The 136,513-nt window shown below is 38.9% G+C and overlaps 2 protein-coding genes and 1 non-coding gene across 3 annotated transcripts; all 3 read right to left on the bottom strand.

Moving 5' to 3' along the window:
* Nucleotides 1-25,556: 25,556 nt before the first annotated feature.
* LOC101440668 (ovalbumin-like) lies at nt 25,557-48,421 on the bottom strand. Its single transcript, XM_058277100.1, has 7 exons — nt 48,110-48,421; nt 40,043-40,225; nt 35,749-35,874; nt 34,971-35,088; nt 31,844-31,986; nt 28,717-28,872; nt 25,557-25,952 (listed from the first exon to the last, which is right to left on the bottom strand). The coding sequence occupies exons 1-7, from the start codon at nt 48,419-48,421 to the stop codon at nt 25,557-25,559; spliced, it is 1,434 nt and encodes a 477-aa protein (XP_058133083.1).
* A 2,120-nt stretch (nt 48,422-50,541) lies between these two features.
* SERPINB7 (serpin family B member 7) lies at nt 50,542-111,436 on the bottom strand. The gene is made up of 8 exons (XM_004452920.4): nt 111,359-111,436; nt 91,657-91,842; nt 79,590-79,640; nt 78,025-78,141; nt 60,007-60,124; nt 58,114-58,256; nt 55,116-55,262; nt 50,542-51,693 (listed from the first exon to the last, which is right to left on the bottom strand). The coding sequence occupies exons 2-8, from the start codon at nt 91,822-91,824 to the stop codon at nt 51,295-51,297; spliced, it is 1,143 nt and encodes a 380-aa protein (XP_004452977.2). The 5' UTR covers nt 91,825-91,842; nt 111,359-111,436; the 3' UTR covers nt 50,542-51,294.
* A 12,009-nt stretch (nt 111,437-123,445) lies between these two features.
* Nucleotides 123,446-123,606, bottom strand: LOC111762849 (U1 spliceosomal RNA). Its single transcript, XR_002795860.1, has one exon. It is a non-coding gene; the product is annotated as a U1 spliceosomal RNA (small nuclear RNA).
* Between the last annotated feature and the right edge of the window lie 12,907 nt (nt 123,607-136,513).

Below are 136,513 nucleotides of genomic sequence, written 5' to 3'. Positions count from 1 at the left end.
TCCAAGTATCCCCCTGGTGAGCCTAGAGCCAAAGGGAATACAGAAGCCCAACTCCTTTGTTTGGGGATGATACAAACTCTGAAGCGTACCACCCTCCAGGGTTCCCTGTGCCATCATTCTGAGTCTGGGACTTCACTGGAAACCAGGGGGGCTCGCTTGGCTTCTTTCCCTTCTGCTTCTCCTGGGTCCTACATCTCCGTTTGCCCTGGGGACACTTCCTTTGTGAGACTCTTCTACAGGAATCCTGAGCTCAAGGTCTGCTTTTGAAGACCCCCAGGCTGAAGCAGGTGGCCCCCTGCAAAGTGGTTCCTAGGTTCTAGTGGCATCTAAGAAGAGACGGAGGAAAGCAGTGATTTTGAGAAAACATCCCCATGCAGCTGCTGTACACTGCTGGTTCCCAGTACCTGGCCGTGTGCCAAGCATGTAGTAGGTGCTTAGGCAGTTTGGGTTGAATGACTGGCTAGATGAAAATCAGGTAAGGTTTTAAACCAATTCTATCAAATTCTATCAAGTGATAGAATTGATTCAAAATCTTACCTGATTTTCTGACCCTGTGGTTATGCAGCCCTGGAACCCTTATCATACCTGAACACCTGCCCAGCCAGGGCAGGCCATTCCCTCCCTCACCTCGAAACCACTGGAACATCCACTTGGGGGTCTCAGGTGGTATAGCAGGCTCAGCAGCCATGTTCCCCAGCCTGCTCCTTTCACCGCAGGGGCTGTGCTGAAAGCACTGGCTGCTCGTGCCCCATCCCCTTTGACCCACTTTCCACCAGGAAAGACCTCCTGAGCGTCTAGCAATTGCCACATCAACAGTGCTGCTGACCCAGCACTGCTCCCTCATAATATCTCTAACTGTGAGGAAACACAGGAAGATCGCTCTTGCCCACGTAGACGCCCATTTCCTGCCTATTTGTAATGGCAGCACATCACGAAGCTGCCGTGTCCTGCGGCTACCCAGCAGGGCACATGTTCTTGCAACATTTTAGGAATGCAGGCCCAGCAGATGTGCATGTGATATGCAGCTTTGTCATTCTAAAGAAAATGTACTGACGAAGAGCATTTTGAAGAAAACGTTCCTAAAATCGTATGTTTGTGGTTTCCTTCCAAGTATTGCATGTAATAACGAGAAACAGAAGAGAAAGTAAATGTGTATCATGACACATATGAGCGCAACATAAAAGTAATAGAACTATTGAGGAAATTGGCAAAAGAAATATACAAATATCAAAAGGTAAAACAAATGTTCTGCTCAAGTAATAATTTCCATCCCTGAGGGGAGGTTTGGAGCATCTAACATTGACTTTCATAAGAGGAAAGTCAGTGACAAAGGATGTTTGCTGAAAATAATTTCCCATAAACTGGGGTGGCAAATGAGTCTATTTTACCTTTCGAGTTGCTGTTCTACAAACAGTTTAATCTTATTTGGCAGTTTATTGTAAGATTGGCCCATTCTGCTTTATTCCTGCTGATGGCTTCATGTTTTTATAGCAGACAATGAGAACTTGAGGGTATAGAATTGAAAACAAACACTTTTCCTTGCTTCCAATATGATTAAGCACTTCACATACAGGGAGAGAAAAGTTGCATCCTGAGATGGTTCCATGATAACATTGTCATCAGGTTTGGCTCTGGTCCCTCAAATATTAAAGCCTTGAATAAACCTGACTGCCTAGCAACAGAAATCCTTGTCTTTCTGATTTTTGCTTTAAGGACATCTGAAGATGCAGCATGGCCCTGCTTACTGTGCTAACCGTGGGAGAAAGTTGCTGTTTTCCACCACAATTGGACTCATGGAACTTTGGGAACCTTGGTATTTTTCACTCAGGAGGCCTGGAAGAAAGCTTTCCTCTCCTTTTCTGAATGTTTCTGCCCCTGGGTCTGTCTTTGACACCTATTGCTTGAGGTTCCACAGACGGGAAGCCACCCAACAAAAGCGAATAGCCTTCAGCCCACCTTGCCGGGACTGCCGGGCAGCCAAGAGCCACCTCAATTAGGACGGGCCTTAATCCTATTACTGAAGTCCTTTAAGAGAGAAGGAAATTCAGACAGAGAGGGAGAAGCCACAGGAAGAAAGAAACTGAAATCAAGGAAACCTGGAAGAAGAGGGTGAGACCAGCAGACTCTGCCATGTGCCTTGTAATGTGTCAAAGGAGCCAAGGATCACTAGCAGCCAGTCTTGGGAAGAAAGCATTGTCTTGATGATGCCTTGATTTGGACATTTTCCCAGGCTCAAACCAGAAACAAATAAATTACCATTGTTTAATCTGAAAAAATAAAAAAATAGAAAACCATTGCAGCCGTTCCTTCCACCGCTCGGCAGGCTTTCCATTTGATGTCCCACAGCTACCAGGTATCCTTCTGCCATGCTTTTGCCATTTCTCAGCACCAGCCCTTCCCAGGATCCCTCCCTCACCAAAGGCTCCTTGGTGCTGGCCTTCTAGCTCTCCACGCACCAGCTCCGTCCCGCAGGCACCACCTGCCCTCTATACTGGGGATCTTAACCAGGGGTCCAAGAGCTTGAATTAAAAGTCAAAAAACATTATTCTTGTGGGGAGATGTTGGTGTGGGTGTGATATATTTATTAAATAATACACAGTATAGCATGGACTTAGAAAGGGGTCTGTGGTTTTTACCTGACTGGCAAAGGGGTCCATGAAACAGAATAGGTGAAGAACCCCTGCTCTACACAAATCTGCCAGCCTCTCTCCTCCCTTCTTTTTACCAGCCCTTTATCGTGTAGCCCAACTTACCCTCTGACTACCGGTAGTTTCCTCTCTATTACATGCATTACCCAACTTCTCCTGCCCGGAAGCTAACATAAGGCAAGAAGACTCCCCACATTGTAGCAAAGAGAAGGAGATAAGCAAGGGTGGGAGAGATTGTGAACACCCATTCATTAATAGCTCTGCTTCAATTGAAAATTAAAATTCACATTCTCTTAATTTTTAGATGCTATGTTACTGCCATAAAACCCATTCATGAGGGAGCAGATGTTGCTCAGTGACTGAGCATCTGCCTCCCACATATGAGGTCCCGGGTTCAATCCAATGTGCCTCCTTAAAAAAACAAAACCAAAAAACCATCCTTGAGCACAAACAGCCATGCAAAGCCTTCACCTCTCTCTCTTCCCTGGTCTCCACCTCACCCATTTATTCCCAGCTTGTTTAAACATGTTTGTCTCTTCCTGATTCCCAGTTTCTGATTCCTTATTCCAGTTTTACTCACTGGTTTTTGCCTCCTTTGTCTTTGGCAATCGACAAAATTCCCTTTCTTCTTTTTAAAAAATTTTATTTTTTATTATAAAAAACCAAACAGAGAGAGAAAAATAGAACAGTTTGATGAACTCCAATATATTCATCACCAACACTTAATAAATAATTCTTAACATTTGCCATATTGGCTTTGTCTATTTTTGTATTGTTAACACATTTTTAAGACAATTAACCATGGTGATGTTTCACCCCTATGTGGCTCTAACACAGATAAGTTTTTTGGTTAAAGACTTTCACATCTAATTTTTTAGTTCCTCTAGCTTTTTGAATCTGACATTACTATTTCCTTGGATAAAAACTTCCCAAATCCATTCACCACATACACAATGCTGGGTTCCATCGCCCCAAATTCAAACAGGTCCTTATTTCAGGTCTCTCTTGTTCTCTAGGTTGTGATACTTATCTTCGCTTTGAGCAAAGTAAGCATTCAGTGATTCTTGGGTATTGAATTGAATTATTGTTCACAGTTCTGCCCAACGCAGTCCTCATCATGCTTCTCACCTACACTCCAGCATCTTCTCTGGGAACCCTCCCTAGGACCACTTCCTCTCTTCCTTCCTCCCCTCCCCTCCGCACCCCCATCAATGCTGGACTGAAGCAGCCTTCTCCTTTTTTGCTCCCCTATTTTTGCAGTCAATTTTAGAAAGTTTTTTTTTTTTTTTTTAGTAAAGCAAAGAGCACAGGCTTTGGGTCAGTTATTAATAACAACTATGATGGTTCATAGTGGTTGAGGGTCTATCGTGTGCATTCACTATAATAAGGAATTTATATGTATTTTGTAATTTAATTGACAAGACAACCATATGCATTCATACTATTATTACCCTGATTTCATAGACCAGAAAACTGAAGCTTACAGATGTTTTTTAAGGCCCTTGCCCAGGACTACAAAGCTAGTAAGCATCAGATCTGGGATTCAAACCCAGGATGTCAAAGCCCAGTTCTTAGCCACTGCATCATAACATGATGCCCAGCAAGGTGAAATAACCATCCCACCTTGGCTGGGTACTTTGGACTCATTTAACCTCTCTGATTATTTACCCATAAAATGGACTTTAATAAGAGTTATCATATAGCTCTTTTGTGTGTAAAACTTAAATGACATCATGTATGGAGAACATTTATTGAGCATTGTGCATCTGGAAATGGCTTAATAAATACAGTCATGAGCACTATCTTCCTCCTCATCATAATTTACTACAATGATTGGCTTAGGTGACTGTCTCCTTTGCTAATTTTAGTCTCCTCAAAGGCTTATTAATTGTACATTTATCTTTGTATTTCCAACATGTCATGAAACATAGTACTCCAAAGAAGTGGCTATTGCTGAAATAAATAAATGACACAAGTACAATATTAAGGACTAGTAAACTTTGTGGTTTACCAGTGATAGGATGATCTATCCTATTGGAAGCGTACAGTAGTTAGAAAGTATTTTCCTTCCTACATCATATCTGAATAGAGGGTAGTTTGTCGCTTATATAATGTAAATTTCCAAAGTGGACATCTGTGTGTGTGTGTATGTGTGCACAACTGCCATACATATTTGCATTTGTTTGTCAATAACTACAATAAGCAAGAATTGAGGCAGATGTGGGTTCTTGTAAAATCCTACACTGTTTTAGAAATGTAAAAACCAAACAAGCAACCATGTCATATATAACCTCCTCACAAATACACATTATGAATAGCCTTTAATACACCCTCTTACCTTTCTGGTTATTTTCTAGGTAACATTATCTCAAATCACCTCAGTCACAGTTTCAAGAGAATTTAACAAAAACCAGGTGTTGGTGCCCATTAAAATGTCATAATGCCCTAAATCTTTAATATTGTTCCTGTGGTTGTGCTTTGGGATTGCTTCTCCAAACAGTGCTTGGATAAATGTTTGTAGCACTCACATGATTGTACCTTTAAAGGAAGATTCCTAAAAACGAAATTACTGAGTGAAAGGGTATGGCATTTTAAAAATTTTACCATATATTCAAATTTCCTGTCAGGGATATTGTGTGAGAGCCAATATTGAGTGTTATCGTTTTAAAAAGTTACTTAATAGATAAAATACATGATCTCATTGTTTATTGCATTTCTTTGTTATTACAAGAAATGATGAGTATTTTTCACATTTATTAACTATGTTTGTCTTTTGTGAATTAATCAATTGTGTCCATCAACTTTTTTTAAGGAATATTGATTTGCAGGAGCTCTTTGTAGGTAAAGGCTTTTGTCTGTTGCTTTTTTGTGGTAAATATTATTCTCTCAGTTTTTATTTTTCTTCAATTTTTCTTTTTCTTTTTAAAAATATATTGAGCTTTCCCCCCTTGCTTTTAGGTAATTGGATATATTGATTTTCTTTCTTTAGAGAATCCATTCATAGCAATTTCTCTCTCATTCAGATGTTCAATACATACTGACTCAAATTTTTTTTAATTTTTTCCTCATAAAGCTCTTTAGCTGACTGGAAACTTAGTTAGTGTTGGAGGGTTTTGCATTATCTTTGAAGAATTGTGGCATACAGGAAGACTCTAGAAAGTCAAAGAGGAACCAGGACAGAGAATGCCATCAACGGGAGGCGACGGTGAATAGAAGAAGGAGAATGTCAGCCCACGCCTAGAGCAGGGCCTTCCATTCTAGTTACCACACGAAGAGGGGCACCTCAGGGTGAGCACACAGGTGATTAACCATGAGAAAACTCCAACCACATCTCATGATATGATATTTAGTGAGGAGAAGAGAAGACTCAGAGAACCTGTCATGAAATATTTGGGAGATTGGCAGGTATAGGCCAAGCAGTAGAATGCAGAAAAGGAAGTGACAGGAAGGTTGACTTCAGCTAAGCATGAAGAATTTTCTAATTTAGAGTGGGCTACCTGGTTAAGCAATGAGCTCCTCTTCACTGGAGGAATTCACAAAATACTGCTCTATCTGATCTGGCTTCATTCTTCACCTTTAAACGATGATCTTTTACTGAACCCAATTAATATCAGCCTCCATGGGAAACAGACACACACATATGTGCACACACACAGATATAAACTGGAATGAAATGCACCAAAATATTACCAATTGGTTGTCTAAGCATTGTGAAAGTATGCTAATTTTTATTTTCTTCTTTACAAAATTCTGAATTTTCCAAATTTTCTACAATGAGCATTGTGATGGTTAATTTTATGTGTCAACTGGGCTAGACTATGATGCCCAGGTGTTTGGTTAAATACTAGACTAGATGTTGCTGTGAAGGTGTTCTGTAGATTTGGTTACCCTATAATCAGTTGACTTTAAGTAAAGAAGATGACCCTCCAGAATGTGAGTAGGGCACACTCTGAAGTTTCCCAGAAAAGAAGAAATTCTTCCTTGAGAACTCAATATCAGATCTTGTCTGAATGTCCAGTCTGCTGCCTTGCCTAAGAGATTTCTAACTGGTTGGCCCCACAATCTTGTGAATAAATATGTATATCTTCTTGGTTCTGTTTCTCTGGAGAATTCTGACTGCTATAAGGATGTATTATTATAACCAAGAGAAAGAAAAATGTTAGGAAATCTGTAATGACTCCCAACCCTAATCATCTTGTATCATTCACAACCCATGTCTTGTATTATTTCCTCTAATTCTTCTCTACCCTTGGTTTTCTAGCTCCATCCTGAGCTGCCCAGCCTTAGAGTTTCTTCCGTTGATCCCTCCTTGGAAGTGCCATTGGCTCCTCCAGCTACAGTTGTCTCTGACAATTTGCTTTACACCTGTTTAGTGCTGACCAGTGCTCCTACTGGCAGTACCAGGCATGAATTCCACCTAAGGGTAGGTTTACTAGAATGCATCTGATATGTCTGGCTGGATGATATCTAAAATCCTACCGTCTAACATGGCCACGATCGACTTTCCTCTGCAGCTCCATGCCCATATGGAGGGTTATCTGACCTTCTGATAGGATTACCAGGCCACACTTCTGTGAAGAGGAAGCAATTTCCAGTGAAGACCTCAGCCAAGGACTTACTAAGGCAGGAAATAAAATTCAGAAGTGGGGCATGGGTAGGCAGGGGAGAAAACTCCTTTTCTCTCTGAGTCCAGAGTTAGTGAGGTTTGGATGCCCGCGTGTGATTTGGTGGTAAGTATTAAATGAAACCACCTCTGGGGAAGTAGACTCAGGGTCAGGACTGGGGGTGCCTGCAAGCTCCAGAAAGCAAGCACGCCTTGTGAGACATCATCCAGTTCCACGTTGCTGTGTTTGCTGACTTCCTCACTTTCAGAGAAATCTTGTAAAACAGTTTCAACCTTGTCCTTGCTGGGCCTCAAAGTATTAAAAGGAAGATGAAGTTTGGCAAACAAGAATTACCTTTTACCAACAACCTCGGAATGCCAAGTTTTATTTTTATTAAGGAAGAAGGGTATTTCCATACCTGAGCTGCAGAAGGATTTATTTGTTTTCTCAACTGGATTTTCTGGTTATATTCCCCACATTGGAAGCCTTCACATAGTCCATTTTCTCTTGTGCAATTTATTATGTTCTTCTTAGTTAATACATTACTGTCTTTATTTTCCTCGTTGGACTGGAAATGATTTAATAACAGGGGCCACTTCTTCCTCCTCTTTAATTTCCAGCAACCTCTCACTATTCTCAGTTAACGTGAATAAATCATGGGCCTCTGCAGTTGCATGGAGCAGGGTTTGTCCGCATTCCATAGGGTGACTAGCAGCAGACCTGGCCTCCACCCACTAGGTGCCTGTAGAGGCCCTCGCCCAAGTCAGGACAATCAAAACTGTCTCCAGAGATTGCCAAATGACCCTGAGGGCAGAATCACACCTAGATGAGAGCCTTTGATAGAAAGTAGTGCAGTATTTTAAATGCTTTACAGAAAAGATGATGGCTAATGGTTGAAAGAAAGGAGTGATAAAAGCTGACAAATTGAATGTGTGAATTTTCAAATGCACATTTTATGGGGGGGTGGGGTTGAATGGGACCTCACATATATATTTTTTTAATGTAATATTATTACAAAGTCAATTAAAAAAATGCACATTTTAGCAATTTTTAAAACTTTCAAAGTAGAGAAAAGGAAACTAGTGTTTATATTGTACACCTACTAGGTGTCAGCACGTAACTTTTAGTGACTCCTTTAGTGATCATTACAAAAATGTAATGATCTAAGTTACTATCAGGACTCAGAGAAGGTCCTGTTTCCTTAGCAGCTCCCCAATGAAGATTCAGTGTAAAAATAAAAGATTAGCATCATGCTTAAGTCCATGGGCTATACAGGTAGTGAGTTGCAAGCCTGGTTTCGTCACTTACTAGCTGTGTGACTTGGGCAAGTTACTTAAACACTCTGAGCTTCAATTTCCTCAACCATGAAAATGGCTATAGTTAAAGCACCTCCTTTGGGCTTCATGAGGACTGAAGGAAATAATGCATGCAAAGTGCTTAGAACATTGCCACGCCTTAGAACTCACTAAATATTATCTTCTAAAAATAAAAATATTAGTTTTACATAAAAAAGCAGCATAGTAATTGCAAGCATATCAATTGTAAGGCATAACCACATCTCAGAAGCAGTAAGATACACAATTAGCTTTTCCCTGATGACTAGTAAAGTTGAGCATTTATTCTTGTGCTTATTGTCCATTTGTATAGTTTCTTTTGTAAAGTGTCTGCTAAAATATTTTGCCTGTTTTTAAAAATTTGGGGATTTGCCTTAGGGTTCATTGTATATTTTGAATACAATTCATCTGATATATGTATACAAATATTTTCTGACAATCTGTGACTTGCCTTTTTATTTTTTTAACAACTTGTTTCAAAGAGCAAGAGTTTTTAATTTTGATAAAGTCCAATTATCCTATTTTTTTCGTTTATCTTTGGTGGACTTGGTGTTCTAAGAAATCTTTGCTTACCCCAAGGTTACAAAAGTTTTCTCCTGTGTTTCCTTGTAGGAGTTTTAGCTTTGACATTTAAATCTGTTATCCATTTCAAACTAAACAAAACTTGATATATTCCTACAATGGAATATTACTCAGCAACAGAAATTTAAAAAAGAGCAAATTACTGGCACACACAACAACCTAGATGAATCTCAGATGCATTAGGCTGAGTAAAAGAAGCCAGACACAAAAGAGCAGATGGAGTGGGATTCCATTTATATAAAATATGTTCTACAAAATGCAGTTTCAATCCGTAGTGATGGAAAGTTGGTAGTCTGAGGATAGGGCTGAAGGAAAGGATGGATTTAAAAAGGGACTGAGGAAACAAGGGTGTATTGAAAATGTGTGGTGTCTTGATTGATTTGGTGAGTATACAACTGTCAAACTCAAGAAATTGTTCGTTTTAAATATATGCAGCTTATTATACGTTGCTTACACCTCAATAAAGTTGTAAAAATAGACATTTGGGATCAAGGAGATAATATTTTGCTCAGGCTAACTGTTGCAGAATTAAGATCCTACACTCACTGCATTTCAGTCCTAGCATGACTCTGTGCTCCATGAAGAGCTCGGTATAGCTGGGAAACTTCTGATTGCTGACATGGGCTCCTGGTCGGTTACATGTTAAGTGCTGTCCTCTAGGGGTCAGGCTTGTTCAAGAAAAATAACTCAAGAAGCTGGTAAATCCCTTAGCTCACCCTGACTGTGGAAAGTAGCTGGAAAATGTATTGGAAGGAAGCAGTTTTTTAGTTTGCCTTAATTTGAATAAAATATCGTCTGTGGTTTAGTATGAAACCGGCAACCCCGTACACACCCCAGAAAGTATTCCCTTAGAACAAAGGTTCTTAAAAAGGGGTTCATGAGCTTACATTGACATTCAAAAAGATGTTATTCTTGTGGGGACGTTTGGTGCGGTGTGATACATTTATTAAATAATACACAGTAGAGTGTGGACTTAGTAAGGGGTCCGTGGTTTCACCTGACTGGCAAAGGGATTCATAGAACAAAAAAGGTTCAAAACCCCTGCCGTAGAATGAAGATGGTGACAGTTAACATTTGATGGGTGGCAGGTAGGAGAACCTGTTAGATGAATCTAAAGGAGATCTCAAATTGGAACCCCTGGTTCTATGCAGATTTGAAGCCGAGGCACATTAGAAAAATCGGGTATACCTAACTTTGCAGGTTATTTTCTACCAGAAGTGAGTAATAGAAAACTTTATTAAAGAGTGGTCACTCATTGAGTGTCTCTGTGTGCCTGGACTGTACTAGGGACTTTATGTAAGTCATCATGTTAATTTTCATGGCAACTCTCTGAGGCAGGTGTTAGTCTTCCTATTTTCATGGGGGAGAAAACAGGGATCCAAAGAGGCTAGTAACTTCTCCAAATTCCCATTTGTAATGACATTTCTCTCTACTCCATGCCCATGTAGCGCAGTGGTTTCCAACCAGGGGTGACTTTGCCCCGCTGGAGATTGGCAATTTCTGGAGATATTCTTGACGGTCACAACTTATGGGGGAGCGAAGCGGTGCTACTGACATCTAGTGGGTGAAAGCTAGGAATGTTGCCAAAATCCTTCCACGCACAGCTTGCTCCCCAGAACAAAGAATTACCTTTACAAACGTCTGTAATGTCGAGGTTGAGAAGACCTGATGTTGAGCGTGCAACCTCTTAATCAAAAACTATTTGAAAACACAAAAGCAACAAAGAAAACACTAGGGGTCAGTAAGGAGCCTTGAAATGCCACTATGTAAGTAATATTCAACCTGTTACAAAGAATTCCGTGTTGATCTGAAACTTTTTGGGTGTGTATAGATGTCGTTGGGCACCAGAGCTTTTCACTAAAAGAGAAGAGGGATAAGAAGAGGAAATGGGGCAAAGTGAAGAAATATCCTGTAGCTTCGAATTTGTGAGAACTCTTTCCATCCACTGAAAAGTCTTATAAATGAAGACACTCAGGAAGAAAGGGGCATTTCTGGCAGCAAAATCTTGTTTTCTAAAGACTTTACTCTAGGCAAGCAGATTTGGCCCAACGGATAGGGCATCCGCCTACCACATGGGAGGTCCAAGGTTCAAACCCAGGGCCTTCTGACCCGTGTGATGAGCTGGCCCATGCACAAGGGGTGCCATGCCACACAGTGGTGTCCCCCACGTAGGGGACCCTCATGCGCAAGGAGTGCGCCCCTAAGGAGAGCCGCCCAGAGCGAAAAAAGTACAGCCTGTCCAGGAGTGGCACCGCCCCACACACAGAGAACTGACACAGCAAGATGATGCATCAAAACGCGACACAGATTCTGGGTGCCTGACAAGAATACAAGCGGACACAGAACACACAGCTAATGGATACAGAGAGCAGACAACTGGGGAGGTGGGCAAGGAAGGGGAGAGAAATTTTTAAAAATAAATAAAATTTTTAAAAAAATAAATAAGTAAAGACCATACTCTACTAAAAGGAACTAGAGCTTCTCAAAGAACTGGCTTATCCCAGGAAATGGGGCAGGGAAATTACAGGCTGAGTTTGGTATTTCTTGTTGGGTAAGAGCTAAGGAAGTGCGCAAAGCATGATGGGGCATGTCAAAAGGACACAGGATCTGACTTGAGGGGACTCTCAATGGCCAATTTTGGGGTGATTTGTACATTATAAAGAAAATAATAAATGTAAAACCTTGAATTAATTTTAAAAAGTAGGTGCATATTAATGAGAAAGGAAAGCTATTAGAAATATGTTAACTAAGTAAACATACAAGGAAGGATGGAATTTCAAAGCATGTTTTTTTTTTAAATGTGGTTAAGGATTTTTTTTTTCTTTATTTTTAAAGAAGCTTTAGATTACATAAATGTTAAATCGAAAATATAGGGGATTCCCATATACCCCACTCCTTCCCCCTCCTACCCTTTCCCCCATTAACAACATCTTACATTAGTGTGGTACATTTGTTACAATTGATTAATATTGAATATTGAAGCATTGTTACTAAAAATGGTCTATATTTTACATTATGGTTTACACTTTGCACTGCACAATTTTATAGATTTTGGCAAAATATATAATGGCCTGTGTTCTTTATTGTAATGTCATGCAGGACAATTCCAATGTCCCCCAAATGCCCCATGTTACACAAATCCTTCCCTCTCCCTCCCTTCAGAACTGCTGGTGACCACTGTCTTCATATAAATGATACAATTTCTTCCATTGCTAGAATAATAATAAGTCCACTTTAGTCCATAGTTGCTTTCCCTCCTTATGTTTGTTTATTCTTCAATCTTGAGGATTTGGGGAGGGGATTCCCACTCTGCTTCCAGTTGAGAGGGGGCTTAGATCCCGTGGGACAGGTGGATGGAACTGTCTTGCTTGCAGTTGTGGATATTCTCTATTTTGGGATGGGCATTGTCCATCATCATCCTTTTGTTAGTTGTCCTGAATGAGTCTGATGAACTGGAGAGTAGGTGCTAACTGCAACTCTGCTGAGATTCAGGGCTCAGCTGGCATATGAACAGACTGAAGATTTGAATCTCTGAGACATATATTTAATGAGTATAGTGGTAATTATAGGCTCTAATAAAAGGGACAGAAGAGTCATGTGTAAAGAAATTATAAATGAACCCAACTCTGACACATTGGGAAGATAGGTTGTCATATATTCCAAGGTAAGTTCCACTGATGAAATGCCAATTTCCTGGGGTTGTCTGCCTTTCCTATAGTGTCTAGATGGCTCTGGAGCCCTCAGGAGACACCCTGCTTGAAGCACTGTTTACTGTGGTTGTCATGAGAACCTCCTGAGAGGTGCATGAGCATAATCTCTGGAATGGCTTCTCAACTCACTTTGAAATATCGTAGCCCTAAAAACTCATTTGTATTTAATATTTTCCCCTTTTGGTCAAGGTCTTTTTCCAAATGCATCACTCATTGGTCCTTAGTAATAATCCCTCTGCACCAGTGCGGCTCATCCTAAGGAGTCATGTCCTGAATTTGGCTTAGAGAGAGGCCACATATGAGTAGCAAGGAGGTTTTCAGAAGGTAACTGTTACGGAATATTTATTATTAGCCTTAGTTTCAATTTCACAAGAACAAGATTCATAATAAGTACAAGCACCAATATCAAGGCCTCACATATTGGTCTGTCCTCCTTCAGAAGGCACTGCCCATGTACTCTAAAGATTCTTGCCATTCTATTAGAGAATGTAGCAGGATTCCCTAGGATGGAAATTCAATATTCTGTCAGTTATTGTGTGGGTCTCCACCCACCAAGACAACACCCCATGACCACATGAACTCATTCATATTCCATAGAGGCATGCCCCAGGTGCATCCCTCCCCACACAACCACCCACCACCAACACCCTACATCAGTGATCCTCCCCTGCCACAGTTTCAACCCTTCTGCAATCCAAAATTTCTCCCAAAACAAAGCCAAAAATAAGTAAATAAATAAATAAAATAAACAATGTTTGCATTGTGACTTTCATCACCATAAGATCTAGTATCCTTTATGCATATTGATAGTTTCTTCTGTATGTTCACCCAGTGTCTTTTTTTTTTTTCACTTTATTTTCAAAGAAATTTTAGGTTACAGAAAAGTCACATAGAAAATGTATTACCCTCTCACATTTTCCCCTATTATAACACTTAGATGACTATAGCACATTTTTTATAATATTTGATGAACAATATTGAAGCACTGCTACTAACCATGGTCAATTGTTTCCATTATGGTTTACATTTTGTACCATACACTTTTATAAATTCAACAAAATGTATAATGGCCTGTATCCATCATTGCAAGATCATGCACAAAAATTCCAATGCCTGAAAACTTCCCTCTTTCTCCCCTCAGAACCTATGGTAACCACTAAGTTTCAAGTATTGAAGAATAAGGTCCAAGATGGTTGACTGGGAAAGACACACTGCAGTCCTCCTCTAGGAACTATGGGAAGGTAGTGGGGATCTGATCAGGCAGGCTGTCACACACAGCCATCCTGGGAAAGACAGGAACTGAGTCAGTGAGAGGATGCGCTGACATGAACTTAACAGCCAGGGAGAGAGGAAGACAACTGGCAATCTGTCAGAAGCCCAACTGGCTTCAAGAAAAAAAGGGTGGGGAGAGACAGACAACTAGACTTCAGAAGCCTATGGAGCAGGTGTAACTCAGTGGTTGGACAACTGCCTCATATATATGAAGTCCAGGGTTCAATCTCCAGTACCTCCTAATAAAAACAAAAAACACCCTAACCAACCTGGAAAATTGGGGGAGGGGGGGCGGGGGCCGGAATGGGAAGGGAGAAGCACTCCAGGAGCTGCAGGGAGCCAGAGGACAAGCAGCCTCAGAACAAGGAAACTAGAGATTTTTTAAAAAGGTTTTTAAAAATGTGTTGTTACTATGTGTTGTTACTATTTTTAAGTTTTTTATTCTTTTTTTTCCTAGACCTGGGTACCTTACCTGTGGAGGGCAGGCTGCAGGGTGATTAGTGAGCATTGGCAACCTGAGAAAGTTGCTAGCACCCTGAGAGAGAAGCCTGTTTTCCCTGGGGTTCTTCCTGGGGTTTTTTGTTGTTGTTATTGTTGCTCTTTTCTTTTGTCTTTGTTTCCTTTTTTTTCTTCTTCCCTTCTATTTTCTCTTTTATCTCCTTAGTTAATTCATTTCTTTTCTTTCTTTCATTTTTCTCTCTTCCATTGCTTTTCTTGTTTCTGTTTTTGTTTTCATTCCACATTCTCTTGTTTGATCTTCATTTTCTCTCTTCTTATCTCATCTTTCTGGTCTTTTATTTTATTCTATTTTTTTTCCATTTCATTTTTTTATTCTTACTCCTTTTATTTTCTTATGATCTTCCACTTTTATTACTTATTTTTTCCTGGTTCTTTTATGGTTCCTTTTCCATCTTTATTATTATTATTATTCATTTTCTCATCTTCTTTTTTCCTTTTCTATGGTTAATATTTGAGGGGGGAGAGAATAGACAACTACAAGAATATAGAATAAGTGGAACCAAGTTCCAAGAGGGCCCTTAACACAAAACAAAACAAAATAAAGCCTTAGAGTAGAAAGAGAAGCTAACCAACTGAATAAGGACATCATGATTAACAGATGCCTAGACACCAGCAAAAATTATAGGCCATACTAAGAAGCAGAAGGACATGGTCCAGTCTAATGAACAACCTAAAAAGCAGGAAAAGACACAGAATGTGGAACACTAATCATAGATGTCCAAAAAAAAAAATCATGAATCAATTTAACAAAGTGAAGGAAGAGATAAAGGATATTAAAAAGATACTGGGGAAAATTTCTTGCATTGCACCTTTCATCATCATCAAATCTGTTTTATTTTTATGTATATTTATAACTTCTTCTGTCTGTTCCCCCACTGTCATCTTAATATGCCAGCCAAGAATTCTGTATCCAGCAAAGTGGTATTCAAAAATGAGGAAGAGTACAAAATACTCACAGATAAACAGAAATCAAGAGAGTTTGTAAATAAGAGACTTGCCCTTCAAGAAATGCTAAAGGAAATGCTAAATGTTGAAAGGGAAAAACAGGAGAAAGCAGGTTGGAGGAGAGTATAGAAAGGAAAGTTATTGGTAAGAATTACTGAAAGGATAAAAAGATAAATAAAAACAAAATATGACATATATATATTTAAAGAAAAATGGCTAATATAAGTACTGCCTTGACAGTAATAACATTGAATGTTAATGGATTAAACTATCCAATCAAAAGACAATGATTGGCAGAATGGATAAGGAAATATGATTTATCTATATGCTGTCTACAAGAAACTCACCTTAGAACCAGGGGCACAGGAAGGTTGCAAGTAAAAGTTTAGAAAATGATTTTACATGCAAACGATAGCCAAAAAAGGGCAGGAGTAGTTATACTAGTATCGGACAAAATAGACTTTAAATGCAAAGCAATTGTAAGAAACAAAGAAAGATACTATATACTAATAAAAAGGGTAATATATCAATAAGAAAAAACAATCATAAATATTTATCCACCTAATCAGGGTGCCCCAAATTACATGAGGCAAACAATAGAAAAACTAAAGGAAGGAACAGATGCCTCTATAATTTTAGTGGGGGACTTTAACACACCATCATCACCATTAGAACATCTTGAGAGAGGGTTAATCAAGAAATAGAGACCTCGAATAATACGTTAGAGGATCTAGACCTAATAGATATATACAGAACATTACACGCAAATACAGTAGGATACACATTCTTCTCGAGCACACATAGATCATTCTCCAGGATAGACCTCGTGCTAAATCATTTAAGAAGTCTCAACGAATTCAGAAAGATTGAAATTATACAAAGTAATTTCTCTGACCACAATAGAATGAAGATGGGAGTTAATAAGGGGCAGAGAAACAGAATAGGCAGGAAAATATGGAAGTTTAACAACACACCTTTAGACAATCACTGGGTCAAGGAGGAAACTGCAAAAGAAATCGGTAACTAGATTGAAACGAATGAAAACGAGAACACAACATATCGAAATCTATGGAATGCACCTAAAGCAGTGGTAAATCATGGCTTTATAGTTTCTAACCCTCAGCAGGAGGTTGGAATTGTTGCTTCCAGCAGGAACATCAGTGGACATTAAAACCACCAGATGAAAGACTGCTAGGGGAGAATATATTCTCTGACTTAGAGTATCACACTGTGCTTACTGATAAAAAGAGGAAATTTTCCTTTACAATGAAGAGAACTGGCAGTCACCTCCTGCACTCCCTGAGTGATCAAATCTAGTGGACAACTGGACATTATTTGCCCCTATGTGATACCCCAAGGAAGACACATTACCTGTGTAATAATCTGGCCAAAATGTTTACCCTGAATGTGTCCTTAGGGAAACAGTGAGATAAATCCAAGATATGGTACCTTATATAGTCTCTTCAGTCCTGAACTCCTCAAAAGAAGTCAAGGTCATGAAAAATAAGACAAATGTCAGGAACAGATCCAGACTGAAAGAGACTTAGGAGACACCCAGCAAATTGCAATGTGAAATCTTTGCTGGATCCTGGATCCCATCCCCACTCCCTAAATAACTATAAAAGCCATTTTTAGGGAATTGAGAAAATTTAAATATGTACTATATATTATATGATAGATTGAATTAAAATTGACTTTCTCAAGTGATAGTATGGTTTTGTGATATGAAGGAAAATGTTCTTATTCTTTGCAGAGGCATATAAAAGTAGTGAAGAAAAAGTGTCGTGTCTGGCACTTACAATCAAATTATTGAGGAAACATAACTAAATAAATGATAGATGATATAGATAGATAGATAGATAGATAGATAGATAGATAGATAGATAGATAGATAGTCAGATATAGATAGCATAGGGACAGAAATAAAGCAAATGTAACAAAATGGTAACAACTGGTGAATCTAGATGAAGAATGTGCAGATGCTTGTTGTACAATTCTTTCAACTTTTCTACAATTTGGAAACTTTTCAAAATAAAATATTGGGAATTTCTGTACCAATCAATGGCAATTGAAAAAAAAATGAAGAAAGTCTCCCTCTTTCATTATTAGTAACGGTAATTTTTTCTTAAGTTACGTATGCCTTTAGAGGACTCTAGTGAATTTATAAAAACATTTTAAAACATAGAAACAGTACCTTGGTGCCCTTTCTGGTGAAAATAAGCTGCCTTGCTAAAGTTCACAATATAATATGAGATTTTCAAACTCCTGAACTTTAAGCAACTTTCAAATGCTCCATCAGAGATGCAGCTTTCCCAGGCCAGGTTGTCTGGCAATTCTGAGTTTGACCTGTGGTGATCAACCAAAGGAGGGAGGAGAACACAGTCTTCAGCAAGCCCCAAAAGATACTCAGGCACCCCAACAACGGCTGAGCTCATGGAAAGGTAGATTTGACTCAAGGAACATTGGATTAGAGTGATCGTAACGTGACCAATTATTGACTATGGACAGCTCTTTCAACACTCAGCAGAAGCTATTTTATGGTAATATCCCCCTGCACAAGGCAAAATCCTGATGTTCACCCAAATTCAGGCACATTTCCCACTCATTTGTTTTCCTCTTAAAGGCATTTACTAAGAATTCACTACAAGTCGATTCCCTCTCCCTTCATAACATGGTACACTTTTCCTTCCTTGTGCCCATCCAAGTGTATAATAGTGTACACAATTTTGCACATGCCTTTAAAAATGTTTGTAAGTTGACTATGATATATCTTGTTATAATTTACAAAATTGTGTGGGGCAGAGTTTAAATTTCAATGTAAACTATAATCCACACTTAGTGGCAAGGCTTCAATATGTGTTCATTCATTGTTACAAATGTGCCACACTAATGAAGGATGTTGTTAATGTAGGAAAGTGGGGGAGGGGGAGGGAATGGGGCATATGGGAATCCCTGCATTTTTTATGTAACATTTTTGTAATCTAAGTATCTTTAAAAAAATTAAAAAATGTTTGGAAGTCCCTGGAAAGCCAGGGCGGTGACTGGTTTGTTTATGCTGTATACCCAGCACCCCGCCCTGTGCCAGGTGCTCAGAAGTGAAGTTACATGTTGTATCTGTCAACAGAATGATTGATGAGGTCAGGTTGCTCCTGGATGAATGCAAAGAAAAAGACACTGTGTTGGAGGCACTGAGTGGTAGATGGAGTGTGCCTTACATGCCAAGGGGACTCTCGACCCCCAGATGTGGTAGCTATATCCAGGCATCTATAGCCACCAAAAGGAGATCAGGTTACTGGAATTCAGGGATAAACTCCAAAAGAAGGCAGCATGATAATGAATTTCCATATGATTTCATTCAGTAGTCAAAGGTGCTTCCCCACTACCCTCCATACCTGGCTAGGGCATCATGACAAACTATATTTGGTCACTGTTCCTAGTTAGGCTTTCCTAGAATCTCAAACTGCAAACTAAGGGTGTCAGGCAGCTAAAATTGGAAACTAACAGTCTTTGAAAAATTCTCAGAAAGCAAACAAGCAAACAAACATAAGTTAAGTGCATGAATAAAAGTATTAATGCTGAGCTTTTTGCCCAGAAATAAATCTTTTCTAAATTTTGGTACTTACCACTGCAAAAACAAGGAGCAAAGAATTATTAATAGGAGAACTTGTGACAGTCAATTTCTGTTTTCTCAAGGGCATATCCTCTTATTTTGCATATACCTAGTCTTACACGCATACATATATGTGGATATATAATGTACATAATCTACGTGTAATTCCCTATTCATCTGGGGCTGAGGGGGAGTGATGGTGCCTGACAAAGCACCTGACACAGAAGCAGTTTCTTGTTATTCTCACCTAGACTTTATAACCACAATTCACTCAAGTAAAGGCCAGTCTTCATTTAGTGTTCAGTCTTTCTAGTTCAGCCATACCTGCTTTATACTACTATGTGAGAAATATTAGAAACTTATGATTAAAAACAGGGCTACAACAATTAGGGCCTGAATAAATCATGTATTTGAAAGTTCTGCCTCTCCATCTCTCTCATCCTAATCCCTACATTGTTCAAAATTAGCATGTACCCTGCAACTGAACTGATTTGTCCACTGAAAAGAGGATATGGCCCTCAGCTGAAGTAGAAGTGGTTATCAGGACCAGAAAGGTAAAAACTACCTTAGATTGAGCTTGGTTAAACAAAGGCTTTGAGAAAAAAATAATTTTACTCCATTTTCCCCACCACTTTCCTCTCGATTGTATACCTAAGTATTTCCACCCCAGTTCCCTAACTAGCTTGGGAATATGTATGACAATAACAATATAGTATAATATATAAAATATGTTATATAGCAATAGATATAACAATATACAATATAACAAGATTGAGTACATAATTTACAGATTCTACCAGAGCCTGTTGCCAAAAAAAAGCTACACAAAAAATAAACTATAATCAAAGAATTATCTCTAAAATCTTCTATATGCTCAAGGAAATTTTACTACAGTTTCAAATATTTTGTCTCACTTTGATAACTAGTACCTTATTCAATCGCATAGGGCCATACCATAAGGAAAACATTATAATTTAAATAAAGATCCCCGGTTAGTTTGGAAATAACTTCATATGCCCTGGGTTGTATCTTAAAATGGTCAGAGATGCACTGCCACATACTGTGTCAACAGTACTTTCCACTCTTCAGGAAAAACATGCAAATTCAACATTTGCCTCATTTCACCCTCCTTATTTTATTTCTTCTGTGTTTCTTCATAGATTAAAAGCCTTACTCAATTTTAGAAATACAAGTACCAGCCACTGACCTAAGCAAATTGTGACTCAGATAAAACTGTTAATTAAAATTAGAAGCAAAGGCATACCATTCCTCTTATTTTTATCATTATCATTACTGCTTACTCATTCAGTTTTATTGCCTATATTAAATTTGCTCATCAGTATGATGATAGGGTGTGTTGCAAGGGTTGTTAAAATTCTCTCAAACAGACACAAGAGAGAAGAATGGTTTCTTTTCTAGAAAATTCTGTTTCATAGGGAAAATGTGAGAATGCACAAGTTACAGGGCCATATGGTTCTCTGATTTAGAAACAATTCGTTCCTAAATATGTTGTATTTTGCTTCCATACAACTAAGAAAAACATTTAAATTTTATTCCTCAGATAATATCTGGCTTTATAATTTGAAGCGTATTATTCTCCATATAGAAATATTTATTTTTCTGTCTGGAATTTTAATCACTTCTATAAAATTAATGTCTTTACTCGTAACCCTTTAGCTATCTAGATCTCCTGGTCTAAGATAATGGGAGGCGTAGCTTGTTTTAAATCATCTTTTTAAGGATTTGTTCATTATTTTGGCAGATTTCTCTCCCTCATTCCTTTTTCTCAATTTTTAAACTCCAAGATCAAATAGATTACTGCATAAGCTGTTTCATTTCAAGTTTTTTCTCTCATCTTATGCCAAATTTTTCCTAAAACCGAAGCGCAATGATTCAACACATGCCTGCTAGTCAGAGTTGCGCCTTGAGAACAGCGCCTTGGCAGCCTATGCATCCGCCCTGGAATGACGGCTGAGCGAGGAAGCTCAGGCTCTCTTACGCAACGCCGTCTTGTTGCAACGTTGGAAGCCGAGGATCTTTGGGTAGCGCCATGTTCTTTTTGATGCTCAATCGGCACGTGTTGGCTTACTGATGGATTTTAAGCTTCATTAATGTTCCTATTGATTCATGCCTAGATCAAAGTGCACAGGTATAGATTAAGAGAGGTAGGAAGCTGTACACAATGTGAAGCATATCAAGATGTATATGTTGATAAATTAAAATGAATTTTTTTTTCAAATATGAAATAAGGAATTTCTCTGGACCAAAGACATGAACTAAAAATATCATATTATTAAACTCCATTGTCACTTTTACCTGTCTGTGCATGTTCAACCCAAATGTCACTCTTTTAAAACTATGTCTTCTTTTTAGCAGTGAAAGCGTTTATCTTTCTTCTGCTATCTACCAGAATCCATTGTTAATTTTGTTTTTTAGAAAACATTTATCTTCAAAGAATATCACGAGCTTAATTCTAAATAATATTTAGCTCCCAAATTCTCTTTATTGCTTTTTTTAAAAAAGATGCTTTTTTAATGTTTTGTTTACATAGACTATTTCCCTCTCTCCCATTTTCTTTTGCGGCTGAATATTTTTCTTCTGCTTTCCTTTAACTTTTCCCTGTTAGGTGGAATGCAAAGCACACTATTTACTATTTCAGTTTTGCTTGTTAAGAAAATTAGTGTATTTGTGGGTAGTGGCTAGTTAATGTGACTCTTAGTGTGTCCTGTATACTCATTCTTATCTATACCTGTTTTCAGGAAAAAAGTATAATTTTGACAGCATTGTGTTTGTTTCTATCAAATGGATGCTGTGCTGTATAAACAATGTATATTAATCAAAGATCAAACTATTTATATATTCAACAGTAAGTTTATGATTGAAGTTAACTCTAGCACATTACAGGGGAAGGAAGAATTTCCTAGTCCTACATAAAGTTGGTGTCACTGAGTAAGATTATGGTTTGGGGTATAGGTCTATAAGGGAATCAGTGATATTCTAGTAAGACTTAGAGCAATTTCCTTTTCCCCAAAGAAGAAGGAGAAACAAATATAGCTAAGAGAATGAAAATGGTAGGACAGAGGATGACAGACTAATGGAATAAAATGAAGAGGATGGAAATATGTGTGTCTGCAGGAGCTAAGGTAATGCAGAGTTTGGAGGGAAAAAGGTAGGGGAACTTGAGGAATAAAATAATAAAGTGTAAAGATGAAATTAAAACCCACACTGTCCAATCAACATAGAAATGCAAGTCCAGGGGGAAAAAAAAATGGTTTGAATTTTGTATCTTTTTTCATGAGTGGAACAAAAGGCACCACATGCCCAATTAAGCTTGATGAGCACAGTGAGAACACATGTTGGAAAGAGCAAGGGCTGGTTTTCCATGACCGTACAGGACCTTGGCCATGTTCCTTTCAGCAAAGCTGGTTGCCATGCCCTCCAGAAGCATCACAGGCAATGAAATCCTTGGTAAGGGTAATTTTTTCTCGAGTGTGTCATTTTCAGTACCATTTCAATTTTTGGGAACCTGTTTCTTCTTTTTTCCTTCTTTGTTTTGTTTACATAGGCAGAAATAATTTCAATATTTAGCCACTGTGTTCTATCAGAACTAACCACTAGACACCCAGAATTTCGTTTTTGTGGGAAATAGTTGCCGTAATCATGAGTCCCAGTTTCCCCAATAACATTTTTCTTTTTTCTTTTTCCCACAGAGATGATCAGTGCAAGTATGCAAAATTTTTTTAAAAACCCCAACATTAAAATAAGAACATAAAAAAATGTTGAAATGTTTCAACACAGGGTGTACTTTCCTCTTGCCCTCCGTCATTTTTTTTAACTTCCTTGGCTTGGCCAGTATTAATTGTCTTATAATACCTCTTTGGCTACTTCTCACAGCACTTCATTTAGAACTATGTTGACTCAGATGTCAGTTTAGGCCTTGAAGGGTATTTACAACAAATTCTGGGAATGTGTCATTAGGATGTATCAAGTCATTTGTATAGCATGGCGTTGAAAAGTTAATCAATGCAAAATACTCTAGGAAACTTATGAATGTTTAATAGTACAGTATTGCCAAATCACAGAAATTTTTTTCAGTTCTATCAAAATATAATTGCTGTGTTCAACCTGAAGCTATTAAAATCTAAATTGTCTGGTAGTGGAATTGTGAAACAATCTCATTACACTGAACAGGCATTATTAGTATGATTCACCTGACAAAAGTGACCAATCAATGAATTCAAGGAAGTGGTTGATGTTAGATTTTTTGTATCAGGAAATTTAAAGTTGCTCATGTCAGAAATGTTTTTTGTACTAGTCAACTGATAGCAATGCTTGATCATGAGAAAGAGGAAACTATGAAGTGGAGAGGGCCACACAAAAGAGAACCACATAAAGTAAAAACACACTTTACGCCAAAGAATTGAAATTCAGAATTCAGGTACTTGTATGCAAATGTTTATAGCGTCATTCCCAATAGCCAAAAAGTGGAAATACCCAATCAGTAGATGAATAGATAAACAAATTGTGTCATATACATACAATAAAATATTACTCAGCCATAAAAAGAAATGAAGTTCAGAAACATGTCACGACATAGATGAAACTAGAGAAGACTAATTTGAATGAAATAAGCCAAACACAAAAAGACAAAAATCATATAATTCCACTTATGTGAAGTATCTAGAATTGGCAAATTTATAGAGACAGAAAGATTAGTGGTTACAGGTGTAGGAGGCTGGAGGGAAATGGGAACTTATTGTTTAATGGGTTTCTGTTTGGTGTGACAAAAAAAAATTGGGGTAATGTATGATGGTGATGATAGCACAACGTTGTGAATGCAGTTAATACCATTGAATTGTTCACTTAAAACGGGTTAGAATGTTATATATGTGTCCACAATAAAATATTTTTAAGACCCACATTTTCCCTATTAAATGATTTAAAGCATGAAACTTCTTTGTAAACTTTAAAATGTCCTACAGAGCTGTTATTTCTAAACTGTGCCTGGTTGTATATGAGGGGAAGAAGGTGGAGGGGGAGCTCCCTTTTTTTTCCTTTCTTCCCATTTCATGTTCCACCACAGGGTCCCTGGCTGTGAATCTCAAGGATGGGTCCTAGTGAAGAGTTCGGGGCTTGTATCAGACCGTCTGGATTTGCAAATCCAATCTGTCACTTGCCACTTGCATGTCCTTGGGTAAATTACTGAACCTAAGTTTCAGTTTTGTCCTCTTGAAAATGGAGATAACAATAATTACTGCCTCTCAAGGTTTTGGTGAGAATTAAATTAAGTCTTCCATGTGAGGTGCTTAGCATAGCATATACCCAGTGAAGGTTAGCTCTCTTAGTTCAGGCACAGGCGAAATAAACAAGTAGTTTGTGAGCTAACTTGGTAATCTAATCATGCCGAGTAATAATGTTTCTTTGGGAAAAGGCATTCTGTGGATTAACAACCTATAAATGAGATTCTGATTAAGTTTTGGAGTGCCTAAGAAAAAATTAGTAGTGCTCTTAGTATTTAAATAAATTCATCTAATTTGTGGGGGGAGGGCATGCTATAACTTGTTTAACCAATGTAAACTGAACCAAGGAGAGATGGGATAGATATTCTGCAGGGGGTGGAGGGGGAAAAAATAGATGGAATGCGGGGGCGTTTTTGGGACATTAGTATTATCCTAATGATGCTGCAATGACAGATACAGGCCATTATAAATCTTGTCATAATTTACAAATTTGTGTGGAAGACAAATTAAGCTATAATGTAAAATATAATCCACACTTGATGGCAATGCTCCAATAAGTGTTCATCAATTGTAACAAATGTACCACATTAATAAGGGATGTTATTAATGTGGGAAAGAAGGGGAGGGGTGTGGAGTAGAGCATATGGGAATTTCCTCTTTATTTATGTAATATTTATGTAATCTAAAGTTTCTTTAAAATAAATAAATATATAAACAATTTTTTATTTTTTTGTTCTATTTAAAAAGAAGCAACCCAGGAATCCACATGAACAAAATAGCCATTGGAGAGGCAGTTTCACAAGTAGAAAAGCATAATGGTCAAGAGCGTGGGCTTGAATCAAGACTGCCTAGGTTTCAGTAAACCTTGTGCCATCATTTCCTCATCTTTAAAATGAGATAAATCATTCTATTATGGTTAATTGAGAGGGTTAAATTAATTAATAAACATAAAGCACTTTAAAAAAAAAAAGAAACAAAAACATTGATGAGGATCTTGGTTATTCCTTTAATCTGCATGAATTCTACAAGCCCCCAAAATCCAGCTAATGTGATAAAGCAGGAAGTTACTTGAGTATTAATTCATTCCCTTCCTTAAGGTGTGGTGACTCTGCCATAGAAAAGAATCATCTCAGTTTCCCTGTGTTGGACAAGGAAGAGGAAAGGATGGTCCACCTTCAAGAGGACAGGATCTTCTACTTCACTGGTTTGGTTGGTAAGTGCTGACTCCAAACCATCCTCAATAAGCTCCAGCCTGGCCCGATGGATTATCTTGGAGACCACAAGGCCTCCTCCTGTGGCTACACCAGACAGGTCAGCCAGCGAGTTGTCAAAGACATCAGCCATTCCCAAAGCCACCAATATCAAAGTGACATCTTCATGGACCTCTTCAAGCTGGAGCCGGGGCAGGTGCAGATCCACCGCCGTGTCTTTCATGTCGGCTGAGCTGATCCAGTGTTTCAGTTTCTCATACGTGATTTCTTTGGTAACCTGTGGGAAAGCAGGCAGAAAGTAAGATATGAACAATTGTCTTTGAAGAAAATAACTTAGGCCAGTATGAAACATTATAAGGGCTGGAGGCAAAGTTGTGAATGGAGAAAGCTCCTTCTCATTGTCGGTTTGGAAAGCAGAGTGTAAGCACTGTGCCTGACACATCAGAGTTAGTGGTGGGAGGGAAAACATGTGCAAGGACTGCAGCCCCAAGCCCAGGGCCTGGGAATCTATCATACCTGGGCACACCGGCCAAGAGTCTCTTGGGAAAAACAGGTCACCATGGGGAACTTCTCTCCCTTTCGTGATCCTTCTAAAGACTGTACAACTTCTGCATTATAATTGCCTACTTTGTATGTGCCTACCCTTTTCTCTTGCTAATTAATAATAATTAATACTAATGATAATGATGATGTGAAAATGATGATCATTGGCTTCCTTAAAAGCCTATAGTATACCTCTGGAACCTGAGCTTTTCCCACCTGACAACATAGATTCTAGTCTGATTGATATAATTTCCTACTTCAATGCAAGCCAACATTTGCATTAGATATTCATAGAGACCAAATTTTATATCAAAGTAACATTTCTAGATCATTAGACTCAAATAATCTTACATTTGAAAGAGACCTTAGAGGAGGACCTCATACAGCATTTGTGACACCAAAGAAGCCTCTGCTTGAGAAGTTCTTATGCCAGGGCCTCCTTCTTTATAAAATGACCTAGCTCTGTGGTTGTACTGCTCAGCTTGCAATAAAGGCTTTTCTCATTTCTAGCAGAAATCTGTTTCCCTGCAATTTCCAACTATCAGTTTCAGTTCTCACTCTGGGAACCACACAGAGTGAGTCCATCCCTTCTTCCATATGGTAACCAAATATTTTAGTACAATTGTATCCTCCGTAAATCACTGCCATTCTCCCTGTCACTCCCCACATGGCATCATTTCTGGCTTCTCCACATTCTGGTTGTCCTCACTGGGAGGAGGTTCATGTTGGCAGTGACTCATTTAGATTATTTGGGGAATGAAATCTATTGGGAAGTGGATACCTTCGACACCAACTTAAACAAAATGCAATCTTAAGCAAAAAAAAAAAAATATATATATATATATATATTTTTTGGCATGGCATTGACATGCACCATATACCATTGAGTAACAATCTTCAACACATGTCATTTATGGGTGACAGTCCTCCTCCACAGTGGCAAACCATTTTTAGGCATTCTAACAAGAGAAAATTAGGCAGCTGTAATGACCTAGACACCTCCACCCTCCACCCTCACTCTTCCCCATTGACATATGAGGCCATTATTTCATTGTAATTGCACTTTAGAAGTTGCCTGCTTTGCAGAGAACTTAACTTTGTTCTGTAATATTCCATTTTCATAACACAAGTCAAGTAGAGCAAAGTTCAGCCACAGTGTGGTTAGTGTAATCGTGTGGCTTGTGTTAGATGGATGGCATTTCCTTGACCTTTCATAAGATCATAAAATTTAAGAGCTAAAAGTTACCTTAGAAATCATTTCCTTTAATCTCTTCATTGTGTGGATAAAATAACTGAGGTCTGGGGAGGTTAAATGATGACAAGTTTCTACAAAGAGCTTATGGCACAATAATGGATTCCAGTTTTGCCACCTACTAATTTGGTGTGCTTGCACTGTCTAGCCATGAGAAAGGAAGCCTATATTAACCATAATTATATCTAGCATTAATAATTATTAATTGGCAAAAAGAACTTAAATTTCATTTTCCTCAGAGATTTTCTTTGATTAAACTATGTAAAATTTTGGCTCCCAAACACATCACCTTCTATCCCATCTCCTTTAATTTTTCTTCACAGCCTGTAGGAATTATGCTATTTCTACTTTGTTTATTTGCTTTTACTAACTATACCTATTTTTAAACATGAGCCACCATTCTGATGTTCAGCCACAGCCTGAGGGACTCGAGCAGGCATGTTGACACCTGGAATAGGCTAAAGAGAATGGGCTTTAAAGATGTCATGGACCTAAATTGCTATGAAATCTTGAGCAAATCATATGATAGCTTGGCCTACAGGTTCCTTCCTCTGTCAAATGGGCTACCAGGGTGGCCTAACCGGCCTCACAAGATTAGTAAGGAGCTTTGCAACCAAGGGTGAAGAAAGGGTGAAGGGGAGGGGAAGTCCTTAGCTGGAGACAAACAGTGGGAGGGGCGCTAGACTCAGACAAGTCAAAAAGACAGAATAAAAGACGGAGAGATGGGGATTTAAGGAAAATTGTGGAGGAATTGTTAAATCCATACCAACACCCAGAGCAAGAACACACAACATGAAACGGGGTGGAAGGATGGAGGGCGGTCCGTGGGACACAGGAAAGTAACAGCACAGGGGAAAATGACTGAGGATCAAGTCTACCTGTTGGGTGTTGGTGGAAAAAGAGTTAGTTGGTTAGCAGCTGATTTGAAAGAGGTGTCGATATGTAATATGTAAAAAGTACTCTTAAATCAACAACCACCACCAAACCCTGTGAGGACAGAAAGAAAAAAACGCATGCGATTGTGCTTTGAAAACCTAAAAGTTTTACAATTACAAGTAGTATATCCTAGTGTGCAGGCATTGACTTAACCTTGCCTTGGGGTCCTGGTCATTTTTTTAAAAGGACATAAACTAGTTAAGTGATGGTATAAGGAGTTATTTTTAAGTCCTCAAGCATTCTGCCTGGGTAATTCTCAAGCCCAGGGCCTTTCTCTGGAGGCCGTGGCTGCAAAGGCACAGTGGTTTACCTGGCCCAGGCCGACATCCTCGCTGGGTAGGATGATGATCATACTCAGATGATCCTCCGCGTTGGTCATCTCAAGGACCTGCACCCGGGGCTCCTCGAGGGAGCCCAGTTTAAAGTGGCCCTGCAGCCGCATCATCTGCACAGGTTTGCTCTGGGACTACAAAAGTAGAAGTAGTGATGTGACAAGGCCAATTCCATTTTTAGTTTTTCATTGAAGGCATGAAAAATTTACATCAACATCCTTTCTCCAAGATTGTCCACATGGGTAACAAAAATCCAAGAAATAGCTATGATCGATCATTATTGTGATGACTTAAAGGGAGGGCAAGCCTAAACAAAGTAACCACTAAAGTACAGAGTGTTTCCCTCTCCCAATATATTATTTTTATTCAGAGTAGATTTTGATGCCCAGAAGCAGTTCATTCACTTCAAACGGCTGAGAAATATGCACACCATAAGATCTTATCAGGACAACCATTTTTCAAGTTCAAATAGGTCCTTGCAAGAACATAATTTAGAAATCACTCCAGCTCAGTTAATCTCAGCATTGGACTGATTCTAGTCATCTTCGGAGTTACAAGATGGCTAAAGATATAACAAAATACAAGCTGAGTCAAAATGAATGTATGTCCACATGATGAAGCTAACATTTTAAGGAAATTTAATTACAGCCATAATCGTATTTTATGTTTTCCTCTTTGAAATGCTAGTTAAGAGTTTAAAGATGTCTGTAGCAAATAGCTTCACTGTGTATGTAAGCCAAATTGACCAGATTTTACTGACAAACAAAATCAGCTCTTTCCTCTCTCAAATCTGTTTGCTTTGGGGTGCGCTTAACCCCTTCAGGTATCTATCTCTCCATAAATCCTGATGAAATATGCACCCCATTTTCCATATACTATGGTCCCCACACTGGGTTCATCCTTGGAAGGTCCTGGGGAGGCTATTTAAAAATACATATACTTGAGCCTTACTTGTAACCCAGACTCTCCAGTAAAGTGGCCCTGGAATCTACATTTTTAAAAACATGGCTATTAAAAATACATACTTTCATTATTTATTTCATGACCTCAAAATCTGATGGCAAGTTTCTTTGGAAAGATAGACTATTTTATGTGAAAAGTATTTATTCAGAAATATATAACCTCTCTATTTTTATACTTGACTATAACCAATTTTTTTATTTTTTTATTTTTCTTTTAAAGATTTATTTTTTATTTATTTCTCTCCCCTTCCCCTGTCCTGCCCCTCTCCCCCCCCCCCCCCCCCCCCCAGTTGTCTGCTCTCTCTGTCCACTTGCTGTGTGTTCTTCTGTGTCCGCTTGGATTCTTGTCAGTGGCACCCGGAATCTGTGTCTCTTTTTGTTGTGTCATCTTGCTGCATCAGCTCTCTGTGTGTTCAGTGCCATCCTGGGTGGGCTACACTTTTATCGCACTGGGCAGCTTTCCTTACAGGATGCACTCCATGTGTGGGGGTGTGGGGGGCTTCCCTACGTGGGGGACACCCCTGCATGGCAGGGCACCCCTTGTGCGCATCAGCACTGTGTGGGGCCAGTTCACTACACAGGTCAGGAGGCCCTGGGTTGGAACCCTGGACCTCCTATGTGGTAGGTAGCCCTATCCATTGGGCCAAATCTGCTTCCCTACCAATTTTAAATTTATCTATAATTTCAAGCATTTCTTGGTAGGCTAGAGTATATACATTTGATAACATAGGGACTATCTTACTAAATAGCATGACTTATTTGGGTTGCAGCCTAATATTTAGGACACTGTGGGACACTGAGAAAAGGAGTTGGATGGTAGAAGGGCAGCAGCCCTGGAACCTGTTATTCTGACTGTGGCTCTTGTTTACCAGTTTTGCTTTGTGTACTAGGTTGAATAGTCTCCTCCCACCCCTCCAAATTCACATCCACTGAGAACCTCAGGCTGAGGCTTCATTTGAAAATAGGGTCTTTGCATATGTGATGGGTTAAGTCAAGAGGAGGTCATACTCCAATAGAGTGGGCCAAGAACCCAATAATGGTGTCCTTAAAAGAAGAGGCACAGAGAAGTGCATGACATTGGAGATAGAGACAGATTGGACGATGTGGCTACAAGCCAAGGAATGCCAAGGATGGTTAGCGATTACCAGAAGCTGGGAGACAGGCGTGAAACATTCTCCCTCAGAGCCTCCAGAAGGAAGCAACTCTGTCAACACCTTGATCACAGACTTCTGGATTTCTGAACCTTGAGAGAATACATTTCTGTTGTTTTAAGTCCCCCAATTTGTGGCAATTTGTTATGGCAGTCTTAGGAAACTAATATTTTTTGCTTCTTAAGGAGATTACACAAATTTTATAAATGATCTGCCTGTTAATTTCATGAGTACGTCTTAATATTATAGTTATTCTCCATCATTTGACTTTCTTTTTTGCAATAAGAAATGGCTTCATAATGGTTTAAGCTTAGCCCTAACCCTGAAACTACTTTAAACCTTTTCAAAGTTTATACTTTACATAAGTTTTTTTTAAAGATTTATTTTATTTATTTCTCTCCCCTTCCCCCCCCCCCCCCCACTCCTGCATTCTTGTCAGGTGGCACAGGAATCTGTGTCTCTTTTTTATTATGTTATCCTGCTGCATCAGCTCTCCATGTGTGCAGCACCACTCCTGGGTGGGCTGCACTTTTCGTGCAGGGTGGCTCTCCTTGCGGGGTGCACACCTTGTGCATGGGACACCCCTGCGTAGCACGGCACTCCTTGCACACAGCAGCACTGTACATGGGCCAGCTCTCCATATAAGTCAGGAGGCCCTGCGTTTGAACCCTGGACTGCCTATATAGGCAGACACTCTTATCAATTGAGCTACATCCTCTTCCCATACATAAGTTTTTAATTATACAAAAACATTGCTAAAATAACACGTCCCTACTTTTAAACAGGGTTAAAATACTATGGAGAATTTAAAAGAAAAATTCAACCACACAATAAATTTCTGATAAATCCAATTCTTCTCATTGTTAAATATGTAGCTAGGCTGTACATTTGGAAATTAATTTGTCTCCTTAAGGCCAGAAATAATTTAACATATTTTAAGGACATCAATTTTTAGGATTATCTTTAAGAGAAAAACAAAGACATGAAGCTACCTCATCCATCCTGAAAACCATTGATTTGGTTTGGTCTCTCTGAAATGAGTGCTTCCAGATCCCTCTGAAGGAGATGGCGTTGACCAGCACCAGCTGATCAGAAGATGTGAGAATGTTGGGTGATAAGAGGTCCTTGATTTCACCTTTGGGAAAGGAAACATAGGAAAGCATATGATCAGTGTGTAACCATCCATGGAATATGAACTATTTTCACTGGTTTTGATTTTTGTTTTAGATTCACTTTTGAATTGGCATAACACAAAAGTAGTAACTGACATTCAAATAGCCAAAAAGACCTTCAGAAAAATACATAAAGCATTCACAATTCTTCAATAGATGAAGAGTGCAGTGGACAGAAGAAAACAAATTCAGGGCAGAGTCCATCTGCCTATTTTATGACAATATAAAAAATTGTTGATTAAATTTTCTTGTCTTATTAATAAACACTGTACTGTTAATAATCTTTGTTACTCTACATGTGGTAAAATAACTGCACTAATAATAATTTGGATTACAGATACAGCAAAAATTAAAAGTGAAAGAAAGGACAATAGAGATCTTCCGAGAAAATCTACCATGTTTTCTCATATGTACAGTCTTAGTGTGAGGAGGACCTTCTTCAACAATTCTGGACACCTACAGGCTATAGAGGAAAAGATAGTCGATTTTGACTATAAAAATTTAAACTGTGTATGGCAAGAAAAGAACTTCATATTAAGGGGAAATAACAGATATGTAAATATGTTTGCAAGGCATAAGACAAAACTTAGTATCTATAATATGCAATGAGTTCTGACAAATTTATAAGGATGGGATTAAACAACACAATGGAAAAATAGAGGAAATGAATAGGCAATGCAGAAAAGAGCAGAATCAAATGAATAGCAATCATATAGAAATATGCTCTTATTCTCTGGTAGTCTGTGAAATGCAAATGAAATTAATAGCAGGATATTACTTTACATTTTCAGAAGAGTGAAAAACTTAAATAAAAGGTAACATGTACTATAGTCAGAATGCACAACAAACTATTTTTAATAATACATTTCCATTGAAAATGTGAATTACTTAAGTCTTTTACAAAATGATCCTACAATTTTTATTTAAATTATATAAATACCCTTCATTTACATCTTCTATAAATATACTACACAGACTGAGAGAGAATATTCACTCCTAAGAATCTGGCCAACAGAGTTTACCAATACAAAAGAATAGTATACATGTATGTCTATGAAAAAGATATATATTAAAAAGCTATTATACATAAGGAAATTGATAAAAAATCTAAATATCTATAAAATATGCTCATTCCAGCATAAATTATACTGATGAAAACATTTTAATATAACTTGATAAATAATGATCCAGCTGCAACATAAATTTTATGCAGTTATTTTTAAAAAATGAATTAGCTCTCAGCCACTTGATATGGTGAGATTTTCCCTAAGTGAGAAAGTACCTGATTTCTTCTATATCTTCCCCATGAACCAGAAGGCCTAATATTAAAAATATGAAATCTGGAGCTCAAAAATGGCTCTACAGCTGATAAGTATGTGAACTTGATTGAGTTAAACTTTCTAGGCCTCAGTTGCTTCATTATAAAGTAAGAATAATAGTAGTGCTAATTTATAGTATTTTGGAGTAGGTATAGATCATAGGCATAAAACACTTGGAATAGTGTGATGTAGGGTATGGGGCATACAACTACTTAGTGTTGCTATTCTGCAGATAGGGAAAGGAGTCTTGAAAATTAGGTATCCTGTTGAAGTTAAGAAACGATTCATTTAAATAACTTGAATAAGTAACCCATCTAAGGAGCTGTTTATCATTACTAGCACATTAACCACTAATGTCTAACTTTCCTGCGATTCCTCTCCTAGACCACTTTTGCTGAAAACAATGACTATTTGAATGGGTGGTTTTACAGATTGTTGCTCTTATCAGAAATGATTTTCTGCTAACATCAGGCAAAGGGGATAATTGGGAAAGTTACAGAAAAAAGGTTTTCTGTTCTTCAAATCTCCACACTTCTCAAGAGTAAATAAATTTTCTCATGAAGAAAATTAACAAGACTACGTCTTGGATTTTCTTTTTATGGCTATGAAAAAGCCATTGGATCCTCACAAATGGTGCTGAAATAATTGATTATTTCTATGGGTTGGGGGGGTGGGAAGAACCTCCACTCCTATCTCCCACTCTACACTAAAGTCAAATCAAGATGGATTAATTTTAAATGAAAACATTAAAAGGATTAGAAGAAACCTGAGAATATTTTTGTGACCTTGGGGTAAGCACAAACCATTAAACAATGGATAAATTGCACTTCATTAAAATTAAAAACTTCTGCTCATCAAAAATACCATCAAGCAAACAAGAACTGAGAGAAAAAATATTCACAACATTTGCATCTGACAAAATATTTGTGTCCAGAATACGTAAAGAATTCCTGCAACTCCATAATACAAAGAAAACAACCCAACTGGAAAATGGGCAACTGATTTGATCAGATGCTTCACAAATAAAGATGTATGGATAAAAATAAGTTGCTCAATATTAATCATCAAGGAAATATAAATTAAAACCACCCACCACTAAAATAGTTAAATGAAAATGATTTACAGCCCTACTATGGATTGGATCTCGTCCCCCATACACATGTTCAAGTCCTAACTTCTGATCCTTTGGATGTTAACTCGTTTGTTAATAGGATCTTCAAAGTTTCTATTAGTTAAGGTGAGAATAAACTGAATCAAGATGGACCTTAATCCAATATGACTGAAGTCCTTATAAGCAGAGGAAATTTGGAAACACAGTGAAAACAGCAGGACACAAAATAAGTACATACTATAGTATTCCATGCATTAAGAAATTTTAAAATAAACAAAATGAACCTATGATAATAGAAGTCTGATTCGAGATTGGTTGGAGGCAGGTGATTGGGAGAGGCATGAAGGAAATTTCTAGGGTGACGGAAATGTTCCACAGCTTGATATACGTTTATCCAAACTGACAGAACTGGTTAAAAAGTTGAACATTTCACTCACTATAAATGATGCCTCAAAAAATAAAGAGGAAGTAAAGGGAGAAGGAGAAGGAGGAGAGGCAGTCCTTGGTATCCTCTTACCTTTTGTCTTGTTTTCAACCCAGTCATTAATCTGCATTTTGGCTTCTTCTATATTATTTCTGAAATCTATATTTTCAGGCTTCAGTTTATAAAATTGCTCAATACAGTCTAAATATTTCTATAAATGAGCGTTAGACAAAGAAAAGACATAAGTAAATTATGATTTTAACACATTTAGACCATACATGGTAGAATTATGTGTAAATAGAGGCAGGCATATATAAAATACCATTACTCAGGACTAGGCCAATTAATAAAAATATATACCTTTCTCATGTTTGAGGCAAATATTTAAGTAAAATGTACAAATTACTAGAAGATATTTTTTCAATGACAAGGATATATCTTTTTCTTTTTAGCCCCAAAGAGTGTACCTTATACCCATAAATGCATAATTAAAATAATTAGACTTAAGATAATTAGAATCCTAAGTCTGGACTTTCAAGATATCAATTTCCCTTACTACTGATATCAAAATCTTGTTTGTTATTGTTGCTTTTAATCATAAAGTATGTAAAAAATGCCTTTTATGCTTCAGCTCGGCCCTTCTGAAACATGATTAAACTTGTTACAAACTAGCATCTGCAAATAAGAATCCTAAACCCTTTTGTATTTTTCTATCTGAATTTTAAAATCTACACTATTCTATATATAATATGCCTATATATTGTTTTTATTTTCCTACAGTTTTTATAGCACATACATTACTAGAATAGAGTAAGGACAGAAAGGAAAGCCTTCTGCTTTACTTTTCGAAATTGGTTTTCTTTGAACTCACCGGGAGAAAGTGGTGGGCTTTGTCTGCAAACATTCCACTGGCCATGTGCAGTTGGCGGCTGCTGGACTTGCTAATCTCAGAAAGGAGTGCTTGAAGGTGTGAATGGACTCCTGTATCTTGATCACACTAAAATGTAGTTAGAAAATGCTTGAAAACGGGGGTTGCATTACCTGTTGCCTATCAACATGTATCAGCTGAGGTTAGATAAGATATTCTTCAGTTTGCATTAGGACATTCTATTTCAGAAAAAATAAATCAAAGCCACTCATTCTACCATTTGTGCATGCTGAGACTCTTACCTGCCACCAAAATGTGTAGTCTGACAATCTAATCATAATTGGAAAACAGCCACAATAGCAAATTATCATACACACAATCACGGGTGTGAGGCACAACTCAGCCCCGGTCAAACTTGCCCTGTCTCCTTCAACACAATTCAGTGAAGACCAGCCCAGAGCCCACTATGCTGATGTGCAGTTGGCATTTAGAGCAGTTGGCATCAGGAAAAAAATATCCTTACTAGAGTTTGTCATAAATAAGAATTCTGGGTAATGAAGTTTTTAGTCCTGGTAGCCCCACCGCAGAGTGGAAGAGGCCACACCTGGGAAGCTGCAGACTGCCTTAGACTAGTGAAGGTACACATTACTTGTTTTCCCTAAAAACTTCCAACTTGGAAATGCACAACAATAAAACTCATAAAGAGAAACCACCCTTATAAACATACTTTTTTTTTTGAGATTTATTTTTTTTACTTCTCCCCCACCTCATTGTTTGCACTTGCTGTCTGCTTGTTGTGTGCTCTCTGTGATTGCTTGTCTTCTTTTTTGGAGGCACCAGACCAAACCGAGGACTTCCCACGTGGGAGAGGTATGCCCAATTGCTTGAGCCACATCCACTCCCTGTTGGTTATGTTGCTCATTATGTCTGCTTGTTGCCTCATCTTGTTGTGTCACTTGTTGCATCAGCTCACCATCTTGCTCATCTTCTCTAAGATGCTCTGGGAACTGAACCCGGGTCCTCCCATGTGGGAGGCAGACGCCTAACTTGAGCCCCTCTGCTTCCTGATGAAGGTACATTTTTAAAAAATGGTTTATTTGTGTGTTTTTTAACATTCCTGCTTTTTGATCTTCAATAAAAGAAAATGCGCAGCTCTTATCTTTGAGCACTCCCGATGCTCCAGGCACTGCTCAAAGTACATTGTATGTGTCACCTCTCTGGGTAGCTTTTGGGGTTCTGTCATGAGATCTCCTTGAGGATAACCCCTCTTTGGTACTTCTGCTCAAGGGACAGAAGGCTTCCTCTTAGAGACTAGTTCTCTTTAGCTCAATTTTTTTACATTTGTCATTTTGTCACCCCTTGTTTCCAAATATCAAAGGGATTAATGCCTTTACAACAGCCTGTGGAGGAGTTTGTATGTGTCTCTATTCTAGAGTCCAAGAAGGTCCAGAAGAAATACTCGCTTTTCTTTAACCTGTGCTCTTTATAACGCACTGCCATAAGAGAATTGAAAAAGGAAAGCAGGAACTTTGTAGCTACCTTTGTATTTGAAGAATCTCCCGTCCTTGTTAATTCGTTCAAGTGGAGAACCTACAATGGTAAACACAGAACTTTTTTCAAAGACCATGCAAAGGCTACTCCAAAGGAACAGAAGGTGACATAGCAAACCATTCACTTGCTATAAAAGCTATGCTCTTTATACTTTCAAGAGCTCTCTATAATTCATTCCTCCCTGGGCTCATCTGCTTCTTAGTTTGGCTCCTCATTTAAAAATGAAGTAATGTTATTGCAAAGAGTAAAAGTGAGTTTGTAAAACAAAATCTTTTAAATGCTCTTAGGTGGGAATCTGAGGGTTAGAGATAGGGTGTAGGCATTAACTCATAGATGTATGTTTACCTTTATAATAGAATTTTAGCTGAAAGTTTAAAAATGTATTTTAAAATCAATTCATGCTCTCTTTCATTTGTATTGTCACTTAATTTTGTTTATCTCTGCATTTCCAGTTTTGAAAATAATTAAGAACCCCAAAGTTATTTGTGGAAGGTAAAATGAATGGTTGTGTGGATAAATGAATGAATCTTAATATAATTTTCAGGCAGTTAATATCATTGGTCACTAACTAAGCACACAAAAATAATGGTCTGGATTCATATAATAGGTAATTATTTTTAAATTACTTTCACAAATATTATCTGATTTGATGTTTACAGTATCCTTTTGAAATTCCAGCATCTTCCATTATTTCATCCAGGAAGATTTAGTACATTTCCTCTAGTCCTGTAGTCACAAGGCAACTTACTAACTTAGTTGAGACATAGCCTTAATTTCCTAAGACCTTCATTAAATATTTGAAAGGTGAGTGGTTTAACATGTTGTTTTGTGGTTTGAGAGCAGAAATAGGATAAAGAGACAGTAGATACAGAGCAAATATTAACACTCTTAAAATATACATGGAAAAGGGTTTATTAACTTTTTTTCTGTGGCTTTCAAGAGCTGGAAAACGATAAAGAAACAATGGTGATGGAGAGGTAGACTTATAGCTCAAGGCAAAGAAGAACTTTCTAATATTTGAAGCTATCTGAAAGTTTGTTACTAAGCTACTTCACATCCAGTTCTGCCTTATTGCAGGACTTCCAACCAATTGAACAACCAAACTCTGGCCTGCTGTGTCACAGATGAGATTTTTAGCACAGAGTGGAGAGTTGGAATTTCATGACTTTTACAAGGACATTGAGTGAATGGCACCCCACGGGCTTTGCTTCAACTTGTCCTCATCATCAAAGAAGCACATTGTCAGAGAGTATTGTAGGAGAGAACCATAAAGAGTATGAAAAGATGAAGGACTTTTTTCCGTTCTGTACCACAAGCAGTGGGGTAAAAATCGTTTTTCGTTCTCTTCTAACTCACACTGCTTGGGTGTCAGAAGGGACCAAGAATTATTTCCACTCTAGAGTCTTTTGGCCCAACTCTGCTCTCAGCACAGAGGCCAGGCTGTCCCTCTTGTTGTATAACCTGGGGCATGAGCTAGTGAAGGTGGAGCCAACAGCCAGGGAGAGGGAGGAGGTATCCTACATGTCCTCTTTCCAAGATCACTTGCAAAGATCCCCCAGCTTCCTTCTTCTTAATGATGTCTCCATCTTCACAAACACGTATTTGTTGAACAACTTTTTTGGGTAAGACACATAGGACCCATCTCCCCCGCTGCAGGAGATTGAACACAAGAGCTTTTACATTTATTTTTTTCTTGCATTTAAAAATAATGTTAAATTCAGAGTTGGGTTCTAGCTTTGCAAATTCATTTCCAGGTTAAATCCTTGAACTGAGGGAAACCTTATTCCACTAATTAATAGTCCACCCCCCTGAAATAAGCTGAGAGATGATCAAGGCATGTGGAAAGATCCCTACCTAGAAATAAGTCTTCCACTAACCTGAAATTCTCAGCACACTTAAAGCATTGGTGATCCCCTTGGAAATGGAATGGTGCAGAATTATTCTTACTTAGATTATAAACCCTTCAAGAGTAGAGGGCCTGTGAAATGTCCCTTATGTGATCCATATTTTTCGTTTATTCAATTGACAGCTATTTAGTCAAAAGTCAAAACAGGTTTTGAAAGAATCTTAAGTGCTGGGTGCTGGAGGCACTGGACTTTTACTATGCACAGAACAGTTTTTCATTTATTCAATTGACAGCTATTTAGTCAAAAGTCAAAACAGTTTTTGAAAGCGTCTAAGTGCCAGGTGCTGGAGGCACTGGACTTTTACTATGCACAGAACACAAGTTAGCACAAGCCAGAACACTAGAATTCATCCTTATTATCCATGTGTGTCTTAAAGCAGATTACTTTCATTTCCCTGAGCAAAGGATTCTATTTTGAGAAAACAGAACACATAAGAAGTGAGTGTCATCGGGGAGGATGTTAAAAGGTCTTGAATTGGGGGAGTGCTGTGGGACCACTCGTCCACAGCAGGAAGGTCCTGGAAAGCTCAGAATGCAGACGGGGGCTCATACGTGGGGACTCCCAGGTTGGCATGAGCCAGGTTGGCCTCACTGAATGTTTCTAGCTGTTCAGGGCTCTGCTGTGCCCCTTCTCCCCTACCCCTCAGCATAGAGCTAGATGAACTCTTGCCTTTTGCACCCCGTTCGGAAAAAGGCAAATTCATAAGTAACCTTAAGTGAAGGCAGACATTCTTTTGTGCTTACAGAGAGGGTGTGTATGAAATCTCTGTAACAAGATGGTGCTTGAAATTGTCACTTGATTGTCTTCTAGACAGTGTTGCAAGTACATCTGTGCGGTACCTTTTCCATCTGAGTTGCAGTCTCGCCTCTGGCCCCCAGGAGTACCATGATCAGGGTGGACAGGAGACTCAAGGGAGAAAAGATGATATTCTCTGTTGTGTGGTCCTGACTCATTTCCTTGAAGACGTCAAGGCAGAACTGTGTGCTTGCTGCACTGAGCAAGCCCATTTCTCTACCTGGTGTCTGGAAAGCAAAAGCACATATTAATAACAGCAAAAACATAGGTCAAAACACCACTAGTTAGCAGTTTATTTCAAACTAAGTCAAGGGTTACTTCTATTTTGTGAAAACTAAATGCTCAAGGAGGTGTTTTATGAAAACAAAAAGAACCCACTTTTTGGAATCAAACGCATTTCCGACTCTGCCACATTCTAATTTTATATGACCCTGCTTCAGTTACTCAACTTTTCCTGTCCTCTGTTTCCTTTTGTGCAAAAGTGGTTGACCAAAAACTTCCTGATAGGAGTGAGTATCATGAGGATTAAATTGAATAATGTTTGTATGTGCCCAGGAGAGTGTCTGCATTTAGTGGGCAAACACCACAGCAGTGGTTATTGTTTTTATTGTTGTTGTTGTTATTGTTGGTTAGGTCAGTTCACTTGATTAAGAAAATGAGAAAAAGGACAAGGTTATAGTTTTTAATCCAAAAGGCACATGACCCCAGTGAGTCTTACAAAGTACACAAAACAGGCCGAGCAAGAGAGTAAGGCCACACTAGCCAAAATCCACTCCTACCACTGGAAAAACATCTCAAAGTGCACATCTCCTTAGTGTGGATTGGCAGCAGCATCAGTATCTATAGTGGAGAGTGCTTTTCTTATTATGTATTTTTAAGAGGGAGAAGAAATATAATGAAGGAAGTTAGAGGTTTGATCGTCTTGAAAGGAGCAAGTCCAAAGTCATGTAAGAAGATAATTTCAGGACAAAAGACCCACCTTTCCTCCCTTTTTTCCTTCCTTCCTTCCTCCCTCCCTTCCTTTCCTCCTTCCCTCCATCCTTCCTTCCTCTCTCTCACCTTCCTTCCTTCCTTCCCTAAATCCTCCTTTGCAAAAAGCACTGTGCTCGGGTCTGGGGATAACTTGGAATCTTCTGCATTTCTTCTTCCACTTGTGCCTGGCACTGAAATCAGTGCCAGGTGAAATCAGGTGGTGGGAACCCATGGTCTATGGCACCATGTCCTGCATCGCCCCTCCCGGTGGCTGGTTATTCCAAAGAACGAATGTGGGCTCTAAGGCCTTTGGGATTTGCTAGGCCTAGGATGGGGCAAGGCGCTAAGGTACAAACTAGGATGAGATACTCACTCAACGGTATTTGACCTCCTTAAAGTTTGCTGCCCAGAGCCTTGTTTGCTGTACTCTAGTCCTGGCCCTGCCTCGGAAACCAAGTCAGCGTTTTGGATACAGGAGGCTGCAAGTCTGTTTTTTGGTAGTTGAGTGCCGTCTTGTAGAGCACTAGAGATACCTCAAGGTGCTTCCACTAAGATAGTTGAATTGTTGGGATTCTCCCACCACGTCTGCCATTTATGCAAATGCAGTGCCTCAGAGGAACTGAGGTAAATCCAGGGTACCCACTGCTGTGCCTCAAATGCTCAAGTCTGCCTGTCCTGCCTCCAGGGAAAAAGAAAATGTACTCGGTGTCTGCTCTGAGCCAGGAGCTTCCATATACTTTTTGTATTTAATTCCCACCACAAACCCAAGAGACAGATATCTGTGGGGATGCTGTGTGTGCCACTGAGGTCCTCTTCAGACCTAAGGCGTCCATGCCCCTCCTGCTCAGAGAATAATAACCATGGGTGTTGGTGGTGAAAAGTGTGGCTGTCCTTTGTATATGGTAAAGCTCATGACTGTCCCTTCATAAATCTGATTTAAATAGGCCATGAAGCACTTTGAGCAAAGTCTTAGGAAAATGCCTGGTTTACCTGCATGTTTTAAAAGGGAAAAGAGCCTCAGTATGGTAAGGTTCCTAAAAGAACGCATGAAAAGAGAAACTTGAGGTTGCCAGATTCGGGTGAGAATATTAATAGGAAGTCATAATCCTGTCTTCTGAGGGATTTAATTCACATCATGTCTTGCCAATATCCGGAGGCCTGGCAGCCACCGTTCCCAGCGTGGTTCCTTGAGGCGTGGTTCCAAGGAAGCAGGCTTTCGAATTCCTCAGCTGAGAAAAGCAAGCTGAGAGAGCGTGGCTGGCTGCCCGGCTGACTGGTCTCAGGGATCGGAAGTTTTACCACCTGCTTTCACCATCAACGCGGAAATAAAAGCTGCTAAGACACAGTTTGTCTCTGTTGCCTGGTTGTCAGGTAACAGGCAGGTGGGAAGGGAGTGGGGAGAGGAAGGGAAGGGGGGAAGGGGCCGGATGATGTTCACTGTCACAAGGCAATGAAAAGAAGTGTCGGGCAAGGTCCTGTTTCTGAGAGTTTCGGAGAGGCTGACCAGTTGACTCCCTGCCCCACCCACCTTACTCAACTCTTTCGGGAAGCTTTGTCTCCTGGCAGTTCTTATGGTCACCCAACAGCCAAAAACCCTCTCTAGTTATTCCAGATGATTCTCGTGCTGTCCCCAGAATCCAAGGACGATGCTTGCTCTGCTGAGGGCTCAGTCAGGTGAAATAGCCAGTCATGGGTCTTTGTGACAGTGAGTTTTAAAATCAAACAAACTTGGGTTTTTACTGTTAAAAACTTTCATTATTCTTATGAGTAATTAATTTTACTCCTCTGAACCTATATTTATAAAATAGGGATAAGAGCAGATACCTTACAAGGTTATCGTGAGTGTTAAATTCAATAATGAATATAAAGCCTCGGGATCGAAAAGTGATTTAATAAATGTTATCTTCCTTTGGTCTTACAGGGAATCAGGGTAAAACTCAAAGGAGGGTTGCAGATTTGAGAAGGAAAGTATCAGGTCCCAAAATTAATCATACAAATGGGTAAACTGAGGTAAGACCCAACAAGTTTACATGACTTGCTTAAGTCTATAGAGCTAGAAACCATCAAATCTAGATTGGGAACAATTTTATTCTGCTTCCATACCCAGTACCTTTCTGTCTAATTTATCATAGAGAGATAACATTTATTAAAAGAAGGACTAAATTTTGGTACCATTTCCCAGTAGGTGCTCCTAGGCATTTCCAAACAAATGACTTCTTCAGTCTCAGTCCTGTTTTCTTTCAAGGCCCCACTTTAAGCTAGGAATAAGGACTGGTGACAGGAACTGATGTCTACACTATTGGAAGCCATCAAAAGCTCACTCAGTGGGTATGTGTTACTGGAAGGAGGGCCACACAGCTTTATCTTTAATTGCTCGCCTCCTTTGCTCTCACACATGGTGCCTCTTACCCTCATTTCCTTCTATTACAGCTAAATAATTTTCCCTATACATTCTGAGAAATGCTAATATCATCACCGGTTATAAAGGTCACATTAGAGAAGGTCAAATTCAGTGTTTGGATTTCTACCTTGTCGTCGGGTTGGTCAAAGTGCTGCTCAGTGAGCCCAGAGCTGTGGGCACTTGCTCCTCTCTGCCTTCTCAGGATTTGGTGGCACAGCTCGTTTTTTCCTTCTGTTGTACAGTGACAGTGTATTTATACCCAGGGCTAGAGCTGACGTGTGTGCTCTAAGGCAGGCTGTGTGGAACGCTGCTTCCCTGGCTCTGCACGGTGACCCAAGAGATGGACCAAACTTCAATTACATATTTAGAGCCATGGGTTGTGTATAATAACTGAATGTCATTTGATAATCACAAAAATATGTTAGGAGTTTCCAAGGGAAATGTAATGTGTGTGTCTGCATTACCTACACCCTCTGGCTATGACAACCAATTACTGGTGCCCTTTGTCTTGGGAACCGGTGGCAGGCGTCTTTCCCTAGTCTCTGGACTGAGCGGCAGTGGAAGAAATGCTGTGGTTCGGTGCCTGGAGGCAGCCAGCGAGGGAGTTACCCTTGCTGAGCAAGGGTTTCAGGCACCTCTCCAGCAGACTTCCGGGCAGAGTTCCCACAGGAAGCAAGCTCCAGATCAACCGTGCCCCAGATCAGAGGGACGAACACCCTGCCTTAGAGTATTAGCGCCTAAGAGCCTCGGAAAGGATCTTCAACCCCAGCTAAGAAAGGCTTTTTACCGTAAGATCCAGAACGCATGTTCCAAACTGAAAAGAGTTTCATGCAATTATCCCCCTTACTACAAATGATGCGTTCTGCTATTTCCTTTTCTATTCTAGTTGATCTCATTTTTAAAACCGTGGTCACAATTCACTAACTTGATTTTACAACCCTCTGATGGGCCCATCTCTGCAGTTGGAAAACACTCATCTAGCCCAAATGCCTCATTTTGCAAATGAGGAAACTAAGCACTAGGAAGCCACTTAACACCTTTCTGTCTACTTCATCACACAGAGACAAAACTTATTAAAAGAGGATTTCGATTTTGGTACCATTTCTGCTTAGGTGCTCATAGGCACTTACAAATTATTTATTTGTATCAATGAGAATGGATTAGTCTTCTCAAATCATTTAGTATAGAGATGGATTCTGTGTACCTGTTCCATTCACCTATAGAAAAGTTTAGCTACTTTTTTATATTAGAATTCTAGTTGACTGAACTTATTCTTTAGGATTCCCTAAGAAGTTTTGCCTTCATTTGATTAAATTACCATGCCTTCAGAGTATTTTTCTCTAAAAATAAAAACACATGGGATTGCCTTTTACATAAAGAATCCCAACAAATTGTTAGCTAACTCTAATTAGATACAATTAAAGTCAAATACAGGCACTCCTATTTGCCCTTTTTATCAAATTGCACAAACATATACACACAGAAAGACACAGAAAAGCTATTTTTGAAAAATAAATAAAAATAAACCATTGCCCAAATTACAAATACATCCAAAGGAAGAAGAATTTAATGAATGGAAGAAAAAAGACTCAAGGCAGTAAAATGGAAAAAAGAGCAGGATTCTGGTCCTTTGTATTTCTATAAAAATGAACCCCAACATGCAAAATGTGAAAACAGCCCCCAAATATAGTTATATCAGAAAATGGACCAAATAGTCAAACTTTATGACGAATTTATGAATACTATAAAATTATTGTAGTCACATGAGTAAAAGCTTGGACTATGTGCTTCACAAAAGAGAATTGGTAAACACCCACCACAATAGACGTTTGGGCAGTGTTTGGCTTTACTCTAAAGGAGTATGGACAGGAAACAGCACACAAGCCAATAGAAAATACCTAATGGTTACACTGCTGCTCAAATTCTTAGAAGGGGTACGGAAGAAATGAAATAACCTACGAGTGTATAATGTCACTGAGAGGCATCCTGTATGCATGGGTTATATTCTCAAGAAAACTGCTCATTCAGAGAGCCAGCCCAACTCAAAGAAACACTGCAAGAAGCAATACCACACGTAAACCTACAAGCAAGCCTGGAACATAGAAATGTGGTATCACCTGCTGAGTAGTTAAAGGACCTATGTAGGAACACTTGGGGATTTCTGAAGGTTCCTCTAGATCCTCAAAGAAACGTATTTAGAGAACTTCTATTCTCCCATTTAAAGTACTGAGGAAGTTTTGGATTCATGGAGGAAGAAGGAAAGAAGAGGAGTTAACAGAAGTAAAAAGAATTCCCTCGACTTCATCAGGATGTTGAGTTCTCTATAGATGCTGGCCCCCCAAAGACAGCAGAAACAGCCATTTTAAATAAGAACAGTCAGTCGTTCAGTAGATAGCTATTCAGAGAGGGAGATGGTTGTTTGCAAAGACGGCTGGGCCTGTTCACTGGCTTCCATGCTATAATTAGCTTTGCTGGTTTTTCCTGCCTATAAAGTCTTTGCCGTAAAGATGCTGCTTAGGCTGATGAACAGTAGGAGAGAGGGCGTGTGTCCCCGCTGACCGCCCTGGACAGCCATCAGGAGCGTTTAAAGGCGCACCTCATTGTGTGTGAGCCGGCGCCCTAGCCCCACAGGAGTTGGACTTGGTTTACTTTGTGTTATGATGGATGGCTTCCATTCCGAACTTCCTAATTTAAGGATATAGAGAAGGGGTTTTTAACCTAGGGGATCTATGGATGGGATTCAGGACATATCAGAATTTAGGATTACATATATAAATGTGTATCTATGTATAGTCAATACTCCTAAATCTGATTCTCAAAGGGAGCTTTCACATCTGAAAAAAAAAAAAAAAAGGAAGCTTGCAGCAGCCTACAGGTCCTCCTACAGCGCAGCCCTTAGCTTTGGGCAGGCATCCCCGCTCTGCGCTCCACCTGCTGCGGTTCCCGTCATTTCAAGACTGCTGCGTTGAATCCTGAGAGACCTCCTCTTTACCCCACGTTCAGTCAATCCCAGAGTCCCAGCCCATCAGTCCGCCTCCTGAAGCTCTCAACTTCAGCCCCGCTGTCCGTCCCCCAATGCTGCATCTGGCCCAGGCCCCCTTTTCCTCCGGGCGGGACCCCTGCTGGCTTTCGCTGCTATGAACTGTCTTGTAACAACAGCTCAGCCTCCTTCGCACATCAGCAGATGCACCTTCCAAGGCAAACCGGAACAACGGGTGATACAACGCCCTTCTGCTGACCTTGGACTGAAGGCAAACCTGATGTTCAAGGCCTTGGTGGCCTGCCCCTTCTTCCCCGGGCCTCTCTCACTGCCCTTCCACCCTCTGCCTGCTGTGGTCACACTTAGAGCCGTCAGAGGAGCTGCGTGCCTCCCACCTCAGCCTCCGGACATGCTGTGGCCTCACAAGAACCCTCTTCCCCTCTCTTTCCGCTTCTCCCTACTCATTCTTCCAGGTCTGAGCTAAAAACAACCCTTCCTCCAGTAAGTCTTCCTGACCTTCCAGAACTGAATTAGAAATGCCTGCTTCATGCTCCCAGAACCCCTCTGCCTGCCTTCACAGCACATAACACACTGCTATGTTGTGAGGGGATGTTGTGATCTTTCTTGCTAGCATAAGAATCAAACTCTTAGCAGACCATGAATTTGAAAGGAAATTTCCTATCTAAAAATGGGTTGTTTAAAAAAACTCCGGAAAGAATTTCTGTCCCTTTTCTGTGCCCTCTGCCCTTCCCTTTCCCTGCTTCTCCCTTCATCTTCCATCCATGCTCCAGTGTTGTCCATGTGTATGGTCCTGCTTTGTTTAAATTACAAGCAAATAATAAAACTCAAGCCTTTCATGCAAGATGAGTCACTTCAGTTTCACTAAAGTGTTCTCCCATTTCAAATACAATGAGGCTCCTGTTTGGTTCGAGGGACAGGAGGAGGAAGGCGCCGTGGCCCAGCAGCGTCTCAGGAGACGAGCCTGTTCCTGCGCTCGCCTGGCACCTGCTCTTTAGGTAAGGCCGCTTTGGCTTTCTCTTCTTGAAGGCGCCGCAGGCTTCTCAAGGGAGGCTTAGGTTTGCGAGTGCTGTTTTAGTCATGGATCTTCACACAGTCTAGATTCTTCTGTGGGACAGAAGTGAAGCACTAGTGTTGAGAGCTGCCCGGGGAGTTAAGACCCAGATACTGCCTGGTGATGTTGATAAGTAGAATCTTGTCAGTCAGTGAAGGGACATAGAGCATGCTGGGAGAAATTACAAAGGAAGCAGACTGGAAAAGGAGTTCAGGCTTAGGAGTTTATTATTAGGAGACTTTATACCACCATTATTGTTACTGTTGTTATGATTATTACTATTATTATATAAGGTCTCAGGGAGTTTATTAGGGGAAATAATATTTGACCAAGTGACGTTCCTCCATGTGTAAATGACCCCAACGTAAGAGGACACAGCCATCTCGATGTGGATCTGCCTGAATGTGTAAGAAGGGCAGTGTTCCGGGAAAGCCTGAGGTCCTCAGCCACACGGGGTCAGTCAGGAAGTCCCCTAGGGAAGCAGGAGCCTTCTGAGATGTTGGGGCTCGCGTCCCAGGCTCCCTGAGTGTGACCAAGGCACAAGAGAGGTCCGGGATTACGTCCAGGGCAGCAGGCCGCGAGGAAAAGAGCACACACCATCTCACGCAGCAGCCTAACCTCTCTGAACCCTATTTTTCTCATGAAATGAGAGTAACGATAATAGTAACAAATAATTTCCACCTTACAGGGTGGTGGCGAAAATTGAGGTGAGGTCTGTGACAGCGTTTTGTAAATGAGAGAGCAGTGATGATGATGATGATGATGAAGGAGATGGTGAAGATGATGGCAATAATGCTCCTCCTTTCACCACGGATCCTTGCCAAAAGCTTCTTCCTGCTCCTGGAGAAACAGAAGATCCAACAGCGCCCTGTCCCTGACTGTAGAGATCTCGCCTTAAATAGGCTTTTGCAGGCGACTCGGCAAACACAGACATCCTCAAGGAGCCTGTTGGAGGTGGGAGCCAGGACTGCCCAAAGCCTCGGTGTGTTTGCACTCATGGTTTGATTTTGTTCCTTTCTTAGGACGGTGAGGGAATTATTCTTTTAAAATGATGAAAGGATACCTCCCACATGCCACATCCTGCCCTTAAATAGTTTATAATCTAGCAAGACACACACACTCACATACACACACATAGCACACATTAAAACATAGCCAGAACTTTTGAGCTCTGCTCTTATAAAAGGGTGTATAATGTATTATGTGAGCCGGACCAAGTGGCAGTCACCACAGAGAACATAAATGATCAGGTTCTTGGACAACTGGGTGGATATTATTAAGCTAAGACAGCGGAGGGCAGGCCAGGCAAAGGACACAGACTGAACAAGAGGGAAAGAGTGAATCTGAGTTTCCACTAGTACAGGGTGCCTAGAGGTTAGAGACCTCAGTGGAGAGTGGAAAAAGAAACCAGAAAGGTCAGGGTAAAGTTATAGAAGGCTGTGGATGCCTGCTGGAGGGTTGGGACTCTGTCCAGAGGTGCTGAAGAGAGTGATTTGAGATCTGTGCTTTAGGAAGGTAACTGGCCTTCATAGAAGAAAACAGAGAAGGACATCTTCATGGCTTTGGGTGTTAAGAGTGAGAAGGGAAAGAAGAGTCACAAGGGTCAGGCAGACCAGATACAAAACCCATCTAAAGAAGTAATGCAACCTAATATAGGGTAGTGCTAGCGGGCAGGGCGGAAACGGGAGATAGCCAACAGACACTCTAGCGGTCAGGCCAGTTAGCAGGTCCAACGTGAAAAAGAGGGAGAATACAAAACTAATCTTAAAAGGTCTGAGCCTGATACTTTTGACAATAGTAGGTCTTTAATCAAAAGTGGGTAGCTGAGAAAGTAGAGCAGATTAAGGAGGATGCTAATGTGTTTGATCTTAGACATAGTTTTACTGTAGGGCATTTAGGTAGACTTATTCAGGAGCCAATTGTGAATTTGGAATGTTAAGCAATAGATGGTGTCGTAGTGATTATAGAAGCCGTGGAACTGGATAGGATCTTATAGAGAAAGAATTCTGAGAAAGAGAAAAACGTTAGAGAGATCTGTGGTTAATAAGCAGATAAAGAAACATGACCAGATAACTATACTTCCTAGAAAGGACCCTGAAAGATACGGCTGTTGTTTCAGGTGTGGCATGTCATTGGTTTAAATATTTTGCTCAAAGTTTTCTACATCTTTCAGATCATGTCACATTTATTCATTCATGCTACATTTATGGGTTCCACAATATTTGTTGAAAATTACATGTTTTCCACATCTAGTGCTAAGTACCACAGTGCCATGCTTTGGGCTACTCCATGTATAAGGAAGGCCAATTTAGCTAGTTCCTATTCAGGTGACAATTATTGTGATGAAGTCACAACTCAAAAGGCTGCCTTCATGTATAAAATCCCAAGTAAGCTCAATAAATTGATGTTCTATTTTTATGCTTATGCTTCTTATAAATATTCATATAGGCAAATCTAAATGTTATTTTCCCTGTGGATTCAAGTCCTAGTATTCAAAATTAGCTCACCAGCCTATGTAAGTATCTTTAAAAGTAACTTTTGGGAAGCAGACTTGGCCCAATGGATAGGGCATCTGCCTACCACATGGGAGGTCCGCAGTTCAAACCCCAGGCCTCCTTGACCCATGTGGAGCTGGCCCACATGCAGTGCTGATGCGAGCAAGGAGTGCCCTGCCACGCAGGGGTGCCCCCCGCATAGGGGAGCCCCACACGCAAAGGAGTGTGCCCCATAAGGAGAGTCGCCCAGAGCAAAAGAAAGTGCAGACTGCCCAGGAATGGCGCCACACACGCCGAAAGCTGACACAGCAAGATGACACAACAAAAAGAAACACAGATTCCCGGTTCCACTGATAAAGATAGAATCGCTCACAGAAGAACACACAGCAAAATGGACACAGAGAACAACAGTTGGGGTGGGGGGAAGAAAGGGGAGAGAAAGAAATAAAATAAATCTTTAAAAAAAATAAAAGTAACTTTTATGTGTAATAAATTAGCATCATTGAGATGAATCAGATTTATATTTAATAAGCATTCTTTCTTTCCATTGTTTGCTTGCATTGCCTAAAAAATAAAGGACTGGTAATCTCACATTTAGTCAGAGAACAATTGCACTGTACAAGGGGTGTTGACTGATTTATTCTGAAAAATAGAGAAAAAACTTACAAACTATGCAGCATATGAAATAACATACTGTAAATAAAACTGCCAACAGTTAAAAGACCTTTGATATTTGAAAAACTATGTACATATTAAGTCTCTAGCAAGGAAAGGACAAAAGATGTCAACTTGATATTATGAATGAAATATTTTGGTTGGTCCCAATCCTGATTCCCTGTGTTTTAGCATTCATGTTATATTTTGAGCAGATGTGCTTAAGAAAATTCTAATGCTTTCATAGGTCACAGCAAGGAAAAGTTATCCTTCAGATTTTTTCAGCAGCTGGGCTGAATTCCTAGATCATTTACAATATAACTAGATTATCTGTGATAACTGTAGAATTCAAAAAGAGATTCAAAGGCTGCTTTACCTCATCATTCCCAAAAGAGCACTCTCCACCGTTCCCAGAGGTTATGCACACACCTGCGTATGTATGGCTATGAGTGAGAATAGCAGGTGTGAGCCAGGAAGAAATGCAAGGAAGTTAGGAGTGGGTGAGGCATGTACTGAGAGAAATGCTAAGAGGAGGTATCAGGACAATCAACCAGGTGCTGGAGAAGGGTCGGGTCAAGTCACCCATATCATCTGTTCACCCATTATCAGAGAAAATAAACTCAAAGGAAGCACTACACATTCCCAGGCAAATTCAGATCAATTCATCTGTGGTGGTTCTTTAATGCTGTAGGGACTATTGTTAACAGGAACCGATTATTTATTCAAGGGCAAGAGACTTTGCCACTAAACAAGATGAGGTCATCCTTCCTGATGACGAATAGGAATGGGTGATCAGCTCTGAACACCGTAAACTCGGGCAGCTGCTTCTCGACAACATCAACTCCTGTGGCGGCGGTGGCCTCGGTGCCCTCTTCTGTAACCTCTATGTACGATTTGTGCATCAATTTCGACAGGTACAGCCGTCCTCCAGAAGCTATACCAGAGAGATCTGCCTTGGATTCATCAAAGATATCTTTCACGCCCAGAGCTTTCAAATAGTCTTTGATTTCATAATTTTTCTCTATCTTGAACCGAGGAAGAAACACCTCAACATACTGAGAGCTCATTTTCCTTGGATTGGTCCAGTCCTTTAGTACCTCAAAGTTCAGTTTCCTCTCGACCTGTAGGAATAGAATTAAAAGGTAATTTAGAATCATTTGAGTAAGAAACAGATGAAACAAAAACTATAAAGTTAAACGGTTTTCCATCATTTTCTCCCCCATCCTGGGTATTTATATTTAAGCATGTGAATGGGTCCTGGAGAAATCTAGAAGGGGACATGAGAAAGAAATACTTCAAGTACATTTTTAATAAATAAAATGTTTAACTAGAACTGCTCTGACCAAGTGTAACTTCTGCAGCTGAGGATGATTCAGTTCTCAAGCAACCAATGAGCATAGGTATAGCCAAAGGGAAACAGTGAACGGGTGATGAAATAAGAAAACAGATTATAAAGGGAGAAAGTTGTTCCGCAGTCCCTCAAATCAGTGTTTCCTGACCGTTTTCCCAGTGCGAAAGACGAAGAAAATGATCACGTTTGCACAGCTTCGAGGAGTGAACCAAGGAACCCAGAGCTTTAGCCCCAAGAGTTTGGGTATCTCCCAGCACAGTCCTCTACATTGTCTGGGAGGCTTGGGTCCAAATCGACTCTCCTCCTCAACAGATGAGGCCACTGAAGTTCAAGAGGATGTCGAGGGTTTTGCCCAGGTTGCAAGGCTAGGAACCCTGGGCATGCAGTGCAGAGCCCACATCTCTCTCTCCAACACCACTGCTGCCTTCGAGTGATGTAAAAATTGAACTCACCAACTCTTGAATACTGAGAATTGGCCATAGTTATCCAGATATTTACAATGGGAAGATTTTCCATGACCATTATGTACAAATATTATGTATATATATGGACCTTCCTCCTCAAATTCAAGTGCACCTGAATCCTAAACAGCTTTTCACTGATATTTAACTTTCTTCTATTCTTATTAAAGACCTAAATGTATATACTTAAATTTGGTCTTATTTAAATTTTCTGTGTACAACTTATCCAGTTTGTGATTAGTCTGTAATAATTTTCTATCTGAGTTGTATTTTTTTTCCCTCATTTAGCCCACTGCAGACCTAACTCCCTCACCATTATCTGGTTTATGTACGAGTGCCAACTTTTTATACTACTCTGCTCCATGCACTATTAGGTCAATCAAGTACAGAAAAGAACACCTCAGACAGTAAGGGCAAGAGCAAATCTAGCTATCAGGCTAACTTCTGTTTGTTTCATCTGGGCTACCTTTTCTGGTAGTGTAGATTATTTGAAGTTAAAATAATTGATGTGTGCTACAATCTGATTGTCATAAAATTTATCAAGTGAATGACTGGTTTCATATGAGGACCAATATTTTATATCATCACACTTTAGATTTAATAATGCCAACCTTACTATTTGTTTCAAGTCCAAAAAGTTCTTCAAATAAAAACTGAATGAATATCATTACAGTAATCCAATGGTCTTTGTCTATATAGAAACTGTATTTCCAAAGTTTTAAAATTGTGTTTTAAAATCATAGATGAAAGATTGGTAGAAATAATGGCTCTAGGTAGTGGGATCATCGATTTCTTTATATTCTTTTTACTTTCCAATTATTTTGCAACAAACATTCATTATTTTCCAAATCAAAACAAAACATATTTAAAACTACAGTTGTAACTTTCTGGGGTAAGTGATTTTATATATTTGTGTGAGTGTGCATATACATACATACATATGTATACACACACACATATTTATTTATGTGCAACTATCAGACAAATTGACTAAATTCCATGAGCCTCCTTTCCCTACCCCTTAGGGCTGCCATGAGGATCAAAAACATTCATATAACGGAAGCACTCTTCCCATGGCCTGGTCCACAGGAGGTGCTCAGTAATGATGACTGGTCTTCATTTTCATCAGAAAGACAGAGAGAGGAGAGGAGATCTAGGCCTCTGGGATTGCAGGCCACAGACCGAGCCTTCCCCAAACTCAGGGCAGGAGAGGAGGAAGAAGGGCGGAGGAAAGGGCCTTGGGCTCTCGCGGCCACATGGTCTGCCTTCCCACGACACCGGTCAGTGGCTTTCCCTGTGCCAGGACAATCCCTCGCCTCTGCTTTCCTTGAGAGAGGCAGCAGGGCGAGAGAGAACCTACATTTTAATTCTCAAAAGCCAGGACTCCCAATTACCGTCGTGTCCTGCCTGCCTGAAGAGGCCATAACACCTGAAAGACCATTTTCATGGCGGAGTTCTGAGAAGGCCCGTGCTCGTGCCTTTTGACCTCCACAGCGGAGACTGTTTCAGTAGTTATTATTCCTTTTACTGTAAGTTTGACAATTAGAAGGACAGCACTAGAGATGACGTCCTCTCACATAACCGTTATGCGTGAGTGATTCCCAGCGTAGCTTCCAAGAAAGGTCAAGGAGGATAAGAGAACAGAAGGAGAGGAGAACCTTGAAAAGCCCCGTATGTAAAAACTTAAAAACTGACGAGAAGGGAAATCGGAACATTTTCTTCACACTAAGCTTCTGGGGAAAAATAATCAGTGGAGAGCAAGTTGTCCAAGGTTATCCAATTGTCTTTCTGCCCTAACAATCTGGTATTTGAGATGTTATTGTGTTTTTTAAAACCCTAATACTATACTTAGAATATTTCCCAATTAGCTTTGCTTCATTCTGTTGGGATGGGGAGCAATTTTATACTGCAGGGTAAGTTACTAATAGACATTTTGTTCTTTTTATCCAATAGCCATTTATGAGGAATTTCATTTTCTGATTAAGTAGAGGTTATTAGACATTTTCCACTAACAATTGTTAAGGCTGACACTAAAACCCTGACAAATTGTTTACTCACTTATTTTTCATTTTAGTGTTTGAAAGGGTGATAATATCGTACCCGGTCTTTGATTCACTTTTAAAAATAGCTTTCTTCCGGCCAGCTTCTGAACAACTGTTCATTTTACCAAAAGGCCATGACACACTCTCAACCCCTTTTTTGCTATAGGAATATAAACTTGAGAATTAATACCAGGTCATTTACCTGACAGAGTTAGAATAAGAGAAATCCTAACAACACAAGAAAAGTTCTGGTATGCCTTCAAAGCCTGTCAGGAATTGCCACAGCGCTCGTCCAAGCCACGTAGAAACTTTCATCTCTGACAGCTTTTGAAGTTGTACTTTCTTGTCTCTTGATATTTGAAATAATAATAGATATCATTTCTTTTATCTAACTTACCATAGAAGTAGGGTGACGTTCAATTTGTCATCCAAACTTGTACATTAGTTTGAGTGAAAGGGAATAGCCACGATTTTGAAAGGGTCCAAACTTCTCAAGCATTTAACTAAAAGTATGCTGACCTGAGGGAAGGCCATCTCAACCTCTACAGCGGGGTCTGTCACGTAAATGATGAGTAAGTCTCTAATATTCCAACAACCTGAAATCTCAAAGGTGATGGATGAAAGCACCATCTATAACATCTAAAGAGTCTTTTGATTCTCCGGTAGGGAGGGTGGCGAGTGTAACTTACCTGGAGCAGATCACCCTCGGGCAGCAGGACAAACATGCTTATGCCACCGTGGTATTTGAGCTCAAGAACCTGCATGGGTGGGTCTTGAATGACAGACAAATTGAACTTCCGCTCTTGATGCATCATGCGGACTGCTTTCCCAGGACACTGAAAGTCGAGTCAAAAATAAATACTTATAATTCCTCCTCATTTTACTATTTCACTTACTAACAAGATACCATCAGAACAGTGCTGGCTTTCTGATCAGTTAGTTCAGGAGGCTTTTCCTGACACGTACCCAACAAGGATCCCATCAGCGCATATCACAGTGGTGAAAACAGACTTTTAACTCGACTGCTTGAATTTAAAACTTCCCAACTCTGTGACCTTGGGCAAGTTACTTTATCTGTGCCTCCATTTCCTCCTCCATATAATGGTGGTAACAATAGGCCCTACTGTATAAGATTGATGCGAGTCAATGCAACTGACATTTAAAACATTGACTTGCACTTAGTTTTATCAGAAAATGTCTATAAAATAAGTAATGAATAATTATCCAATAACATTAAAAGTAAAAATAAATGCTATTCATTTTTTCTCTTACCACAAACAAAATATAGAATTCTGTAAAAATTGCACAATTTAAGAATGAGTTCTCATAAAAATTTTTAAAATCCTGTATAATATTTGACAACATTCCATAAACTGACTTGGGAGAAATATAGTATTACCAAATAAGATATAAATCTTACAGATCTAAAAACACCAGGAGGTGTAATAAACTCTTCATTTCTCAATAAATATTATGAAGGGTTGTCCTTGTTGACTGAGAGTCCAAACCTCCGAAGGAGCACTCCTGGCGCAATGAAGGAAAGAGCAAGCCTGCCTAGGCAGGCAGGTGAGTCAAACTGAGCCTGGCACCGACTGAAGATCCCAATGTAACAGTCACGAGGTCGCATTTCTAATGGGCAGGGACAGATTCACACATCTGGAGAAAGACTGACTTCAGTCTTCTATAAAAGGTAATTTTACCAATTTTTAATGTGATGGAATCAAAATTGACATCAGTAAAAAATGTCCACAGCCCATTATGTTATAAGCTATATCTTGTAGTTCTATTATAAGGGGCATGTGGACTGGCAGGAAGAATATTTAAAAGAATGATATCATATAGTAATATTTTTTTAGAGTAAAACTACTTTAGGAGCAAAAAATAAATGGAGGAGACATGTATGCTTTGTCTTCACTAATAGAAACGAGGCAACAAATATCATCTGCTGTAAAACACAATCTACTGGGGGAGGAGTTGAAGCAAAGAGTAGAAACAAAAACTCATAGCCCCAATCACTAAAATCCTAGTAGTGCCTAATATGCTTCATATTGTAACTATACAAGAAGCGGACTTGGCCCAGTGGTTAGGGCGTCTGTCTATCTCATGGGAGGTCTGCGGCTCACACCCCGGGCCTCCTTGACCCGTGTGGAGCTGGCCCCCATGCACAGTGCTGATGCACGCAAGGAGTGCCCTGCCACACAGGGGTGTCCCCCATGTAGGGGAGCCCCCCACGTAAGGGAGCCCCACGCGCAAGGAGTGCACCCCATAAGGAGAGGCGCCCAGTGCAAAAGAGAGTGCAGCCTGCCCAGGAATGGCGTCGCACACACCGAGAGCTGACACAACAAGATGACGCAACAAAAAGAAACACAGATTCCCATGCCGCTGACACCAACAGAAACAGACAAAGAACACACAGCAAATAGACACAGAGAACAGACAACTTGGGTGGGGGGGAAGGGGAGAGAAATAAATAAAATAAATCTTTTAAAAAAAGAAAAATAATGTAACTATACAGAGATTATTTCCATACAGCATTGTAGTTTCTTAGGAGTTATTATGTTTTATTACTTTTTCATATACAATTTCAAAATACATCTGTGTCCATCTCTTTGTTCTCACAGACACTTCCATTAAGAGGGTTTATCTACCCTCCATGTCAGCTGCCAGACACAAGCCCAGTAGAGCCAAGCCTAATGTGTTTCCTCGTCGCAGGTCCACTCTGAACTCAGTCTCTTCTCATTTCTGCTAGAATTTTGATACAATTGACCTAAGCAGACTTTTATTTACTATCTCCGCACTCACTAGGTGATGTTTGAATTCTATCCATTCTCTGTACTCCAATGCCTAAAACTTCTGATGTAGGAAAATTGAAGGAATATTTGAGTGAAATTTTTCCAATTGAAAAATAAAACTAAATTTTAAAGTGAAATCTGAATTTCTCTGCCTCAACATAAAACACTGAGTGATTGAAAGTAATCTTAGAGGTCAATTAATGGAATCAATTTCTTTTACATGTGAGAATGGGGAGGTCCACAGTGGTCCAATCGCCTTAACTGAGACAGCACAGTGACATGATGCAAGGCGAGGACCCCAACACAGTATTCCTTCCTGTGATATATTGACTATGCTAAGACTATTAGGTTTATCAAGAATATATGCTTTATGAAGAATAGTACTAAGATGTTTTAGATCTAAAGCAGAACTAAATGAAGAAACATAGATAAGCCACCCTTGGAAATACTAACTTTACTAATATAACTTTACCCTTTATTAAAGGAAATAAGTCCTTTCTTTCACTCAAGAAAAAGCATTGATGTTACATGATCTAACTACAGACCCACAGGTGGAATCATGAAAAATAAAAGGCAGGATTTTGTCATAGTTGCTTCTTTTAGGCCTCTAAACTAGAATATCTTAAAATAAATGCATAATTTAGTACCTCCATCAATTTTGAATTAATTTTAAGAGATGTCAATTTATGGGATTCCTTTAGTTGTATTTCACAACCAGCATTAGCAAGAAAATAGAAAGTGTATTTAAGGAAAAACTTTCCATATGGTATTGGCAAAACAGAAGAAGAAACGGGTCATGAAATAATGCAACCAGTGTTTATCTATGTATCACAACTTGCTGCAAAGGGATAATATTGGGGGAAAAACTCCTAAATTAAAGAGAAGCTTTACATACCTTGGGGGATTTGAAACGGCGAATTATAGTTTCACTCTTGGAAAAGGCTGATTCCCAAATACCTTTGAAATATACAGCATTAACCATCACCATCACAGCAGATGAGCTGATGACACCTTCACGAATGATATCTTTGATTTTGCCTTTAGAAAAAATAAAGAAAAGATGTTAATTTTAATGCAATTTTTAAAAAATGTTTTTAAAAAACTAATTCAATGGATCTGATGTCCAAAACACCCTGGGGAGTTCTGCCACATTCTCTAATGGGATGGGACACCAAGAATCCCCTGAGCAAAGGGACAGTGACTAGTGAAGGAGGATGGACCATTGACAAGCCCTTAATATTGATGGCTGTACTTGTGAATCTAATCTTTTCTTTTGAAATTGAAACTTTGCCTATTATTATAGGTTGCTTAAGAGTTACTCCTGAAAGCCTCCTTGCTGCTTAAATGTGGCCTCTCTCTAAGCCAAACTCAGCATATGCGGGACATGACTACTGGGGATGAGCCTCCCTGGCACTGAGGGATTACTACCAAGCAATGAAACTGGAAAAAGACCTTGACCAAAATGGGGAAAGGGTAAAGACAAATGAGTTTATATGGCTAAGAGATTTCAAATTGAGTCAAGAGTTAAAGAGGTTACACTTATGTCTGTCTCAGCCAGATCTCATTGACTGCCAAAATAAATACTGCCTCAAGTAGCAGGGCTTCTGAGGACTCTGGATACATTCAGACATTATAGGCAGGGTTGACAGCTCAGAATTCTGGTGCCCTACCAGTGGGCCTTGCTTTGGAGTTTATGCTCCCCAGTGTGACAGACTTGGACTCAGTTGTGGTTTTCCTACACATGGTTCTTCTGCCCCTTCTATCTGAACCAATAGTTAGTACTAGAGTTGATAGGTTTATGTCCAAGAAACTTGGATCTTTGGACTTTCCATGTGCCATTCAGGATCTGAATCTAAGCGAAGTTGTGACATCTATTCTCAGTTCACTGGCTCACCCGTGACAAAGAACAAGGAGATGATGATGGATAATGACCATCCCAGGGAACAGAGGGAGGCTGTAATTGCAAGCAAGATAATCCTGTCCATCTGCCTCATGAGATCTAGGCCCCCTCTCAGTTGGAGGCAGAGTGGCATCACCATCCCAAAATCCTCAGGATTGGGGAATGAACAATGGACTAGCGTAGACTTACTGTTATTCTACTATAAGTTTATTGTTATTCTAGCAATGGAAGAGCTTTTATCATTGATGTGGAGACAGTGGCCACTGGAGGTTCTGAGGGGAGGGAGAGGGAAAAACAGGTGTAATGTGGGGGCATTTTGAAACATTGGAATTGCCCTGGGTGACACTGTAGTGACAGATACAGGTTATTGTATATCTTGTCATAAATTACAAAATTGTGTGGGAGAGAGTTTAAACTATAAAGTAAACTATAATCCACACTTGGTAGCAATGCTCCAATATGTGTCCATCAATTGTAACAAATGTACCATACTAATGAAGGATGTTGTTGATATGAGAAAGTGTGGGATGGATAGGGAGTGGGGCATATGGGAATCTCCTATGTTTTTAATGTAACATTTATGTAATCTAAGTATCTTTACAAAAATTAATTAAATAAACAAGTAAAAAATATTATGAAAGGATACTTGCAGTATACTTTTGAACATTTACAACCTATACAATTAAAAACATAAATATATTTTAAAATATTAAAAGAACACCACATTGTGGACAAATATTAGCACAATTTTAAATAACAGCAATCATTATTTTGGATAGGAAGGTCTGTTCTTTATATAGAGAGAAGACTGCCAGCCTTAAAGTCGACAGTTGTCAGGATTCACAAGTAACAGACAAGTCTTGTGGAAAAATAGGACATTATACTCACCATGTGTCTCATGTTCAATCCATTTATTAATTTTATATCTGGTGTCTTCAATATCATTTGTAAAGTCAACTCGTTCCACGTTGGCATCATATAATTTTTTAGCACAATCAATGTAATTCTATAAATAAGAATACAGTTCTTGAATTTACAAATTACTACCAACTAAGCATATAAGAACTGTGTTTTTGAACTTGTTTCTTCATTTCCACTGTCACTGCCTTGCTCTAGGATTCAAGCCTGTCTCAAAGTTGAGTGTGCAGCATTTCTCTGTCAGATTAGTAAATATGGTTAGAAATATGGAAATGTGGCTAGAAGGGGAGCTGGGAAACTAGAAGTTAAATTTGCATAGCAAGTTCACCTTCAGCTTAGATGTTATGTTTACTTCAAATGGACTAGAAAAGGCTAGTGGAAATCAAGGCTAATACCCACCCCCTTGACTTTGTTAAGGTTTTCTCACCATAAACAACACGACAGCTTCCTACTAGTTTTGATACACCCCTTGCTGTTGAAAAGCTATCAAGGCTAATTATTGGTCTTAAGATAAAGCCCAAGCCCCTGACCTGGTTTACAAGCCTCTGATGGTCTCATTCCACCAACATCATTTCTAGCCATTTCCCTCTTCATACTCAGATCTCCAGCCATACCCAACTTCTTGCAACTGCTCGAAAGTACCATGCTTCTCTCTTGGGACCTTTGAATAGCACTCTTTCTGCTTGGAATGTTCCATACATCTCAGGTTACACCCTACTCATTTTACTGTTCCAAGTCTACATGTCTTGATCAAAGTCTTCCCAGCCCCTCCAATGTCCTATAAGAGCCCCCGCTTTCATTTTTCTTAACTGCTATCAAATGCATCTGTATTGCCATCACTTAGAACCTTGATTTGCACTTAATAGGTGCTCAAGAAATATTTATTTTTCTTAATACAAAGAAATCATAACTATCTAATTATCAATATATCAAGAATACAACAAATGCATACATACACATTTTTGGCAGTAGATCTTCATAAATGGAGAAAACAGGTTTCATTACAAGCCATAGGTATTAGTGAGTAACCTGGTAAATTTTAATGGATTTTTCAACCCTAAATAGTAAAAATTGGCTAGTTGTCCATTGTCTAGTTCTGGCATGAGATTAGCTCTATGACGCAGGTATTGTGTGTAACTTCTATGCATGGGGTTCTTCTCATCTACTGAATCATTCATCTTTTCCTCCACCTATTTTATACATCTGCCCATCTATCCAACAACCATTTATTCATTCAGATACAAAAGGGAGCTTTTAGGGTCAGTCTCTGACCCAGAGCAGTTGATGGTACAAGTTGTCATCAAGAAATAAATTTGGCAAGGAGAGGAGTGATGTATATGTTGCTACTCTCCATGGCCTCTTAAAAAACTCTAGAAAAGTTTATGGACCTCCATAAACTTTGTGGATTTTTAAAATTATTTTTGCTCAGCTAGTATTTCTTGCTGATCTCCACCAAAGTCTGTTGTTTGTGTCCTTAAAAAAGAGACCAGATGTTTAAATGACATGAAGAATAAAATATACAAGGACTTTACTCCAGCTCTTGGATTTGGTTCCAAAGTACTAATCTTAGCCAAGTCTTGGGGCTGCCCATCAACTTTTTCTCTCCCTTCGCTTACATTTTCTCCTATTTTCTATGGCGGTTTTTCCAATCAATCCATCATTTTCTTCAGACCCTCAAATCCTCTGTATCTATCGTTATTGGCTAAAAATGTTATTCTGTACTTCCTTGAAATGGAAATCATTCTACATATTTCCCTTGATTTCTTTATCTCAGAGAAAGAAGTAACCCTCTCCTTTCCAGGAAAAGAACTTTGCCAGTAATACTATCCCCTCTCACCTTCTCTAGAATTATGACCCATTATTTTCACCCTTGCCTTTCTTGCTTCAATCTTTGCTTCTCTGGTATCTTCTTTCCTTCAACCCAGGAACTGTCCAAATTCTCCAATATCCAAAAAAATTCTGTCATCAATTCTATTTTTGCTTCAAGCCACCATACATCCTCCTTAACTTTCACTGCCATATCTTCCAAAAGAATCATTTGTGCTCAATACTTCCACCTCCTCACCACCCATCCTCTCCTTATTCCTTTGCCCCTATAGTACTGAAACCATTCTCTCAAATCCAATATTTCAACAAACATTGTTGAGCACCTGGCATATGCTATGCAGGGTATCAGGCATTCTCATTAAGGATCTCTGATTTTTCCAACCCAGATGCCATTTCTCTTCTCATTCTAAAATGAGTATTCTGTAGTAGTTAACGTCCACTTCCAACAACTCTCTCATCTCCTGGTTTTTGCAAAGCCATGCTCTCCTGATTATCATCCCACCTCTCTGTTTCTGTGATTTTTTTCTCAGTCACATTCCCTGGCTCTTTTTTCTCTGTTTACATCTGTCATTTTCTTATTCTGCATGTTAGCTCTGCAAGTTCTCATCCATAATCAGGACTTCAGTCATCCTCTCCATTCTGACGACCCCTCAGACCTACCTTGCTGATCTGGATTTCTATCCTAAGCCCCAGAAGTGATTTCCAACTCTGTGCTGCTCATCTTCATTTGGATGTGCTGCTGATGTCTCATATTTGTTTTGATTGGTTTTTAATTTTCCAATCAATACACACGTACACTCTTTAATAACTTAGAAGTTAATATATGAAACTAAACTCTTTAAGATCGCTTTGCTGCCCCCAACACACATACATATTCTAACAGACACACCCCACCACCACCACCACCATTATAATTTTGGTATGTGTCCTCCTAGGTATTCATATTTGACTTTTGTAACTATAAATATGATATAAGTATATATAAGTATTTAAATATATAGTCTTAGAAATGTGTGATACTGTCTGGGATTTTTTACATAAATAGTATCACATGGTACATTTATCTGAAAATTACATTTTTAACTTGATTTTTAGTCTTCCCCTGCCCCCAAGATGGCTCCCTCATCTGTGTGCTCATTGTTTGCTCTGTCTGCTCATTGTCTGCTCATTGTTTGCTTATTGTCTCTTCTTATTGTGCCTGCTCATTGTGTCTGCTCATTCATCAACTCATTGTGTTAGCTCATTGCATCAGCTCATTGCTTCAGATCATCTTTTGTAGGAGGCACCAGGAACCAAAACTGGGACCTCTAATGTGAAATGTGGGCACCCAACAGCTTGAGGCACATCTGCTCCCCTAACTTGATTTTTAAAAGATCTATCCTCATTTCACAATACAAACACATTCTTTTTACCTGTTGTATAGAATTTCACCATATATTTTCCATTTTATTTAACTATTAGTATGTTCCTGTTGATGGACATTAATTTTATTTCTAAATTGTCACTATTACAAATAATGCCACAATAAATATCTTTAAAATGTTTCCATGACAGTATTTCTCTGGGATAGATTCCTAGAAGGTGAATTGCTTACACCCAAAAGTAAAGTGGACAGTCCACATACTTCCATAGTGGTGTTTAAAAGGATAACTTTCCTCGCACCCTCCACAGTGCTTGATAGTAAACATTTCACTCTTGCCTGGCCACAGAGTGAAAATTGAACATTCATTACAGTATTCATTTGAATTTCTAGGATTCCAAAAGAGGTTGGGCAACTTTATACTTGCTCTTAGCTACTTGTATTTCCTATGAGGAAAGTGTCCATTTTCTACTGGGTAGTTTGCCATTTCCTTAATGATCTGTAATAATTTCTCATTTAGTCCATTTACAAATCCTTTCTCTCACAGTTGTGTTCAGTATTTTCTCCCAATCTGTGGTGGCTTTTTAAAATAATTTTAAAATTTCTGTATAGATTATGATAAAAGTACACAAATCCTGAGTGTTTCAGACCCCTTTGGACACCTTCAGATCATCTCGACCCCCCCTCTTTTTCTAGCCATGAATGCAGTGACCAGTTCCGTGCAGGCTATGACCTGGCAGCATCTCGCCTCAGTCCCTTGCTGCAACTCTTGCTGCCTGATCTGCAGTTATGCTGTTGGTGTCACATGGGTTTCTGTGGGATTCTGTTGTGCATGCATGAATGCATTGTCAGAAGAGTGAAGGAATTAGTGTTTGAGGAGTGAGGGGAGCCAAAATATAAACACTTCCACTTTCTTTCCAAGGTGAAGGTCCTGAGACACACTTCATAAGATTTCTCAGAAAGTCCCATGAGTTTGAACAACAAATTGGCCATAGCAGAGGACAAATCAACAACTAGTCTATGAGTTCGCTCTCTCCTCTTTCCTGTTTCCCTCCTTCTGTCCATCTACCTTGTTCCCTGGGGACAGCTTCCTCCCAAAATTGCTCAACTATAAGTTTTTATTACATGCTTTGCTTTGTGGGGAGGGACAGACAAGGTTAAGGCAATCAAAGTACTGCTTGATACATTTTCCCAGAGGGAACATACAAGGGAAATCACCACTGCTATCAAGATACAGAACGTGGCCAACATGGTAGAAGCCCCTTTAATGCTCTCTATCAGACCACCACTGTCCAGACACCTAACACCATAAAGTAATATTGTCTAGAAATAATATTAATAGAATATTGCCTAGAAACGATATAAATATATTATAAATAGAATCAATAACTATATACTCTTTTGTGTCTGCCTTCTTTCACTTACTTGTTTGTGTGCTTCATATTTGCTCTATTTTCAATGCTATATGAACATGCCATAATACATTTGTACTTTTGACAGTGTTTGAATATATGAATTACTTACTGTTTCGGGCTATGACTAATAATACTGATGTAAATTTTTCTGTTTTGGTGCCCATATGTCTGTATTTCTGTTGAGCATATTCCTAAAAGTAGAATTGCTAGGTATCAGAATATGTTTATGTTCAATATTAGTGGGTCCTGAAGAACAGTATTCCCAAATGGTTGTAACAGTTTGCACATTCACGGGCAAGATATTGAAGTTCCGATTGCTCAGTATATTCCACTACTTGGTTTTATCTTCCTTTTTCATTTTAGCCTTTTTGGTGAGCATAAAATAGAATTACCTTGTGGTTTAAATTTGCATTTCTCTAATCACTAATGAGGTTGAGTGTACTTCCATACATTTACTAGTCATTTAAATATGCTCTTTTGTGAAGTTCAGGTTTTTGCTTTTTTTTCTACTGGGCTGTTGGTCTTAGTGGTTTGTAAGATTTTTTAAAATTCTAACTTTCAGTGCTTTGTTGCTTATATATCTTGAAATTACATTCTCCCAATGTGGCTTGACTGTTCACGCTCCTCCTGGTATCCTTTAATGAAAAGAAGTTCTTATTTCTAATGACACCTATGCTATGGGTTTTGTCCTTTTCTGATTAAAACTTTATGTATACTAAAACAAAGACGAAGAAATCTTTGCCTACCCAAGGTCAAGAGGATAACAATCTAGTTTTATCATCCACAAACTTAATTATTTCACTGTTCACATGTGCGTCTTTGATCTACCAGGATTATTTGGGGGGGTATAGTGTGAGATAGGGGTCAAGATACATTTTTCTACATGACAGCCAATTGAACCAATTTATTAAAAACACCATCTCTTCCTTAATACTCTGCAGAGTAACCTTTATCATAATCAAGTTTCTACTCTTTTCCATTGATCTATTTGCTATGTTTGCACAAATATCACCAGTTCTTAATTATTCTAGTATTTAAGTATTGATTTTCAGCACTGTAAATATTCTATTTTTTCCATTTTCTTTAAGGTTGTCTTGATTTTTCTTGATTCTTTGCATTCCCATATAAAATTTTAAATCAGCTTGTCATTTTTAAATAAACAGTAGATATATATTAAGAAAACTGGCATCCTTATAATATTGAGTGCGCCATCAGTGAACATGGTATATCCTTTATTTTAAAAGCCTTCTTTAATTTCTCTTAGCAATGTATATGTTGGTTTTGCTAAATTCACTATTAAATCTAATAATTTGTAGATAAATTCTTATTTTTAGCTCTACAATTATTATCTGTGAACAATGATAGTTTTTTATCCTCCATCCTAATCCAAATACCTTTTACTTATTTTCTTTCAGACTATGACCTCCAATGCATTTGTTTACTACAAGTGTTACAAAAAACATCCTTGGAAAGTAAATGTGGCTCAACTAATAGAGTGTCTGCCTACCATAATGGACTCGAACCCAGGGCCTCCTGGCCCATGTGGTGAGCCGGCCCACATGCAGTGCTGCCACGTGCAAGGAGTACCATGCCAGACAGGGGTGTCCCCCCGTGTAGGGGAAGCCCACACGCAAGGAGTGCACTCCACAAGGAGAGCCACCCCATGTGAAAAAAGCACAGCCCACCCAGGAGTGTCACCGGACACACGGAGAGCTGATGCAGCAAAATGACATACGAAAAAAGGTACAGATTCCCAGTGCTGCTGAAAATGCAAGGAGACACAGAAGAACACACAGCAAATGGACACAAGCGAGCAGACAACACGGGGCGGGGCGGGGGAGGTAAGAAATAAATAAAATAAATATTTTTTTAAAAAATCCTTGTCCTTTTTCTGATATCAGGGAGAAAACATTTGATATTTTAATAAAAATATTTTATGTAGAAAATTCCCTTCCATTATAATTTGTAAAAGTTTAGTTTTCTTTATCTTTTGAGTTGATATTAATTTTTTCTGCTTTAATCTCTCAATATAGTGAATCATATTTATTTTTAAGAGTTAAATCAACATTGAATTCCTAGAATAAAATCTACTTGGTCATGATATTTTATCTGTCATATATCGTTTTATTCAATTTGTTAATATATATTTTAATTTGTTTCAGCTAAGTTTAGGAGAAAGCTTGGTCTATACTTTCTTACTGTTTTCAATTAGATTTGAGTCTTAAAGTTATGTTGGTCTCATGAAATTAGTTGGGAAGTATTTCCTTTTTGGGGGGCAATATTTGTATAAGATGGGTGTTTCTTTTTCCTTTGTGTGGAATAATCCACTAATGAAGCCCTGTGGTCCTAGAGTTTTCTTTGTGACCAGGTTTTTTAATCATGAATCCACTTTCTTTAATAGATTTATGAATATTCAGATTATTTATTTCTTCTCAAGTCAATGTTGGTAAATTTTTTCTTAGCAACTTGTCAATTGCATAATTTTTTCAAATCAATTGCATAAATTATTTATAATGCTATCAATTAATTATTGTATAATCTGTAGTTATGTTCCCTATTTTGTTCCTCATGTTAATAAGGTGTGCCCTATCTCTTTTCTCCCTGGCTAGTCACGCAGGGATTAGCAGTTTTATTGGTCTTTAAAATATTTATATTTCGTCTTTGCTGGTTTTCTTCATTGTACATCTTTCCATGACCTTAAATTCTGATCTTACCATTACTATTTCTTCTAATTTGGGGGGATTACTTGCTATTCCAGTTTTTAACTTCTTGAGATGGATACTTAGATAATTGGTTTTCAGTCTTCTTTTCTAGGAATATATTTAAGGCTAAAACTTTGAGTAATAATCTATTCACATTTAATGAAATGTTATAATTAAGCTATATCAACCATACTATTATTTTTTATGTGTCCCACCTATCCTGTGTTTATTTTTCTCTCATTTATTGCTTTTTTGGATTAATTAAATATCTTTTATTCTTTTATTTCCCTGCATTAACTTGTTAAGCACAATACTTTATTACTAGAGAGTCTAAAAAGTATCCTTATATTATTAAACTAATATAAATGTAGACATTTAGTAATTTTCAGATAATGCAAGGACCTTAGAACTTCTTTATTTCATGTTTCCCCATTACCTCTTTTGCTATTGTTGTCATGTACTTTAATTCTACATATATTTTAAACACATACATATTATCATTGTTTTATGTAGTAAACCTTTATCCAGACTTATCCATATATTTATCTCTTCCTTTGTTCTTTGTTTTTTCCCTACATATCTTTGCTTCCATTGGAAATATTTACCTTCTTTTATTGAATTATCTTCAATAATTACTTTCATTCACATTGACTAGAGATAGATTCTCTCAGCTTTCTTTTTTCTGACAATGTCTTCATTTTGAAAGATATTTTCATCCACTTAAACTTCTGGACCACCAGTTATTTTCTTTCAGCACTTTGGAGGTGTTATTTTATTGTTTTTCTGACTCTGGTGTCTCAGACTTAGTTATAAGTCTTGCTATTGCTCCTTTGATGTTAATATGTCTTTTTTATATGGTTTCTCTTAAACTTTTCCTTTGTCTTTGTTTTTTTTCTGTTATGTGCTGAGGCATGATTAGTATTTCTTGAAACTTTAGTCTGATAGAAATTATTGGTTCAAGAATATTCTTAACCACTACCTCTTCAAATACTGATTTTTTCCTCATTCTCTGTCATCTCATTATGGGGATATAATTGTTTTATGATAGACCTTTCTATCATGCCCACATGTCTCTTTCTCCCTTTCCTGTATTGTCTATCCTTTTTGCTCTCCAAGTTTCAGTTTGGTTATTTTCTCTGATTTATCTTCCAAAACACCTACCCTGTCTTAAGCTGAGTATAATATTCAATCCATCTATCAATTGCCTAATTTTGGGTTTTTTTTTCTTTCCTAGAATTTCCATTTGATTGTTTTTTAACATTCTATTTTACCACTAAGATATTTTCTGAACTTCTGACCTCCATTTTAAAAGATAGGTTAATCACAAATACTTTAAATATTGTTTGATAATATCCAATATCTGCATATTCTGTAAATCTGGTTTTTTTGTTTTGTTTTCTTTATCCCCACCCCCCCCCTTGCAGCTTGCTTGCTGTCTGCTCTCTATGTCCATTTGCTGTGCATTCTTCTGTGTGCCTGTATTTATTTTTATTTATCCCCCTTACAGCTTGCTTGTTGTCTGCTCTCTGTGTCCATTCACTGCACACTCTTCTGTGTTTTTACTTGTCTCCCTTTTTTTGTTGCATCACCTTGCTGAGTCGGCTTTCTGTGGTGCTTGAGGGCCAGTGGCTCTCCACAGCAAGCAGGCAAGCCTGCCTTCACAAGGGGGCCCTGGGACATGAGCCCAGGGTAGATGGGAGTCCAACAGATTGAGCCACAGCCACTTCCCTCTGTAAGTCTGTTTTTATTGTATTCCCTTTTTTTTTTTGTTTTCAGTTGATTGCTTTTAACTCCTGGTATGACTCACAATTCTTTATTCAATAATTAACATTGCAAATGAAATTTTGAAAGAAAATTTGAAAACGTGATGATAGTTTCTTTCTTGAGGGAAGCAGTTCTAGCAAGCAATTAGAATAGGGACTCTTAACTTTATTCTAGTCTGGGATTGAGCTTATTCAAAGTTGTTCCAATCATTGTGAGACCTTACTTATTTCTGGTTATCTCTATTGACTAGAGTAAAGCCCTAAGAGTGTCTCAACTGAAAGTCTAGAATGTTTTCCAGGGCTCCTTTTACTTGGCAATCTTTGAATTCTGATTTTGTCTCCATAGTCCTGTGAGACTTCCAAAATTTCTGCTCAGTTTATTGATGAGTCACTCTCACAGTGCTGTTCCTATAGTGGTAATATTCAACTCAGTCTCATGTTAGAGGTCCTTCCAGTTAATTCCAAAGTATATAAAGAAGGTTGGGATTGAGGTAGTAGAGATTGCCAGAGGCATGGGGATGATAGAACAAATTTGAAGGCTATTAAGAAGGTGTAATCTGTTCTAACTTATTCACTTTTCTCACTGACTCAAGTCAGACTAAAAGCCAAAGGAGAGACCATTACAGGTAGGTGTCCATTTTAGGGCAAGGGAGCCCTAGTGACCTGAGCAAGATGGCAGAGTCTCATCAGAGTGAGAAGGGCATTGACATCCAGGAGTGACCCAGGACAACAGAGACCAGACAAGATAAGGACATCTCCTTGGCTGAGAAGTCCAGCTGTGGAAATCAGGGCTCAGGCAGAGTCCAGAGGCTTTTGTGAAGAGGGATGTCTCATACAGGGTGAGGAAGGCACCTACATGATGTGCCAGAAATAGTGAGAAGGACATCCCTGTGGAGCAACAGACCACCACAGTGTATGGGAGGCTGAGTGGGGTGAAGAAGCATATGCATGGAAGGGCAGTCTTGTGGGGATGTGTCAGATCTCTTCTGTGATGATGAATGTGGGCAACAGCATCAGTGATAGGAGATTGGTTAATGTACAGGGATTGGTCAAATAAGTAAATCTATAAAGGATAAGGGGATCCTGGTTTCTCACTGATGGATAAGGGAGTTAAAAAATTAGAAAGGGAGAAAAAAACTAACTCTCTGGTGTGAAATTGGAATTGGAGATACTAGTATGAACAGTATGCAGTATCATATAAAGAAAGCAACATTGAATCATATAGATGCATATAATTCCCTGAAGTGACTGGAGAAATGACTGCTTTTAGGTTTAAGGCAAGAAAAGAAGATGAAACTGGAACATCATTTTGTGTCTGAAAGTAAGAAAATGCTCAAGGAATGATGGGGACATGTAAAAAAGGCACAGAAGCCAGCTTGAAGGGGTTCCTACTGGCCAAATGAGGGTTAATTTGAGCAGGAAATGCATAATGGACTTTAAACTTTTTATTAAATCAGACACCATGAGTGCACATTGATATAAACAAATAAATAAACAAATGTTCAATCCAGAATGGAATATTTACACAGTCTCTAAATGCTTCCCCATAAAATACCTAACCGCAAAAAGCATAAGAGTAACTTTACAGCAGAGAATCCTTGTAGACAAAACTTTCACTTTAATCAAGTGATCAAAGTTAACATTTCCAGTAATGGGATAAATCAAAATCTTTCTAGGATGCTATGACAATAAAACTAACACTTGATATTTTTATCAAATGTCCATAGTTAGAATCTTAATCATGAAAAAAAAATATTTTTAAACCATACTGAAGGACATTCTAAACAACACCTGGCCTAAAATTGGACATTCAAAAGAATCATCAAAAGTTTTAAGATAATGAAAGTCAAGGAAAGACCAAGAAATTGTTCTAAATTGAAAACTAAAGTGACATAAGTAAATTCTGTGCACAATTGTGAACCAAATCCTTTTGCTGTAAGGGATTATAGGAAAATTGATGAAATTCAAATGGGGTCTAAAGACTAACTGGTAGTAATACAAGTGTGTTAATGTCCTGATTTTGGTCACTCTATTATGATTATATAAGAGAATGTCATTATTTTCATAAGAATTACACATTGAATATTCCAGAGTTATAAGACATCTTAAATACAGGGGAAAATTTCTTTTTATAGTATTTGGCAACAGCAAGGGAATAGAATAAGATGAATGAAGTGTCAAAATGAAAACTTACCACACACACAGAAACAACAAAATAAAACCCTAGAGAAGAAAGAGATGCTAATCAACAGAATAAATCCATCATGGTAAACTGATGCCTAGACACCAATAAAACATTATAAGCCATACTAAGAAACAGGAAGACATGGCCCAGTCCAACGAACAAGTTGAAAAATAGATGAGATGCAGACATGGAACAACTAATCAGAGATGTCCAAACAAATATCATGAATCATCTTAATGAAGTGAAAGAAGGGATTAAGAATAATAAGAAAACGCTGGGAGAACATACTGAAGAAATTTTAGGTGCACATAAAAAGATAACAGTGTGATAGTGATTAATGGCACAATGTAAGAAATCAAAAATACACTGGAAGTACATAACAACGTATTTGAACAGGCAGAGAAAAGAATCAGTGATGTGGAAGACAGTATATTGGAAATCAGACTGATAGTCGAACAGGTAGATAAAAAGAAAAAACCCAGCAGGGACATAGGGATTTGAATGACAACACAGAATGCAGAAAAATACACACTGTTGGAATCCCAGAGGGAGAAGAGAGGGGAAAGGGGCAGAAGGTGTGTTGAAGGAAATAATGGCTGCAATTTTCCCAACCCTACTGAGGCACATAGATGTATAAGCCCAGGAAGCTCAGCTTACCCCAAACAGGATAAATCCCAATAGGCCTACTCCAAGACATATACTAGTCGAATTGTCCAGTGCTCAAGACAAAAAAGAGAATACTGAAAGCAGCAGGAGAAAAGAGATCCATCACATACAAGGGAAGTTTGATAAGACTAAGTGCTGATTTCTCACCTGAAACCTTGGAGGGAAGAAGGCAGTGGTGTGACATAGTTAAGGTGCTAAAAGAAAAATAATTCCAACCAAGAATTCTCTACCCAGCAAAGCTGGCCTTCAAAAATGAGGGAGAGTTCAAAATATTCACAGATAAACAGAAATTAAGAGAGTGTGTCAATAAGAAACCCACCCTTCAAGAAATACAAAAGAGAGTTCTGCAGGCCAAAAGGAAAAAACAGGAGAAAAAGAGTTGGCATAAAAATGTAAGAACAACTAAAAAGATAAAAAGATAAATAAAAACAACATATGACATACATAAACCTAAAGAAATTATGACTAATGCAAGTAATTCTTTGACCATAAAACATTGAATGTTAATGCATTAAACTCTCCAATCAAAAGACAATGATTGGCAGAATGGATAAAGAATTATGATCCATCTATGTACTGTCTACAAGAAACTCACCTTGGACACAGGGACTCAAAGAGGCTGAAAGTGAATTGTTGGAAAACAATTTTACATGCAAACAATAACCAAAAAAGGACAGGAGTAGCTATACTAGTATGGGACAAAATAGACTTTAAATACAACACTATTGTAAGAGACAAAGAAGGCCACTATATACTAATAAAAGCGATAATCTTTCAAGAAGAGAACACTCATAAACATTTATACACCTAACCAGAACATCTCTACAGAGAATCAATAAAGAAACAAAGACCTTGGATAATACATTAGAGGATCTGGACCTAATACAGATCATTACACCTAAATACAGTGGGATATATATTCTTCTCAAGGGCACATAGATCATTCCCCAGGATAGACAACATGCTAGGCCACAGAACAACTCTCAATGAATTCAGAAAGATTGAAATTATACAGAATTATTTCTCTGACCACAGTGGAATGAACCTGGAAATTAGTAAGGGGCAGAAAAGTAGATTAGGCACAAAGTTATGGATGTTAAACAACACAATTTTAGGCAATCAGTGGAACAAAGAAGAAATTGCAAAAGAAATCAGTAACTACCTTGAAATGAATGAAAATGACAACACAATGTATCACAACCTATGGGATGCAGCAAAAGCTATCCTGAGAGGGAAATTCATAACCATAAATTCCTATATTTAAAAAAGAAGAAAGAGCTAAAATCAAAGATTTAACTGCACACATGGAAGAATTAAAAAAAGAACAACAAACTAATTCTGAAGGAAGTAGAAAGAAGGATATAATAAAAATTAGAACAGAGCTAAATAAAATTGAAAATAAGAAAGAAAAAATAAACAAAACAAAAAGCTGGTTCTTCAAGAAAATTAATAAAATTGACAAACCCTTAGCTAGACTAACAAAGAAAAAAGAGAGAAGATGCAAATACATAAAATAAGAAATGAGGAAGAGGATTTCACCATTGGCCCCACTGAAATAAAGAGTATCATGAGAGAATACTTTAAAAAATTGAATGCCAAAAGAATGGATAATTTAGAGGAAATGGACAAATTCCTAGAAACACACAAGCAGCCTACATTGATGAAAGAAGAAATTCATGAACTCAACAGACTAATCACAAGTACTGAGATTGAATTGGTCATTAAAACTTCCCAACTAAGAAGAGCCCAGAACCAGATGGTTTCACAGATGAATTCCACCAAACATTCTGGGAAGAACTAACACCAATCCTGCTTAAACTCTTCAAAAAAAAAAAAAAAAACAGAAGTGGAGGGAACATTGTCTAACTCATTCTATGATGCCAACATCACCCTAATATCAAAGCAAACAAAGATGCCATGAGAAAGGAAAACTATAGACCAATCTCTCTAATGAACCTGGATACTAAAATATTCAACTAAATACTTGATAATCATATTCAACAACACATCAAATGAACTAGGCACACATCAAATGAATTAGGCAACAAGTGGGCTTCATCCCTGGTATGCAAGGATGGTTCAACATAAGAAAACCAATCAATGTAAAATGCCACAATACAGATAGAAAGAAAAAAAAATCACATGATCATCTCTATATGTGCAGAAAAAACATTTGACAAAATACAGCACCCTTTCCTGATAAAAACACTGCAAAAGATAGGAATAGAAGGAAACTTCCTCAACATGATAAAGGGTGTATATGAAAAACCCACAGTTAACACCATATTCAATCGTGAAATCCTAAAACTTTTCCCTGGAACAAGGCAAGATCAAGATCTGGACTCAAGAGACATATGAGTGGAAAAGTGTTGGACTCCCATCCTGGGGAGTCCTGCTATGTTTTCAAATAGAGGGGCAGGTGTGTCTTGAAAGCATAGGCAGTGACCAGCAGGGAAGGACAGATCAGTATGTCAAGTCCTCAATGTTGTTGCAAGTAACTATGAATCTTGCTCTAGGGGAGTGAAACTTGGTGGTTGTTGTGGGTCTGCAGGGGAGATGGATAAGGATAGAATAGATAGGACATGGGGCATTTTGGAGGTGATAGAGGTGTTCTATATGATCTTGATGGATACAGACCATGTTAAAATTCATCAAAATGTATAAAAATGTATGGTAGAAATGTAAACTATAATGTAAATCATTAACCATGGTTAGTAGCAATGTTTCAGTATTTATACATCATTTGTAACAAATGTACCATCCACATGTAAAATGTTAATAGGGAAAAGGGGAAAGGGGGAGGATGTTGGGTATATGGGAATCCCCTATATTCTCTATATGACTTTTCTGTAACCTAAAGCTTCTTTGAAGACAAAATGGAAAAAATAAGACACTGGGGCAATAAGTGGAAGAAAATGTCACTCTACATCCCAAAATAACAGATCTTGTGGTGATGAAAGACATAGTCAAAAAAATTTTTTATTTTTATTATTTTTTATTATTCTAATTTTTTTATTTTTTGTATTTTATTTGTTAATTTAAAAACTCATTATTTCATTTCCTTAATAATTGCATATGGTTATTTTGTTGGCTTCATTTTTTAAAAAGTTTTGGATCATGGAAGGGTTACAACTGTGTCAGGTGAGGATCATTGTTGTGGGATGTCAGTCCCGGGGGATGCATGGGAGGACATTCACCAGAAGCATAACTATAAGGCATATAAATGTGTTCAAGTGTTCATGGGGCATTGTCACAGTGGGTGGAGATTCACACAATAACTGAAAGAATATCAAATTCCCATCCTGGGGAGCTCTGCCACATTCTCTAATGGGACAGCAAGAATTCCCCAGTACAGGGGTAGTGACTAGTGAAGGAGAATGGATCACTGATAGGCCCTTGATATTGGTGTCTGTACTTATGAACCTTTACTTTTGAAATTGAAATTTAGCCTAGTATTACAGGGTGCCTAAGATTTACCACCTGAGAACCTTCTTATTGCTCAAATGTGGCCTACCTCTATGCCAAACTTAGCATACAAATGCCTTCTTTCCCTCCAGCGTGGGACATGACTCCTAGGGATGAACCTCCCTGGCAGAGATGGATTACTACAAAGCACCAACTACAAATGTAACTGGAAAAAGACCTTGACCAAAAGGGAGAAAATGTAAATACAAATGAATTTATATGGCTAAGAGACTTCAAAGTGAGTTGGGAGTTCATTCCAGAGGTTACGCTTTTGCACATTTCAACAGGATCTCATTGACTGCCAAAGTAAATATTGCCTCAGATAGTGGAGATATCAGACAAGATAGGCACGGCAGACAGCTCAGGATTTTGGTGCCCTGCCAGTGGGCCCTACTTGGGAATTTATGCTCCCCAGTGTGACAGAATTGAACCCAGTTGTGGTTTCCATACATATGGCTCTTCTGCCCCTTGTATGTGAACCTATAGTTAGTGCTAAAGTTGATAGGTGTATGCCCAAGTGTCTTAAATGTTTGGGCTATCCATGTGCCAGCTGGGCCCTGAATCTCATCAGAGTTGCAACACCTACTCTCAAGTTCACTGGACTCATCCAGGACAATTAACAAGGAGATGATGGTGGACAATGCCCATGCCAAGGAACAGAGAGAGTTTGCAACTGCAAGCAAGATAGTTCCATCTACCTTCCCCATGGGATCAAAGCCCCCTCTCAATTAGAGGTGGAGTGGGCATCACCATCCCAGAATCCTCAGGACAGGGGAATAAACAATGGACTAGAGTATACTTACTAATATTCTAGTATAGATTTGTTGTGATTTTAGCAATGAAAGAACTTTTATCATTGATGTGGAGAAAGTGGCCACTGGAGGTTCTGAGGGGAAGGAGAGGAAAAAACAGGTGTAATATGGGGACTTGGAAATTGTCCTGAATGACATTGTAATGACAGATATAAGCCATCATATATCTTGCCATAACTTACAAAATAGTATGGGAGAGAGTGGAAACTACAATGTAAATATAATCCATGCTTAGTGGCAATGCTCCAAAATATATTCATCAATTGTAACAAATGTACCACACTAATGAAAGATGTTGTTAATATGGGAAAATGTGGGAGGGGAGCAGAGCATATCTGAAACCCCTATATTTTTAATGTAACATTTATGTAATCTAGGTATCTTTAAAAAAAGAAAAAAGGAACTCAAGCATGCCCAGAGATTATGGCTGCTGTGTTTACTTGAAGAGTACTAACCAGTTAAATAGCTTCTGTTCATCCCAGCAGTGATGGTTCCAAAGCATGGATTGAGCATAGTGGGATGTAGCATGCATTCTGGGCCACATCAGTCTTTGGCCAGCAGTGTGCAAGGATGAATGCAATGGTAATACAAACACCATACAGTAAGAGTGAAACTTTACTATTGACCCCAAGTCTGTTGACGCCAAGCAAGCCCTTTCCCAATGTAGCGGTTTGATATTATTGATGAATTCCAAAAAGAAATATTGGATTATGTTTGTAAACTGATCTTTTCCTCTGGGCATATTAGATTATGTTGGATTCATAGGTTTATTTGATTAAATAATTATGTAAACCTCTTGTGCCAGTAGGGCATTGAGTTCCCACACTTTGGTGGGTGGGGACTCACAGATAAAAGGCATGGCAAAAGACAGAGTTGGGGGCTTTCAATGTTGGAGTTTTGATGTTGGAGTTTGATGCTGAAATCTTAAGCTGGAGCGCCAGGGAGAGAGACAAAGCCATTCGCCTGATAGTCTACAGCTGACCTTATGGAGAGAAGAAAAGCCTAGAAAGCCTCACAGTCTACAGTGGACCTTGTGGAAAAAACAGAGGATCTGAGCCCGAAGGAACCCAGGAAGCCTGAATCCTTGCAGAAGTCAGCAGCCATCTTGCTCCAACACATGAAAATAGACTTTGGTGAGGGAAGTAACTTATGCTTTATGGCCTGGTATCTGTAAGCTCCTGCCCCAAATTAATACCCTTTATAAAAACCAACCAATTTCTGATATTTTGCATCAGCACCCCTTTGGATGACTAATACACCCTACCTCTTCGTTGGCTCTGGACAGCTTCTTTGTCAATGGCTGGCCTTACCAGGTCATGTCTCCCACTAAGAACTTTTTTATAAGTGATCTAACCAAAAAGATAGTAACTGCTGAAAGGAGAGATAAAAAGGCATGGCCGAGAAAAAGAGGAGTGGGGAGGGAGAACTCAGCACTGGGGGTGCAAAGCTGACTTTTCCTCTGCTGCCCCATCGATGCCCCCAAATGGGCTGTCTGCTACCCCCACCCCAATTTCAGCTTAACATCACTGCCAGTGAGGAAGCCCTCTATCTGTTTTGGAGCCCATCAGTCTGGTGACCCAGAATGTATGGATTAATTGGGTGAAGCAAAATTCTACATTAGAGACAGAGTGAAGATATTTTGAAGACACTTGGATCATTATTAGTAGCAACAAGAAAAAAAATCACCTTTATATAGCTTAGTAGAATAATACAAGCCTTTATTCAGATGATGTATTGAACAAGGCTCAGGTCAAGAATGGAAATAACCTTGTAACACAGGAGAATTCACTTACCCTGTGAATGTCAAACACTTTTTCCGCAAAAAGACCATTGGTCATGCTGAGTTGATAACCCTTGTGGGGTTTGTTTATATCGGAGAGAACTCTATTCAGTTGATATTCGAGTGGTTGCTGTCATTAAAAAGATTTATAAAATTTATTCTTGGAAAAAAACATTTATCTAATATCATAAAAGTATGAAAAATAATGATGCTATAAAAGCAGCAGCCAATGGTGCATACATCCATAATCTCTAAATTATTATTACTTAACTCAAAAGGCATAGGTAAATTATGATTGTGATACTGTGCTAGTTTTCAAAATCTCCAGGTGAATCAAATTGTTTCATGAGCTTAAAATTTTCTAATTATCAAATCCCTCTCAAAGTCAAGTTTTGAAGTTGTACTTTTTTTTAAAGGAAAGACCCTGACCATACTGACTGATTTGAGTTACTAATTTTTCAAAGAAAGTGGCTATTCAGGTGACTTTCCTTCTTAAGATGAAGGATGATGGCTCAGTTTGTGAATTCTCCAGGCTCTAAGACTCTCTTCCTTTCCCTCCTTAACACTTTAAAGGTCAGGTTTTGTTGATGTCTACTGGCCCTCTCCAGACTGGACTCTACAGACTAATACTGAATCTGTTCATTAAATATCAATTTCTCTGCCAAAAGAACTAAAAATAATGCAATAATTGGGCATATGTGGTTGGACAAATACCTACTCAAAAGACCTCAGTTGAACTAATATATTTACATCCAATTTTACACCGTTTTCTTCTCATCACCACCAACAACTACTTCCAAGTATAATAATCCCTTTTTATTTGGCTTTCTTAACAACAAGAGCTTCAGGCTACTCTCATACTCATTCTTGAAATTAATTCTTTGATCTTGTCACATTTTTTCTGGATTTCGAATACCTACATGGTAGTTTGGTCTAATTTATTGCTCACAGATAAATATCATAGAAAAAAACAGTCCACTTATTACTTATGGTTTTATATTTTTTAAATTTCTGTTTTATATTTCCATTTTTAAGAATCATCTTTAGAAAATGTTTATGCCTTGATTAGGGTTACTATTAACTGAGTAAATAAAAAAGAATTTCTGTACATGCTTTAATTCAATAATTCTTCCCCTTTATAAAGGAAATTAAGTTTTGCTAACTCTTTCTCATAATAGTACGTGTGATCAAAGTTAACTAGTGGTTTTAGTAAAATAAATGATTACCTTGGAATAAAATTACTAACAGAAGATAATGAACTACCTAATATGCATGTTAAATCATTTTGCCAATATACGCTGACTATGAATATCAATGGAGAAAGACAAAACATTTAGCTCCATACTATCTTGCCAAAACCTGGCCAGTACATGAGTAAAAACAAAACAAAACAAAAAAGATAAATTAATAAGTAAATTATCAAAGAATATATTTGAAATTTCCACATCTGGAAATCTGAATGGCTCATGTTCTGTGCTTTAAAAGAATAGAGAACATTTTAAATCTATTTGTGAGAAGGTAGTTTTTTCTCAAGTTATCCTCACATTCTTTTTCTCTGAAGGAACAGTTTGTCTTTACCTGAGTATTGGAAGAGTTTCTGCGTCCTGAATCGGCACCAAAGTGAAGCACCTGCAAAACAAAGGCAGATACACAACTCAGCAGTCAAAGGTTGCTATCAGAATTGTTCCCCTGAGGTTTTAAAAATAAAAACATTTTCCCAATACATTTATCTGACCACCATTCCTTGTTCACTATATCCTTGAGCTAATTTGTCCCATGACATCGAAAGACTGCCAGCAGGCTAAAAAGAAGAGAAACATATTCCATATCCTTAAAGTTAGGGGAAGCACCACATGCTGAGAAACCCCTCAGAAATGGGGAATGGGGAGGAGATGAAAGACTTCCAAGTGTCTTGATGATGATAATATGGTGTTTTAGGAACTACCCAATTTAAATACAGTTTAAATCTATTGTATATAAAATGAAATTTAAAGTAATGTCACAAAAATTTTAAGTGGAATATATCTCATCTCTACATTTTAGATATATAAAAAATCGATGGATTTTTTAAAAAGTTGGTTCAGTATTTTTTAAAAGTGGTCATAAAGAAGTAACAAATCCACCTGCCTCTTCTGTTAATATGTATATAGTGGATTAATTTCCACAATGATAATTAAAAGAAGCAATTCACTTTTGAAAAGAGAAAGATCTGCAATGGTAATGAGATCCTCCCATCTCAAATGTAAAGGCTATTTTAGAAAGGAGTGTCTTAGAAACTTAAGGATGACTGATTGGGAACACTGTTAGGGAATTTTTTTCCAGGTGCCAGAGAAAGATACAGGCAGAGAAACTGGGAGAGGAGATGAACCAGCCTCATTACCAACCCAGAAAGTTCTTTCTCGTCTTCCTTGTCCTTCACTGTAAAGAATAAATGGTGTGGGTCTTCTGCTAAACCAGCCTAGATATAGCCAACAACCACTAGAAACTAGAGGAAGCACTGCAGGAGGCAGACCATCACAGGCACTGAAATGAACCTTTCAGCCCATCTGCCCCCTCCTAGAAAGTGCAACAGGATCACCCGGCCCATCACCAGACCTCGGGGCACTGAATTTCCTGAAGAATGATCTACAGTCCAACAGCAGCTAACCTTGGATTAGGCAGGCAGGCAAGGCTCAACTCTTTCACAAAAACAGTGGAGAAAGAACCAAAAGCTGTCAGAAGGAAGTCAGAATAAGATGGCAATGCTTCATAATTCCCAGGAGGATGAAGGACAGAGAGACAAATAACCAAAACAACAAACTTGAGTTATCAAACCCTGCAGGGCCAGGAAGGACTCCTCTCCCCCACCCTCAAGATACTTAGTTGGGGGAAACGGACTTTGGCCCAGTGGTTAGGGCGTCCATCTACCATATGGGAGGTCCGCAGTTCAAACCCCGGGCCTCCTTGACCCGTGTGGAGCTGGCCATGCGCAGTGCTGATGCGCGCAAGGAGTGCCCTGCCACGCAGGGGTGTCCCCCGCGTGCGGGAGCCCCACGCGCAAGGAGTGCTCCCGTGAGGAAAGCCGCCCAGCGTGAAAAGAAAGTGCAGCCTGCCCAGGAATGGCGCCGCCCACACTTCCCGTGCCGCTGACGACAACAGAAGCGGACAAAGAAACAAGACGCAGCAAATAGACACCAAGAACAGACAATGGGGGGGGGGGGGGGGTTAAATAAATAAATAAATCTTTAAAAAAAAAAAAAAAGATACTTAGTTGGGGTAAACCCCTGGCTTACTGCAGGCAACTGAGAGGGGAACAGCCATCTTCCTCCCTGTCAGTTGTTACAAGGAAAAGGAGAGGGGGGAATTGGGGGGAGGGGACTTTTCTTCAGTGAATTCAGCCATCAGAGCTCACTTTGAATCTTAGCTCTGGCCAGACCACAACAAAGGAAAACAGAGACTGAAAGAAACACCTCCATGAAAAGGTGCACTGAATAGTACCATCTGCTGGCCTGGTCGGAAATTGCATGAACAAAAACTGCTTTTGGTTCTCTCTGTAGTTTAACTCCTGAGAGAAAATCAGCCCACCATTAATGAGTGCCTCACACAATTTTGATCACTTAAGTGGGGCAATTTAAAAGACTTAGAATAAGTTGAACCAAATATCAAAGATGAATTGTGGGGGAAAAACAGTAGACAAGAGAGAGAAATTGGCCATCAGTGTAAATTCACCAACATAATCAGATGCCTAGACATCAGCAAAAAAATTACAAGCCACTAGGAAACAGGAAGAGAGAATCCTGTCAGAGGAACAAACCAAATATCCTGAAGAGATGCAGGATTTAAGACAACTGATTAATGAAAATCACCCAACTCTCCTAAATTAATTTAAAGAATTGAGAGAAAATATTACTAGAGATAAAGGATATTTAGAGGACACTGGGTGAGCATAAAGAACAATTTGAAAGCCTGCAAAAAAAAAACAACAGACTTTATTTGAATGAAAGTCATGATGGAAGAGAATAAAAATATATTAAAGCACATAAGAGCAGACTTGAATTGCTCAAAGACAGAATTAGTGATTTAGAAGACCTAACATCTGAATAAGAAACAGAAAGAGAAGGGAATGGAAAAAATGAAATGGAGTCTCAGGAAATTGAATGACAATGTGAAACACACAAACATATGTATTATCAATGTCCAAGAAGGAGAAAAGAATGAAAAATGGGCACAAAGAATATTTGAGGAAATAATGACCAAAACCTTCCCAGCACTTATGAAAGGCATAAATATCAATATCCAAGAAGGACAATGCACACCAAACAGAATAATTTCAAACAGACCTACCCAAGACACCTAATATACAGAATTGCAAGTATTAGAGATAAAGAGAGGATTCTGAAAGCAGCAAGAGAACCAAAGCATCACACACAAGGGAACCTCAATAAGATTTAAGTGCCCACCTCTCATCAGTAACCATGGGACTAAGAAGAAGGTCATATGGTATCCCTAAGGTATTGAAAGAGAAAAACTGTCAGCCAAGAATTTTGTATGTGGCAAAGTTGTCCTTCGAAAACAAGGGTGAGTTGAAAGTCTTCACAGACAAACAAAAACTGATGGAATATGTTACCAAAAGACCGGAATTGCAAGAGATACTAAAGGGAGTGCTGCAGCCTGAAAGGAAAAAACAAGGGTGAGAGATTTGGAGAAGAGTTTGGAGATTATTATGAAGGGTAAATTATACAGTAAAAAGACAAACAATAGTATGATATGACAACAAAAGAAGGACAAAATGGATGAAGTAATGTCTTTGCAGTAATAATATTGAATATTAATGGATTGAAATCCCCAATCAAAAAAATAGACTTATAGAATGGATGAAAAAATATGAGCCATCTTTATCGTATCTACAAGAGACTCATGTCAGATGCAAGGGCACAACCAGGTTAAAGTGAAAGGTTGAAAAAATATATTCCATGCAAATAGTAACCAAAAAGGATCTAGAGTAGAGATACTAATATTGGACAAAATGGATTTCAAATGAAAAACTGTTATAAGGAATGAAGAAGGTCATTATATATTCATAAAAGAGGCAATTCACCAAGAAGAAATAACTATACTAAATATTATGGACCTAAACCCAGTGGAAGTGGGTTTATGAACACAATAAACTATGAAGCACACAATGGAAAGCTGAAGGGAAAAATAGATGCCTCTACAATATAAGTTGGAGACTTCAATACACCACTTTCAGTATTGGCTAGAACATCAGGATAGAGAATAAAGAGAGAGACTGAATAATATGAAAATGAACCAGACCTAAAAGACATCAATAGAGAATCACATGCCAAACAGCAGGATATGCATTCCTTTCAAATGCTCATGAATCCTTCTCCAAGATAGACCATATGTTGGATGACAAGATAAGTCTCAATAAATTTAAAAAGATTGAAATTATACACATTCTCTGATCATAACAGAATGAAGCTGAAAATCAGTAATGTACAGAAAAAGGAAAAATTCATAAATATATGGAGATTAAACAACACACTCTCAAATAATCAGTGGGTCAAAGAAGAAATTGCAAGAAAATTCAGCCACATACCTTGAGATGAATGAAAATGAGAACGCAACATATCAAAACTTATGGGACAAAGGAAAAGCAGTGCTGAGAGGGAAATTTATAGCCCTCAATGTTTAAATTAAAAAAGAAGAAAGAGCTGAAAATCAATGACCTAACTACACAGCTGGGGGAACTAGAAAAATAACAGCAAAATAATCCTAAACCAAGCTGAAGGAAAGAAGGAAAAGACCAGAGCTGAAATAAATTAAATCAAGAACAAAAAAAACAACAGAGAATCAACAAACCAAAAGTTGGTTCTTTGAGAAGGTCAACAAAATTGACAAACCTTTAGCTAGACTGGCAAAGAAAAAAAGTGAGAAGATGCAAATAATTAAAATCAGAAATGAGAGGAGGAACATTAACACTGATCCTGCAGAAATAAGAGAAATCATAAAAGAGTACTATGAACAACCATCTGCCAAAAAAACTAGACAATGTAGATGAGATGGACAAATTCCTAGACACATGAACCACTTACACTGACCCTAGAAGAAATAAAAGACCCCAACAAAGAAATCACAAGTGAAGTGTTTGAAACAGTCATCAAAACCTCCAAAAGGTGAAAAAACCATGACCAGACGGCTTCACAGTTGAATTCTACCAATCATTCAAGGATGATCTAACACGAATTTTGCTAAGCTCTTCCTGAACAGGAAAGTATGCTGCCAAACTCATTCTATGAAGGCAATATCACCCTAATACCAAAACCAGTTAAAGATACTATGAAAAAGAAAACTATAGACCAATATTTCTAATTAATATAGATGCAAAAATCCTCAACAAAATACTTGAAAACTTAATCCAAGAGTACATTAAAATAATTATATATGCACCATGATCAAGTGAGTTTTATCCCAGATATGCACGTGTGCTTCAACACAAAATCAATTAGTGTAATAAATCACATTGATAAATTGAAGAAGAAAAATCACATGATCCCCTCATTTGATGCAGAAAAGGTATTTGATGAAATACAGCGTCCATTCTTGATAAGAACACTCCAAAAGACAGGGAGAGAAGGCAACTTTCTCAATATGGTAAAGTACATATGTGAAAGGTTTACAGGAGCATTGTACTCAGTGGTGAAAGACTGAAACCTTTCTTGCTGAGATCAGGAATAAGACAAGGATGCTCACTCTCTCATATATTATTCAGTATTGTGCTAGAAGTTCTAGCTAAAGCAATTTGGCTAGATAAAGAAATAAAAGGCATAAAAATAGGAGAGGAATAAGTAAAAGCTTCACTATTCTCTGATGATATGATCCTATATCTAGAAAATTCTGAAAAATCCATAACAAAGTTTCTAGAATTAATAGATGAGTTCAGCAAAGTGGCAGGATACAAGGTTAATATACAAAAATCAACAGTATCTCTAAAATTCCATTTATAATAGAGACTAAAACAATCAAATATTTAGAAATAAACTTAACCAAGGACTTAAAGGACCTATATTCATAAACCTGTAAAACATTGCTAAAAGAAACCAAGGAAGACTTAAATAAATGAAAGGACATACCATGTTCATGGATTGGAAAATTAAATATTGTTAAGATGTCAGTTTTACCCAAACTGATTTACAGATTCAATGAAATTCCAATAAAAATTTCAACAGCCTTTTTTTTTTAGAAATCAAAAAGCCAATAATAAAATTTATTTGGAAGGGTAAGGGGCCCAAAAGAGCCAAAAATGTCTTTAAAAAGAAGATCAAAGATGGGGGCCTCTCACTTCCAAACTTTAAAGCATATTACTAAACTACTATAGTTTAAAAAAAAAAAATGGTACTGGAATAAAGACAGACAGATTGACCAATGGAACCATTTTGAGAACTCAGAAATAGACCTGCACATCTACAGTCAAGTTATTTTTGACAAGCTGTTGAGCCCACCAAGCTGGGCTCAAACAGTCTATTCAGCAAATAGTGCTTGCTGGGAGAACAGAATAGTCATAGCCATTAGAAAGAAAGAGGACTCCTATCTATTCTGTGTATAAGTTAACTTATACAAAAATTAACTAAAAATGAATCAAGGTGCTAAATACAAAAGCAACAACTATAAAATTCCTAGAAGAAAATGTGGGAAAACATCTTCAAAATCTCGTTGTAGGCAATAATTTCTTTAAATTTACACCCAAAGCACAAGCAACAAAAGAAAAATGTAGATAAATGGGACCTTCCGTTTATCCAAAATTAAACACTTTTGCACTTCAAAGGACTTTGTCAAAAGGGTGAAAATGAGGCTGATTATTGGGAGAAAGTAGCTGGCAATCCATATCCAATAAGGGCTTAATAGCCATATTTAAAGAGATCATACAACTTAACAATAAAAAGCTAACCTATCCAGTTAAAAAATAGACAATCTATCTAATTAAAACCTATCCAATTAAAAGACAATATTCCAAAGAAGAAAGACAAATGGCAAAAAAACACATGAAGAAATGTTTAATGTCACTAGCGATTAGGGAATTGCAAGTCAAAACTATGAGATATCATTTCATAAATATTAGACCAGCCATTATTTAAAAATTGGAAAACTAAATGTTGTAGAGAGAGTAGAGAGAGAGAAATGCTTATTCACTGTCGATGGGAATGTAAAATGGTATAGTCACTGTGGAGGACTGTTTGGCTCTTCCTACAGAAGTTGAATATAGAATTGCCATGTGACCCATAATACCATTACTAGGTACTTATATATACCCAGACTTGAGAGCAGTGACACAAATAAACATCTGCATACCAATGTTCATAGCAGCATTATTTATGACTGCCAAAAGTTGGAAACAAACCAGGTGTCCATCAACTGGTGTATGGATAAGCAAATTGTCATTGATGGAATATTATGCAGCAGTAAGAAGAAATAAAGTCGCGAAGCATAAGACAACATAGATGAGCCTGGAGGACATTATGCTGAGTGAAGCAAGCCAGACACAAAAGGACAAATATGTGTGAATGTGCTTTTAGAACTAAATATATTATGTAAACTCATTGTATTAATAATTTGAATAGAATGAGAAAATAGAATGAGGGTAGGGAATGGAAGGCTGATGTTTAATCTGTACAGAATTGGTTAAAAGGTTGTTTGTAAAACTTTGGAAATGAATGGAAATGGTGAGAGTACATCATGCTGTTTGTGACTAGCAGAGCTATTATATGGGTATGACAGTGGTTAAAAAGGAAAGCCTACGGACATTTATATTTCTAGAAGGAAACCTAAAAAATGTAACATGGGACTGTTACCTCATGCAAAATACAAGTTTGGGTAGTACTGCATATATGACTGTTTTTACAAAATATAATACAAATAAACTAGAGAGAAGGAAACAGAATAGCAGCTATGTACGGCAGGGAAAGCATAAAGAGACGGAGAGGTGATGAGTTTTATTTGGTTGGTTGGTTGGTTTTTGTTTATTGTTATTATTACTATTATATTATTATTACTAGAATAATGAAAATGCTCGAAAAATGATTGCAGTGGTGAATGCTCAACCATGTGATTATACCAAATACCATTATTGTACACTTTGGATGGATTTATGCTTTATTAACGTGTTTCAATAAAATTGATTTGTTATTAAAAAAAGGAAAATGCCAAACTTTTTAAATCAAATTGAAGGCAAGATGGGAGGAAACTCCCTAAGCACTCCATCATAAAAGCATGACATACTAATTGAATATCTGGGAAATACTAATTACATGAGTCAAAATCAGGATTTGTGAGATATTAATTAAAATTGTGCAATTATTTGAAATTAAGCTGTCTTTAGATTTTTCCTTTTCCAGTGTGGCTCTCATAACTCTGTTACTTCTAATAATTGCTACTATGCCCAAGTCTTGATTTCCCAATGCACTTCATTTAAATTTACCCCAGGCTCCTGTGTCTTTGGTATCTGAAATGCAGAAGTGCCCACTACAAGGAAATGATAAAACGTACTACATATATGGCAATGACTTATGCAAAGTAAACCTGTTCTGCCTCCCCTGCAAAGATGGGTAATACGCAGAGGCAGCCGTGGACTCATTTCAGTTTTGTTTCTCCAACCACCTTTCTAAGAGTATGAAAGATGTAAATAACTGCTAGGCAATGGTGGATTTGTCCTACTGATAGATGTAGGATGACTGAATACCTAAAAGTAATTTGTTTCTCTCCCTGTTGCTCGCAAACAAAGGAAAGAATCATATGTAAATTAGAAGGTAATAAAATGCAACCCTCTCTTAGTGCCAAATTCTGTTTCTTGTGGTCAAGAACATGCTGTTGAAGCAATGAAGGATGAAAACCAGCTTCAACCGGTTGGCCAGACCTGCGCAGAAAAAGCTCCTGGCTGTCCTCACTTCAACATGCTTAATTAGCACAGTGAAATTCCCACCCCTGGGTGGAGTTATCTGCCCTTTTTATGGTCATACAATGTCTGAGTAAGTGTGATTTCCTGAATATATGAATCATACAATTTTATAACTAGCTACGCATGTTCCTCCATATGCATAAAAGCTAATGCATAATCAAAGCAAATGCTAAGTAGTAACTTAAGTATTTAAGCAAGAGTAAAACCTCAGCACAGGGAGTCAGGTCTGCATCGCTCTAGACTGACCTTGGCTCCTGTCTGCAGACATAATAAATTAAGTTCTGCCTAATTCTCATGTTAAAATTTTTTCTCTGGTTATCCCCAAAGGCACAGCTTTGGGACCTAACACTACTGTCTCAGTTCATGAGTCCTGGAATCTGATTTATTGTAATGCTTTCTGTAAAAAGATCTACCTTTGCTGTAAGGGACCATGGTTGTTCTTGCACAACACCCCTTGCAGTGAGGCAAAAAAAAGGTCCATTTTGACACCGGGCAAAAAAAAAATAATGATGTGTAGTAGTTTAATTAAGCCAGCCGATGTCAGTAGCTGTGCCTCTGTGAGGGCTTCCAACGTTCAGGCTTTAGATTCCTCGTGAATACCACCATCTTATTGGCTAGGCGGAAATGGAGCAGCTCAGACAGAGGTGTCGAAACTTTCAACGCTATGAGTGTCATCCTTTGTTTCCGTGTGTCAGAGATACGGAACCTGTCCCAATTTCCATATCATCTTAATCTGGAATAATAATTAATGTGAGAAAATAGAGATAAGGCAAAGGCAATAAAGAAAATTTTATAAACAATTTAGTAGCCAAATTAAAATTCACAAATGGAATTCTGCAAGTGTCAAAGTCCCCCACTTGGTAGCCTGGGTGGCTTCTTATGCCAGCCTCTCAAAGGTCAGCCCTCCTTTTCATTTTGTGTTGGTCTGTTTTAATAGGAGGATTTTCAAGACCTTAAAGACTAGAGCAGTTGTCACTTTCTGACTGATAGAAAGAACTGGGGTTAGAATAGGTGACGGTATTCTGGGTCCTTAAACAATCCTGCCTCCCACTTGTGTGGCTGATTTCATTCTGATTGTGTCTCCTCTGTCTGTGAACAACAGAATTGGTAAATTGTCACTCAGAATGGAAGGATCAACGAGGACATTCCATTGCCCTGAAATAAAAGCATGAGTCTTTGTAATGGAGATAACGTCATTACAATTTTTTTCATTTGTACTGCTCTGTAACTTCCACGTTAAAAAATAAATGAAGTTTGCCTCTCAGTGCCCCCAAATGTGAAAGGAAAAGTTGTGATTGGAAGTCATCACTGTCAATCACCTTGGATAGAAGATGGAGAAGGAGGAAAGTACAGACCAGTTTGTGTCCACCTACCTTGAACTTGGGGAGTCCCTTTGTATCTTTCCTTCCTAAAGTGAAGAGTAAAAGATAGGATGGTCCAGTTCTCTGATCACTGAGAGAAAAGTTTAACCAGCAGAAGGCTGGAAAACATTGGGAGTCATATTTAACTAATATGAGATGTTCTCTTGGCTAAGTTATAAATGGCTTTGAGGTAAAACCTTTTGACTCATGTCAGTTTCTCAGAGTTTGAAACCTTTAACTCACTGCCAGGTAAAAAGAACCCAGTGATTAATCTGGGGCCTAGTAAAGAAAAAGGAATTTACCCTTCTGTTTGGCCAAAATTTCTCCTAAGGCAAGCTCTAACTTTCTAAATTTCCTGTAGTTTTCTTTTAAAACAAAGACCTAAGTCACTACTGAACAAATGACATTTGGAAATATATAGGTATAATAGAAACAGAGAACATCGTGATAAAGTATCAAGACTCAAACATGCTAATACCCTTTTTGATCTAATTCTTGTGGTATTTAGGCAATATTATCAAAGTTGTATGAATCAACAGAAGTTGTCCCTTTTAAGTTTTTGAAAAAAAACTTTAAGAAATATAAATATTTAACATGATGCTTTGAAAATTATTGACTTTATTCCATTTTGAAATTAATTTGATTGCATTTTCTGACATTCTTATTTAGCTGATAGTAAGCTTGCCTTGTACAATATTGAGGTGACATATCACTTTTTATCTAAACTTCTAAGACATGGAAGACATATAGTGTCAACACTTAAATTACTATTATTAAAAATAAACAAAGATACTAGCAAATATCAAATCATTTTATATTATTATTATTAATACAATTTTAAAGGGCTTATTTATCACAATTCTTTCTTTTATAACTTTTCCTTTCTAACTTCATGTTTTCTCTATCTGAACTATGAGGAGTTCTATGCTTTTATACTCCCTGGTATCCCTATCTAGGGAAGTCAGGATTTCCTTTGTTTTTCTATACTGGAAGCAGGTTCAGATGATGCTTTATCCAGTGAAGGAACCAGGGATTTGTAGAGAGTGACTGAACCCCTCTGTGATCCAGGAAAGCTCAGGAACATCATGTCAGAAAGCAATTTTAAAGTTAGCTGAAGAGTTGTTTTAAAAGGACAAGCTTAAAGGGGTTTCCAGTAGCCTGTGACAATTTAAGCACCAAAAAGAAAACAGACATTGGTAATGCAGAAGAGAAGCATATAGATGGCAGTCATAAAATGCAACAAAACTGGCTGGGGCCTGATTTTCTAAAATAAAAATGTGCAACGCGTGTTCAGGGTGTTATAATGGGAAACCAATCAGGGTAGGGGGAGTGAAAATTAATTTCCAAGAAGGCACTTTCCTGAGGACTAAAAATTTGTGCAAATGAATTATATGCATATTTTATGTCTCTGGCTGCCATTGTTTCCTCTTATATGTTTCTTATAGGACCATTCCAGCTTTCGGAAAACTGACAACCTTAGACAAATAGTCGCTGTGCTATCCAGAGAGAAAAGAATTGTTCTAGTTTAAATTATCTGCCCACATGCTCTTCAACGACTATTTAGGTTTGGAAGGTTACAACAGGGACAAGCTTCCTCTAGGACTCACTGGTGAACTGAAAAATTGGGAGGAAGAGATGGGCAGGAAAGGACAGCGTCAAGAGCTCTTCGCGAAGCCAGGCTTCACCTGCTGTGGAGCTACTGGATTTAGACGGCAAATGCCCAAAGAAAGGGAGGTAAACTTTGGCCATTTCCCTCACCTGCCCAGCCTGGCTCAGAGCTATGTAAAAGGGCAAGCTACCAAGCACCTTCTGATGGTTGTGGTTTGGGGGTGTCAATGGGATGACCACTCAGGTAGGCCGCTGCCATCTGGAATGTTCTATTATGCCATTTGCACTGGAGTCACTAGTCTTTAGCACTTCATTGGTGCCTCCTTGGGGCTTGCCTTCCTCCTTCATATTTATTGAGGCAGTGGTTCTCAAACTTCAGTGTGGACCTGGAGCGATTGCTATAACACAGATTGCTGGGCCCACCCACTTAGTTTCTGATACAGTAAGCGTGGGGTGGGGCCCAAGCATTTGCATTTCTTACAAGTTCTCCAAGTCATGCTGCCAGTCTGGGGAACACACTTTGAGAACCACTGTACTAAGGGAAAGCAAGTGCTGCAAGCTGTGTGCTTCCTTCACACCTGGAGAGGCGTTCATTGAGAACTGTGAAGACTGCCATCTCATTCCCGGTGACGCGATTCATTTACATAGAGACAACTGCAGTGAAACATGGTCTTGGGGAAGACAATTCGGCCACAGATGATTAGGTGTAGAAGCAAGGGGCATTAACGCAACTGAGACCGACCTTATCAAGCTGAGCCGCACAGTCTCCTCGAGCCCCCAAGCGGACCAGGGCCAGGGCAGTGAAGAGGCTCAGAGAGGAAAAGATCATATTTCCATTTCCTTGATTGCTGTCTAGCTCTCTGAAAAGGTTGAAGCAAAATTCTGCATTTGCTGCAGCAAGAGAGGCCATTGCGAAATGAAGTGCCGCCTGGAGAACAATGAGAAAAGAGAATTAGTGATGAGAACATTTTCTTTTATTATTTTTGTTTTTATATTCATTTCTTTTTAAGTTCAAAGCTCCAATTCTTCAACCTTAAATATAATCATAAAATAACTTAGAGCAAAAAAGATATTATGAAAAAACTTTCTTTGGCCCAGCGTCCCTTTATTACCTACACTTGAATACTCTCTTCTGGCCACAGTACCATATACGTTCAGTTTTTCACATGGATATTCTATATTGCAACGTGTCAACCTACACTCTCATGTTCATATCAGGGAGGACTCCTCTTCTCCTTGACACAGAATGCCCATCCTCAGGGGCTTTTGAGCCTTCTGTTCTCAAGTCTCAAGCAAACTCAGTGATGGGAACTACTAATTCTCAAATCACCCCAGATTTCTGAGCCAAGACAGAGCAAAGAGGCTGTTTAAGGTAAAGTAACTCATTATATTAAGTGGCCTTATAGGTCTTGCTTTCTAAACCACCTGTAATTGAATAAACTGTTAATCTAACATTTGGAGATGTAACGTATCACTTCCTTATCCCTCCTTACACATTCTTAGAGCAACTTGGCATCCTAATTTTCTTTTCAGGACTATACTGATTTCAAATAGTATGCTTCCTTGGGCCTATTAGTATTTTTATTATTTTCAGGCCATCTTCTTTTATGTTCATTTATCTTTTGTGTTGTTTTTCTTTCTTTTCTCAGACCATTTTCTGATTCATTGTAGGATGAAAATGTACTTCCTATATTGTACAATATGAAAGTATACAAGACTTTCTAATACGAAGGTCTACCCTCTGCTAGAGAACCTAATAAGGTATGATAATAAATTTAGAATCCAAAATGAAAATAAGATCATCTTTGCTTTTGTTTTTTATAAATGTGTTCATCACCTAGTTCTTTATTTTACTTTATTTTTTTATGTTGAAATAGTTTTTATTTCTTGATTATGTTGTATCTCATAAGCAGAGAGCTGCAGCCACCATGAAATGCTTACAGTCTCTTCTTTGGGAATTCTTTTTAGTCTTTCCCCACAACCTCCACACTGATGCCAATACCACAGCTTGGGTTGGCTTAGACGAAAAGGAACTTACAAATAAGGTCCAAATTATTCACCTTGAAGCACTGCGATGTGACTGCGACATTACATCTGATGGTAGGCAGGTTACAAGAGTTGTGGACTCAGAATTAGGAGACTCTGTCTTAGTCTCAAGTCTGTTCCTAACAGCTGTGTGACCTGGGTTACCTTTGACATCTCTGAGTTTTGGTTCTCATCTTATTTGCAGAGCTGATCTAATTCAGCATCTATGGCACTGATCCTCAATATAAAATCATGCCTCCTTCCACCCTGCACCACTGTAAGAGGAGCTCAGGGTACTTAGGGGAGAAGGTGGGAGAAGGCTAGAGGGTCACAAGCAGGAAGATATATACAACTTGAATAAGAATATTTTGAAATTCCCATGGTGTTGACTTTGTTGTAGTAATAAATATTTAATTCAATTTGAAATTACAGATGACATATTAAGGTTTTCAAATTTTATCAAAAAATAGTTTGGGTTTTTTTGTTTTTTTTTAAATGAGAAACACCTGTTCTGATTTATGGTAGACAATCAATGAATCAAGCTGCTACATTTATATCTGTAAAGTTGTAATGATCTGCTCTGTCCTCAAAGGCAACAAGTTGGACTTTTCCAGAAAGAGTGTTCCTAAGGGACCCATGCTTTGCACTTTGGAATTCCAAGCCCAGAGAGCATCACTGAGGTATGTTGCCATAAATGATGCTGTTTTTCTAGGTTGAATTCAGCTACATTCAGTTCATTGTGGCTGTACTCCTTGGTGACGCTCCCAAAATACAGGGTGAGAATTTTCTGGTTCACACCCCATATACTCCACTCCAAAAAAAGGAACAGCCTTTACCTATGCCCTCCTTTTGAAAGCAGTCCAGAAAATTAAAATTGGTTTCATAATTAATTCAAGTAAGCCAGAGGGAAAAGCAGTGGCAGCTATGTTCAAAGCAACTCCTTCTGGAAAAGGAGAAAAGGAGCGAAAGAAAGGAGGAGGGCATGGGGTGGGGGTTTGTGACTGGAGAGCCGCTTTATCTACTCAGTGATGTTGGCAGGGCCTGAGACCCACAAACTTTTCACGGACTCAAAATCTTATTTTAAAACTGAAAAATAGGCATTGCTTCCAAAAGATGATAAAAAATTATAAAAGACCAAAATTAGCAGGTATACAACTAAATGTACTAAAATGTACCATGACCTTTTAATTAAATTTAGTAGTCACAAGAATTTTATTACTTTGGGGGAAAATTGTGTGTTAGATTCCATCTTTTCAAATGAATTTCTAAGAATTCCTATCGATTACCAAAAATTAGAGCCAATGGTAAATGATATGAATCACTCTTAGGAAGGGAACTTCAAAAGCAAAAATCATTATAAACTCTTCCAAATATTTCTTTTTTTTTTCCCTTAAGATTTATCTTATTGATTTCTCTCCCCTTCCCCACCCCCCTCTCCCAGTTGCCTGCTCTCTGTGTCCATTCGCTGTGTGTTCTTCTGTGACTGCTTCTATCCTTATCAACGGCTCGGGGAATCTGTGTTTCTTTCTGCGTCATCTTGTTTTATCAGCTCTCCGTGTGCACCATTCCTGGGCAGGCTGCACTTTCTTTCGCGCTGGGCGGCTCTTCTTACGGGGCGCACTCCTTGCTCGTGGGGCTCCCCTACGCGGGGGACACCCCTGCATGGCAGGGCACTCCTTGCACGCATCAGCACTGCGCGTGGGCCAGCTCCACACGGGTCAAGGAGGCCCGGGGTTTGAACCGCGGACCTCCCGTGTGGTAGACAGATGCCCTAACCACTGGGCCAAGTCCACTTCCCTCTTCCAAATATTTCAGTAAAAATTATAGGTAATAAAGAACTGTGGACATATTTTAATATATTTGGTTGAATATGTACTAGAGCCTTTAAAAGTCAGAACTGGAAGATTTTTTAAATGATCCTGTTCAGGGGGGGCTGCCTGAGAGGTTCAATGGAGTCTGGAAATGATGCATAGCATCATATCCCAGGTGCAAAAATGCACTTGAAGGTGTATTTTTCTTTGGTCATTTCCCAGTTCTTCTTTTGGCTTTAAAAGTTTATCTCATTATTTTATCCCCTGGGGAAAAATATTTTAATGTATTTGAATATCATTCTTAAAATCATTTTCTAAGCAATCATCACAAATGTTCATTTTCTAAGGCTTTACCTATCCTGGTATCTTTCCACAAAACTGTCACCTTTTAGAGGACAGGAGAAGCTACACAGGAATTCATTGGTTCAGGCAATCACATTCATAAGTTTTATGCCTTAAGTAAATTTTATGGCCACAAAATCATACTAGATAAATAAATAGAGTAATAAATTTAAATGAACTAATACATTTATAAAACAATTATAAGATCTCAAGCAATATTTTTTAAAATGTAAATGACTCTTACTAGCATGTATTCAAACACTCTTATATAGATAGACATGTTCATGCGCATTGAAAATCAATGGTGAAAAATACATTCCAGTCCACATAATTGTTTTTATCTTTATGCAGGTGCACTATAATTCAAAAAATGAAAGCAAGAATCTTTGCTCCTCATCTGATATGAAGTCTGAATTGCATTGGCAAATAGATAAATATTTTTAAGGCTGAATCAGATGGCAGATGAATAAAAGTATGCATTGTAAAAAAACTGTGATTTTCCTTTTTCCAATAATTACTTTCCATAGCAACTTCAAAACAGCAACAAAATTTAATCTAAATCCAAGCAAACTACCAACTAGTATCCAATTATTTGGTTCCCAATTTAATAACTAAAGAAAACTGAAAAGAAAAACAAATGTCATAACCATAATAGAAGAAGATATCGGCTCTGAATCCATTCAGGGTGCCATTGTCTGGATATAGTGATAAAAGAAATTTTTTCCAAATCATTAAAGGACTTGACTTTAGAAAATGATTTTTCATTTGTTTAAAAATGTACCATATTCTTACATTTCTTACATCAGTATTTGTTTAATATGCAAATATGTAATGAATTTATGATTTTCAAGTAAACATGAATTAACAAATACTCAAATATTTTTAAAACCCAAACTTCAGATTTGAGGATGTATAAATCTGCATCAGCCTGAAGTCTATTTGATTACTTTATGGTATGTTTCAATCTGAGAACTTTTTCACTCCTTCCGTCCTATAGTCAACATACTATATGTGACAAAGGAACAGAAACCTTCCCATCAAAACTTTTTTAAGCATCTAGTAAAGATAATGTCAATCTATAAATAAATAAAAAATAAAATTTCTTCTCTTAATATGAAAAAAAAACTATAAATGATTCAGGGATACTTTTTGGATAAGTGAAAAATAAACAAATATTGTGAGCCTGCTTTTTTATCTTATAATTTATCCTTTTGAAAATGTAAAAAAATTACCAGCTAGTAAAGAGCAAGAAAAAGAATTTCAAAATAAAGCATACAAAATGAGGCACAGAACGTATTTGATCAAACATGAAATTATAATGATAACATTTCATGGACCTAAGTTTTATATGTGATTGATAAGCCATGTGCCTTAAATGTTTCATAAAAATATTATCTAATCTTAGGAAATTTTGACTGTGAAAGGAAAAGCAGTCACAGCACCTTATTGTAAAAACAACCCACCTATATTTTCTAAATTAACGCACACCTAGTGGAGTAGAAAACATGAATACCTACTGTTGAACATGCTTAATTTTTTTTCTTAAATAAGTTAAATGTGATGCTACAAATATAGTTTTTCCTCTAGAGAAGTATTTTCAAATCTTTCCCCTTCTTTTAAGAACATGGTTTCAAATCTAGATAAATCCTTAATCAGATGAGGCTCTAGCTATGCCATTAAAACGAATTCAATTCTATTCTCAAATATTAGTATATGCCAACCCATCATGCCTTAGAGAAGAGACCTGGAAATACAGAATCTAGAGTTCTACATAATTCCCCAAATGCTATTTATCTGGCCTAGGATGGAACAGAGCATGTTCTCGTGGCACCTGACCGCGACACCCTGGCACATCGTTCTGAGCAGCCACTGCCCGGGCCACACTGAGAGGCAGCCCCAGACAAGCCCTCAAGTGGGCAGGCTGAGACCAGAGCCTCCGTCCGGAGCAGAGCCGGGATCAGTTTACTAATTCCCTCTCCCTCTCTCTTATTGGACGTGTCCAGCCAGAGTTTGCACTCCAGAAATATTTACCTTACTGTCTTCATAGAGGAAGTTAGCAGCTGGTTGGGTGAGACTGAAAGAGTTCCTTGCATTATTCTGCAATATAAAGGCTCTGACTCAGACACTCCCTACCTCCTTTCCCAGCTGGCGATGACCGTGGCAATTTTGAATAATGTCGTTAAAGTGGAATTATGGTCAGGCCATTTACAGAGTTTGCGGTGTATTATTTCCAGATTGAATTCAAAGGGGTCTGGGGGACCTGCCGGTGAGCTCACCTCCTGGAGGAGCCGGGTCTGACTGGGCACGGTGTTTCTGATTTTAACACACACATGACTCCTACAGTGTCTGCCCATCCTGCCTGATTCTAATCACTTCTTTTAAAGCCGAAATGGAGCCTCCTGGTCGTTCAGCGCTCTCCGAGGTGACTCTCCTATCAGACAGTTTGGCGTGTTTGAGCAGAGAGGACCATGTGGAGAACTCCACGCCCGGCAGGAGAGGAATGCATTCGTGGTAGGGACACGACGACTCAGCCAACAACGAACACGAGAACACAATCACTATTAACTCCAAGAAAACAAATTTTTACAATGTTGATCGTTACAGACCGTAGAGCTCAGCTGTGGATAATAGTCTCTTAGTTCTAATGATTTACATATTGAATATTGAGCTAAATGAAAATGATGCTACACCTCTGCATGGAGGTGAGAGGGAGATTGTGCAGGGTTGGGTCGGGAAGAGGGTGTACGAGAGATACAAGATCCTTCCAGAGGAGGAAGTCAATAAACAGTCTCTAAAAGTGAAAAGCAAGACAAGGAATATTAGCAGGTGATTGCGATGTCTGAGGAAGACACAAGAAGTAGCAGCAAAAGTGGGAAGCTGAACGGGAAGGAAAGGGGAAGGGGAGACCACAACTTTATTTTATCAGCTTGTGGTCTCACTGCATTATCTCACCTCTTAGATGATATGTAACCTTGTAATAAATAAATAAATGACCAGATCTGGGATTATAGTCCAGCTTGGCAATTCTATTGACTGCGTGACCTAGTAATTAAATTTCCCTGAATCTCTGTTTTAAAATAAAAGTTCAGATGGATTGTGTATAATCAATTATATATCATCACCTACAACTGTTTGGGGTTGGACAGGCACTCAATCATTTTAATTCCCCCTCTCTAGTTCCCCTCCAGGTCCACTTTGCTCTTGTTACAATGTAACATATTATTACCACACAACATAAACTGGGTGGCTTCCGCCATTGTTACACAGCACCTTTCCATCGGGAATTCGACATCCCAACACCCCCGTCCCTCTGGTGTGCTATCTCCATCCCTCTGAGGCAAATAATGCAATGGCTTCTTCACGGAAACTTTAATCACAAGAGGAGCCAGGAGGGTCTTTAGGAATAATGAGCTGTAGGAGTGGAAGTTCAGAACCAACAGTCAGGAAAGAGCCAACTAGAGCAGGACAGGGGTGGATTTGTGACAGACAAGTGACCTGCTTGTCCCAGTTTGCCTTGGACTTTCCTGGCTTTATTACCAGAAGTCCTGCATCCCAGGAACCCCTGCAGTCCTGGTGGGACGTCCCTCAGACACACAGGGGCCCATTTCCATCAGCCACAGCTCCCAGAGCTTTCCATGAGAACACTGCTTAGCTAAGACACCCCAAACTCTGCCACGCCCGGACACGGTCGTTCAGTTCTCACTGTCTTTAGACACAAGGGAAAACTTTCCTTACTCCCAAAATATGGCTTCATCTGCTCGCTGGACAGGAGACATGGACTCATGCCACAATTTGGAGTAAGGTTGAGAAATCAAGTAATCCAGGCACAAGATAATATACACAGAATGATTTCCTCAGTAAGGAGATCAAACCAAGAAAACCTCTGTTTTTCGGGATGTTTACTCCAGTGGACATGCTAGTAAGGAAGGCAAGGAAATGATTCTAGTTCCCACTGGGGAGTGAAGGCTTCGTGGGGGAAGAGTCAGGGCAGGGAAGTTTTAGAGGTGCTGGCATTGTTCTAGGTGTTAAATTATAGACAGATCCTGAATGCTTTTTCAGGTATCACTGTTATATTTCATCATTTCAAACCATCAACAAAAAAACATAAAGAAATCAGATTCCTCAGGACTGGTGCTCAATCTATCCTGAAAGCAGATTTGTTTTTGTTTTGTTTTGTTTTGTTTTGTTTTTAAAGATGCTACAATTTTTTACTCATCATTCAAACACAGAAGTTAGGGAGACATACTTGTCCAGTTAATAGATTTGCATTTCTGTCTAAAATTAAAAGCTGAGCTTTGTCATTCAAGAAATTATTGGAACAACTTTTTTTTTTTTTAAGAATTTATTTGGGAAATGGGGAAAAGAACAGAATTTGCTGAGAAATGGTAGAGAAAGATGGAAATACACACCAAAATTTGATGTGGGCTTCTCTAGGCAGAGAGAGCCTGGAACTACTTTAAAAAAATAAATAAATTACAAAAAAAAAAAAAAGTTCCTATGGCAGAACTGAATGTTTGGGCCTGAATTCAAATTGGCTGTAATTTAAAAGCAAAGGAAACTTAACATGGAGATGCAAAGCAAAAGGCCAGATATAGAATAGAAAAGACAGAAAGATCACCATGTGACATACGACTGCCATCACCAGAATGTTATGAAATCTGCAAAAACATGGACTTACCAAAATCTTGATTTGGACTTCTACCCTTCAGAACCATAAGACAATAAAAGCTTGTTGTTTAAGCCAATCCATGGTGTGGTATTTGTTGCAGCAGCTCTGGCAAACTAAGACTACTAGAATTAATGAATTTTGGGTATGTAAGTTCTTTTTTTCTCCAATACAATTTAGAAACAATTGCCTAAAATAATAATTATAGATCTATATTAATGGTAACACAATATATAAAGATGTAAGCTATGACAATAACAACAAAAAGAGGGAATGATGGTGCTGAATAAGATTAGAGATATTTTTGTACTATTCTTCTTTGTTAATAGTAGCTGAGTTGAGATTGTTATAATATTTACAAGTTAACTGTAACACCTAGGGTAATCACTAAAAAAATAACTAAAACATCCAAAAAAAGAAAATGAGAAAGAAATAAAAATTGTATAATACAAAAAAATCAATTTAACCTCAAAGGAGCAGGATATAGGAAACAGAAGTATATGATACTTAGAAAACAAAGAGATACAACAAATATCATTTATCAGATTTATTTTACATGCAGACAAATATCCTTTATCAGATTAATTTTACATGCAAAAGACTTAATTGCTCTATTAAAAAACAGAGATTGGTAGAATGATTTTTTTTAATGACCCAACTACCTTCTGTCTACAGGAGAATCACTTTCAATCCAAATAAAAAACGTTTGAAAGTAAAATGATGGAATATGATATTCCCTGCAAACTGTAACTGAAAGAGGACTGGATGGATGGATAAATAGGTAGGTAGGTAGATAGACAGATGGATAGATAGATGGATAGATCGATAGATCGATAGATCTATATATACTAGAAAACGTAGGCTGTAAGTAAAAAAATTGGTATGAGACCAAGACATTATATATTGATAAAACACACAATTCATCAAAGACATAAAAATTACAAGCATATGCACACTTAACAACACCCCCAAAATATGTGACAAAAATGAAGGATGAAATATATATTTATATAATAATAATTGGACATTTCAATATCCCAGTTCCAATAATAGCACAATCAGACAGATGATCAAAAACTAGAGGCTTTAAATAATGGAATTAACCAGCTAGACCTAGCAGACACATACAGAACACCATAAAGAACAGAAGGAAATAAACACTCTTCTCAAGGACACACAGAACACTCTCAAGGGCAGACTACATAGTCTGGTCACAAAATAAGTCTAAAAAATTTTTATAACACTGAAATCACACAAAGTATCCTCTCTAACCACAACGGAATGGGACAAAAAATGAATCACAATGGAAATTGGAAAATAATTGTAGATGAATGAAAATTATAGCCACAGACCTACATTTGCGGAATGAAAAGAAAGGAGTGGAGAGCACGTTTTAATGGAGGATGGGGGCTGGCACCGTGAGCTGAGGACAAATGGGGTGGCCACGAGTAAAGAGCAGGATGCAGAGTAAAACTGGGAGAACTGACAGAGCCGGCTCAGCAGGGACCTGGGGTCACCATGTTTCCCTCTATTAGCGCCAAACCTTCTCCCGCCCCATCCCACCCCCTCCAGGGAAACTACCTGGACGATTTCTAACCCTTGCATATGTCACTGGTGTTTTTCAGCTTTCTGGAGATGTGATAATGACCACACCGTTGTTCTCAGCAGCCCCAGCTGGGTCAGCGTATTTGAATATGCAAATCAATAATGTACTCACAGGGGGCGCTCTGGCACGCAAAGCCTGATGGGGATTTATCTCCTGTCTCTAAACCATCTCTTCTCACTCACACACAAGCCAAAAACAATTTCCACACTCCAAGGGACTGTTGAGCCTGATTATTTTCCCCATACTCTGAGGATAGGGGCCTGATGAACCAAAGTAAGCATTTCTAAACAATTTCTTTTTCTAAAGATATTAGAACTAGGTTTCAAAATCTGTCTGTAGGCAGAGTCTACACATTGTCCAAGCACCTGCTTATTGGTGTATAGACCTAGCTGCTGGGATGGTTTCCCTGTGACTCACAATACAGCACTGTCTCGAACTTTATAAGCATCTGCCTTTGAACCAGGTTTCAAAATAGTATCTGACTAAGGCAGTGATTGTGGGGTTCATTCAGTTTGTGAGTGAATCAGATTTGAAGAGATAATTAGAGTGTCTTTGCTCTTTACAATGACAATGGTTTTAATATAATCATACAAACCAATTTTAGGATTGACAGAATTTATCAGCCTGACTCAAACATAGCCCTCTATATGTGAGGGGTAACATCCATACTTCAAAGCAAGGCAGCTGCGAATCTGAGTTTAGTACCATTCAATTTTACTACAGTTTTTAATTGATTTCTTACAGCCTAATTTCTTTCAACCCTACCCTGTGTAATGACCTAACCTAGAATTCAGTACAATATTTTGATCATTCCTCAAACTCAGGTGATCATTTCAACCCCACATTACTTTGGCCAGCCTTCCCCATTCCCTCTTAATCCCAGTTTTCTCTGGCTTGGAATTTTCCCGAGACATATATGTTGGATTTAGTAATCTCACCTGGCTTCTCTGGCTACTTCTGCGAACTCGGCAGCTTCAGATGGGAACTGAAACTTGGGGAGTTAGTTCACTCTTGTCACCCTGCCAGCCTCCCCCGCCACCTTTCTGACCTGCCAATGGAAAGCCACAACTGCAACGCCCAGGTAAATGGTCTCCTCCCTGTTATAATACAACCTGGTGTCTATTGAAGGGGGCTTCCCCTTTAAAAAGCTGCTGGCCATAGGGATTGGGAGATTGGGACCAATTGGTTGCTCAGACCTTCACCATCAGCACATCCCTCACAAGAGCACACAAAGCATTCCACACCCGCTGCTGGCTTCATGTTGTTGAACTGCATGCTGCACCCAGCTGCAACCCTGGTGCACAGAAGGCACTGCAAGTCTGGTTCTTCTGGCTGAATGTTTTCCATGGCAGTGCCAATGCTTGCCTAAATGAACAGGTTCTCTCATAAAAAGACTATTGGTATTAGATGGCACCATTGTCTTAAAGTTGCTTGGCTGCCAATTTGGTCTAATTCTGCCTCTGTCTTAAGAAGAAAAGAATTTTGTAAGCTGATCAAAAATCAAATAACGAGTTCCTAGCCAGGGGAGCTCTATCACAGTCCCTAAAGGAACAGCAACAATCCCCCAAGTGCAACGGCAAAGACCAAAAAAGAAGGAAGGTCCAACAATGAGCCCTTGATACTAATGACTATGCTTGTGAGCCTGTGCACCTGAAATAAGAACAAGGCCTAGAGCTGTAGGGTGCCTAAGAGTTACCTCCTGAGAGCCTCTGTGTTGCTCAAATGTGGCCAGTTTCGAAGTCAAACTCAGCATGTAAATGTGTTGCCTTTCCCCCAGCATGGGACATGACTCCCAGGGATGAGCCTCCCTGGCGCCGAGGGATTACTACCAAGTACCAGCTGATGATGTAACTAGAAAATGACCTTAAATAAAAGGATCAACTCGGACCAGCAGAATATCTCAGTCTACATATAATACCAGGAGTTAAAAACGCTTTTTGACCTGAATCAAGGGGGAAATGGAAAGGACAAATGAGTTTATGTGGCTATGAGTCTCCAAAAAAGAGCTGGGAGGTTATCAGAGAGGTTACCCTTATGCACACCTCAGCAGAGTCCCAGAAACAGATAAAGTAGATACAACTCCGGGTATTGGTTCTTCTGAGGGCTACAGACACCCACAGGTTCTATGGTCATGGCAGATGGAGTTCAATGCCATGTCAGCTGGCCCTTCTTTGGAGTTTGTGTTTCTGTGTGATGGAGCTGGACTCAGATGTGATTTTTTTTTCACTGTAGTTGGTGCTGGGGTTTAATATATACCCAGGGGATCTGAATCTCTGGACTGACCATATGATAGCCAGGCCCTGAGCCTCAACAGACTTCAGCTCCTACACTCTAGTTTATTGGACTTACCCCACTCAGCTAACATGGAGTTGAAGAATGTCCACCATCACACCATGGAGCCTAGAGTGTCTACAACTGAAAGCAGGAGGCTTGCATCCAGCATCCATGTGGAATCTAAGCCCCCTCTTGATATAGATGTGGAGTGGACATAACCATTCCAAGGTCCACAGGATGGAGGAAATAAGGATTAGATAAATAAAATAAGGATTAGAGTGGACTTACTGATATTCTAAAATAAGGATTAGAGTGGACTTACTGATATTCTATTCACAAACTATTGTGATTAGTAATCGAAGAAAATGTGGCATTGGTGGGGAGAAAGTGGCCATGGTGGCTGCTGGGTGTGGGGAATGGGAGGAAGAGATGAAATGTGGAGGCATTTTCAGGACTTGGAGTTGTCCTGGGTAATGCTGCAGGGACAGTTACCGGACATTGTATGTCCACCCATGGCCCACTGGATGGAACATGGGAGAGTGTGGGCTATGATATGGACTGTTGACCATGAGGTGCATCGGTGCTCAGAGATGTATTCACCAAATTCAATGAATGTCTCATGATGATGGAGGAGATTGTTGCTATGGGGGGAGGAGTGGGGTGAGCGGGGGTGGGAGGTATATGGGGACCTCATGTTTTTTTAATGTAATATTAAAAAAATAAATAAAGACAAAAAAAATCAAATAGCGTTCACTCCCATAATAGCAGTAATATCATAGCATAGAAAAATAAAGGCACAGATAATCCCTGAAACTTAATTTTGATTTACTCATTGAAGTACATTTTCTGATGAAGATAAGGAAAAAAGCTTGGACATGAATTTCATGTTCTGTGTATTCTGCAGTGGTAATTAACTAGAGTGGGTTGAAATTTTTTTTTTTTTAATTCCACATCCTTTCTCTTCTCCAAATGTTAGAAGAAAAAAGTACTTTCAAGTTGCGAAATGAGTGAGACTCAGACAGCAGGATAAAGGCAAGGGACCTGAGTAACACACAAACTGGATAGTCTTCTTGGAATTACCAAGACTTGACCATAATTAAAGCTCTACTTACCATTGTGTTCTTCCCCCACTTTATCTCAGACATCCCTCCCATGACAGCATTTGCAACCGCTTATTCACAATGGTGTATGAGAAGGAAGCCCAAACACAGGAACTTGCTTGTCCATTCTTCTCCCTTGCAGCACAACCATAACTCAAACTTCCACAGGCCTTACCAGTCCATGGTAATAACCAAAATTTTTCTGTCTCTTGTCCTCACTTACACATGCAGGGCTGCAGTCTGCTATGATGTTTGGGGGCTCCCAAGAAAAAGAATTTGCCCATAAGCAACAGCCCCCACATGGGCTTCCATATTTCTCTTCTGCTCTGGTTCCTCACCAATGTCCTCAGTCTCCAGGATGGAGTCTCAGATCGCGCATCCCTTCCTGGTGCTCACCTAGGCAAGGCCAGTGCCCTGACAAGAACACTGTCTCCTGGTGCCAGCCCAAAAGGGTCAGAGCTCTTGCTTGAGAAGAAGGGCCCTTCCCCCAAATTACTATACTCTATTGCCAGGCACCCAAGCAGGGATCTTACAGCACCCGAGTCTTCCAACTCATCATTTAAAGAGATCCTTTGGCTGATGCTTATCCTGGGACCAGGAGTATAACAGGTGACCCTTCTTTCTTCACCCAACTGTAGTCATTGGCTCCAATGCACAAATATACTCTTATAGGTCCCTTGCCTCAACTAAAATGTACAACTATAAATAGGCACTCTGGGGTTCACCAGACCATCCTGTGGCCCAAGTATATCAGAATTTTCTCCGCTATTATCACTGAATTTTCTCTTTAAAATTTGATCTGGAAGCTTACTCTGAAGTGTGTTCTCCTGTTCTATTATTCTCAAAGTGAACACTAGCCACAGTTATCTTTAAAAGCATAATATAAATTAATTTAATATGTTCACCTTTCCCAACAGAATGCAGGGAATAAAATTGAGTGGCCTACCTGGACCCAAATTCATTCTCTACTCCAAGACTTGAATATCCTGCATAACTAGGGAGTAATTTTATAAATAATTAGAGGAAAATCCCAGTGTCTAATGGAGCAAACATGGCTTTCTTGTAGTTACCATCATGGTAATGCTATAGGAAAAGTGATTCCTGCCCCCCCCCCCCCACATAGCTTTAATATCATGACTACCAATCTCACAAAGGTTTTATTCATGGTATTTCTTCAGCTACCTAAACAAATTTCTTCATTTTCAAAATTAACTCAAATTCAACTGTGGGTACCTACCAGTGTAAAACTGTATTCTGGACACATGTCCACTATTAAAGGCCAGAAACCATGTTTTTGCAGTATTTGATATTATAATCAGTCTTAATACATATTCTGGAATTAATGAAATGACATTAATAAGATGAAATAAGAAAAGCAAACAAATGGCACGCTGAAGAATTAATTAGAAGTGGGAGTCTTTGGTAAGCCTCACAAATGAGCTATCATTTGATCTGGATCTTGGGTAATCAAGGCGAGAAGCAGTGCAGGAAGAAGGAGCAGCATGAGTGAAGCCAGTGGGCAATAATGTACCTGGAAGTAGCTGACAAATACCTAGTGTGGCTCCCACAAAGTGGTGGTGAGACTTGGAGGCAGTTCAGGCTCTGTTGCCAGGATGGATGGCACTGTCACTACCAGAGACAGATTTCAGCAGGTGAAGTATATATATAAGAAGGAGAGGAAAAAGTTCTGATTTGGGTAAATTGAATGTGAGATCCTATAAGACATCCAGTTGGAATAAGTAGTTGGAAATTTAAGTCAGTATATAAAAAAGTGGTTAGTGATACAGATGCTAACTTGGGGGTCTTTGACACATAGAAGGTAAACATGGGTGAGCTTCCCAGGAAAAGAGTCCAGAGAAAGAAGAAGAAAAAGACAAAGAGGGACCTTCCTTTGGGAAATTCCTACATTGCAATGGAAGGATAAAAATGATCCAGATTTCTAAAGAGACTTAGGAATTTCAGACAGAAGAGAATTAGAAAGTAATATTGAAGAATCTGTTTTAGTTAGAAATTAAATATTTGTGGAGGAGCTAAGCAGTATGGTTACATGATTTTTCTATAGCAGCAGTTGGAAGCCCAAAAGCAGGGCAGAGAAAATTAATGGTTGCGGTGTACACTGTAAAGACAGGTGTGGTAGATCATAACTTAGAGTTAATGAGAGTGTGGTTGAAATGGTTGACCGTGAAGTCCTGATTAGACACAGTGTGGTAAAGAGAGAGCATGGCCCTCTTTTACCACATCCCAGAGTGCAGATGGTTTAAGGATAATGGACTTCAGCACCTGGATCCCCCAGCCCAGCCCCAGCCCCAGCCCCAAATACTTGTCACTATGGTAAATGTGGTAAGCCATTGCAGGCCGGACAGAAGAAAAACTAGAGGCACTTAATAGACGGCAAGATTATGGACACAATTATGCTGGAAGACAAGATAACAAGGTTCAATTGTACTCAGGGAAGTGAACTACTGAGGAGGTTAAGAAGCTAGATATTAGATGGGAACCCAATGTGAACCTTCAAGACAAGGACGGACTGGAAGAAAAATCAAAAACAGTAACTGAGATCGCCGTGTCAAAATCCTTAAGGGTTGTGATTTAGAGTCTGGCAGATCAGCATGACCGGGCTTGGAAAGGAGGGGTAGATGTAGATATTTGGAGCTTCAAAGGAGGAAGGGCATAAAAGAAGATGATAGAAAATTACTCTGAAGATGATGGGAAGCCAAAAGAAAGCTCTTGCCTTCTCCCCCTAACTTACACAGGAAATGAAAAACTTCTACTTTAGAGGTGTTGGTAGAGGAGGCTGTGAACCCTGCTTAGAGCTCCATAGTTAGGCTAGAGGTTATAAAATGTTTTTATTCACAGAAGAGCAATGGAAATGGTGTAGCAAAGGGTGCTAGATTCAGAGCAGTACTCTGAAAACGGGATGGCCTGGGGGTTAGTGCTGACCCTTTCAAAGAATAGAACATCAAAAAGTATTTATTAAATGCCTTCCATTGGAAAGATACTAAGGTAGGCATGGTAAAAATATGTGGGGAATAAGAAAACGCCCTGTCCTCATAGAGTTTGCATCAGTCTAGTTAGGGTTAAAATGCACATATATAAAAATAACTGGTAAATAAAGTAGCAGGGTATAAATACCCCAGAGACTAAGTGTATGGAGTTTCAAGAGGCTAAGACACTTGCCGGGTTAAGTAGTCAGGTTGGCAGAACGAATGCCGCGGCCACCACCACCACCACCACTCCCATCCTCCTCCTCCTGCTCTTCCTCCTCCTCCTCCTCCTCCTCCTCCTCCTCATCATCAACTATTCTTCATTGAGACTGCTGGTATTTGTAAGGAATACTTGGGTTATATAAACAGTCTAATCAAGAACAATCTTTCATTTCATGTTTACATTTTACACTTTCAATTCTCCTTAGGGGAGTAGCCAGAATTCAATTCAATTCAATATCATGAAAGGATAATCTGTCTGAGCTAGACAGTTAGGGTATGAGGAGGGGCAAGCAAGAGGTGGAAAAATGGGGAGGAAAATTGGAATTAAGATCTGCTGGACTTTAAAATTCTTATTCTTTTCACTCAGCCTCCTGCCATTCATTGACATAAGACTTTTTCCCTCTTTTTCCCCCATAAGGTTTCTTTCCACAATTTAGATGAGGAAAATCAACTGCTGTAATAGATTTATGGCTACTTGCTTGACCTTCCCCCTTTGAAAAGCAATGAATCCATATACATAATTTCTGCCTTTTATTCAGCAACTACTCTTGGAAGTAAATATTAAACATTCATCAATCAGAAAAGCAAAAAAGCATTAAGGGAAATACCCTGCAGATCCTAAAATATATCAGGGTATTCCCTGGAAGCTGAAACCATCTGTGTTTTATTTGTCTGCCTGGTGTTTGTTTTACATTTTTGTTACAGATTCCAGGCATTGAAACTTTGATACAAATTATACTTACCATATCTAATCATTCCAATCTATCTCAGTTATTTATTTGAATAAAATCTTGTAGTAGCAAGTTCCATGGTTTAATTGCATGTTGGGTCAAAGTTAATTCCTTCTGAGTGTTTTGCATGCTAGGTGTATTTTTATTTCTTTGGTGTATTCTAGTTTTACTATGGGCAGGGCACAATGGAATTCAATGTCTTCATCTCTTGTTTAACATGTAAATAAGTACATTATCTTTTCTTATTGCTTTACCTCCTTCACCTTCTTCTTTCTCTTTTACTTTTTAAATGAATACCACAATACAGTATTCTCCTCAGACATTTACATAATTGCAGTCCTTGGGACTTTCAATAATCTCTTCACGTCAGATTTCCACATATTAGAAGCCTTTCTGATTTCCACTTATTTGTGCCCTTGTCATTTCATCACGTTTGCAAGATCACAACCAGCAGAATAATGAATGGTAAATTCCCAAATAATTGTGTCATCACTGTTGCCTACTTGTGACCTTTTCTATCTGAACTCTTCTTGTTCTATGATATTTATAAAGAAACTAACACAAGGAGGTTTCCCAAGTAAAATCCAATTCAAATGTCTTCAGAAGCAAATTAAAGTACAACTTTCATCACATTTCAACTTCCCAAAGAAATGTAATAATTGGTCCCATTTGATTTTCTGAATTATTTTATCATACCATCTTTCATGAAAAATAATTATGCTGAATCTCCAGTCATTAAATTTTATCCTTCATCAGTTCTAATGGCAAAGTTAAATATATATGACACATTTAATTTTTCTACAAGCTTCTATCTGTTTATCCTTTAAAATGATTGTTCTGTTCTCAATGGAAGCTTAAAAACCCTGCATATATTCACCTACTTGCAGTGTGATTTTTACATCTCCACTTTAATTTTAGTTAAATCTGTAAAATCAGAGGCCTGGAAGGTAAACATAAATCCAATTGTTCCTTCATTAACAAATAAACATACAGTTTTGAGCTAAAGGAAACTTTAGAGATTAAGTCTAAATCTCTCATTTTATATTGTGAGAAAGTTAAGACTCAGAAAGCTTAAGTGTCTCATTCAAATAAGAAACAGAAGAGATTTCAAGGTGCTTGTGGGAGATTTTTCCCCTCAAGGAATTGTGCTTTCTTCTTGAGCACTTCCATGCTCTTTACAAGGCATCTCTCAATCTTTCCAGGCGAATTACCCTTGGTCAACAGTCAATTTAGCTGCCATTTTATCTTATTCAGGAATATCCTCCTACAAAATCGACCTCAAATTTAATAGGCAATCTGATCCCATAAAGGTATATGGGAAACAGATCATTCTACATAACCTCAAAAGAAACAAAAATGAACCAGTTCAGCTCAGGGCTGTTCCCTTTCTATTTCTAGAGTAATGCATTCACAACCCATGCAAACTCTTAAAAGGTTGCCCTAAATTTTGGGGTGGAGGTGGTAAAAATATATAGGGATTCTGACTGTGAGGAAAAAGAGTATGTGCTGTGTATAGGAAATACATATGATCACATAAAATAAGTAAAGACTGTCAAGTCTACAAGATTAGGGAAATTTTTAAAGTTTCTTTTATTGCAGTCAGTTCATTTACAATTCTACCAATTTCATTATTGAGAAAATATAAAAAATAAAACAGGGGATAAAAACTGGGACCAACAGGTTCCAGTCTATACAGGAATTCCCTTTCAAAAAACACACAAATCCAATTCCATTTATTTAAGCTTTCTTTTAGATATCTCTTCACCTCCCCCAAATTTTCATTCACAGCACTATCAAACGCATTCTTTCCTCACCACAATTTTTCCCCACTTGCCAGTCATCTCTTCCCTGCACAAGTTCACCCTACGCACGGAACACCAAGCAATGTGTGACTCATCCACCCCATCCCACTGTGCAAAGTGTTTGAACACCTTTTGAGAGTTCAGTTATTCTTTCCCTTTGACTACATTTCCTGAGACTATCAGCCTATAGTATTAAGAAATTCTATGGCAATCCCTTGGTATATGTGTGTGTGTGTGTGAGAGAGAGAGAGAGAGAGAGAAATGGAAAGAAAACGAATTAGGTGGTAAAAGATACAAGCAATATAATAATTAGAGTAGATCTTATATGAATATATTGAACATATAATCATAGAGAGATCATAGAGAATTCATTCACCTCAAATGTCCATTCATAGAAACTGATCTTAGATTACAAAGAAAACATCAATAACTTCAACAAACCGGAACTATTACAAATAATCTTCTCTTATCAAATTGAAATTAAACTGGAATTCCTTTTTTTAAAAAGTCCAGGAACTGAGCAAAAGTAGAAAATGAAATTAGAGATTTTTAAAAAATGACAATGGTCTCTAGCTCTACTCAAGATAAACACACTCTATTCCTTCCTGCAAATTAAAACTGAAACCCTGATCAAAACACATAAAGTAACCATCAGAAGACTCTGAAAGAGGATAAAAGAAGGAAGACAGGCTAGTGACCTCAGGACTGGAAGGGCAACCTGGAGTCAAATTTGCTTGGGTTTCTTACTTCCTATACATACTATCCTGGGTGGTAGAGCATCCTATGACCTGAAAAAGCCTCCGAGGAAAGACGGTTCTCTCTAGCCAGATATCTAGGAAGAGAGTAGCACTGCAGGATGTAGCCCTTTCGACAACACCCACCTTACTGCAAGCAAATGGCAGTGTTCCTCACCCTCCTCGCTGGCATGGCTGCCTGGAAACAGTGGGGTGGGACTATGGTGTCTATCCACCCCATCACAAGCAAGCAGAAGCAGGAGCAGAGCCTGCTGACACAGACTACAGAGCTCCACCTCTTGTGGCCACAGAGTCTCAAGGTGGAGTTCAGTCAGCTCTCACCACACTACAGGAAGCAGTAGCACCCCTCCTCCTTCAACTGGAGAATTTGAGCAGGGTCATGAAGACAAGATAAAGAAGAGAATCCTTTAAATTTGTATTTGAAGTCCTGGGATTACCCCTATTTGGTTCGTCTGTGAAACCAAACAGACTCAATAGAGCAAAAGTTGAACTATGGTGTAGTTTCAGTTTGGTCACGGATTCACACAGTAGCAAGACAGACCAGAACAGCACTTTAAAAACTAAATTGACATGAAAACCCAAAGCAGGGCAGGATGTACATTTTGATCATAATGATCATAAATGGGTTAACAGCCTACCAAAAAAGAAAATTTAAACAGGAACCAGAAGCCATAACAAAGTGTTACAAAGCATTGAGTATATAATATAAAACAACTCATCATACTGAAAACTAGGAAAATGTAAACTTACTTGATGAAAGGCAGTTAACAGATGTCAGCACCAAGATGGTACAGCTACTGGAATTACATGCTAAGGATTTTAAAGCAGGCATTATAAAAATGTTCCAACAAACAGTTTCACTCTTGAAATTAAATGGAAAAACAGAACCTAAATAAAACCTTTCACTGAAAGATAGAGGAATAGAAATAACAGAGGAAAAAGTAAGTAAACTTGAACAGAGATCAATAGAAATTTTTCAGTATGAACAAAAGAGAAAAAAATAGATTGAAAAAAAATGAGCAAAGCCTCAAGAGAGACAGTAAGAAAATGTCTACTATTTAAATCACAGGAGTCCCAGAAGGAGAAACAAAAGAGTAAGGGGCTGGAAAAATATTTGAAGAAATAATTGCTGAAATTTTCCCAAGGTTCACTGAATGTACAGGTAATATGACTCTACCATAAAGAGGTGAAGGTAGCAAGTCCAAAATAGTAGTATGCTTTCTCTTACATTTGAAATGGAAAAATGTGAATACTAATAAACTGTTTTACATTTGGTATGTATATTGTAATCCTTAGAGAAATCACTTGAAAAAAAAAAACTCTTAAAAAACTGTACAAATAATTATACCCAGAAAACACAGTAGATAAGTTTAAAAGTAGCACTAAAAATGATCAAGTGAGCCACACACAAAAAAAGAAAAAAGATATACCATACAAACACTTATATAACAGTGCCTCAAGCAGGGGTGCTCCAACGGACTCTAGAACCATCTAGACTCTATAGGCAGGGCAGACAACCCCAGAAAATGGGCACCCCATCAGTGGCCTTACCTTAGAATATATGTTAGCCTATCTCCCCAAAGTATCAGAGTTAGACTCATTTATAATTTCTTACATGTGGTTTTTCTGCTCCTTTTATTTGAACCTTTAATTACACAATACCCTTTAAAAGTATGTTCCAGAGACTTAAATCTTTAGTCTCTTCATATGCTGGTTGAGCTTTGAATCTCAGCAGAGTTGCAGCCATCACCTACTATCCAGTTCATTGGACTCAACCAGGACAACTAACAAAATAATGATGATGGAAAGCCCCCATTCCAACAAGCAGAGTATTTACAACTGCAAGCAAAACAGTTCCTTCCGTCTGCCCCATAAGATCTAAGCCCCCTCTTAGAAACCACTTGAATCTGAAGCAGAGTGGGCATCACCATCCCCAAATCCTCAAGACTGAGGAATGAACAAATATACAGGGGATATGTAACCATGAACCAAAGTAGACTTATTAATACTGTAGCAATGGGGAAAAAAATGGTTACCAGAGGTTCTGAAGGGAGGGAGAAGGAAGAATAGGTGGAACTTAGGGCAGTTTTAGGACATTGGAACTGTCGTGCATGATATTGCAGTGAGAGATACAGGCCAGTATACATTTTGTCAAAACCTATGAACTTGTACAGTACAAGGTCTAAACCACAATGTAAACTATAGACCTTGGCTAGTAGCAATGCTTCAATATTTGTTCATCAATTGCAACAAATGTACCACATTAATGTGTTATTAATAGGGGGAAATGTGGGAGGGGATGGAGTATATGGAAATCCTCTATTTTTTTTTAAGATTTATTTTAATTATTTATTTCTCCTTACCTCCCTCATTGTTTGCATCTCCTGTGTCTGTCTGTTCTATGCTGGTCTTGTTTTTCGGAGGCACCTGGAACAAAACCCGGAACCTTCAATGTGGGAGGGAGGCACCTAATCACTTGAGCCACCTCCGCTCCCTGCTTTGTTGTGTCTCTCATTATGTTTTCCTAGTGTCTTTTGTTTCATCATCTGTTACGATAGCTCACTGGCACCTCCCCATTGCGCCAACTTGCTGTCTTCCTCATCTTCTTTAGGAGAGACTGGGAACAGAACCTGGGACCTCATGTGGTGGGCAGGAGCCCAATCACTTTAGCCAAATCCACTTCCCCCCTATACTTTTTTTTTTTTTAAAGATTTATTTATTTATTTTTCTCCTCTTCATCACCACCCATCCACCCACCCCGGTTGTCTGTTCTCTGTGTCTATTTGCTGTGTCTTTCTTCTTTGTCCGCTCCTGTTGTTGTCAGCGACACAGGAATCTGTGTTTCTTTTTGTTGCATCATCTTGTTGTGTCAGCTCTCCATGTGTGCAGTGCCATTCCTGGTCAGGCCGCACTTTCTTTCGCTCTGGTGGCTCTCCTTATGGGTGCACTCCTTGCATGTGGGGCTCGCCTACGTGGGGGACACCCCTGCGTGGCACGGCACTCCTTGCGCACATCAGCACTGTGCATGGGCCAGCTCCACACGGGTCAAGGAGGCCCGGGGTTTGAACCACGGACCTCCCATGTGGTAGATGGACACCCTAACCACTGGGCCAAGTCCTTTTCCCCCCCACCCCATACTTTTGATGTAAACTTTTCTGTAATCTAAAACTTCTTTAAAATATAATTTATTATATATTTGGAAAAGAAAGCTGAGTTGACTATATTAATGTCAGACAAAATAAACTTCAGGGAAAGGAATTATCAAGGGTGAAGAGTGACATTACATGATGATAAAAGGGTCAATTAAAACTAAAACAACGTAACAGTTCTAAACGGTATGCATTAAACAACAGAGCTTCAAAACACGTGAAGCAAAAGCTGACCAAATTAAAAAGAGTAACAGACAAATCTCTAACTATGTTAGGACTTCAATTCTCTTCCCTCAATAATCAATAAAAAATAAAATATCACCAGGATATAGAAATGTGCAACACCAATCAATGAGGTCTAACTGATATTTTAAAGCACTAAAAGCTTATTAAAAAATTGCAAATCAATAATCTATGCTTTCACCTCAAGAAACTAGAACAAGAAGAGCAAAATAACTTTAAGCAAACAGAAGCAAAGGAATGATAAAAGCAGAAATCAATAAAACAATTACAAAGATAATTCTCTGAAAAGACCAATAAAAGTCATGAATCCTTACCAAGACTGTTAAAGAAAAAAGAGAACACACAAATTACATACCAGTAATGAAACACGTACCAATAATGGAAGGGACCCTACAGACCCCACAGATATTAATAGAATAAATTAGTATTATAAACAACTCTGTGTACATAAACTCAACAATTTAGAGTGCTTCAAAACCACAAACTACCGAAACTCACCCAAGAGTAAATAAGTAAACTGAATAGTTCTATAACCATGAAAGAAGTTGAATATGTAGTTTAAAAACTTCCAAAAATAAATATCCAAATTAGATGGTTTAATTGATGATTTCTAGCTAACACTGAAAGAAGAAACACCAATACTACACAACTCTATCAGGAAATAGAATAAATAACATATCCTGATCTATTTTACAAAGCCTGAATTACCATGAAACCAAAATCAGACAAAGAGTACAAAAATGACTGCTAGAGAGAAATGCCCCTCGTGAACATAGATGAAAAATCCTTAATAAATTGACCCCACAATACATAAAAAAGAATTATACACCACAACCAAGGAGGATTTAGATTGGTAATGCAAGACTGGTTCAATATTAGAAAGTCAGTTAGTATAATGCATGATATTAACAGCCTAAAGAAGAGGAGGTGCAGTAAACACAATCCTCCTTCCTTCTCCCACTAACTCACTATAAAACCTGGGCAGAATGTATAGACAGATGTTTGAAAACTTTAAAAGTAAAATCAGCAAGTTGATCTGAAAGAACACCAGGTATCTAAGTACTGCAAAACAGTGGTGAGTTTAATTAATTTTTCCTCTGTTCTACTGAGCCTGAATTCAGCCCAGCCCAAAATCCTGAGGTAAGCACTATGGGGAAGACAGAGTAAGAGCCAGAAGAAACCCTCTAGCTCTGGCTTGAGTAGAAGAAAATAGATCTCCTAAAGTTCAGTGGATGTGGGAGAAATCCCTCTGCAATTTTCTCTTCCTTTCCTCTATTCTCTTATACCCCAGTCCCCAAATGACCCAGTGATAGGGTTGGTAACAGCTCTTATTCTACATAGTACTAAAAGTCCTAGCCAGTACACCAAGAAAAATTAGAGTAATAATAGATTGGAAAGGAAACAATGAAAGTTTACAGATGACATGATTATCTTCACAGAAAATCCCAAGGACTCTATCAAAATATCCTGTAACTAATAAGAGAGTTCAACAAGGTGGCAGGATACAAGGCCACACAAAATCCACTGAATTTCTGTATATTAACAATGAGCATATGGAAACTGAAACTGAAAACACAATGCCATTTTCAATCATTAAAAAAAAATAATGCTTAGGTGTAAGTTTAACAAAATTTGTATAAGATCCGTATGCTAAAAAATATTTTAAAATGATGAAAGAAATCAACAAAGACCCAAATAAATAGAAAAACATAGTGTTCTTAGATTGAAAGACTTCAGTGTAGGAAAGACATCAATTCTCCCCAAATTTCTCTAAATTCTAACATAAAACTCAACCAGAATTTTTGCATATATAGACAAGTTAATTTTGAAATTTATATGAAATGGAAAATGAACTAGAATAGCTAAGTAATTTGAATATTTAAATTTTAAAGAGTTGGAGGAACCCTAATACCCGATTATATCCTACTATAACTACAGTGGTTAAGATACATCACTGGAACAGAACATAGTGGAAACGGACACACACAAGTATGTAAGGCTAAGCTATTTTTGGTAAATGTGCAAAATCAATTTAATGTAGAGAAGATAGTCTTTTCCACAAATACCGTTGGAACAATTGGACACCCACAAGAAAACAAAAAGACCTTCAATACAATGATCCTTAAGTGGCAGGGTCCCTTTCCCCTGAGTGAATAAATACCAAACTTAGACAGCATAGATTGGTCTCTCTTCTCCCTTGCAAAGTGGGGTGTGGGGGGAACTGCCATCTATAACCCCAACCAGGAGAAGTTTTGCCCACCATGGGGGACAGGCTGTAGTGGGACTTCTTCCCCTGCTCTTTTGAACTCTTTGTGCTGTGTAAGTGGCAAGGAAATTTTTTGCCCTTTCTGGACTCTTTATTCTGTGGGATAATTTGCTGAAAGTTTAGATGTGCCCTAAACCTGTGTTCCCATCGTTGTAGCAACTTGCTCCCAGTTAGCCATTAGAGAAATGCAAACCAAAGCCACAGAGATAACTTTATTCATCTGTCAGAATGGCTACAATAAAAAATACCAACAGTAACAAATTCCAGTGAGGATGTGGAAAACCCGGATCTCCCATACATTGCTGGCAGCAATGCAAAGTGATGCAGCCATTCTGGAAACATTTTACAGGTTTCTCATAAAGTTATACATACACTTCTATCATGTGATCCAGCATTTAGAAAAATGAAATCTTAAGTTCACACACACAAAAAAAAAAACCCTGCACACGAATGCAACTTTATTTGTAATCGCCCCAAACTGGAAATAATTCAAATGTCCTTTAACTTGTAAATGGATAAACAAACTGTGGTAGACAACATATTGCTATTCAGCAATAAAAAAGACTGAATTTTCAATACATGCAACAACTTGGATGAAGCTCAAGAACATGGTAAGTGAAAAAAAGCTTTTCACTAAAGTATGCATTCTATATGAAGCTACTGATAAAACAGTCTTGGAAAGACAAAATTATAGCGATGGAGAACAAATGTGTGTTTGCTCTAGGATAGGGGCTGGGAGAAGATGTGACTAAAAGGGACTGCAGAGAGTGAGACTTTCTGCGTGATGGTTCTATATTCTGGTAGTAGTGATGGTGGTTACACTAATCTGTACATGGGATAAAATCCATAGAATCAGAAACCAAAGTAATATAGTACTGGCGAAATGTGTAGTTTAGTTAATAGTATCATACCAATATAAATTTTCTGGTTTTTGTCATTGAACTACTGTTACATAAAACGTTGCCATTGGGAGAAGTTGAATGAAGGGTACATGAATACTCACTGTACATATATAACAACTTCCATATGAGTCTAAAATATTTCAGAATAAAAGCTAAAATATTATGCGGAGAATACTACAATCTATGGGATTCATTTAGAGTGGTAAGAAATTTATGGCACCGCACACCTTTACATACAAAAATGAAAGGGTAAATGTAAATTAATTAAATTCCCAACTCAAAAAATCAGGAAAATAACAATGAAGTAAACCAAAAGAAAGTACAAAAAAGGAAACACTAAAGATAAAAGCAAGAAACTTATGAGGAAGAGACTTGAACAACAGTAGATGAGACTAGTGGTTTTTTCAATGTTTGAAAAACTAACAAAATAGACAAACCACTAGATTGCTGAATCATGAAAACAGTAAGAAAGCATAAATGTATAAAATAAAAAATAATGAGGGAATAACTATCAAAAACAGAAGAAAAAATTTAATCATTAGAACTACTTTGAGAACCTCTATGCAAATAAATTTGAAAACCTAGATGAAATAGGTAACTTCCTAAGGAACTAAAACTCTCCCTATTGGAGTCAGAAAGCGTAAGCAGACCAATTTCCATACAAGAAATAGAGAACAGTATTAAGGAAAGTGCTGCTTCACAAAAACAGCAACAAGCACAGGTTGTCTCACAGAGAAATTCTACCAAACTTTCAAAAGTCAAAAAGTCCCAGCGATCTATGCATCATTCCAGAACATTGAAAAAGAAGGAAAACTTCCTAATTCCTTTTACAAAGCAAATGTGACACTTATACCTAAACCAGATAAAGCCAATACAAAGAAAGAAATCTATATAAAAATATCACACATACATATTTTTTAAAGATTTATTTATTTATCTCTCCCCTTCCGCCGCCCCCCCACCCCCGCGCCCCAGTTGTCTGTTCTCTGTGTCTATTTGCTGCGTGTTCTTTCTTTGTCTGCTTCTGTTGTTGTCAGCAGCATGGGAATCTGTGTTTCTTTTTGTTGCGTCATCTTGTTGCGTCAGCTCTTCCGTGTGTGCAGCGCCATTCCTGGGCAGGCTGCACTTTCTTTCGCACTGGGTGGCTCTCCCCACAGGGCGCACTCTTTGCACGTGGGGCTCCCCTATGCGGGGGACACCCCTGCGTGGCGCGGCACTCCTTGCGCACATCAGCACTGCGCATGGGCCAGCTCCACACGGGTCAAGGAGGCCCGGGGTTTGAACCACGGACCTCCCATGTGGTAGATGGATGCCCTAACCATTGATGCAACAATTCCAAACAAAATATTAGCAAATAGAATCCAACACCACAGTAACAACTGTGCCAAGTGGGCTTTATTACAGAAATGCAAACTTTGTTCAATGTTAAGAAATTTATGAATACAGCCTATTAACATCACGCTGTATTAATAAACCTAAGATAAAACATCATATGACTATCTCAACAAATGGTGAAAAGGCTTTTGACAAAATTCAATAGCCATTCATGATCTAAACATTCAAGGAAAGAACTGAGGGACACTTTCTTAACGTGATACCTTAAGCCTACCTTACTTGTAAATCCTAAAGCCATTTTTTTTTCTTTAATGGGGCAAAGTAGAGTCTTTCCCATAGGATCAGAAAGAAGGCGATGATACCTGTTCTCTCCACTGATGTTCAGCATTATATGGACGGTATTGGCAAGTTCAATCAGATAAGGGAAATCAATAGAAGGCTAACAGTGGGAACGAAAAGATGAAAAATTATCCCTATTCATAGATGTTATAATACTGTTTCTGGGAAACCTCAAAAAAAAACTAAGTTAAAAAATAAAAATAAGTAAGTGAAGTAACAGGGATAAAATTAACATACAAAATCAATTTAAAAACCCATAATGAAATACAAATATCTATGGGAAAATAGTATATGATAAATGTTACATCACAAAGACTTTTAAATTAATGATTCTAGGACATCTGAGCAGTCAATTAGAAAAAGATAAAATTAGATCCATATATCATACCATGCACAGAAATAAACTCCAAATGAAATAGAGATCTAAATGTAAGAAATAAAACCATGCAAGCACTAGAAAGAAAAAAACAATACTTGGGTCAATTCTTTTTTAATCTTGGTATAGGAAAAAGTTTTCTAATCTATCTATGACTCAAAATCCACAGGCAATAAAAGAAAAGATTGGTAAATTTGACTACCAAAAATAAAACAATATATTTTGCATGTCACACACACACAGACACACACACACACCAAAAACCAAATTAAAATTAAGTGGCAAATGGAAAAAATATTCAGAACATACATCATAGACAAAGGGATAATATTCCTAACATATAAAGAACTCTTAAATTAGAGGGACGAAGGACCAAAACCTTGATTGAATAATGTAGAAAAAGCATGTTCCAACAACACATACCACAAGCTATAAAATGGTCCTTGAACTCTCTCATAATCAGAGAAACGCAAATTTAAACAACATTAAGATGCAATCCCTCACTTATCAGATGGGAAAGAATTTTTAAAATATGTTAGGGTGGCTGTAGGCAAACAGGCATGCTCATACATGGGCTGGTGGGATGCAATTTGATACACGCATTTGGAGAGAAATACATTATGTATGGAATGTACAATGCACTTGCCTTTTGACCCAGCAATTTCATTTCTAAGAATCAACTCTGAAAACACACTTACAACAATAGAAAACATCTATGAACAAGGTTATGCACTGTAACTTTTTAAATATATAATTGCAAAATACTAGAAACCACATACCTGTCCATACATAGGAAAGTGATTGAATAAACTATGGTAACATCCACACAATTGGGTACTATGCAATCATAAAGAAGAAAGATATCAACTTATAGGGAGGGATTTTCAGAATGCATTGTTAAATGAAAGGAGCAAAGCACATAAAAGTATCTATAGTGTGCTACCCTTCATGTAAGAAAGAAAAAAACATTAGAAAACGAAAATGTATCTGCTCAATTACGCAAAAGAAGGTCAGGAACAGAAAGAGCAATATAAAATCATGACTTTTCATTTGTTTGTTTTGTTTTGCTTTAAGAGGTACTTGGGATCGAACCCAGGCCCTCGTACATAGGAAGCAGGTACTCAACCATTTGAGCTACATCCGCTCCCCAAATCATGGTTTTTAATATGCACAGATATTGAATCAGTTTAACTATCACCTATCATCTATCTATATCCATATATCTACAATATGTTGCAGATAATGAGAACAGGGTTTTTAAACATTGGAGAAAGAAGTTACAAATAAGAGTCTCAAATTCTATGGTATTAGATTTTAATCAGAAATTTTCAGTATCAAATCATGGTTTTAAATAAAGACAAATGCTGAATTTAGATATGAATTAATAGATGGATGTATATTCCTGTCTTTTCCACTGAGATGGCCTAGAAACAAAGATCTTACTGTAGCAATGAACACACCTAGCACTCAGACCTTGGTTCCTAATCACCTTTCTCCAACAACCAGAACCAGCGTTCTTTGGAGAAGTACGTGATTGCACTGCTAGGGCAGATACAGTTCAACATAAACCTGAACGATCCTGTAGGGACAGAAAGTAAGGAAGTGCTCAGAAAAGGATGGGGATAGTCCAGAGAACATAGAAACCAACCTAGGGGCACTTCAGAGGTGGAAAAATTGGAGCCACAAAATAAATATAGTATTGGATTTTAACTCATGTAACAAAATATATGAGTCGATACTGAAATAAATAAATAAATAAATAAATAAATGGCAAAAAGGGATAGCTGTTTCTCACAGAAGGGTTCCAATTAATAAATGTAAAAGAAAAGAGAAAATTACCATTAGTCAAACAGCCCAGTAAAATTTTAAAGACAAGATCCACTGACAAATATTAGAAGAAGTGGACAAACGTTTGAGGAGAAACAGAATACTGGCATAGTCTTAAAGTTCTTCCCCACACAATTTTTACACCTTACAAGGCAAAAAAAAGAGTAACTTCACAGTGGAGAGACTTGGCAGACATTATCAAGATCAATATTTCCAGTAATATTGATATCATGCATCCCTTGATATGATGTACCGAGAAGTACACAACACCGTTTCTGTGGTATACTCATGAAAAAAGAAATCAGACAAACTCAAATGGAGGGACATTCTATCAGGGACTGATCAGAACTTTTCAAAGTGTTAAGGTGGTGGCAAATAAGGGATGACTAAGGAGCTGTAACAGATTGAAGGAGACCAAGGGAGAAAATGAAAACTAAAATTAAATGCAATATGGGAGCTTGGATAGCTGGAACAAAAGAAAAATTAGTGAAGACTGGTGAAACTTTAATAAGATCTGCCATTTAGTTTATGAAATTGTATGATTGCTAATTACTTGGGTTTGATCGTTGCACAGTGTTTATTCAAGATATTAGCATTAGGGGAATCTGAGCAAAGGGGTATAAAGAAACTCTAAATTCTTTTTGAAGCTCTCCTGTAATTCAAAAATAGTACAATTGGTGCCTTGCCAGTGGGCCCTACTTTGAAGTTTGTGCTCCCAGGTGTGACAGAGCTGGACTCAAATGTGACTTCTCTACACATGCCTCTTCTGTCCCCTTTATTTGAGCCTATAGTTGGTGCTGGAGTTGGTAAATGTATGTTCAAGAGACTAGAGTCTCTAAGCTGTCCATGTGCCAGCTGAGCTCTGAGCCCCAGCAGAGTTGCAGCACCTACTCTTCAGATCTTGGACTCACCCAGGACAACTAACAAGGAGGTGAGGATGGAAACCACCACAACAAGGAAGCAAGAGAGTCTACAACTACAAGCAAGAGAGTCCCATCCATTAGCCATATGAGATTGAAGCTGCCTCTCAATTAGAGGTGGAGTGGGCATCACCATCCCAAGGTCTTCAGGATTGGGGAATAAAATATGGACTAGAGTGGACTTACTGGTATTCTACTATAGGCTTATTGTGATTCTAGCAATGGAAATAATTATATCATTGATGTGGAGACAGTGGCTACTGGAGGTGCTGATGGCAGGGAGAGGGACAAAGAGGTACAATATGGAGGCAATTTGGGGGCTTGGAATTGTACTGAATTACATTGCAATGACAGATACAGGCCATTATATATCCTGCCATAACCTGCAGAATTGAGCAGGAGAGAGTTTAAACTACAATATAAACTATAATCCATGCTATGTGGCAATGCTCCAAAATGTGTTCATCAATTACAATGAACGTATCACACCAATGAAAGAAGTTGTTAATATGAGGGAAAGTGGAAGGTGTGAAGAGTGGGGCATATGGGAATCCCTTACATTTTTAATGTAATATTTCATATAATCTAAGTATCTTTTAAAAATAAATAAAAAATAAATTTAGAAATTTTTAATTAAATAAAAAAATAGGACAAATTTTAAAATTTAGAAGAAAACAAAATAATATCCTGGCTGCTATGCAGAGGATGGACTGTGGGAGGCAGAGAGGGGATAAGACCAGTACCAGGATATTAGTCTAGGAGAGGATAAACATGGCTCAGAATAGGATTACAGCAGTAGAATTGAAGAGAAAGTAGAATTTGTTCAATTTTTTAATCTTTTTTTTTTTTTTTGGTCAGAGGAAAGTGCACATACAACTCCCCACCAGCACAATTTAGGCGGTGGAATTTCCACCATGGGGAAATCTCAGACATCAGCAGATTCCCAGTACAATGGATCAGCCTCACCCTAGAAAAAGCACCTTCGTGATCATGGCATCTCTCATGCTTGGTAAGTATGAAAATTTCTTGAATTTCTGAGGTATATTTAGCAGGATTTGCTAGTAGATTGGATGTAGAAGTTAATGAAAAGAGCAGAAAAAAGAATGACACCAAAGCTTTTGGTTTGAGTAATGAAGTTGATATGATGCTTTTTACTCAAATAGGGGAAGGCTGGAGGAATCAAAAGTTCTGTTTTTGTGTATGTTAAGTGTGAGCAGACTTTTACTTACCTAGATGGTTATGTCCACTAGGCAGGTAGTTGCATCTGTCTGGAGTTCAAGCAAGAGTTCAGAGATGGAGTTGGGAATGTGGTGTTCTCAGCATATGGGTGATGGTAAGTCCCATGCATGGATGAGATCATCTGGGAGTAGACACAAAACAGAGACCAAAGGGCAATGGAGAGAGCCCCGAGGTAGGCCAAGTTAGCAGAGGGGCCAAAAGGTGACCCAGGGGGAAATACTGAAAGGGTGACCAAGGGGAGGAGGCAGTCAGGAGATCCAGAAGCCAACAGGAAAGTGTGACTGGTAATAGAAGAAATTTTAGCATCAAGGTGGAGAAAGTGGCCACAGTAGTTGCTGAGGGCAGGAAGAGGGTAGAAGAGATGTGATGTGGGGGCATTTTGGGGATTTTGAATTGTCCTTAATGATATTGCAGGGTCAGAAGCTGAATTTTATAGATCCTGCCATAAACCACTGAATGTACTGGGGGAGAGTGAGAACTACAAGTAAACTATTATCCACATGGTGCAGCAGTGCCCCAAAATGTGTTCACCGAGAGTGAGGAGGGTGCCGCAATGATGAGGGAGGTTGTTGGTGTGGGAGGAGTGGTGTGCGGGGATGGGGGATATACAGGAACCTCCTATATTTAATAAGTTTAAATGATAGTTATACCACTATCATTTCTTTAAACTCTTTCCCCTATAGATGTGTAATACCCATTCATCACTAGCTAAGTTTTGAATATATAAAATTTTTTATAAATACATAGTCTATTTCTGAGCTATCTTCTACTATTTATTTATTTATTATTTATTTTTATTATTATTTATTATTTTGTGCCAATTAAAACTATTTAAATAACAGTATATTTCACTATTTAATAAAGCAAATCCCTTATAATTACTTCTCTTTTAAAAACATATTTTACTTTCACTCATTTAATTTTTCCACAGAAATTTTACATTTATTTTTCTCAAGAAAAACTTCCTCCTACACAGTCTACTGGAATTATTACTTTCCATGAGTTGAAAAGCGTACTGAGTCACTTGTTCCTTAAGGAGACTAGCCTGGGAGTTCAGGTACTTGGAGGACCAGTGGGAGGGGCCTGAGGACACACAGGTGACTCAGCAGCTTGGGAGGGGCAGGAAGCTGCATATGTGGGGCGCAGAAATGGGAGGGGGCAGCCAGAGCACAAACAAGCAAAGACCTAACTGACTTCAAGAAAGGTTCTAGCCGTGTGGTCACTTGAATGTGAACCAGAGGAAAACCAACTTACTTTTGAAACCCTCACAGAAAAACTGGGGTAAGAATTATGTAGGCGTAGAGACATAACTGCTTCTTAGATTCACTAAGCAAATCCCATTTTAGATTAGGTAGCCAAATCCCATTTGCCCTAAAAATTTTCCACACCAGCTGCTGAAAACCAAGGCTGTAAGTGATCAAGAAAATTTCATCCAAACATATCAGACCCCCCATTACTCATAAGAGTCCAACTCTGGAGAGAATTCCTTTCTTTCCTCCTAAAGATTGAGTAAGTTTCATACTTGGGCCTGCCTTCAATTTAGCTTGTGCCATATAAATGGCATGCAGAGTTTCTGTTTTCATAACGTGGGAAATACTACACAATTGTAATTGTATTGTAACGCAATTCTTTATAATGACCCATTTAGAAACACAAGTCAAACTTGTTCTTTTCTAGGTTCCTTGGACTGGACTACATGCCTAAGTCCTTGAATTCCCAAAGCATGGCATAATAAGATGTTAAGAGTTAAGATACCAAAAAATTAGGCCTTCATTTGTAAAATAGCTTAGTGAATGTGTGCTCATGGGACATTATTTTTAACAAAGGAAATCAGCTACAGTAGCCTGTGTCCACTGGTCAGTAATTTCTACATCACTAAAACCAAATCAAAATTATCATTGAAAAGTGCAACTTACCTCTCCAACTTTCTATGATTTAAAATTCTCTTCTTAAATGCTTAATCTTCTAATAAACATCTTAAAATCCACTACTTAAATTTTGGACTCATAATCATCCTTTAGGCAAGCATCTGATTAATTTGAATACTACCAAATTCAGCTTCTGACAGTGAACTCACCTAGGTTATTTTTAAACAAATCAAACCTAGTTTTCTGACCTTTTCATAAATTTGAAATGGGTTACCTACCAATTTTCAAAATATTAAAAATTGACCACCTCAAATTTTAAAACATTTTAAGTTGAATTTTTAAAATATTTAAATAATAACAAATTCTATCGAACAGTTCATTCTGCTGGCAAAATTACTTTCTGGAAGATGTATTAGTAGTTTCCATTAGTTAGTGTACTATTTACACTTGTTTAGAAAAATTAGTAGCAGGAAAACTTAAAGCACCAAGCGGCAATTCAAGACAGAATTTTCAAACATTCCCTGAAGGAATAGAGGCCAGACTGCATCTATGAAGGTGTCAGCATTTGGATCATGGAAAGCAGAGGATCCTGTGGTATCAGTGACGGTACAGGACCTTTCTTCATCTTCCTTCTTTCCAAAAACAACTATAAAATGAGTCTGTGACTCAACACCACTTCCCCAATCCCACATTGATGGAATATGGTTAACACTATAGACTACAGAGGCTGGCTGGAAGCCCCCTTGTTTTTTTTATGCAACCTAAAAGTTAGGGATATGACTAACCTCAAACAAATCTCCTCTATCTCTTAGACTACAGGTAATTAATATTTAATTTTAAATGTTCTGCTGGGGTTTTGTTTTTTTTTTGATAGTTTGTTTTATGATCAAAGAAGTGATGGTTGAGAAATAAAGATGAATCCACAAGGTATTGTTGAATGTAATAAAATAGGTCATCAAATTAAATTACTCTTCTCTTCTCAAATATTTGTACATGAAAAGGAAAAGATTAATAAAAAAAAGAAAGAAAGAAAAGAAAACCTTTATTGTAGACACCTAAAGAAAGTAAGAATATTCCTAGCACTTGGTTGTAGAGAGAACAAATGCTGAAGACTGAAAATCAAGCGTCAAATCTATTAAAGGAACTCAGTCCTAGCTCTTAGGCTTTTGCACCATAAGCATCCTCTTCTAAAGGAGATGGAAGTCAGTAGAGCCTGCACCACCTCCTTTCTGTCTCCTTTGCTGGCTCCTCTTTTTCTCTCTGCTCTAAACTTGGCCCCTCCCCTTTTCCCCTCCTCACTCCAGGAGATACCATCCATTCTTCTGACTTCCAAGCCCTGCCCAGCTCTGAAGACTCCCAGATTTACATCTCCAGTTCTAACTTCTCCTTGGACTCATATATCCCAATGCCTGCTTGACATCTCACAGGCACCTTGGACTTCTGGGGTGAAAACATGAACTCTTAATCTTCCTCCCAAACTGACTCCCCCTCTCCAGAGTTCCCTATCTGAGTAAATGGCACTTCCATTCAACCTATTGTTCAAGTAGGAAATTTTTAGTGATCTTTGACACCTTTATCACCCTTATCCTCACACAATCGATTGCCAAGTGCTACTGATTCCTCCTCCAAAATATATCTCAAGTCTGTCCACTTATCACCATTTCTGCATGGACAACTTTAGTCTAAATCACCATCATCTTTCACCTGAACTCTTGCATGGCCTCCTCTTTTAGTCTTGACTCTTCTACCCTGGACCCTCTAAAAGATTGTGACTGTCTTTAGGCATAAGATGGATCATATCACTTCCCTGCTGATAGTTCTTCAAAAGACTTCCTTTTTATGAAGAATAATATTCCATTGTGTGATTGTGTGTATATACCATAATTTGTTTATCCCTTCACCTGTTTATGGACATTTGGGATGTTTCCACCTTTTGACTACTGTGAATAGTGCTGCTTGAACACTTACGTACAAGTATTTCTTTGAGTATCTACTTTCCACTCTTTATGTACAAGTATTTCTTTGAGTATCTACTTTCCACTCTTTTGGGTATATATCTAGGAGTGGATTTGGTCATAAAAAGGAATGAAGGACTGATACACACTACAGTGTGAATGGATCTCAAAAACATTTACACAAAATAAACAGGTCAATTCATAGAAACAGAAAGCACATTGGCAGAGGGGACAATGAGAATAACTGCAAAAGATATGAGGTTTTATTTTGGAGTGATGAATGTTTTGGAACTAGACAGAGGTAGGGGTTGCACAACATTGTGGATGTACTAAGTTGTTCACTATAAAATGATTAATTTTGTGTTATGTGACTTTCACCTCAATTAGAAAAAAGAAGTGTTCCTGTTTCCTTGACATGGCCTACAAGACGCTGCCTGAGCCAGCCCCACCCACTGTCCTGCCTCTTGTCTACCATGCCCTGTCCCCTACGCCCTGCTCCCTAAGCTCCAGCCGTATTGATCTTGCAATTTCTCGAAAGAACCCCACTTTTTTCCTCCTCAAAGTCGCACACACCACCACCAGGATAGAAAAATGGAGCCTTGGCCTAAATGTCAGAGGGGCTTCCTCAAAACCTAATGTATGTGGTGCCATCCCTCCTATACTCACAGACTGCCCCTTAAGAGTATTTATGAGACTTTGTACCCATGTATCTATCAGTTTGTGTTCATGCAAGTTTATCACTCCCTTAGAATCTCATCTCCATGAAGGCTCCATTTGTGTCTCTGCCATCACTACAATAACATCCACCCTAGTACAGGGTAGGCACCAAAAATAGTTCTTCACTAAATGAAATTACAGAGATAAAAGGGGACTTAAACACCTCCTTTTGTTTATATGTTCTGAGACCCAATGGTAAAGTGACTTGTCCCACATTGAGTGAGCTGAAATCAATTAACTATACTAAAGTTAAATTCTAATGTCACATTAATAATTATTGTGTTCCATTGACATGGCATCAATCCAGTTAAATCAGTATAAAATTTGAAATGAAAGTGTCATGACCTGAAAAAATACCCCCTCTTTAGTATTTAGTCTGCTGAAGGTTCAAAGCTAATTGATGACTTGCATGTACCAACTGCCACAAGACACACAATTCCAAGTAACACCAGGGCAAACCATGCAAACCGGAGCCTTGGCACATCCAGCTTTTTATAAAGGTGCCTAGGACCCTTCTTATAAACAATCCCTTCACATTTCCTTTCAGTCCACAAAGAGATCAAGGAGGCCACAGTGTCCCCAGCACCAAACACACACACAATGCACGTAGCAATCTGTAAATTAGTCTCAGTAACAGTGGAATGTCTTGGGCAACAGGGCGAATAGAGATCTGAATCAAAATACACAGACTGAATTGCCAGCAAGACGAGAAAAACATTGCGATCGTATTTCAGAGGGAAATTCCATTTTGGCATTGTGCACAAAGTCCGGGGAGAGCATTAAATACAATTGAACTTATTTTAATAAATTGCCCATTCAAATCCTTCATCTAGTGACTTTTTGTCCCTCCAATCTGTAGGTTTATTCATCCACTTATTGATTCAAGAAATTTTCATCAAGAGCCTCCTGGGTCTTGGGCCTTGTGCCAGGCTGTGGGAATACAAGACACTGTTCTGCCCTCATTGGGATGCACTTTACAAGCAATTACAAGGCCACTTAGAAAGTGCCACCAAGGGGTGCTGTTTGAACAACCAGGAAGGAGAGCACATTGAGTACAAGAAGGACCAGGAAGAGTTTCTCAGAGGAACTGAGCCTTGAAAGTTAAGTGGGAATTGGCCAGGCCAAGGGGGCAGAGGGTAGCAAGAGCACCACATGAAGCTCCTGGGTGCAGGAGAATGGAGCTCGCCAAGTTACCGATGGAGCTAGCGGCCAGAGGCAGAGAGGAGCAAGACAGAATGGGAGAAAGAGAAAGGAACAGGAACGCATAGGTCAAGGATAAAAGGAAAAAAGATTTTTTAAAACGGTTGTGAAAGAGAAAAAAAAAAAGTGCATACCCAGAGCAGAGCGGCTGGAGTGTCCCTGCCCCAGATGGAAGGTCCAGGCCATGTTTCTGTGTAAAGGACAAATGCTGCTTCCCTAACCCCGATTTCAGTAGGTAAATGTCAGTGATGCTCCTATTGCCTAGAACATTGTTTTTCAAACTGCAGGTTGCAATCTTTGGAGGAAATGGAATAAATTTAGTAGATAGATAGAGACCAGCATTAATATTTTTTAAAAAGCACAGTAGAATAGGCTAAGTTAGGCTAGGGTAGAATAGGGTGAATCAGAACAGGAGAGAAGGGGAGGGAAGGGGAGGGGAGGGGAGAGCATTGCTTGTGATAAGACCAGTGTTGTGTCCTGAGTGGGGGTAGGTACAATGTTACTGGGGTCATGATCAAAATCATTGTGATTTTGATCATGACCCTAAATGGGTCCACATTCAGTGATATTCCAACTCAGCTCTTTCCACGCCTTTGGAACGTTTCTTAAATATTTAGGGCTCAGTGCTAAAGCTCTCAGACCCTGATCCTTGGTAACGTTCTTGCTCTTCACTCTTAACTGCACCCTGGACTCTGGACTGCACCCTGGACTGCACCCTGGACTCACTGGCAACGTGGCTTCCTTCTAAAGCAGGGAGTGGAAGCTTCCTGGTCTTCCTCCTTCCTGGGGAGAGGGTAAGGGGCTGGCACACACCAGTTCCAGTCCTACTCCGCGCTTCTGTTTTAAGCCATATGTCATGCACACTAAGGAAGAAAGGTCGTATGAGAATCTGGTTGTTGGAGGGACCCAGGTCCTAAAGAATGGTTTTCCTACACCTGTCCCGGAATCCTTTGTCTACAGTCAGCTGCTACGTCTCCAGGGGCCAGACACAAAAGATGTGAGACTGGCTGATGTGGACAAGTCATTGTCATTTAGGGCCAGTTTCTAGCAGTGGTTAGATTTCTGGGTTCTCCAGTGAAGCTGTAAGAAAGGAGTTCATGACTTTTTACTTCACTGATCTGTTCTAAACAGTAGAAAATTTAAGCTTGGCATACCATTTTTCACCTGCCAGAAAGGGCACAAATATCAGACAAAAGGAGGAAAACAAACTAATAGCTATGGGTGGTGTCTGGCTCAGGGCCTGGCTAGATAGTGGGCCAGGTCACTGGAGCTTTCCGTCTGTGGACATTTTAAGGTCTCACCTGTCATGCAGTTGTTGTCTGCTATATAGGCCAAAGATGGCAATTGCTGCTGTGTGTGTGAGAGAGAGAGGGGAGAGAGAGAGAAAGAGAGACCAGATGGTGTGAGAACATGGAATGTGACACTATGTATGAAGAAATGCTTATTAAAATATGACGTACCCTCTCAGCAAAGTTTCTGTAATTGAAGGAGCAAGGTAGGGACAAACAAGTCAACATAAAAAGATCCCTCAGGAACCAAAATGTATCATGAAGGCAAACTAGACTGTGAACTCACTGAAGGGGAGCTCTGCTCTTGTTTTCTCAGTGGCATATCCAGTGTTTACAATTAATGAAAGGTTAAGCAATGCATTGTAGTTGATTGAGGATTACATCATTCAGAAGCTTAGAGAATGTTTCATCAGGAACTCCCTAAAGCAGAGGTTGCAAACTATTTCTGTAAGTGGCCAAATAGTCAATACTTTTCACTTTATGGGTCATATGGTCATCTGTCACAACTCAATTCTGCCATTGTGGCATGAAAGCAAAGACAAGAAGTAAACAAATGAACATGGCTGTGTTCCAGTAAAACTTTATTTCTAAAATAAGGCGTGAGCCAGGTTTGACCCAAGGGCCAGGGTTTGCCAACTCCTACCTTAAAGTCTTAAATGGTTCTCTGGAAGACACATACAGATAAAGGCTTAGGCAAACCACACAGTTCATTCTTGACAGACTTGCATCCAATTTAAAACTATTGAACCAATCAAATCTACCAAAAGACAACAGAAAATTAACATCTCTCTTGACCTTTTCAAGTATTGATATTTGTTTATTTATTTATTTATTATTGTTCTCGTTTTGCAAGTGGGAATTGAAATTTCAGGCTATTCGTATGCTTTTCCAAGGGTGCACATGTTGCAAGTGATGAAGCAGAAATAACACAAAACTCTTTGCCTTTATAAAAATCAGAAAATCCAGTATCTAAATTTTCTTATTCTCCCTGACTAAATACATTTCCTAGACAAGGAATATGAACTTCTGTGTTAGCAACTCTTAAAATGGAGCAAAAACCTTCAAAACAGCAATGATGAATGTAGAAGAGGTAGAGAATTTGAGGACAGAGAGGTTTTTTATTCTTTATAATGCCAACTTCAAAGACATGAGAGGCCTTATGAGTTTTTGCATTACACACACACACACATGCACACACATACACATCTGCACACTTAGTCCATCCCAGGACCCCAGAAACAACTGGTGAAACCGAAAAGGTAGGACAAGTCTAGGAGGAAGCCCAGGGCAGGGGCTGCCTGCCCTAGATAGTTACAGGGTTCTAACCTCATAGACTCTCCTTTACTCTCTGCCCGAAAGAAGGGCCAAGCATGCAGGGTTCTGCCTTACCCTCTCCTCTCACCTCTCCTAGGATGAGTGGAGACCTGAGCTCCACCAGGGACTCCACCACATCGTAGACCAGGGAGTGGCTGAAAAGAGCTTTCCAGGCGGGCTGGGTTGGGCTTATTGGTACCGGCAGGGACCACAATGGATGCCTCCGCTGGATCCTGAAGGGGAGTCTGGGAACAAACCACTCGCAGGCCAGTCCCCCTGAGGCCCATGGGCTGAAGTGGCAATTCCCTGGTGGACATCCAGGAAAATGCTTTCCATGTCAGTTTACCAGAACATTCCACACACCCAGAGTATAATAATTTGATAGGACCTGGTACATGGTCAAATTCACAAAAACAGGAATGACGTGTGGGAGAAAAGATTCCTGGTCTTTTTATTGCCTAAGGCGTGGTCTCAGCATTGAGAAAAACCATCCTTCTCATTTTAAATTTCAAAGACCCATGTGTAAATCCTAAATACGAATCAGTGAATATTGTTATTTTTGTTCCTGCCTTGGGTAATTGTATAACATATGGGAGAGCTGTTTAATGATTTTATATAAAGAACTTTACAGAGTGCTTTTTATTCATGTTCTGATGCAATTCTTGTCGATGGTCGAATAGGGAATTTTAAGTTTTTCAAATTGTAGATCTGTTCAGCATAGCTTGCCTTATTAACTCACCTTCTGGAATGCTGCTATTCCCTGGGAATTTTGCTTAAGGAGCCACTAAAATCCAGCCTCTGCCATTAAAACAGATAACTACATGGCCTGTAGGAAGGAAGTAGGATCACTCCTTTTTGTCTCTAATTTTCATCCCTGTTCATGCCTCCTCCTACCCAAAATTTCTTTTGACTTCTCACAGGAGGAGAAAGATTGAAAAGAATGGAGGAAATGAGAAAAAACAAAACAAAAAAACTGAAAAGTGCTTTTCATCATTTCAGAAAAGGTAGGGGAAAAAAAAAAAATCAAAGCCTCTAAATCCGCGGAATGCCATCTCAGCTCGCCACCTCTGCTTACCCCCCACCTAGTGCACTGGGTACCAGGAAATGCTCGAGACCCTTTCCCTGCCCCAGCCCTTCCCTCCCAAATTCCACGTACTTGCAGTAAAATGTTAAATTAGACAACAGTGTGACAACGGTGATGATGGAGATATTTGCAAAGTGCCTTGGGGAGGGGCGGGGTTACGGGAGGCTCTCCAGTGACGTGTTGCGCCTGCGCCACCCTCCAGGGGAGGCGACCGCGGAGCGGGGAAGGGCGCGGGGCCGCGGGCACGCTCGCCTCCTCAGCCCTCCTTACCTCCGCCTCTCCCTGACCATCATCTTCGCTCCTTTAGGGAAAGTGCTGGGACTGCTGGCAGTGACGTTCTCTCTAGACCAGGACTCTAATCGGCGTTCCCCACCGCAAAACAACCAAGTTCAGACAGGACAACCTAATCTGATCCATTCTCAAAGCAGGAAAGCAGAAGTCTGTGTGTACTTTGTGCCGACCCCAACCCAGCCTTCATGCGTTAACTGGGAGTGAAACGGCACGTTTCCCTGGTGTAAAACGTGCTATTTCATTTCACTCTAAGATAGATCCTAAAACAGCCTTCATTACAAACGGAAGACTCTACCCATCTTTTTAAGGAAAACTTCCAGAATGACTGTCCCTGCTGAGGAATTCATGTGGTTTTATTTATCAAGATAAAAATTTAACTTCTCTACTCATAGGTTAACATTGAACACCCTGCCACAGACTTTGGACCATGATGGTGGAAACTAGAAACAGCTACGCTTTAATGCAAGATTTACAGTTGTGCCCATTTCTCTTCTAACCAGACGCAGATGGTAGGGCCTTGCAAGTATAAATAGTGCTTTTCCTTTCTCTCCTCTGCCATGCCTTATCTGAGGACCCCAGGAGCAGCCACTCCTGGTTATTCTTTGCTGAATGCATAAATACCAGCAGAGAAGCCTAGAATTATTAAAGCTAGACATTATTGTAGAAGACAATTACAGTATAGAGCTATTATGGAGCTCAGCTGTACCAGCTTCAGATTTGTTGGAGAATCTCTGGTTCTGGATAAGCCTATCAAGTACTCAAAAGTGCCTGATATTACTAATAAAATTTCAAGAAGCACAGTGTCTTGCTAATGCTGCTACAGTTGCCTAATATCACTGATAATTTCATAATGAAATATAATTAATATGGGGTGTCTAACAACCAGCAAACCTTTTTGCAATTATCATCATTATATGCTTGTCTCCAGCTTTTGTTTCTGGCCCAAGGGATGACCTGTAACTTGCCTCTTGGGTTTTGGGTGATTTGCTTCAAAAAAAAAAAAAAAGTAGAGAAGACTAACTTGTAAATACCCATTCATTCATGATTCATTCCCAAATGTTTATTCAGCATTGCTGTGACATCTAGCGCTGGAAGGCTGAATGTATTCAGTGCATAAGCTTTTTGATAAGCTTCAGAATCGTTCAGCAGCTGGCAGGCATTTTTCTCATCAGTTGAGAAAATAAGGCTGATTTTCCTACACCCAGCAAGTTGGTGAATGGGAGAGACACTGCCACCCGGTATCAGTCTCACCCCGAGGATATTCTACACCAACCCTGGGGAGAATGCTGATGGGATCCAGTTGCTGAAGATGCCCCAAACCCCGTCCCTGGCTGCAAGGAAGTGCAGGCGGCTGTGGTTTGCCCGAGCCAGGGGGCATCGGACTGCCAGGAACCAGACGCTGCCGGGTGAGGAGGCCACTTTGAGGGCTCATGACAGACAGCGCCCCCGAGCCCAGACTCCATCTTGGGAACCTGCGCACCCCGAGGGGCCCAGACTGCCCCCAGGGCCTCAGTCTCACTTACCTCCTCCCACTGAAGTGTGCCGCCGACCCTGCCGGGCTCCTGGTCCTCCTGCAGTCCCTCCAACCCTGCCGGGCTCCAGGTCCTCCTGCTGTCCCTCCTAAGACTGCTCACTCCTCCCACCACACCTCTGCCAAGGTTCAGGGAAAATTCCCCAGCCTTCCCATGGGCTCAACCCCCGAGGCAGAGGTTGGCAGCAGCAGCCATGGCAGTGAAGCAGAGGATGAAAAGTCTCTCCCGGCCCAGACTGCGCCAAGACGAAAATTATGGCAGGGACAACAGGGAGGGGCGCCAAATGGCCTTTCCCTTCCTGCTCAGGGAGGGACACAGCATCTCCCTGCTCAGCAGGAAGGATCCGGCAGTGTCCTGGTGTCACCCTTCTACGGCTCGCGAGGAAGTCACCCCAGTAAACCGGAAAAGCAAAACCTTCTCAGTACCCTCCTTGCACATTCCCATCCAAACTCTGTGTACCTGAACCTTGGGCACGTCACAGGTTAGGGGTCAGGGACCATAGGCAGCAGAATAGACCCCAGGTGGAGGGAAACCACGAGAACCAGGAAGGCTCAGGCGGCAGGCTAGCATTTAGACAACCCGGCCTCCTTCCCCAGGCAGCCATCACTTCGGGCTCAAATCGAGTCTCTGAAAGATGAGGTGACTCAAGGCGCAGAGCTCATCATGAGCTTACGACATTTGGATGTTTTCTGCCAACACCGACTGGCAATGTGAAGCCCTGGGAGAGACTGATCCAGACCACCCACATACAGCAGAGAGCAAGCATCGGGGTGCATCTTCTGGGAGGTACACTTGGGGTAGCAGAACACACCAGGTGTGCTGGAGTGGGGAAAGCTTTGGAGTCCCATGACTCTATGTTCAAATCCCAGCCCATCGCCTTGTACCCAGGGCACCTTCGGCAAACTGGTTAATCTCTCCATGTCTTGTTTTTTTGTTTTTTTGTTTAAAGATTTATTTATTTATTTCTCTCCCCTTCCCCCCTCCCACCCCGGCTGTCTGCTCTCTGTGTCCATTTGCTGCATCTTCTTCTTTGTCTGCTTCTGTTGTTGTCAGTGGCATGGGAATCTGTGTTTCCTTTTGTTGCGTCATCTTGCTGTGTCAGCTCTCCGTGTGTGCGGCACCATTCCTGGACAGGCTGCACTTTCTTTCGCACTGGGCAACTCTCTTTACAGGGCGCACTCCTTGCACGTGGGGCTCCCCTACGCGCGTGACACCCCTGCGTGGCACGGCACTCCTTGTGCACATCAGCACTGCACGTGGGCCAGATCCACACGGGTCAGGGAGGCCCGGGGTTTGAACCTCGGACCTCCCATGTGGTAGACGGACGCCATAACCACTGGGCCAAGTCCGCCGCCTCCATGTCTTGTTTTATTCATTTGGAAAGAGGGAAGGATTTTAGTAACTTCGTGGGTGAGAGGATTAACAGGAACATATG

This window comes from Dasypus novemcinctus, chromosome 16 (genome assembly GCF_030445035.2).
Source record: "Dasypus novemcinctus isolate mDasNov1 chromosome 16, mDasNov1.1.hap2, whole genome shotgun sequence".
NCBI lineage: Eukaryota > Metazoa > Chordata > Mammalia > Cingulata > Dasypodidae > Dasypus > Dasypus novemcinctus.
The sequence above is the reverse complement of the archived record's forward strand: the minus strand, read 5'-3'. Positions and strand labels throughout refer to the sequence as shown.

What these genes read in the sequence shown, in the direction of transcription:
- SERPINB7 (XM_004452920.4), bottom strand. Translation starts at nt 91,824, where the DNA reads ATGGCCTCTCTTGCTGCAGCAAATGCAGAATTTTGCTTCAACCTTTTC. An exon ending in GAAACTCTTCCAATACTCAG is followed by an intron (nt 78,142 to 79,589) that starts GTAAAGACAAAC and finishes TTTTAATGACAG; the next exon opens with CAACCACTCGAATATCAACT. An exon ending in CCGAGGGTGATCTGCTCCAG is followed by an intron (nt 51,694 to 55,115) that starts GTAAGTTACACT and finishes CTATTCCTACAG; the next exon opens with GTCGAGAGGAAACTGAACTT.
- LOC101440668 (XM_058277100.1), bottom strand. Translation starts at nt 48,421, where the DNA reads ATGAGTGCAAACACACCGAGGCTTTGGGCAGTCCTGGCTCCCACCTCC. An exon ending in AAGCCCACCACTTTCTCCCG is followed by an intron (nt 35,089 to 35,748) that starts GTGAGTTCAAAG and finishes GCTCATTTATAG; the next exon opens with AAATATTTAGACTGTATTGA. An exon ending in GGTTGAAAACAAGACAAAAG is followed by an intron (nt 31,987 to 34,970) that starts GTAAGAGGATAC and finishes CCTTTCCCAAAG; the next exon opens with GTGAAATCAAGGACCTCTTA.